The sequence below is a fragment of the Mchenga conophoros genome, linkage group LG19 (genome assembly GCF_057382185.1).
Source record: "Mchenga conophoros isolate Kocher_MC1m ecotype Shallow Benthic linkage group LG19, M_conophoros_male_GT1.1, whole genome shotgun sequence".
NCBI classification, from domain to species: domain Eukaryota; kingdom Metazoa; phylum Chordata; class Actinopteri; order Cichliformes; family Cichlidae; genus Mchenga; species Mchenga conophoros.
In genome coordinates, this window is record NC_140544.1 from 11,431,159 (window position 1) to 11,555,195 (window position 124,037).

At 44.5% G+C, this 124,037-nt stretch overlaps 3 protein-coding genes across 10 annotated transcripts; all 3 read right to left on the reverse strand.

The window, feature by feature from the left end:
* Positions 1 to 38,260: 38,260 nt before the first annotated feature.
* On the reverse strand, positions 38,261 to 91,610 carry col12a1a (collagen, type XII, alpha 1a). Of its 4 annotated transcripts, none has more exons than XM_085257821.1 (66): positions 89,861 to 91,610; positions 86,850 to 86,955; positions 83,343 to 83,462; positions 83,116 to 83,259; positions 82,600 to 82,653; positions 81,251 to 81,514; positions 80,997 to 81,161; positions 80,596 to 80,769; positions 80,202 to 80,492; positions 79,499 to 80,101; positions 78,759 to 79,037; positions 78,403 to 78,678; positions 78,040 to 78,312; positions 73,508 to 73,777; positions 68,396 to 68,662; positions 68,088 to 68,280; positions 67,855 to 67,979; positions 66,395 to 66,544; positions 66,177 to 66,296; positions 65,930 to 66,094; positions 65,694 to 65,840; positions 65,289 to 65,428; positions 64,632 to 64,761; positions 63,815 to 63,960; positions 63,188 to 63,317; positions 62,964 to 63,100; positions 62,145 to 62,274; positions 61,916 to 62,055; positions 61,577 to 61,709; positions 61,384 to 61,407; positions 60,544 to 60,683; positions 58,959 to 59,088; positions 58,674 to 58,813; positions 58,459 to 58,588; positions 56,669 to 56,811; positions 55,400 to 55,529; positions 55,156 to 55,298; positions 54,938 to 55,067; positions 54,265 to 54,384; positions 53,990 to 54,136; positions 53,798 to 53,914; positions 53,562 to 53,714; positions 53,381 to 53,455; positions 53,164 to 53,303; positions 52,930 to 53,053; positions 52,687 to 52,830; positions 52,300 to 52,464; positions 52,030 to 52,068; positions 51,770 to 51,908; positions 51,048 to 51,190; positions 50,581 to 50,690; positions 46,581 to 46,739; positions 46,291 to 46,368; positions 45,509 to 45,595; positions 45,004 to 45,057; positions 44,608 to 44,703; positions 44,204 to 44,257; positions 43,246 to 43,299; positions 42,933 to 42,986; positions 42,340 to 42,411; positions 42,223 to 42,258; positions 42,079 to 42,145; positions 41,807 to 41,989; positions 41,562 to 41,639; positions 40,318 to 40,488; positions 38,261 to 39,068 (listed from the first exon to the last, which is right to left on the reverse strand). In XM_085257821.1, the coding sequence occupies exons 2-66, from the start codon at positions 86,917 to 86,919 to the stop codon at positions 38,941 to 38,943; spliced, it is 9,333 nt and encodes a 3,110-aa protein (XP_085113947.1). In that variant the 5' UTR covers positions 86,920 to 86,955; positions 89,861 to 91,610; the 3' UTR covers positions 38,261 to 38,940. The 4 variants fall into 4 exon arrangements, with proteins under 4 accessions (XP_085113947.1, XP_085113949.1, XP_085113946.1 ...); XM_085257823.1 differs by lacking the exon at positions 89,861 to 91,610 and adding an exon at positions 88,301 to 88,872 and having other exon boundaries at positions 38,261 to 39,911; XM_085257820.1 differs by lacking the exon at positions 89,861 to 91,610 and adding an exon at positions 88,301 to 88,507.
* A 126-nt stretch (positions 91,611 to 91,736) lies between these two features.
* On the reverse strand, positions 91,737 to 97,308 carry LOC146551806 (cell cycle control protein 50A-like). The gene is made up of 7 exons (XM_085257824.1): positions 96,843 to 97,308; positions 96,041 to 96,160; positions 94,531 to 94,638; positions 94,353 to 94,440; positions 94,071 to 94,214; positions 93,393 to 93,602; positions 91,737 to 92,743 (listed from the first exon to the last, which is right to left on the reverse strand). Exons 1-7 carry the CDS (start codon positions 97,083 to 97,085, stop codon positions 92,550 to 92,552), a joined length of 1,107 nt encoding a protein of 368 aa, XP_085113950.1. The 5' UTR covers positions 97,086 to 97,308; the 3' UTR covers positions 91,737 to 92,549.
* Positions 97,309 to 98,168: 860 nt separating this feature from the next.
* On the reverse strand, positions 98,169 to 121,196 carry LOC146551807 (filamin-A-interacting protein 1-like). 5 transcript variants are annotated; one of them, XM_085257265.1, is made up of 6 exons: positions 121,016 to 121,196; positions 109,478 to 109,755; positions 108,991 to 109,164; positions 108,582 to 108,760; positions 99,484 to 102,289; positions 98,169 to 98,812 (listed from the first exon to the last, which is right to left on the reverse strand). In XM_085257265.1, the coding sequence occupies exons 2-6, from the start codon at positions 109,748 to 109,750 to the stop codon at positions 98,606 to 98,608; spliced, it is 3,639 nt and encodes a 1,212-aa protein (XP_085113391.1). In that variant the 5' UTR covers positions 109,751 to 109,755; positions 121,016 to 121,196; the 3' UTR covers positions 98,169 to 98,605. The 5 variants fall into 5 exon arrangements, with proteins under 5 accessions (XP_085113391.1, XP_085113395.1, XP_085113393.1 ...); XM_085257269.1 differs by lacking the exon at positions 121,016 to 121,196 and adding an exon at positions 119,999 to 120,059; XM_085257267.1 differs by lacking the exon at positions 121,016 to 121,196 and adding an exon at positions 116,520 to 116,725.
* Positions 121,197 to 124,037: the final 2,841 nt, after the last annotated feature.

Genomic DNA, 124,037 nt, shown 5'->3' on the forward strand with positions numbered 1-124,037 from the left:
AAAATGATGATCTTGCCAAAAATAAATTACTTATTTTTGATGATCCCTAACAAACCATCACAAGATTGGTTCAGATCTCTGGATTCATATATTTCCAAATTCCTTTGGAAAGATAAACCCCCGCATATCAGCTTAAAAACGCTACAAAGAACCAAGGATAGAGGAGGATTAGATCTGCCTAATTTTTACCAATACTTCTTAGCCAACAGGCTTCAGTTCATCTCAGAATGGTTAAAACATACCTTCTTAGTTGAGCCCTGGCTAGATGTTGAACAGGCACTATGCAAGGATCTAGAGATTTCAGACCTACCATTTATTAGCTCAAACATCAAAAGACATGAATGCTTTAAAAGTATCAACATCAGCTTTTCTCTGACAGCATGGTGGGAGTTTCTAAAAATAACGGAGTCTTCATTAATCCCATGCAAACGTACACCTATCTGGAATAACCCTGACATATTACAAAACAATAATATGATTAATTTCCCAGAATGGAGTTGTAAAGGAATTAAATACTTAGAACATATATTAGAGGGAACAGAATTTATTCCATTTGACAGACTAGTTGCACAATATGGGATCAACAAGACAAGATTTTTAGAATATCAACAAATTAAATCCATAGTAAAAAAGAAATTTAACCTCAGTCAAGTTGAATTACAAACACCACTAAGTGCGGCACATTTTCTTACTCTTAAATCCCCCAAATTATTATCTAAAATATACAGAACACTTTCTAAATTAGATGAATCAATATCCCTTCCTATTGCAAAGTGGGAAGCAGATTTATCAGTCAGCTTAGACCAAAACTTCTGGTCTCAGATTTGCTTAAAAACCTTTAAATTAATTAAAAATCCCAGTCTGCAATTAATACAATACAAAATACTACATAGAGTGCACTATACAGGTCATCGGATGTTCAAGATGGGCTTTACATCTTCCAACAACTGCTCACACTGTCAAGGCAATACACCAGACAATTACATTCACGCTCTTTGGTTCTGTCCACCAGTGCAAAAGTTTTGGCGCGAGATATGTGAAGACTTATCAAAGTGTCTGAAATGTAACATTCCAACTTCCCCCTTAGTGTGTTTGTTGGGCAGCTTAGATAATGTCACTACAGAAAAGAATATAGCCCATATGGTTTTCACTGCCCTATGCATAGCCAAGAAAACAGTCCTCATGAACTGGAAAAATAAAAATAATCTTAATTCTAACCAATATAGAAATTATCTATTAGATTACATTAGTCTTGATACAGCCTCTGCCACCACATCAGATCAATTGCTCTGGGCTCCTTTTATCAGCTCCATCACCTAGTGGGGGTGGGGGGTCATAGTTTGGTCCCGCCTTCACTGTTGTGATTGGTGTGGGGGTAGGGACAGGCTTAGGGCGTCGGGGGGTTCCCCGGAGGCATCTTCCTTGGGGGGCTCAACCCGGGGTAGCGGTCATGTCCGGTTGGGGGCTCTGTTGGCTCTCAGGTGACTGTTTCCTCGCGGCTGCGTGCAGCGGGGCTAGGGGAGGGTCTGTGCTGACGGACGTGGGTTACTGACCTGGTAGCCTGGCTGCCCCTGGGTGGGTCCGGGATGGGCGTGAGGTTGTGGGGGCGCTCCGTCTCCGGGCTGGGGCCCGGGCCGGGCCTCGGGGGCTTGGATCCTGGTTGGTGTGTTGCCGGGGTTGTGGGCGGGTGGGTGCATGGGGGCCCAGCCCTGGAGCAGGGTGCCGCCGGTGCGTCGAGCCGCCTGGGGGGCTCTTCAACTGGTGGGGGAGATGGTCACATCTGCAGGAGCTTTCCTCTCTTCAGGGACTCTCTCTGCAGGAGGGGGGAGACACAGGAGAGGTGGAGGAAGATCTCAGCCTGGGCGTTTACTGTCTTATGTAGTCTGGAAGATGAGTGGATGGTGGGGTGGGTGCAGTTTTCTCTGTGGTGGGGTTGGGTGAACTGTCCCGGGCTCTGTGGGGCCGGGAGGCGCTGCTGCACTGGGCCCCGGTCTGGATGGGCCTGGGCCCTCTTTCCCTGGCGGGTCGCGGAGTGTGGGAGTGCCTACTGGGGTCAGCGGGGGAGCTGGCCCCAGGGAGGGGTTACCTGCCCCTCCCTTCCTTCCCTCCCCATCTCCAGCTGCCTCCCTCTTCCCGCTCCACCACAACCACCCACACATGCAGGACCTTGGAGTAGGGGTATGTCACCAGGGTGCAGAGGAGGCTACCCCCCCCCCCCCCCTCTGTCCCCTTCCGGCTGCCTCTGCCTCAATTTTATCCCACAACTTAGACATTCACATTATTCACACTCTCATTACACATACATATAGGATCTTGGGGGTGGGCACAATCACGGAGTCCATATTACCATCAGGGTGTACACCTCACCCCTGGCGTCGTTGCCCACCTCTCAATTTTAAATAAACTTAGACATTGAGGGCTAGCAGGAGGGACTATGCGCTTACCTGCTGCTTCTTGGCAGGTAGCTCCATGCCCTCCTGGGTTTTAATTGCACCTTAGAACACACATGCATCAACACTACAATGAGCGGGTGGAGGGAGGTTTGGAGTCTTCTCTCACCCCCATTCCCTGCGGCCTGCTGGAGCGGGAGGGCTAGGAGGAGTTGGCCGTCCGACTGCGGTCTGGAGTGTGGGGCCTCCCTGCTGCTACGGAGTCGGGGCGGTCTGCCTCTCCCCACCGCAGGGAAAAGGGTAACACCACCTGGGTCTGGGTGCAGTTCCCCCCTCCAGGGGCAAGGGTACCTAGACCCGGTTTGTAGAGTACGCTTGGGGAGTGTGATCGTGTGTACAGCGTCTCTTTATGTCTGTCTCCACGTTGGTTGAGTGTGGAGTGAGTGCATATGAGAGCATGAGGGGGGGAATGGATGTTTGTGTCTGTGTGTGCCTGTATGTCTGTGTCTATATGTCAGGTTGGGTATCAGACACCACCTCTCTGGGGACACCTCAGGCCCTCCAAGGTTTGGAGGCCTATCTCCACCTACCACCACTTCCCCTGCCGGTGGCGGACTCCCTCAGGTGTTGGTGCGTTGGTGGTTCTTTGTGTCTGGGGGTGGGCGTCCAGGTACACACCGGCTCACTCCTTGGCGGCCGCTTATCGGGGCCTGGGACCTGGGGCTCGCTCGGGCCACTTCGGAGGTGGGGTGCCCCCGGCCTCTCGGCCTGGGGCTCGGTCACTCGGGCACAGCTGGCTGCCGGCGGAGCTCACGGGCGCGTCACTGCAACTCCCCCTGGCTTCTGCTCCACGGCAGCTGAGTGAGCCCTCATCTGGGACTCTCCTCAGCTCTTGCTGGGACAGTGGCGCGGCTGCCCCTCTGTTGGTCTTCTATGGTCTCTTGGGTTCTGGGGGCCTCTGGATGTCTGGAGTTTTGATCTCCTCCATACCTGCTTCATACCCTGGAGGACGGGGCTGTGGCCCCCCCCCCCCACACTCCCTAGCAGATCGTTACATGGAGAAACCTTTGGAATACAAGCACGCTGATCCACACAGGTATGCACACGGGTGTTCACTGCTCGTAGACCCAAATTATACCTTTCTTGGCTGCTACTTCGAAGCACATCTGTCCTGCGTACTGCACAACAACATTGAATATTTAGTATTTACTGCTGTTTACACTTAGCTAGATTAATGCGATGGTGTTGTGTTTAGTATGTTGCTTTGTTTTTTTTTTTTGTTTTTTTGCTTGTTTTCTATTCTTCTCTCAACAGGTGATCCAGGAGATTTTTATTTTTTTTTCTCCCCCCCTTTCTCACTGTCCCTCTCCCCTTCTGTTTTTCCTGTTTGTATTTATTTCAAAAGGTGTAAAGAACAGAAGTAAAGATGGAAAGAAAAAACATCCATTGTGAATAACTAAAATAAGAAGAGAAAGTCACGTTCCTGATCAACAAAAAGCCTAAAACTAAACTTTTCCAAACAAGAACCACAAAAAATCCAGTCTGGAAACTAAACTGAATTAAACACAAAACGTGTCACAGTGTCCGAAGCAGACTATACGTGTTGTGAATGAAGGACACAAAAGCAGATCAAAAACAGAACATGAAACATGACTTAGAATTAACAAAAGGCGAGCTGTTTAATAAGGCTGATAAAAAAAATTTTAAAAAAAGGTGCAAACAAAAAGCAAGACAACTGATGCAAAACTAAATATTGACCTAAACTAAAAAGCAACACTTGACATAAACCTGAACATGAAACTTGGAAAAATGGTGAGAAATAAAAGACAAGCTGACAACAAGTGAAAGAAAACATACAGATTAAATACACACAGGAGGCGATCAGGGGAAGTGGGAACACACGGGGAAACAGCCGAGGCAATCTGACAGAAGGAGACAAAGGAAGCAAAGCCAGCTACACTGACATAGGACACAGACTTTCAAAATAAAACAGGAACCAGCATGGAACAATGTAAACATGATAACACAAGCTTGACAACACAAGAAGACAAGAAACATGACTAACACAGAAGACCTGAGTGAAACATAACTAGACTGAACTCAAGACAACCAAATGACAATCCTGTTACTCAACATATTTAAGGGGATAATTTAAGAACTCAAAACGTAAACAGATCAGAGACCCAGGATCGTGACAGAGCATCAAAATGTAATCAAAATAATTCTAAAATACAAATCTATACTAACTCTGCTGTTTCGGGATTAATGGCTGTAACACAGATTATATTCATCCTGGTAATCGCTGGCAGGCATAATTTAATCTCCGAATCTTATGGTAAACCACAAAGAAGAAACTAGCTGCGCTTGTCTATATCTATAAGTTTCAACCTGTAGTGGCATTAAAGGTGGACTTTTTATCAGACATTCCTTTTCTGTGTCCTGATGTTTGGAGCTTGTACCTATTAAATCACCTCTGTGACAGGTTAATGTAAAGGAACTAATTTTACAGCATTTCAGCTTTACACCAATCATCCCAACAGCTGACGTTTTCAAAGCACGTAAGAAGTTCAGACTGTTTTAGATTCCACGGCTGCCCAGACTGTTTACACCGTGGAAAGTTTGGGTCCTTTTAAATTACAACAGTGCAAATATTGTTTGAGGGGAATGCTGTGAATCATCTCTTCCTGATCATTTATTGGAAGCCCTATTGCTGATGTACTACCATTCATGCATAAGCTTCACTACTGCAGCAAAGCATGTGTGCAATGATTTACTGCTCCTGCTATGAATGTGAGTGGAAGGCATCTCAGCTGTGGACACAGTGAGTCACGAAGCCCAGACCGCCCTCGGTTCCTTCTTCTGCAGGTAGCTGGGCCCAGCGCTGGTAGAACTGGCTGCCCGAGAGGTCGGCACCATGGAAAGTGTGGTTTTTGTGGTTCGTTTGAAAGGACAACAGTGCAAAGCCAGCAAAGGCACCTTTAGTTTTACTGCCGCTTTGGTTACAGAAGAGTCTGAGCATCTCTACCCTGGAAAGCCCTGAGACATACAGACGACGCCTTTGCCACATTGTGTTTTTGTCTGCAGACTTCAGAACCTGTCCCGATGCTCAACAACAAGCCTCGTATCATATCTGCTCTTCAGCAGGATATTTTTATATTTATACAAACGCTTTGGGATCATGACGTTAAGGCGGTTAAAGTTAACACCAGAAAACAAAGGAACGTGCAACACTCTCATTTCTTTGTCATGAAACAGTTTCCATCAATAAAATCAAGTTCCAGGAAGCAAAAGCCTTGTCTGGGCTCCGTGAACCAGTGGAACGTGACCTGACTGTTGTGCGTTGCAACACGTACATTAACATGTCATATTAATCACTTTTCAGAAGAAGCCGCTTTCATTGTCTTTCTGTGTATGAAACGTGATATTCCCACGAGTCCAGAAAGTGTCGTCTCCACTAAACAAAATCGACTTTAAACAGTAACACAAACTCTGGCAGCACTCATTAGTCATCTACTTCATTAAACTCCTGTGTTTATTTTGGTCTTTTCATTTTACAGATTTGCTTTAAGCGTCATGTCCTGTTCACTGTTTTTTTCTAAAACTCTGAGGACTGCCGGTCAGTTTCTGCACCTTCACACTGTTTGTGCTTCTACATTATTCCTATAAATTAAACTAATCGGTCGCATCTGCACTCTAACTGAAAGTAAAAATAAGTTAACACTGATTGGACTGATCAGGTGGCGTTCTAACTTTAGCGTTACATTTAACAATAAAGTTATAATCACCTCCCGCGTGTGGAGTGGATACGTATGAGGAGGAGCCCCGAGTGTTTGGGTGAAAGCCCAACTTCCTGTTGAAAACATAACCTGTAAATTACAGTAATACAAACTGTTACATTTTGTGTAGTTCTGGTTTAAGTTCTATTCTTTGATTTGTTTGGTTCTCTTTTTATTATATTTATAGTTTCTAGTTTTCTGTCACTGCGCCGTCTCCGTGTTCCACGTTTAGTTACTCTTGTCTCCGTGTTTTATGTTCCCTTCCATGTTCTGTGTTCAGTATGTTGAGTTTTGCTTCTTCTTTGTCTCGTTAGGTGTGATTATTCCCAGCTGTCTTCTCCCCGTGTGTCTCATTCCCTCGTTACTCCAGCGTGTATTTAAGCTCTGTGTTTTCCCTCTGCGCGTTGTTGTGCTGTATCCTCATATACTTTCTCAGTGCTGTGGTTCCTCTGTGCGCCTGACAAATTCCCAGTTCTAGTTTTGTTTTCTTGTATTCAGTGTTAGAGTTTTCCCAGCAAATAAAGCTGCTGCTTTGAGTTTCCCTGTCCGAGTCATGCAGTTGTGTCGTTCATGCTCCCTCCCACACAGAAACTTTAAAAACTTTAAAATGCTTGAATTTCCTTTACAGATAATCTGTCAGATTATTATTGCACAAGTGGAAGACAACCCATCTCAAAGCAATCAGTCTGACTTGTACTCACTCGAGTCACAGCCTTTACACACCACAAAATCTGAGTAAATATTTTGTGGATTAAAATATTTTCAGAATTTCTTCTTTTTTTTTTTTTCTTTTTTTTTTAACAGTCCCAATTTTGCAGAGCAACTCTCAGAGAATCTGAATATCAGTTGCTAATCTGAATTTCTGTTTATGAAAATGGGAACAGAGTTACAATTTTCACCAACTTATCAGAGTTTATTGCCATGTTATCAAATGGATTGCAACAGAAAACAGACCCACGCAGTCGGATGCACCAGAGTAACTGAGACCGTCTGCAGATCTGGTCCTCGTCTTCAAAGCACAGTTTCATCCTGCGGCCCTCCAACCAGTGCATGATTATAGACATACTGGTCCTGCGCTCTGTTACCAGATGAAAACATTTTTGGTATTAAGTGCAGAACACTTAACTGCATAACCATAGCAACAGATGCTAGGACACCCTTCGGAGACCAGGCAGCATATAACTCAATTAAGAAATCGAGACTAGTCATTCCTTTAACCACAGCTCAGGGCAAGAAAGCCGACTGTTTGTCCTTGATTTAAGCACAAATAGACCACTCTGCGCTATTTTCAGCATTACAAGCTCCGTCCTAATGTTAAATTAAAGACTGAGTCAGGATGTGCTATTTACACTGGCTAATGAGAAGCATTCCCTGACGCTGTAGCTGACCGAGAGCCAGCAGACTGTTAACTGCACTCACACAAGAAATCATGCGATGATTGTGATAATCAGCGCCCGATGCCTGAACACGGCTCCTGCAGCCTGTGAACAGATGAAAACATTTGGTCATTTAGGTCATCCAAACATGCAAACCGCAAGCACGATAAAAGCGATAACAGGGGGGCTTATTAGATTTTACTGCCTGTGATATTGAGGTAGTGTACTGCTCTGAGACTTCTCAGACGCCAGCGCTCACTGCTCAGAGCGCGAACTCTTTACCTTGTCACAGACGTTTTTGCTAATGCTGTGATTGTACGTTCGTCGTGTTGGATGCTTAAACCGGTCCAGCTTGTGTTTTTACATCAGAGTTTCCTGTTATGATAGTATTTTCTCCTTTGGATGAGATTTTTATAACAATGACCTCATGTTGATGATCTCAAACTATGTAACAAGGAGAAAAAGTCATAAGGTCAACCAAGAATTCAGACTCAGACCACCAACAGAGCCACCGTGCTTTGTTTCACTGAACAACCTCTTTGGCCACCGTAAGCATTAAACCCTGAGCATGAGTTACAACTGCCCTGAGGCTCGCTGGTTGCTGAGTGGCACTTTTGTGGTTGCGGTTAATGGGCAAGCGGCGCTCAGAGAGGGAAAATTGGTCATGCTTCTTATTCTCTGTGTTGGAGGCAAAATCACAGGGATTCCTTTCTCCTTATTGCAAATTCTCTCATTGTTAACTGGTCCTATAAGAGCATATTATTGTTCTTGTGGCAATTTTAATGCTCACTCTAACAGTATAATGACCCGGTACAAAATAAAGCATCTAACCTGTTGTGGGAACAAGTTTTTCACTTGTGCAGACATATTCTTTCAGGATAAAACGCGTAAAATAAGAAACATCAAGAAGTGAGGATGAACACCTGTATGTACAGTACGTGTGGCCACCCACAGTTTTTAATGCTTCCTTAAACGTTTGCTGCTCTTTTACACATGAGAAAACAAACTGAGGTCCTCTGCTCTGCTTTCTGACATGGAGGTGTCCACAGAAGCTGCAGCAGAGCTCCCGAGGTCATCGACAGAGTCCTCTCATCCTGTTTCACAACAGCGTATGACATCTAAAGACCTGCTGTAATAATCCTTCACATTATAAGATTAGATTTCACACAGGCATGTGAGTTGATTAAGATTAAAGCAAATATCAATCGCAAACCCTGCTTGTTCTAAAGTGTGATAACCTCAGGCTTCATGCTGAATGAATGTTGGTTTTAAGAGCCTCTAATTACACGTCAGGATCATTTATACAGGTGCTGTCAGCTCAGCTGACGGATGCGCAGCGTGCCAAAGCAACGAACTCTCACTAAAGAACATCCTTCCTCTCCTAAAAGTATCCTCTCACAGCACCCTCAGACCCCTCCCCGCGTCATCCCCCCAAACTGAGGTTTAAAGTAATTAGGAAAAAATGTTGGTTGTCTCGTTCTTCTATTTGCAGCTGCTGAATGGTCTTGGCTTGGAAGAATGTGATCTTCCACCCTCTGCTCAGTGTTGCCTCGGCTCATTTGGGAAAGAGAATAGCAAGAACCTTATGGTTTGAGACAAAAAGCATAATTCTGGCTCCTGGCAGCAGCTCCTGGAGTGGTGGTATTGTAGCCCCTCAGTTTACGAGCTAATGCTGGGGACAAAGAGAAAAAACGTCCGGAGCTGTTTGACGCAGCAGAAGTTGGTTTGCAAATAATTACACACAAAAAAGCTCACAATCGCTCTTATTTTGAATCATTGCCATGTTCCCACACAGTACAGTATTAATCATCTACTGTACATGCCAGACAACACATTATATTGAAGTTTTTTTAAACAGGAAACAAAACTGGTCAAACTCGCATAAATAACTCTGCTCCTGTGTTTGCTTTGCCTCCAAGTCCTGCATACCTTGTTATTGAGGAGCGCTGTCCTCAAAGTTTTAGTCCTACTTTGGACATTTTACAGGAAATCGTTAGAGATTAGAGATTTTGCCTCTGACAGAAAACAAAAATTCGTGCAACCAGATTTAAAATTCATCTAAAAAATAAAGAAGACAAAGTTTTCCACTCTGGGTGTGTTTTCCACATGAGAGTGACAGTTAAAGCCACCAAAGGGAGTAAAATCAATAAAGATCATCGGAGCCACACTTTGCTCAGACCAAACCCAGAAGGATCCAAGCATCCCCGTCCAGTTTGACTTCATGTGTCAGGTCGATGCCAAAGAAACATTCACTCTTTTGCTATTTCTAGTTTCGCCCCCCAAAAGAAGCTTTTACTGGAATGATTGTGGAAAATGACACAACAGAACCTCTTAACAGTTTCCAGTGATTCATAAAAAAAATTTCTGGTGCATAATGCGATGGAATGGTAATTGCAAAGCATCTGTAAATGGGCAGTTAGGAGAGGTTTTTAAGAGGGTGGAAAGAGAGGACAGATGCTATAAAAATATCAGACACACAGCTGTGCTTTATAGCTGTTCATGTAAGCACAACTCTGAAAACTCACATTCTGGGGTAACCGTGCCCAGCTCAGGTCAACTTTTTATTATTACCTTGCGAGTCCACCTCAGGCGGATATGGCAGATACTAATTAAAATATGGCACCTTTGTGTCAACTGGCAGACTGTTCTTTCTTTTTGAATAAAGGACAAAAAGAAAGAACTCCCTGCTCCCAAATACTGGAACTTAAGCTTTCCTAGCAGATGGAAAATGTGAGTGGAGGAAGAGCAAACAGTGGGGAAAGAAAGTTCCAGCAATGGTTTGAACAATTTCTAATTGAAGCAGACAGTTCCCGACTGCTCGGACAAGGATCTCATTTTCTGTACATACTTCACAGCAGGAGTGGCTTTCAGACGTTTAGCCCGTGGATAAATAAATCAATAACAGCCTAAAGGTGTAAATTGTCTGCCAGCGTAGACCTTGCAGGGCCACCTCATTTAACTGAAAGCATAGAGGATGTAGATATGTTTAAATGAAAGGAAAAGGTGTCAGTAAGTGGCTTAATGACAGACGGCTGTTTCTCTCTGTGTCTACTTCAAACCCCATCAGCAAGGCTTGTTATCCCTGGTTTAGCTTCCCTGTTTCATCCTCTTTCCATCATTCATACAACCTCCTGCAAAGTGTTCCCGGCTGGAATGTTTTCTAAGGATTGTGTTTACTGCCTTTTATTTTACTGTAAAATATAATCAGCATCAGCTGAATTAGCATTAAGAAACAAATACCAGCCTTCCTCAAACTGCCTCTTTATATGATTTGATTCGGTTGACTTAACAGCTCAGAACTCCTAATTTAATTACTGATGGGCTTAATGTGAAAACCTGCACTGCTGTTTGCACTGGGGAGACTTCAGCTTTTACTTTAAACTTTCCTAAAACACTGACTTTTCCAAGCAAAACTGCTGATCAACAAAGTAGCCCGACACTTGCACATGTCGCACACTTGTAAAGCGCTGATTTTTTGTGGTGATGAACGATAGCAGATGTAGCATGTTGGACCTGCACAGCCTCACAGAGAGGTGCTGGCTGAAGCTAAAGCTGCACTACGCACATTTTAAAGAAGGTTTTAACAAATGCACGCACAGCAGGAAAAAGCACAGATGTCACTGGTATCATTAAGAGCTGCTCTGCTATGCTCAGGTATCCCATTACGTCATTAAACCGCAGCAGCTAAGTGGAGTTCAGGCCTACACCTGTGCATTTTCAGCTGTCGGAGTGGGCTTGGTGTCAAAGCCCCGCCGGCGAGCCGCCGCTAAAGATACCCTGCAGAGTTCTCTTGTAAACTCGTTATCTTTACTCGGTGCCTCGCGGGTTTCCTGGAGCATTAGCAAATATGTCGAGTGGAAAATACTCTGTCAGTGGAGTGACGTCTTTTTCACGCTACTGTGACTGACTGTCGATCAGCCACCTGACAAATTGTAGTTGATCGATCTGTGGATGTACAAAAGACCTACGACACAATCTGGAGCCTCTTCTTCATCTAGTCACATGATTGCATCCTCATTCATGTTCTCCTACATATCCAAGTCAGGGTCACTGGGGGGCTCGATCCTGTCCCATGTGTGCTCCACCCTGGACAGGTCGCAGACTGACGCAGGGCCAACACAGAGGACCATTCATCCTCACATTCACACCTACAGCCGGTTGAGAACCACCAGTTAACCTAACCTCACTAACTGCATGTCTCTGGGTTGTATGAGAAAGCTAGATGACCTGTGAGACAAGTTCCGGGGTGCTACCCTCTGTGATCATGTTCATGGAAAGTCACCGTGGATCTTTTATGTGGTAGCACGAGTCACTTTTGTTTCACTCACTTACCAGACTCGTACACCAAACACACAGTGGGATGGTTCGAGGCTTGAGCTGTGTTTTGGTTTGCTGTTTGATTTCCTCTCATTTGTTCACTTGGCAAAGTTTAGGCACTAAAAATAGGCACGGTTTGAGTTCAACACTGTTATGGTCACTGTGGTTCTCTTAGTTCGGAGTCATTCTTTGCGTAATTTTCTTCCCCTGCCCGATGCGTTTCCCCGTCTGTCTCCATGTCTTGGTTTCTTCTGCTTCCCTCCTTTGTGATAGTTAGCCTCGCCACCATTTCCACCTGTTTGATTGGCTCCACCTGTGTCTTGCAATTAGATCTCAGATAAATTCATGGCGCTGGCAAGAATCAAACTTCCCACTGATATTGGCTTAAAAGGAAAAATATGCACTTGTAGATAATTCATAAGAAAACACAAGTAAAGCATTTTTCTTACTTTACAATGCTGAGTTTTCTTTTTGAGTTGCAGCTGCACAGATTTTTGAGGGCAGCAGGGTTTGTCTGAAAAGCCGAAGGTTTGGATGACAGATGAAATCTTGTGTGCAACTATGTTCTCTCTCTCTCACACCCACACACCCAGTGACTGACCGGACTTTCCCAGTCACTGGTCGCATGGAGGCAGCATCGATCCTCCAACAAGCAGCGTCTCAGCGGCCTCCATCACACACTCGGCCCGAGTCGCCTCCATAACGTGGCTCGCGGCCAGAGGACCTCGCACTCTTGTGGAAGCACACCTGAAAACTCGCTGGCCCAAGAACACTGCAGCTATGACGCGCATGCAATTACTTCGATGCACATAATTATCCAAAGTAAGCAGCTGCACAAATTAATAAAAATAATAAACATGTTCTGGAGTTGAGCATCTGAGGATTTGCAACCACCATCAATCTTGTACTACACTTGCAGTGTTAATGCTCAGACTTCTCAGAGATTTGTGTGACTCATATTGAGAAGATTTAAATTACTGCCATAAGTCTTGATATTGCAGTAAAAATTCTCCTGAAGATTCATGTTAGAATCCTTGATGTATTGGGGATATCTAGTGATATCTGAGCTCAATTATTTAGTATATTTTTAGGAGGTGTGATAGATCAGGGAGATTATCAGCTAAGGCCTCAGTTACAAAGGCCCACAGGAAAAATGTGTATTGGCAAGTGTTTCACCTCCACTTGGAGAGTAAATAACACGTTTTTCATGAAAACCGATGATCACAGCAATCTGCTTGGATTCAAAACAATCACAAGGTGACGGGTGTGTAACTAAGGCCTCAGACTTTAGGCTAAAACCTGGAAAAGTCGCTAGTACTCCTACTGGGACTGGAAGGCTTTAGTTTTAATTTGAGTAGACGTGCACTTCAGCAGATCGCCACTGCTGTGCGCACACAGTTATGAAATGCTTTTGACCTGTTTGTCACATCATTGTTTATGAGGAAAGATTCTGAGCAGATGCTGTGGATGATCTGTTAAGTCCGGAGTTATTTAAACGAGCAGCCGAAGGATTGTCTATGAAGCAGAAAAAAACACATACAATCACTCTTCAGTATTTGCGGCATGTTTCTACGGTGCTGTGGGAAAGTAAGAACGGTTTGTCATGATAACTTTTTAATTGGCAGGAAAATGAAATCACAAGCTTGGCGCTGTGAACAGAGTTTTTCTTGTAAAAGTATATGGGAGGCCCGTTACCTTAGAGGAATCCCCGCGATCAGCCTGGAACTACCTTCATGCAAGAGCCTATTGTTGAGTTCCCTCATCAGCTCAAGAGCGATTACTATCTAACTATGCAGGATCTGAGCGATGCCAGAAAGGGAAGCGAGACGCTGGACACTACCACTGCACTCTTTCCAGTCTAATCAAGACTGTAAGCTCACCAGAGCAGACGAAACCAAAGACATCTGCCGAGACCTGGCTGTGGACCCTCAGTCACATCACTGCTGAACTAGCCAATGCTAGAACTAGCGTTGGGTAACGGTGAACACATGCAGAGGGGTGTGTTTTCATACGTAGGTGAAGTAAACATGACAGTGGATCCAGACCATGAGTGATGAATGGAAGAGACTGCCATCTGCAGCTCCGTGCCGCCTGTTTATAATGCGACCAGAGCTCAAGGCTCAATCTGTAATGCTCTGGCTGTCACTGAAAGCACAAACGCCAAAATCTGAGTCATGTTTGCCAAAGCAGAAACACCCTTGTTCAATGCAGCTGCGTTTTGACATTAGCAACATCCTTAAATCCTAATCACTAGACCCGATCAGAAAAAACACCCAGTGCAATGAGCTCCTTTAGCACTACCACACGATAAGCAACAGGTTTCTCATGTTTTATTTATTATTGCAGTTTTCATCCAGCGAATAACCATAAAATGTCCAAAGGTGGGCAGACATTAATTTCAGGTTAATCTCAGCCTTCTTGGTTAACTGGTTAATATCAATAAAAGTCATTTAAGACGACATTAAAGCAAATAGTTCTTGATTTACTGCAAACTGTGACTGTGATGGCTGGTCTGATGCACAGCAGGAGGTCCTAAAGGTATCCTGCCATCAAAATGGTGAGAAAAGACGAGTAACAAAGACAGATTGTTTTTCCTGCGTTCATCTCCAACAAGTTCAACGACCTGAAAAACAATGACTAGAAAAAAACCGAGGCAGATCAGGATAGACCCATCAGGATAGCTGGAAAGTGAAACAGTGGAGATAAACTTTCCAAACAATGTTTCATTTGTATTGTAGAACCGCAAATGTGTTTGGCTCCTGAATGAGTCCGAATTAGATGAATACTCTCATGTCTGTACTCTAAACAGAGAGCTACCCCAGAAATAAATGAGCTTAGCTTGCCAAATATGCAGAAATCAGTGGGGAGCTACTTGTCTTACTCTGCGTAAATCCTTCAAACTCTTCTGAAAGCATTGATTGTTACATTTTAAAGACAAAATGATGATCAATGATGTTTGTGAGCTTTAGCATTGAGCTGTAGCTGTTTTCACCTTCCAGTCTTCATCATGAGCTTACGAACAATCTTATAAAGTAGCATTTACTAATCATATTAATTCAGTATTAACATAAATTTGAATAATTAAACTTGACACTAATGTAAGTCTTCAGCTTCAAGCTCCCTGATCACTTTTTTGTGCTCGGCTTGTTTGACTCAGGAGAACAATACAGCAGAAGGTGGTAGCTGCAGATGATATCATGCTGCTACAAGCAGCAGTTAAACAGAAACCGCAAAATAGACTCTGTGGCAGACATATGAATTTGCTGAGTCCAAGTTACCAGGGAGCACAACTTTTGCTGTTACATGAAGATGTCTGCACAAAATAAATGGTTACGTGTTCTTTTCTAGGTTTTCCCTCCAACAAACTCAAAACTACACTTTACATGGTGTCCACCTCACAGTAAAATCACCAGGAAATTTTAAATGAGCAGAGATAATTTTCACCTGGAAACTTGTCCAACAAGCCTTTGCAACTGAAACACGATCTTTGCAGCCCAGAATAAAAGCATTAAACCCACAAGCTTAGCAAGAAAGGTTTGCAGACAAGAAAATTGCCTCTGCTGTCAGGAGTCTCTGGTGCCTGCACCTAAAATCTGCCTGAGGAGAGAAAAGTTGGGACCAAATTGGAGTTACAGAAAGTAAAACAGCCTCGGTGAACTCCAGCGAACCTTCAGCCATGGAGTAGTTTGGCCCAGAGCTCTACAACAATCTATGAATTCTGACAGACAACAGGGGAGCCTGAAGGGCTTTGACATGCAGGCCATCAGGTTATCGTCTGTCAGGATAACCCTTCACACCACATCGTAGCCACCTACACACTGGGAGCAAATGCGAAAAGCAGACGATTCCCGACGGCAGTGCTGCCATGAGAAAACTTCGAGGGTGTTCACGAACTCGGGCTGAGACTCGTTTGTTCTTAACAAAGACACAAATCTCTAGAAAATGGATAAAAATTTAAGATTATAGGAGTAACAGCAGTGCGTTTATTCTGGGCTTTTTCACTCGCTGATTGTTATATTTTTTTTATTAGCTTTTACAACATGACTCAAGACAAACCGCGGTGTGTGTGTGTGTGTGTTCAGGCTAATGAAGGAATTTATCACCCAGTGGAACGATGTAATGATGTGGTTTAAACAGTTTTTGGACAACGAGGGAGCCGCGATATCAGGTTTTAGTTATACAGACAATACTCATTAGTAAGATAATGTCATTATTCCAGTGCTTTTCATTAGTTTTTGTTGCTTCTGGTGTTATTTTCTCCCCATGCTTGCTGTGTTCACCTCTCTCTCTAATCATGATTAATGTCAAGTCCTCATGTCTCCATGTTAGCTATTTTTCTTTTGGTTAATTTGGTAGACTTTTCCCATGTGCCTTACTTAGATTTTACTTCATGCTTTCGTTTCCCTTCATTTATGAATGTCTGGCTCATTCTCACCTGTGGTTTGTTCTTCTCACCTGTGCCCCCTGTCTCTGTGTGCTCGTCTGCAGAAGGTTTCTAGACCAGGCAACTCCAGGCCTCGAGGGCTGGTGTCCTGCAGGTTTTAGATGTGTCCTTGATCTAACACAGCTGAATCAAATGGCTAAATTCCTCATCAACATGTCCTGAAGTTCTCCAGAAGCCTGCGAATGAACTAATCATGTGATTCAGGTGTGTTGACCCAGGGTGAGATCTAAAACCTGCAGGACACCGGCCCTTGAGGCCTGGAGTTGCCCACCCCTGCCTTAGACCATCGTCTGAGTTTGACTCCCTTGTTTCCCCAACGCATGCCTTCTTAGAGAGTGCAGGCAGGGTAGAGTGGGTGGAGACGAGTGTCAGGGGTGATTTAATGTGATGAGTAGTTGATGGTGGCGATAACAAAGCCAGGATTGGAAATGAGTACATCAGAGGGACAGCTCAGGTTAGAAAGGTGAGGCTGGGATGGTTTGGACATGTGCAGAGGCAGGCAGTGTTGGGGAGTAACGGAATACATGTACCGCCGTTACGTATTTAAAATACAAAATATGAGTAACTGTATTCCGTTACAGTTACCGTTTAAAAAGGTGGTATTCAGAATACAGTTACTTTGTTGAAATAAATGGATTACACTGCGGTACTTTCCTGTTTCATTTTGTCGCGGGTCAGGACTGTTTGGGTTTTGTTTGACAGCTACGTTCTGTTGTTCCAGGCGGCAGCGTTACGGTTGCCATGGTTACAGGGCGACTCTCTCTCTCTCTCTGCGACTGTGTGTTTCCTGGGTGAGAGAGCGCCTTTTCGTTGTTGTTGTTGTGCTAAGCTAACAGGCAGAATGCTACAAGCATAGCTCTAAAGAATGTAGCATCATAGGCAATGTAGTCCGTGTTGCAGGGAGAATGGACTGCCATACACGTTATGGGTCTGTGAGCGCGAGGAGGGAGAGAAAGGGGAGTGGAAAGGTACGAGTTGTCATCGAGGAAAAACGGGAGCTGGAAGCATGTAAATATAATAATAACCACTGCAGCCAAGAAGAGAGCCTGACAAGCCCAGTTGTAAGTAAGCTATTAAGACTCGACTGTACACTGTGTTCGTGTTTTCCTCCGAAAACAATAAGTTCCGTTGGAGCAGTCTTTCAACGCCTCTCTCTGTCTCTGGCAAGCAGAGTTGACCCACACAACAAAGTAAAGCTATTTTTCGGCTACGAGCCGACAGGGACCCCGCCGTATTATGCTGGGCTTACACTGTGCGATTTTTTCAGTCGCGCGATTCAGCTCCTGCTCAAACTGTACGATTGACTCGCAGGGGTTAGAAGTTCATAGGTCACGATGCAGGGTCTCACACTATACGACCCGATGCTCTGATGCGACCTGAGTGCTCACACTGTGCGTCCATAAAATGAAGGTTATAACAGAAATTCTGTCGCTCGCTCTCCCTCTGTCTTTCACTCACACAGACACACACACCACCACCATCAACTTTGCTAAATTGCTAATGAAAAACATTGATCAGGCAGCTGTGATTGAGCAGCAGTGTAGATCCAACTATTTTCAAGGTTGTTGTGGTCGTGATAATTTTGTGAGGCCACATCGAAAAGGCTCGGATGAGCTTTCCATAGTTCTACAAGTTGTGCCTCCATCGCTTGTGTCCAGATCACACGCTGCACTGCCGTGCTGCGCCGTCTTTTTCGCTGACATTTGTGTTTGCGCGTGCGCAGTGTGACAAACTGCGGTGACACCCTCACGACCAAGCGATTGATGATCGGGAGCTCGTCGTGAGGTGTTAATCTCTTCTCGTTACCCCACGTATACTACACGATGCACGACGCACGATGAAGGCCAAAATCGGGCCGATCGCCTAAACGGTCGCACGACTCAAAAATCGGCTCAAAATGGGCCAAAAATCGCACAGTGTAAGCCCAGCATTAGTCAGAGGTCCCTTTACTACAGTTCGGAGTCGCGGACCTTCAGTAATAGTAATAAATCACACAGCAATAGTACATTCACATCTTAGTTTGTTTTAGACTTTGTAGTTTTGTTGTTCCTTTCTCAAACTTCTTTTTTAAATCACGTTTTAATAAAGCTGACCTTTTTGTTTTGGTTCTACCTTTGCAGGAATCTTAACAGGATCATTTGTAAGGATGGTTTCATTAAAATGGAATCTCCCCACCCACTACCGTCCTTGAACTAACTTGCTTTATATAAATTAAAGTGGATCAGTGTTGAGTGTAATGTGGCGCCGCGCTTTGTGGAGAGCTTCAAATCTGGCAGAAACACAAAGTCATGCGATAATATTTCATTAGTGGTGCCACTAGGATACATTTAAAGGCAAAACCAAAACCGCGCAGCCACTGACAGCCTCTCATTCAGCAGTCGGTTGGCGTACAGGCCCAAATTACAAACTCTGTAGGACGTGAAAAGCTTCCATACACGATTCATCCTGAAAGCGTCGTGAGGTACGAGTTGCGCTGACAATGGTTTGACTATTTTATTCAGTTGCGATGCAAAAACGTTGAACATAAAATCTAATTAGCTCTGGCAGTGAAAATGGCACGGGGCTCTCGGTCGTCATCTGTTCAAACCGGTGATTGAATTTCCATTAAATTATGCAGCTATGTTCCCAGAATCATGCAAAAGTGTTTGGATGTAAGTTGCTATGAAAAAATGTAAACGAGGCCATGTTGAAAGTGCCGCAGAAGTTTTCTTCTCATCAAATATAAAAAGACTAAATGTTTTGTCAGTTTTATGTTCAGCTGCAGCTGAACCTTAGTTATCAGACTGATTCTCATTTTGTTTGGCATTGTTGTAATTACAAATAACAATAACAGACTCAGAGTTGTGCATCTTCATCTGCGCTACCTAAGAAAGGGAGAAGGAAACGACTCTTTGAAGATGAAGATTTATTAGGCAATTAAAGATCAGTGAGTAATCTGGCTACAAAAAGAAAAAACTGGCTCTAATTGAGTAAATTACAAGGATATTGTTGCATGTTTGGGTATTCTGTTCACCTCATACAGAAACAAGACAAGCAGCGAGCGTCATGAATCAGATGTTTCGTCTGCAGCCAAACTAAACAGTTTACTGACCGTTTCCTAAACCTCTCCCCCCGAAACAGAAATGTCCTTTCAACCACAGATACTGTTTTCTTTTCCAAATCATCGTTCGCGATCGCAGTGTGAAAACAGAATTGACTGAATTCAACATATTTCAGCATAAAGAGGTACGTCTGACCGCTGGAGAGCATACTCAGCATGTCTGTTTTACATTAACCTAAACACTGTCAGTCTTTTAAATCCAACCCGGGGCGCGCTGCCATTTCACATTATTTGGCAAGGACATGCATTTCTTGAGGGGGAACAAACGGGAAGGGGGGGATGGAAAAAGGACGACTCCTCCAGTTGTCGTCCGGTTTCTCTGTAACAGCGCAGCAGTGGACCGCAGACAGTGATAGTCTGCGAAATCCATCACTGATAGGAACTGGATTATAAAACCTCTGCTTGGAATGTCCCTCCCACACAGACAAAGACCATCACGCTTCATAGCACCTCCAGCACGCTGCCCCCACCTCCCACCTCCTTTTCCTTTACCATCTGAGGAAAAAATTACTCATGTCATCAGCAGGGAGTTCAAAAGAGGGAGAAGGAGAAGGAGAAGAAACACAAGTTGATGTTTTCATTTGAATGCATAGATAAATTTTCACATACAAGCTGAGGCGGGATTTTATCATGGAAACAGCTCTGAACTCTCTAGACTTAAACTAATGTGTCCCATCAAGATGTTTGACGGTCATTTCAGTGTGAAGCTGTAAAGTGACTTCAAATGACCAGTGGGGGACACATGGAAGGGCCGCTGTGCCTGCAGTTTCATTCCTCTGGCTGAGCTGCAGCAGTATGGATGGAATTAGGGCTGTTTTCTCAGCCTTAACTCAAACGTGAGGATGGAAAGAGCTGCCTTCCTGCCTGAAATCAAAGTTTAAACTTGTTATGATTTCAAGATTGGCCTTCCCGAGTCAGTTGAAGTGAGAATAAATAAGTGACAATTCAATTTAGGCTCAGCTTGGTTATTAATTAAGACTTTTTGGACCTGCCAGTCAAATCAAGCTTGAATGTCTGTCTAACGGGGACATGTTTAGAGTATAGTGGAAACCAAAACTCTTCTTTTTCTTTTTTTTTTTCCATCGAGGGATTTGTCAGTAAGTAACTTGGATGATCCAAAATACAAATGGTCACCATAACTTAAATTCGTGTGACTTGAGAGGTTTCCCAGCGTTTGCTCCAGCATCACAGTCCTGAAAAAGCCAAATAGTTTTCTGTTTTGTGCGTTGCCCACAGGAGAAACTATTTGTGACCTCCTGATCTTTCAGACCAAACCTCTATCCATCTCTTTTATGACCCTTCTCTGAGACTTGGGTCACAATGACAGCAGGCTCCTCCAGCTCTTCCCAGGCCACCGCAGTGCTTTCCCAGGTTACACGGGCAACACATATGATTTCAAAGAGAGAAGGTCATTGTTCTATTCTGAGAACCTTCCAGATGTCTGCCCCGGGTAAGCCCTGCTACCTCGCTGTTTGTATTCAATATGTTGACTAAGCTCAAGAATCACTAATGTGCCCTCACATCCAAAGATAATGTGCTGCCATATTTGGCCTGCTACGAATATCAAATGATAACGAGCAGTTTGCAGTGGACTAAAGTGAGATGATTTACAGCCTCTGAGAAACGAACCCTTCTAGTCTGGACACTCCATGAATTCAAATTAACAGCTGGCTCTAGATATTTATGATCCTCTGACTTTACCACGAGACATCATCACAAGACTTCTCAGAATGTAATAGGCAGGGATGATATTTGATCACTATGTTATATTACAGCACTGAGAATAAAAACTGTAACCTGGACCAAAGACTGTGACATGTGTTTGAAAGGTCTGCAAGACCTACTGAGGGCAAACTGATTAAGCAAAGTTTACAACACAAACTACAAAATGCTCACAGACCCCAAACTTAAGATTAATAATAGGAAATTCCTAATTTTAAAATCCATAGTTCCAGTAAAAACACAGCAAAACTTCTTAGTAGATGAGTTCATGATGTTAACAGGTTTTGTGGTCATATTAAAACAAGACAAACCTTCATTTAATGTTTTTCATAATTACTCTATAACCCTGAAATACCAACAATTAAACAGCTCTCGTCATTTTCAAGCAGCTTTTCACAATTATCTCTAAATAAGTTTATTGTGTTTTTTTGCAGTGCGTTCATTTCCTTTCAGGAAAAAGAAGTAACGGGCAACATAAGCCATGCTTACAGATATTTTCTCCTTCTTTTTTTGGCCTTTCCCAGAAAAGCAGGCTGTATTCCTCCCATTACTCCCATTCAGAGACTCCTGTGAGAGCTGAGTCATGCAGACAACTCCTCCGCTGGGGTTTGCCTCTCTGACAGCTGCTCTGGCCTGAAGGGGAAACTGGAGATAATTTTCTCAAAGTTGCTCCACAAGGAGAGAGTGACACAGCATTTTGTTCACCCCAACATGTCTCTACCAGCACTTACCATCCAGGCCCATACATTCGGTAGCAATCAGTAAAGTGGGTGGCTGTAGTTCAGGAGGTGGAGCAGATCATCTACTCATCAGAAGGTTAGTGGTTCGATCCCTGGCTCCTCCAGTCTGCATGCCAAGTATCCTTGGGAAAGATTGATCTCTGATGTGTCCATCGGACTATGACTGGTAGTTAGGAAGCACTAAGAAACCTAGAGTGAATGTGGCGTGTTGTATAGAGCACTTGTAGGAAAGAGGAGCCCAGTAAGGTGGGCCTTACTCTGAGGTTTGACCTGATTTCTATCTATTATTAGACTCGATTGGTTTCTTTCAAAATGTAAAAGAACCCACCCAACACATTAATTGCAGTCTAGATCTCGTTTTAACATATGACATAGAAACTGAACATTTAACAGTGTTGCCTGAAAACCTTCTCCTGTCTGATCATTTCCTGATAACATTTAAATTTAGATTAAGGATGACACAGCAGTGGGGAGCAGTCAACACAAAGCAGAGCAGCTATCTGAATGCTGCTCCCACAGAAGTCGATCATCTTGTTAATAATTTTACTTCTTCAATATGTATGACTCTGGAAGCCGTACCTCCTCAAATCAGAAGTACTTCACTCTTTGCCATAACTCTCAAATATTTTATGACAGCGATTAGAACATGCTGTAGGTATTACAGGTACTGCACTGCAGTGGTTTGTATCATATCTATCTAATAGACTCCAATTTGTGCATGTAAATGGAGAGTCCTCTTCACACACTGAGGTTAATTATGGAGTTCCACAGGGTTCAGTGCTAGGACCAATTCTGTTTACATTATACATGCTTCCCTTAGGCAGTATCATTAGAAGACAGCATACATTTACACTGCTATGCAGATGACACTATCTGTCCATGAAGCCAGATAACACACACCAATGAGTTAAACTGCAGGAATGTCTTAAAGACATAAAGACCTGGATGGCCGCTAACTTTCTGCTTCTTAATTCCGATCAAACTGAGGTTATTGTACTCGGCCCTGAAAATCTTATTTAAAAGTAGAATGGGAGGCAGAGCCTTCAGCTTTCAGGCCCCTCTCTTGTGTTGAACCAGCTTCCAGTTTGGATTCGGGAGACCGATGTCCACTTTTAAGATTAGACTTAAAGCTTTCTTTTTAGTTAGGGCTGGATCAGGTGACCCTGCATCCTCAGCTGCACTGCGCTGGGTGTAGGCTGCTGGGGGATTCCCATGATGCACTGTTTCTTCTTCAGTCATCTTTTTTACTCACTATGTGTTCACACACATCTGCAGTTAATCATTAGTCATAATGTTTGTCTCTCTTCCACAGCATGTCTTTGTCCTGTCGTTTTCCCTTCCAGTCACCCCAAACGGTCGCAGCAGATGGCCCCGCCCCTCCCTGAGCCTGGTTCTGCCAGAGATTTCTTCCTGTTATAAGGGAGTTTTTCCTTCCCACTGTCACCAAGGCACTTACTTATAGCGGGTCATATGATTGTTGGGTTTTTCTCTGTTTTCTTTGTATTATTGTAAGATCTTTACCTTACAATATAAAGCGCCTTGAGGTGACTGTTATTGTGATTTGGTGCTGTATAAATAAAATTCAGTTGAACTGAATTGACTGTATTCATTTCCCACATTCTTCAGTAAGTAACATTTGTAACTTAATCAATACAGTCTGACACAGAAGAAATGTTCCCATAAAATCTTTCACACCTCATCTTTGACTTCATCTTGACATGCAGCTGTCTTTGGACATCTGATGTCTTTAGTGAAAAATGCTAACAATACTCACTGTGCGCAGCCACTGTGGGGTTACACATCGCTTCGCTTGCAGTGCTGTTAGATTTCACTGGACTGAATGTGCTGGGGGAGAAAAAAGGCTGAAATACATCAGCTCTGATTGAAGCAGATGAATCATGTCACAGGATGAGGTACTTATCCAAAGTCATTACTCATAGCTACCCAGGAGCATTTAAACCGCTCTTCGAGGACGGGAAGAAACATGTCAGGTATTGACGTCAGTTGAGTTAATTGGGTTATAAATGGTTTCGTGCACACCTATGCACTTGGATGATCCAAAGATATAGCAGGATTGGGATTTATGTCTTCAGCTGTATGCCCATAGCACTCAACAACTGTCTAACCCTTTGATGATCATTAAGGCCTCAGTCACAACCCCAAAGTGTCTGAGACCACCCTCAGGTCTTCATAAATATACCATCACGTCTCACTCTGCTTAAAGGTCAGACTTCTTGCACATCCTTTTCTGGGATCGGCAGAGGAATCAAAACACTTGTTGGCTCCCGACCCGTGATCTCCGCAGCTGTGCTCTACGTTGTGTTGCAGGAAGCAGCACATGCAGAGCAGTGACCTGGGTGGGGGACGTCTGCTGAATCGCCTTCCTTGCAAAACAGACAAGTTGCCCAGCATGGAAAAATTTGGACCTTTTCTATTGCATTGGAAGTGACATATATTTGACAGAAAAAGACATTCATGATCAGACTGGAGGTGAAACAAAAGTCGGGGGAATCACCTGATGGATACTCCAAGACTAATGACAGTAGCTTTACCTGAAATCCTTTCAGAAGGAGTACAGATGTTTTTGGCCGTGTGCATAGCAGTGAACTGACCCTCTGTTGGGACTAGCAGGGACTAAAACACTAAACACACTGAGCAGAAGAATCAGAGCTGAACAGTGACTGGGTGTCGATGCTGAGACAGGTTATATAACAAGTGTTAGAGAAAGCAGTGTTTGTCATTAGGATTTAAGTGATTAACTGGGACTATTTTCTCTTTAAGTTGTAGTTCTTTGGTTCTTGTCTGTGGGAAAGAATTCACAAACAAAGACCTTTTTTAAAAAAAAAACAAGGTCAGCGGGAGAACTGTTGGCGCTCCCTTTCCCTTCCCATATTCAAAGAGGAGCAGTGCTCAACTGTTGCTTTTGGCATCTCAGTCAGTCAAAACCTTCTGTCTGTATGTTCTCTGAATATTTGCTCTTTTAGGAGTCAACATCCCCCCCATCCCCTTCAAGTTCAAAAGGACTACTCCGTTCCTCCCTCAGGTTTTGGTTGGAAAACCGCGAATCAAGGGCCGTCCGTTATAATGGGTGGCTGCTCAAGGGTGAAGCAATTCCTATACATTTGTGTGATTGTATCTTTATTTATTTCAGACATAATAAAACAAACAAAAAAAACCCAATATATACTCGTCTACATGTATTTTCATTTACGAATATGAATATATGTGTAGATATATACACACACACACACACGTATTTGTACAGACAAACAAGAAAAATATAATAAAATAAAACACATTCGTCTAACATGAGATAACAGTTGTCTGGTCTGAAATGTGGTTCTCTTTGAAACCACATTAAAGCCAAGCTAACGTTCTGGGCTTAGAAAGTCTGTGATGAGATGATACAATTTACAGTAAGCCCATGAGTAAATAGCTTTGCTTGTATTCTAGAGAGCTTTGAAAGGATGTTTATAAATCCATATATATCCATAATAATAAATTATTCTGTTGCATTTTCTTGGAAAGTTGGACTGCCACACAGTCTGAATGCTGGTTCATGTTCACAAAGCTAATAATACCTTATAATTTAGTGGGAAGGTTAAAAAAAAAAAAAAACTAAAGAAAACCTTTTTAGTAATACAGCATTCAATGAAAAGCTTTATTATTGGTCTCTAAGCATCCATACTGGTCAGTCCCTCCCAGAAATGGTGAGCTTTGCAACCTCACTATTTCTGTAATACATAGATGCCACAGAGCAGCTTCTGTGTCCCGAGCATGGATCCTAAATGTCTGGAGTCCAAAAAAGGTTTCACAGCATTATTCATGAAACCAGTAACCCCCTCATGTCCCACTGATGGAAGGATTGGCATCCTAGCAAAGACAGCTCTCAAAAGGGTAGAAGTGTTTTCATTACAGGATAAACGAGACAATGTTACCACCCTGCTGAAGTGTCCAAGAGCAAGGCAGGGCTTTATATACACCTCACTGACATCTGACACATGAACGGCACCACAACTGATGATTATTGAGACTACAAAGGTTAGGAAACCTCCTTTTAATGTTTAGCAGTGTCTGTTTTAATACATAGTGGTACACAGTACGTATGCACAACTATTAGTTGTAGGCATGTTATGGAGCACGGAATGAAAAGCACTAGTGGACCAGAACAACGAAGCTCACTACAGTAGAAGAAAAATAGCTCTTAATGGCGCTCAGCATTTGCTCTCTGTGCACTGACTTGATTGTTGATTGAATACAAACGTAATAAAAAGGTGTTGATTGATAACAGTGTTCCGAATCACAGGTGGTGGTTGTCACCATTTCCCGGTTCAGTCAAAACGGCAGTAATTGAAATTTGGCAGAATATCTCAGTTCCGGGATTGGCCCATCCTTTCATGTGCATGCTTGGAGCATGCAGCAAAACTAGCCAGGTATCTGGGCTAGCATTGATCTCTCTTATCTGCCGATCACAATGATTAATATCATCACACGGCGTGCAGATCAATGCTTAAAGCCTGATTTTAATAAAAAATTTAAATGGCCCATATGTTTCCACCTTCCACTGCATGTGATTTCCATTATTTAGCTGTCAACCCAGAAATTCATCTCATGCTATCACAGCAACCCTAAAAGTCCTCATAAAATTCTACTTTTCAGTCACTGATGACGACTTTTCGATAAGAGATTCCTTTCTTATTGTGATGATGTTAAATGCTCATAAAATGCTGTGATTAACGCCATGAAATGAAGAAGTTGACACGTCTCTGCAGCGTTCTGTAACGTTTTACTCCCACAGCTCTGTTATAAATCAACAGGGTCGAGTGGCTTTGGTGGGTTTTTCTTTCTCTAAAGCCAGTCTGTATTTTTGTTGTATTTTAGTGTGCCAGTGCTGATGGAACACAGCTCACAGGAATTTGACGCTGCCATATTGGACCATTGTGAGAAGAACATCAAAGCATTTTTTTTTAAATAAGCAAAACATATCTTTATGTAACATCAATGTCTCCTCGTGACACCCAACATTTATTACATTTATGGAGCATATGGTGAGAGTTTGGCTTCTTCTCTTCTTGCTGAGAGTTAGATGAGAAAGTTGGTATCACTGTCATGTCGGAACAGACAGGAAATGAGAGAAAATGAGTGACTCACAGGTGCCGGCACCTTTTGATGTCATTTTCTAGCTTTTACATCTGATTGACACATTTGGATTGGATAGTCCTCTTTTGTGACTCTAATAATGGCCATACTTTACAAATTAACTTCCCATTTTATTCACATTGACTTGAAACTATCGGCTGAGGTCACAGAGCAGAGCGGGAGCCGAGGACTGTTTTCCCGTAGACTTCTGTACAAATGGAAGTTTTTTTACGACCAGATGAGTCGCCCTTGACTGTCCATTAAAAATGCAGGTTTGAGCACCAGTTCAGCTCGCTGGTCTGCCTTATGTCTAAAATGTAGCAGCCTCGCTTTGAGTCTGAGAATAAATCTTTTTAAAAATGCAGGTTTACGTCACTGACTGCAGACTGTTGGCCTTTTATGCAGTTTATAGTTTAAACTCTTGTTTTGATTGTCTGCACTTTAAGGCTAATTCTTTCTTTTATTGACTTAGCTTCACAGTGATGGGAACATGTTAAATGTGGAGGGAGGGGGGACTGTTACTGGGAATGGAACATTGTAACTTTGTATCTAAATTTTGGTTTTGTTTTAGCAAATCTAATCAGAAGCTGACCAATTAAGAATATTAATGAAGCCATAAAACGCAGCCATGAATGAAATTCTAAGCACCCACATTAGGCCCCACCTTCAGAGATTGACAGACCACGTGACTTTCGCGCATTGCATGCCGGGAACTCGTGGCAAAACAATCCAAGTACCGCATCAAATGCAAGCATTTGCAGCACCGCAAAACTTTCATTCTCCGGTTCCAATGAATTCTTGGTTTTTCTTTGTCCCCCCAAAAAGTTATGTACAAAACGAAGGAGAACAATGCCGGTCCGTACAAAGACAGACTCGACGAAAAGTCAAAGAAAAGATACGAGGAAAAAAAATCCTCGTATCTTTTGTGAAAGGGTTAGACCCTTACGAGCACACAGAGTGGACAAAATACTGTGGCGAGCTCAGACAAGGAGGAGACGGAGGTATCGTTTGGTCTTGCTTCCCGTGAGTTAGCCAGGGAGCACAGCCGTTTATTGACATCTGCAGAAGAACACTGCTGCTAGCTAACTGCTCAGCGCGGCAACAACACAGCAACAACAACACACAGGGCGCCCTCTGACCCCGGAAGGACACACCGCCGCAGCGAGAGGGCGTCACCCGTCACTATGGCAACATAAACAAAACATAACTGTACAAACAGAACCCTGAACAGCCCTGACCCACTACAATACGTTAGCGTGCTGCCCAACTTTCACCACGCTCATATTTATAATTATACGGTTCTTGGAGTGAGTGCATACACTCATGAAGTTTAGTAACTTCAGGTCACTGCAACAAGCCCAGGTACAGTTTACCGACGGATGGGTACAGGACCTTGAAATGCACCGTGTAGATCGAAAGACCATCGTATGAACAAAGGTAAGTTTACCAGTCTCACAAATCGTCTTCATAAATACACATTCGCTAACAGTTTATTAATAGGACCTTTGAGCTCAACGGTAATTAATTAGTAGTGGAAATAATTTCTGGTACGCGTTACAGAAATGTAGCAGTGACAATAATACTGCATGCTGTAATCGTACTGGGCAATTAGTGATACAAAAAAAACCTGTTTTATCCTGTGAATAAAAGTATATGTTTTTGTCAATGTACCATGGTAATAACAGAAGCGAAACACAATATTCTGTCAGGACAATTCACTATTTATGCACAATAAACAAAGGAGCGACAATTTCTGTTCAGTGCCAGACTTGCTTGTAACCTATTGTGGGACTCATGTAATGGGTGGGCACAGATGGAAGTATTGTAATAGATATCGCCCCCCCCCCCCCCATAATCTCATGCATTCTTATCATTGTTATGTTATGCGTTCAGTTCTGTATTACTATTTCTGACACATACTGTGATAACTGGCAATATAGCTAGGATACTCTGATCAATGATGATTCCCACGGGTGGTGCTCACGCAGGCACTGAAACGGGCAGCTTCGGGCTCACGCAGGCACTGAATCGGGCAGCCTTGGGGTCCTGTGTGTTCTACTGCACAGATAGCCTGCAGAGCGCAGCTACGCTGAACTGAAGTGCTTGTGTTTTGTATTTGCAGTTGCAAAAGAGCAAGTAAAGAGAACGATTCTGAACTCATGCACGCCTGGAAGTGTCATTTGTCCAAGTGTGCAACAAATATTGGAGGCACCGCTGGGATTATTAACGCCGTGTCCAGCGTGATGAAAATAAGGAAGGGGCGTGGCTACAGCAACCACGATGGACCTCGAGGAGCTGGCAGAGACTGTGTCCCAGACACTCTGGAACCTACAACTCGACCAACTCAAAGGGGTATGTGCTGAAGCTAAAATCCCTAGTGGAAATGTCACAACAAGACGAGCGTTAATAAGATTAATTACAGAATCGATGGACAAGGTTATTAATGATGAAGAGCAGGATGTTGCGCTCTGCTATCTAAAGAAAATGTTAGAAAGTGTCGACCCAGCGATAGGGAGCTCCAGAAGCACAGAAAGTGGATCAAATCCAACGAGCTCGCCACAGGGGGCTCAGGAAATAAGGGAAGAAGTTGATTTAGCAGAGAGATACGCACAGCTCCAGAGAAACAGCGAAGCACTGCAGGAAGAAATTAGGAGGCTGAGTGGAAGGGTGGAGAGGACACCACCAAATCAACCAACCACCCCACAAAATGTGTTTCCTGTCGCAGCCAACCGCCTTTCGGAAGTGACGATAAGGAGGGAATTCAAAATCTGTGGTCAAATTGGGGAGAAGGGCCAAAAGGACAGACTCTCATACACCAACCTGATGCATCAGATTGACAGAGGTCTGAACAAAGGACACAGTGAAGCGGAGGTTATAGAGGCTGTGGTGAAGTCTGTCAGCCCAGGTTTGAGTCTTAGAGACATGCTTGAGATAAAACGTGACCTCACCCTCCCCCAATTGAAGGCCATATTAAAGGGGCATTTTAAAGAAGATAGCACCACAGATTTGTATCACAGACTAGTGAACGTCACACAAGACAGCCGTGAGTCTCCCCAAAACTTCCTCTTCAGAGCAATTGAGTTAAAAGAGAGGCTGCTGCTTGCATCGGAAGACACGGGGTCCGATGAACAATACAGCCCTGAGCTCATCCAGAAGAAATTCTTGAGGTCGGTCAGTACTGGGCTACTGAGTGACCCTATCAAGTTTCAGCTCAAGCCCTATCTGGATGACCCTCGGGTGACAGATGAAATCCTCATTGATAAGATGAATGAAGCAGCTAGTGTTGAATCAGAAAGACAATTGAAGCAAAAGAAAACTACAGGCAGCAAATCTGTGAAAGTAAATGAACTCCAGACGGAAAGGCCAGCCAGTCAATTGGGTCTGGGTGTAGCCGAAACTAGGTTGGGGACTCAAGAGCAATCAGCTGAAGTGGTGAAACCCAAGAACCGCAGAACACCTGTTGTAGCTGCTTCCCGAGAGTCGGAGCTGCATGAAGCGGTCAGGCTGCTGAGAGAGGAGATGGCTGAATTAAGGAGGAGCATCACCACCCCTCAAGGCCCCACTCGCCCACTAAGAACCAGTGGGAGGAGGGGATGTAAGGCATGCCAGGAGCAGGGAACCAATGAAGGGTGTGAACACTGCTTCAAGTGTGGCCAGCCAGGACACCTCTCCAGAGGCTGTAGAGGGCGAAGGGGGGCAGCAGAAAGATCGGAGAGCACTCAAGTGGGAATCCAGACCATCGCCCCTCCCAAATCATTAATTCCCATCCATGCTGAAGCAGATGACAAGTTGCATGAACTGCTTTGGAATCGGATAAGACAGCTGGAGGCAGAATTAGAGCAGAGTGGCAAGGCTAAAGAGACTGTGGGTGCCACGTATGCCAGTCATCTCTCACTACGCTGTCAGGCTAAGCTGAGAGCCCTGATCGGGAAGAAGTGTATGGTGGATTGTTTCTTTGAAGGTGTAGAAACACAAGCATTGTGGGATACAGGCTCACAGGTGACTATCATTAATGAGAACTGGAGGAAGTCCTGCTTTCCACATATCCAACTGAGAAGCACAAGTGAACTCCTAGGTGAGGATGAGGCTCTGGTGGGCAAAGCAGCGAACCAAACACCCATACCCTTCGCAGGTTGGGTTGAGCTAAAATTTAGACTGGGGTCAACTAGAGATCCACAGCCAGAGCTAGTTGTCCCCGTGCTTGTCTCAAAAGAACCAGGAGTAGCAGAGCCACCCATCATTGGCTATAATGTGATTGAGCATTTTGTGAAGGATGGAATGGAGCAGCATCCAGACGTTACACCTGCGGTGGTAAGGGAAGCCTTCTCGATTGATTGTAAGAAAGCGGAAGTGCTAATTAACATCGTGCAGCGCTGCCACAAAAGCGACGAGGAGGGTGTGGTGAAAGTTGGGAGGCAAAAGATAGTGATTCCAGCGGGACAAAGCAGGGAGGTTAAGTGCAGTGTGAGGACAGGTCCCCTTCGCCTGAAACAGGAGGTTCTTTTTGAACCAGAGGACATTTCAAAACTACCAGAGGGGGTTAACCTGAATGAAACTGTCATTGGACTGCAGAGGGGAACCCGGTCCAGGGTGGTTATTCCAGTCACGAATGGCAGCAGCCATGACATCACCCTCCTCCCTCATGCAGTGTTGGGACGGCTACAGCAAGTGAAGGCTATTTACCCAGTAGACGTAAGACCAGTAAGTGCTGAAAACATGGGCAAGTTGACGTGTGCTAGTGAAAACACAGGGAGCACCATCAGCGCCCCAGAACAGCACAAAGGGGAGTATGAAGAGGTGGGCAGATGCAGCCAAGATTTATGGGACCCACCGGTGTCAGTTGATCACCTGACCCCAGACCAGCAGGAGCAGGTGAGAAAAGTCCTGCGTGATGAGTGTGCTGCATTTTCAAAAGATGAGAGCGATGTGGGATGCATCCCCTCCCTGCAGTTAAAGATCAGATTGAATGACACAACCCCAGTAAGACGCACATACATCTCAGTCCCCAAGCCACTCCACAAGGAGGTGAAGGAGTATTTGGGGGACCTGTTGAATAGAGGATGGATTCAGAAATCCCGTTCCCCCTACTCATCGCCCATCGTCTGTGTGCGCAAGAAGGATGGAAGTCTGCGTCTCTGCGTGGATTACCGTGAGTTAAACCGGAAATCCATTCCTGACCGTCACCCCATCCCTCGTGTTCAAGACATGCTAAACAGCCTGACTGGGAGTGCATGGTTCTCAGTGTTGGACCAGGGCAAGGCGTACCACCAGGGTTTCCTGGAGGAGAGTAGCAGACCCCTCACAGCCTTCATCACACCTTGGGGCTTATATGAGTGGGTAAGGATTCCCTTTGGTTTGTCCTCGGCTCCAGCAGAGTTCCAGCGCAGTATGGAAGAGTGCCTGGCAGGCTTGAGGGATGAAATATCTCAGCCATATCTGGATGACAATTTGGTCCACAGCAGATCATTTGAGGACCACCTGCGTGATCTGAGGGAGGTCCTGCGCCGCTACCAAGAGCACGGGGTGAAGCTAACCCCCAAAAAGTGTGAAGTGTTCAAGGACAAGGTGAAATTCTTGGGAAAAATTGTATCCAAAGATGGCTACTGCATGGACCCTGCTGAATTGGCACCAGTGCAAGCACTAAAAAACCGCAAACCTGAGACTGTGGGAGACCTAAGGAAAATGCTAGGTTTCCTGTCATACTACCGCCCCTACATTCCAAACTTCTCACGCACTGCCAAGCCACTATACCAGCTGCTATCGATCGGAAAGAGTCAAGTGATTACTGACAGAAGATCAACGGTAACAAAGCACAAAGGACAGCGGAAAAAAGCAGACCAACGCCACTCAAGCCAGCCAATCACATGGACAGAACAACACCAGGCAGTGCTATGCCAACTGATAGAACACCTGCTGAGTCCACCACTCCTGGCATACCCTGACTTCGAAAGGCCATTTGTGCTGCACTGTGATGCCTCTCAAGAAGGGCTTGGTGCAGTCCTGTACCAGAGACAGCAGGGCCAACTGGTTGTCATTGGGTATGGGTCGAGAACTCTAACAGCTCCAGAAACCAACTACCACCTCCACTCTGGAAAGCTAGAGTTTCTAGCAATGAAGTGGGCAATCTGTGAGAGGTTTCGGGAGTATCTGTACTACGCACCTTCGTTCACAGTGTATACAGATAACAATCCGTTGACCTATGTCCTGACTACAGCGAAGCTAAATGCTACAACACACCGGTGGGTTGCTGAGCTAGCCGATTTTAACTTCTCAATCAAGTATCGGCCGGGAAGGGCTAATGGCGATGCTGATGGTTTATCACGAATGCCGCTAGACATGGAGGAGTACATGCGCACATGCTCGCAGGAAATGAAACCAGAGGTAATCACCCCTGCGACAGAGGTGCTTCAGTTGAAAGCCCATGAAGATGAGCCATGGATGTGTCCAGCTACCATAACCACAGCATGTGCTGATGTAGAGCTTGAACGAGTAATGGCCCCAGTGACACAGATCTCCAAAGAGACACTAAAGAAAGCACAGGAGGATGATCCAGTCATTGGCAGGGTGCGAGAATGTGTTATGACAGGAAAATGGCCCCCTTGGAGAGGAAGAGACAGGGGGGAAGACACTTCCGTTCTAAGCCGGGAAAAGAGTAAGCTGTACCTCGACAAAGATGACATCCTGTACAGGAAATCAGCTGCTCGAGCTCAGCTAGTGTTACCCAAAAAATTCCATCAGCTGGTGTACAAGGAGCTCCATGAGGAAATGGGACATCTCGGAGTGGAGCGGACACTCGCCTTGGTCCGTGATCGATTCTATTGGCCACATATGCAAAGACATGTGGAACATTATGTGACTAAGGTGTGCAGTTGCTTGAAACGGAAACGTCCCGGCAAACCAGACAGAGCACCGCTGGTCAACATTGTCACCACATACCCTTTTGAGATGGTCTCAATAGACTTCCTGCATCTGGAGAGTTGTAAAGGAGGATATGAGTACATCCTAGTCGTGATGGATCATTTCACCCGGTTTGCACAGGCATATGCATGCACCAACAAGTCAGCAAGAACAGCGGCAGAAAAGATCTTTGGAGATTTTGTGCTCAAATTTGGATTCCCTGCCCAGTTACACCATGATCAGGGAAGGGAGTTTGAGAACCAGCTGTTTGCCACCCTGGAAAAGTACTGTGGAATCCAGGGGTCACGCACAACACCTTACCATGCAGCGGGGAACGGCCAGGTGGAGAGATTTAATCGGACACTCCTTTCCATGTTGAGGAGCCTGACAGAGGAAGCCAAGGCGGACTGGAAAAACTCCTTGAGCAAAGTGGTGCATGCGTATAACTGCACATGCAGTGAAGCAACAGGATATGCCCCATATTATCTTCTCTATGGCAGAAACCCCCGCCTACCAGTGGACATCATGTTTGGCCTGGTTCCAGGTGACCAGAGTACTTCTCACAGTGATTACGTCCGTAAGTGGAGAAGTAGGATGCAAGAGGCATACAGACTGGCATCAGAAACAGCCCAGAAAGAGAGGAACAGAGCGAAAAAGCAGTATGATCGGAAGGCTCATGGAGTGGAACTGCAACCGGGATGTCGGGTGCTAGTACGGAACTTCAGAGATCGGGGTGGGCCCGGAAAGCTAAGGTCTTACTGGGAGGAGCGAGTACATGTCGTGTTAGAAAGAAAGCACAAAGATAGCCCTGTCTATGCCGTACAGCCAGAGAGAGGACCAGGGAAAGTGAGAGTTCTGCACAGGAACCTCCTACTGCCCTGTGACTTTCTCCCCATCCAGGAGGAGAAGCTGGAGAAAAACAAGAATGGGAAGGAGGATGCCAAACAACAAAGAAAAGGAAAGACCCAAGAAAAGCAGCAGGAGAGTGACCACGACAGCGGTTCAGAGGATGAGGGTGACTGGGGAATTATCACCACACAAGCTGCGGAATCACCCACCCAGATCAGGAGTCAGCTGAGGGCAGAGGCAGAGGAGTTCCAGCCAGAAGAAGCTAACGGAGAACTGTCAAGTGGTGGTGTCAGCAGCGAGTGCCTAGACGAGGGTGGAAAAGGTGGACTGGAGTCAAGTGCAGAGGAGGAAGAGGCAGGGCGAAGTGAGCTGTCTGGGGAGGAGAACAGAAGAAGTCAAGGACAGGTGTCGTCATCTGATGAAGAAGACGAGGGAGAGCCCAACTCACAGCCAGTTCCCACAAGAAAGTATCCTTTCCGATGCAGAAATCCACCCAAGACATTCACGTATGACACCTTAGGTCAGCCATCAGTCATAAACAGACACAAGTGATGTCCACAGCTAAGAGGAAAAAACTAAGTTCATTGTCACATGTTGAGTTTACTGTGGTGACAGTTTAAACAGAAAGGGAAGTGTTCACAGTAGCAAATGTTAAAAAGAGCTAATTTGACAGAGCAACAACTGCATGTATTTGTTTAATAGTTCACATGAGTTAAACAGGGAATACCAGAACCAGACTAGCTACACATAGAGAGATACTGGCTTGTATGTGAGATATACAGCAGTAAATGTGTGTCTGTGTAAAAGGTTACATGGTAGAGTGATAGGTCTACACCTTCAGCCGGATACAGAGCACGCCTGAGTGGCGGAGAGACTTTACAGACATTGCCTGGCCAGTAGTGTCTGTTGCTGGTACATGACATGAAGGGGGAGATGTATGTCATGCCAAAGACTGTTACCGGACAGAACGTATCTTGAGAGGCTGACTCCCAGTGAAGCTACTGCTGTAACCTTCTGTTGAAGACATGCATTCTGGAAAAAATCTCTAATGTCAGGATGACATTCATTTTTGGAGGGGAGAGAGTGTGGGACTCATGTAATGGGTGGGCACAGATGGAAGTATTGTAATAGATATCGCCCCCCCCATAATCTCATGCATTCTTATCATTGTTATGTTATGCGTTCAGTTCTGTATTACTATTTCTGACACATACTGTGATAACTGGCAATATAGCTAGGATACTCTGATCAATGATGATTCCCACGGGTGGTGCTCACGCAGGCACTGAAACGGGCAGCTTCGGGCTCACGCAGGCACTGAATTGGGCAGCCTTGGGGTCCTGTGTGTTCTACTGCACAGATAGCCTGCAGAGCGCAGCTACGCTGAACTGAAGTGCTTGTGTTTTGTATTTGCAGTTGCAAAAGAGCAAGTAAAGAGAACGATTCTGAACTCATGCACGCCTGGAAGTGTCATTTGTCCAAGTGTGCAACACTATATCACCAATTATGTTAAGAAAAATGACGTATTAACTACAACAAAACACTGACCTTTGTGGGAATGCTTGGAGCAGACTAACATGTGAGCTGGAGTGTTCTGGGACGTTATATTTTGTCTTTGAATGGCTGCAATCCAGGCCATCCGTCGCCTCTTTGTTACTTCGGAAACATGGCTCGAACAATATCTCTTCCACGACGTAATCCGATAACAACCGATCTCTTTACCCGTCGGCTTCCCGTGGCTGTCATGCGACCGGCTATTGCAGTCAAGAATACAACAGCTTCTTGCCATTTTTTGTGTTTCTTTTTATCGCTGTGTAACTGATTTCAATTGAAAGCCTGCGTGCGCTAGTACCTCTTGCCACGAGTTCCCAGAATTCTTTGCGGTTTTACCCCTGAATGACGTCACATTTTCAATCTCTATGGTAAAACTTGTTTTGGAGATGAAGTATCAGAATTTCAGGAGCAGGACCTCCAAACATGCTCCTTCCAGTTCTCATCTTTTTTGTTCCCCAGTTCTACAAGCTGTTTGTTCTCATTCACGTGCCCCACCCTCCCTCCACTTATCAATTGTTTAACTTCTTCACTTGTATTTATAACACGGGGATCTGCCAGGCCCGGGAGCCCCTTCGAGGCCTTCCCCAAACCGCAGCTCAATTCACATCCAAGCCTTTCAGCTTACCTACTAAAACGCTGTCAAACCTAAAGTGAGGACGTGAAGTGTTCAGATGAACAGATATGTTTTAAAGAGCTTGGAGAGCGTATGAGAAGTCTCAGCTTTGCTGTTCATCCTTTCAGCAAATATGTACATTTTCCAAAACCTTTTCCCTGAAGTCATAAAATGCTACATAAGATTACAAATATTTCTTCCCACTGTAGCCGAAAAAGTGCTTTGTTTGCTGTTTTTCAAGAGGACATCCAGAGATAAAACAGAAGTGCGTAACAACCGCTAGAACAGCCCACTTGAAACTCTGGCCACAAAGTGAACACAGATGGACGCTGGATTGCCATCAAACTCAACCAGACCAGGTGGATTACAGTGAGGCATCAGTAAGTTTTGGGGGAAAAGCGGTATCGTTTGGATGTGGTGGAAAAATGGGGGCAAATGTAGCCTCAGAGTTTGCTTGGACGGCGTCGTCGAATGATGTTGAGATGATAATGTGTTTGCTGTATGTTGAAACGCAGTGTGAACTCTGTATGGCGTAAAAACAGGTGTGGATACATTTCCATATGTCGCAGTAAACATGTCTGTAAGTACTATAAAATAAAAAGGGGAGGGGCTTAATAGAGAAATCATGTGATAACTAAAGCAGTGAGAACCATCAGCTGTGGGTCCTTTCACTTAAGCCTTTGTGTAACATGTAGCAGCTGTTTTACACCTTCATGCACTTATCATCAGGAAATAAAGGTAAGACACATCCAGAGTGGAATGTTTCCACGTTTGTGTTGCCGAGCTTGACCTCGGGACATTACTCGCAGCTCTTATCTGTGGCATTTGTGCAGAACCCCTCCTCAGACATGCTTTCCCTTTATCACAACAAACAGAAACTTGTCAGTTGTTGCTTACCTCATACGTCTCTTATTTCACCATTAGACATGCTTGAAGGGCATAAATCTTTGGGTTTTTCCAGTGCTGGTATTGGCCCAGTTACCACTACATTGTTTCCTTATGGATCTCTAAGCTTAATTGTTGCAGTCTGATAGGATAAAAGCCAAGCGGTTTCATGTCAAAGACTGTGAAGTAGCTCAGAAGTTGAGAAAGCTCTTTCTTTCTTTCTTTCTTTCTCTTCTCGTTGTCTTGACAGGCTCAAAATATCTTTAGCTGTCAAAATAAATAAAGTTTTCCACTTCAAAGTCTTTTCCTGAAAGTCTCATGTTGAGGAAAAACAGGTTCTGTCGCTCAAATAAACATCTAGAGGAATTTCGAACAGACAGCAGCTGCGGCTCAGACCTTTGACGTTTCTGACTCAAAGTTCAGTTTATAGAAAAACGATAAGAAAGCTCAAACAACTGTTACATTTTCAGTAGTTTTATTGAAAAATGCCTCTTTCGTTTCAGAAATAAATAAGAAAATAAGGCTGTGTGGAATTCACAAAATGTGCAGTTAAAACATGAAAATAGCAATCCTATGTCCATAGTCTTGCAACCAAATTGAAACTGCATCGATAGGAAATGACAACTATATTCTGCCTTAGAAATCCTCAGTAAATATACAGCACAATTATGCAATTCCACCTTTGGTAAGAAAACAAAATATTTAAAAAGAAATGCTGCTTGTTACAAAGAGTCAGAATATCAGCGGGTTTACAAATTGGTCACAATGTCACAGGGGCGATGTTTTTTAACTGAAACGGCAGTACTTACTGAAAACGACATGGGTAGATGGAAAGTGTTCAAAAACATACACGATGTACATCTCTGGACGGGATTTTACACGATTAGTGCACTGAAGCCCGATTAACACTTGCGGTTATATTACAAGCAGACACTTGTCAAGCACACAGGTTTGTAACATGTACATTTGTATTCATCTTCCTAAAGTTTGTCACATCAAAAAAAATATATATGTTCATTATAGCCAGGGGTATCAAACCCATATAAGTACTAGTTTTGCTCTGGATATCGCTTCATCCTCACTTAAGTGTTCCTGTAAGTTATTCAATAGTAGACTTTCTGACCGCTCCTTAACGTAGCTATGATGCTAGTGTTTCTGTATTGTCCTGTGGTAGCGATCGCTTTCCTCTGGGGTTTCGTGTCTCAAACTCTCCAGCTGGCTCCACAGGTATATTCACTACTTCAGGTTCAGGTGGGTACTGGTTGGCTAGAAACATATTGAGGATGGCCAATCAAAAAACGGGCTGCTTCTGCAACTTTTCACATGCACAATTTTAAATTATATTGCACTGTGGACTTTAAAAAATGCCCTGTGTCAAACTGCTTCTCTCTAAAGTAACAAAAAGAAGTTTTAAAAGCTGTGATGACATTTACAATAAAACCCAACAAGATATTGAATAAAAAAGACATAGTAACATAACCAGCTGATACTATAAAAGACAAATGGAAATAGCAGGAAAGCAACATTTAGCACCATTTTCACCAATGTACACAAAGAGCACGATGATTAAAAAGTACAAATGAAACATGCTTCAGTCTGGACCAGAGCTGTTTAGGGCACTCAGGCGTCATAAACAGGGGTTATGCTGATGTAAGTAAGCAGAGGGTTACAAGGCACGAGCTCAATACAGATGTTAACTTGATTTTTAGTGAAATGTCTCGTTTCATACAATCATTTACAAGGCAAAACATTAGTTTTATTTACACGTGTCACCTCTACATTAACGCTCCTCTATGTTAGTACTTGTTTTGGGTGGTATTTGTACATGCTCCTTCCTCTGTAGAAGTGCTCAGTCTCTGCTTTCTATCTCCCAACGGTTTGTGGTTCAAGATGCAAACAGACCAGCAGGTTGCCATCACCGTAGCTTGTAGCTGTGAGATGATGTTAGTCCGCTCCATTCGTGTTTTTTTTTTTTCTTTTTAAATGTTCAATAATCATGTCCGTGGCGATTTATCCTTACATGCCCCATAGCAAACGGCCAAACATCTCAGAAACGGGACTTCAAAGTGTAAGCAGCACAGTTGACTTAGAACGTTTACTATGCAAAACCTGAAAATAGTTCAAACAAGGTGTGAGTTTTCTGTGGAACAAAGTAAAAAGCATCTCATTTGACCAATAGCTAGAATGCTTTACATGCCAGTTTCAAACCTGGACATTAAATGTATGGAGGTATTTAAATATACAAGTTACAAATTATTTGACCGCTTCTTCAAAAGTTGCTATTTTTGAAAATTTGTCACACGCAAACCAACAAAGCTCAACAGAGCAGCATGAGTAACTGAAAACGAATCCCAGGGAACAAAACTAATAGTTTTATTCCGATATCAACACTCTGCTGCATTCATACCTCCATCCATTGAATTTGTCCAATGAGCTGCCAGTCTAATAATCGTGCATACACTTGGAGTTTCCTCTGATGTAGCACCATGCAGGACCTACAGCGCATCAAGCGTACCTGTGTAACCTTGTCCGTTGTAAGGAATGCCAACACACTGAGAGGAGTCGCAGTACCCAGGTGGTCCCGGTGGTCCCCTCACGCCTGAAGTGCCCTGACGACCTGGAGGGCCACGAGGCCCAGCGGAGCCAGAAGGCCCCGGGGATCCGGTTCGTGACTCTCCGGGTGGCCCTGCAAATGGGAGCGAGAAGGCGAGTGAAGCCAACCTGAGCAGGGAGTCTCTACAGCTAAGCACAAAACCCCACTGACATCATCCGCAACCCGTCTGTGGAAACGGTGGGGGTTCACAGGGCAGCAGAACTGTAATTTCAACTTTTCAGTGGCTCAATTAAAGAGAGGGATGCAGTCTGGGCTGTTTGGAATCACCCCGGCCCCGTCTGTCTAGACAGCAAAACTCACGGTGGAATTTTCCCCCCTCTTTTTTCTCTCCTTTAAGTGAGCCCATGTGTTGTCAATGAAGCCACTAAAGAAAGCTCATTGTACAACAATCTGACCCCCCCACTCACACCCACACACATACACAGTGCGTGTGAGTCATCAGCGTGGACTTCCTAGTTGTTTCTCAATTCATTCACAGAAACAGAGATGTCAGTGTTCGGTGTGGGGTAGACATCAATAGGAGGTTCCTGTTGTTGAGGAATCACTTCCCAAGGGAACGGAAACTTTCTCGAGCACTTTTATAAGCCGCACACCAGATCTCATTTTCACCTAAAGAAAACTACAAGCTCATTCAAACTAATGACATTTTCTCTTTTTCTTGAACTGCAACACGGTCTAAAGACGTCCTGGGTGCTGTCTGAACATCACATGTGGAAATTCTTTTTCCATTTACCGTGGATGTCTTTGTAGATGTCTAATATGCACACATCACATAAATCTTTAAGAAAGGAAAGAATTGGGAAAATGTTTGGGGCCTCTCCAAAAAATTTATGTAGCGCAGCTGCCCAAACCAAAGATCCTGAGCCACAGTTACTGTAGGTAAATTTCAGCCTCTTGCTGAAATGTGTCGTTTTAATGGGGCCAGTGGGAGTACTCGGTCCTAGAAAGGTCCACCAAGAAGGTTGGAAAAGGCTGTCACGGCGAAACTGTGTTAGAGTCAGGATCGAGTTGTAAATTTGAACAGTGGGAGAGCAGCAGACTGTCTGCAGCTGCTGGAGAACAATGTTCAACAGAAAACAAGCTTAAAGCAGCTCGTTTTCTTCTCGCTATGGCCTACTTCACTTCAAAAAGATGAATTGTGTTACCTGGTGGTCCACTTGGACCTCTTTGTCCTCTGATACCGGTTCCTGGAGTCCCTCGCTCTCCTTTATCTCCTGGCAAACCTACAGAAACATTAAAGAGTAGAACTCACTTTCAAACAAATGAAAACAAGTTCTCATATCTGGCAAAAAGGAGAAATGTTCAGGGTGTCTATGAAACACAACTGAGGTGACTCTTGATTAAAGTGTTTGCTTGGAATTGTGGATAAACCACAGAGTTGGTATCGCACCTCTTTCTCCTTGATTTCCAGGTAAACCAGGGTTTCCAGTGAAACCAGTTCGGCCAGGCTGTCCGGGCTCTCCGCGGGATCCCGTGTTGCCAGGAGGGCCCGGAGGCCCAGGTGGTCCAGGAGTGTTGCTACGATATCCGGAAGGAATCTGGTTGAGCAGCATGTCGACTCTGCTCATCTGACCTTCAAACAAAGAGGACGCATCAAAGAGATTTAGGACAGAAATATCATTTAAGATAAATTCCCAGAGTTATATGAAACATTTGACTCACTGTTCACAAGCTGTTCACAAACTTGTCGGGCAATGGAGCGCATCATGTTCTGGGATGCAAAATCTCCCTGGAAAACAAAGATGTTGTCATGAAGCGATTGTTTCCTAAAGCGTTACAAAACAGCGATGAGAAGATGATACGCACCCTCTCTCCTTTCTCTCCTTTAAGGCCAACAGGTCCCTGTTAATGAGAGGAACAACATGAGAACAAGCGTACCACGTCCTGGACCCCTATATTTGTGCCACGTTATTCAGTACGTACTGGACTTCCTGGATCTCCTGGTTTTCCTGGTTTTCCTGTTATTCCTGGAACACCTGGATTTCCAGGATTTCCCTAAAAAAAAAAAAAAGGAGAATTTTCAGAGAAAAGCGGTTTGTATTTGAAATGACTGCACAGTAAATGTAATCGTAACATTTAACTTCTGCTCCCTGTTAATAGCTGCATAACAAGCTTTAGGTAGGGAGCTATACTTTAGCATCTGCAGCGGGTTGGGGGGGTGTAGGGGCACGTGGCACAAGCTGCCAAGAACAGATTGAAACACACACATGCACACAAACACACTCGCCAGCCGGTGCTAATGGCTCTTGGAGCACTCAGGATGGTATAGTACGTGTGCGTTCTATACTGGCTGGCATGGCGGCTGGATTAAGTGGATTCAGACCTCCTTAAACCACAGAAAAAGGAAATGAGATGCACGCACGAGCCTGGTAACAGTGGAGGAAGCTACAGACTACAGCCTGCTTTTCATGTGCCGTGGAGCCAGAGGAGTAATTGTTGCAGATATATCAGGAAATAAAGCACACTCCACTGAATATTTATTTGGCTCCTTTCAACACAAACAATTCCACACTCACCATGGGTCCTGGTGGGCCTCTGGGTCCAGATGGTCCCTCCTTTCCTGGTGGCCCCTAAGCAGAAACAACATACAATCACACATGGATAACAACACACTGGAGACCCCTGCAATACATCAGCCTGTGTGTGTGTTTTTACATTAGGCTTATAGGCAGTGGCTCAATGGTTCTGGCTGACGTAAGTGAGAACATGGAGGCAACATCAAACATGGGGCCGTGTATAAGTGGCTGATCGCATGTAAAACATGTGCTTGAGTATTTCTAGGCTTTGAACACAGTGTGAATACAACGCATGTCCAAAGATCGATCTTACCCGCGCTCCGCTCGGTCCAACGGGGCCCAGAGGACCGCGCTGTCCAGCAGGACCCTGGGAAAAAGGCAGACACACTTCATCAAATGTGAATGATCAAGAACAGGACGTTTATAGAGCTCCCCAGTGGCCCCGCTGACCTAGAATTAACAGAAAAATCCTGCATTTTCCTCAGTGTCGAGCCAAAAACAGTACATATTTTGGTAGGAAAACCTCTCTCTTGTCTCTTGACGTAGGACATCTTGTAGAAATGTACATAGGCTGTTATAATAAGCTGTATTACGTAAGCAACGATCACAATGCTGCCAACAAGCTCTGGGACTTTCTCTCATGTCTGAATTTGCTTATTCAAGGACCAGAATGGCCAATAGTGAGGTTCTCTCCAACTGAACGGTGGGAGTTGGCTGGATGAGTGAAGCGATGATGGCTACGCAATACCAAGCCTCTCAAATCCAGAAAATTCCTAACTATTATATAAAATGGATTTGGCCTAACTTCATATTTGCTTCTGACAGTCAAAAAAAATCCGTGCAACCTCAAAGAACTCCCAAGAGTCTGCTTTTATTTGACCTTCATTTTCATCCACAAGCTCAGCAGGATGTCTTCTGCCATAAGTCAAAGATGCTCAAACTTCAGACAGAGTGCAAGTCTTTACCACGTCCCAATCATCTTCAGTTACAAGGCTGGAGAAGAACATGTTCCATTCCCCATTTCCCCTTTGGTAACATGAGCCTGCACTTCATAATAATTTAACTGCATCAGCGGCCTTCTACCGTTTGTCAATCAGTGGGCTGATCTGAGAGTGTGGGACTCCCTGAGGATGGCATGGTAAACCTCCCACTCTGAGTGTGGTTTTCATCCAGCCATATGGACTAAATCCAGGCTCCAGTAGCAACACCGCTCTCTGTGGATAGTCTCCCGTTTCCTGCTCACAAACCACAAAATAAAGAGAAGTACGTACTTGCAGACCGGGCATGCCTGGGTCTCCGGGATCTCCCTTCGGTCCTGGGCGACCCTGAAGATGGAGGATGAGAAAAGACAAGCTTGCTTTAGTCTTTGGGGTTGTTTTCTTTCGGTGAACCTGTGATTGTGATTGATTTTGTGTTTTCACAAGAACATCTGCAGGTAAAAAAAAATCCTAAGCGAGCCCTCTGGTCTTTCTTCACGTCGAGGGGAGTGTGATGTGTTTTGACATTAGTTATAAATCCAACTCACTGGCAAAATGTAAACTACATCAGCTATTCATCAACTTTCACACAAACTTCACTTATCAGCACATGTGAACGGTAATTTAAAGAAAAAACAGTGATAGTGTGGAAACGTACATCTACTCAGAGGATTTCTTTGGAGTGTGGATGAACTTACTGGTTCTCCAGGCAGAGAGAGTCCGTTAGGGCCTTGTGGACCTGGTGGTCCCATCGAACCTGGAAGTCCTTGCTCACCACGTGGACCCATCGAACCCTAAAGCATTAACCGAAACATACAACGAAATGTTACACAGCCTCTGGCAACCTAAAGCAAACCTTTAACTGCACATATAGACAATGATTGCCTCGGGAAACGAGCCTTTAGGTTACCTAACATAGGCCCCTCTAACTGTAGCTGTGGAAAAACATACAGTCGATAACTGACTTCAGATGTGTGCAATTTGCAATAGCTTGCGAAATACCATGGCATCGCGAAGCATATTTATCACATATCTAACTTTACTTTAGGAGCCTCATAAAATCAAAGCCTACAGTGATGTCAAGTTTAACTTACAGGCTTGCCAGGATCTCCTCTGTCTCCTCGAGGTCCTTTGGTGCCCGGGCTTCCCTAGAAAAGTGAGGAGCCAGAAATCCGAGTGAGTGTAACAACAGGAGCAAGTTCCAAAACCCCTAAAGCCCCAAAGCCAGCGAAATCCTTGCATTGGCTTAGTGAGGTTACCAAGCCCACATATTCCAGACCTCTCCTCAAGACGTCTGTACTGCCGTTTTTCCGACAGGCATTTATCTTTTGACACTTTTCCCCAAGCCCACTTTTTTTTTTCACATGTGCCACTTGTCTCATCCTCAAATGCTCTTTCCAGAGATTAAAAAAAACATCCTCAGTGTGTTTGAGTACAAATGTGAAGCTGTATGGTCACTGTAACAGAGAACGGTCTGGCTTTATCATCATCATCTCTGAAATATTTCTGTCTTCTGAGAAAACTGCTTTATCAGGTGAAGACACGCAGAGGAAGAGGAAGTGAAGGCAGATTAAGGGATGATGGAGGGAGTTTCTGTACCAAAGGTCCAGGAGGTCCCTGGGGGCCGATGCTGTCCTGCGTGCACGTGCAAGAGTGAGGAAGGGATGGACACTTGGCCTCATCTCTCTGAAAAGGACCAAAGTTGAGCAGAAACACACATTATTATTGCATATTTAACACCAACTGACAATCGAAGGCTTGTCTTTGAAATCTGTAGCATACAATTACACAATTAGGCAACAGTATCCCAACAAACTCTGGTCATCGTGAAGCTTCAGGACCAAACGCTGTCCACGTATGGAAATGATTGGTTGATGTGATGTGTTATATAAGACTGGAATCATTGACATGATGGATTAATATGTGATGCAAATTATACAAGAATTACTTGTAATTGCCTAAATGTGCATGCATCCGGTTTTTACCATAATGCATCAAAGTAAATGTGATTTAGTGAGTGCTTGGTGATCTAAAGGAGCGTTTGTTTTCATGTAATCGAGAGGTCATGATGGCAATAGTGCGATTAGCACAATTACACAGGATTCAAGGTTCCATTGAGGCCAGCTGAGGCGCTTTCTTTTCAAACAGCACTATAGCGTTTTGCTTAATGACCACATACCAGCAAACGTAGACTTTGGGCTGTAAACCCAGGATAGTGTATACAGTCACAGTGGACCTCTGGAGATGTGTTACAGCTAACAGCAAAGATTAAAGGCTTCAGAGAGAACATGGGAAGCAAATGTGGCAGAATAGCCGAACAGTGCGCATGTATGTCAGCGGCCTTCTGGCTTGTTTACGACACGATTCTAAATTGTTCTTACTGTTGCAGGCAGGTCGCAGCATCTGTCTCGGCTGATCCAGCTCAAACTGCAGACGATATCGAACATCTGGAGCTGGAACTACACAACAGAAGAAGCGAGGCTGTTAACAAATGGCTCCTACGCTGTTAAAAGACAGACGCATTCGGTGGGAGCAGTTAAAAGTGAATTGTGCATCTATGGACAAGAAGTTTTGGATGTTCTTTCTTTGGAAATTTAAGAGATGATCTTCCAAAAGCGTTTTTCCAAACTTTTGCAGTTTTAATGAGTCCCAGCTCGTTTTTTTGACTTACTGTAGCAGACTGCCTCCTTCCACCTCCAGACTTGACCATCTTGCCAAGCACTTCATAGCCATCCAGTGTGATGTTGTTGGCCTCTTTGATGGGCTTCTCTGCCACCTCTTGGCAGTCAATGTTGAGCTTGACTTTCTCTGGAGAGACGGTGATGTGGAGCTGCAGGATGGACGGATGAAGAGAGGGCACCATTAACATCTTTGTCTCCTCAGCTGCCAAGTTGGTTGCAACGATTATTTGGCAAATATTTCTAAGAACATTGGCGCTTCTGAAAAGCTGGTTTGGCATTTAAATCTCTTTGGCTGCCGTTTAAATATTAATCTTTTCTTTATAAGAAAGTGAAACCATGAGACTAGAAATGTTTAGTCTTTGAGCTGCTGTTTGATGCCTCCACAGATAAATGGACCGTAAAGTGGGAATATACAACACTGGCATTTCCATGTGGTATTAAAGTGCTAGTCAGTGATTGTATAACAGCACAGAGTGACAAAGTGCCAGTTTCTGAAGTTTCCTTTTCAGAGGACCCGGCTCCACATCTTGAAATAATATCTTTTGCGGTGTGCCATCAAAAGTCCTACACTTTCCATAGTTTCCCTTCAGAGTTGCACATTTTCCTCTGCCTATCAGTCAGACAAGCTTTCTTTATGTCAGGAAAAGCAAGCTACCAATTCTTTCTACAAAGCTATACCAACCACAGACTAGGCCATAGTTCTTGGCAATCAATCTTAAAATTATAGTTTACTTCCTTGGAAACAGAACAAACTATCTGGTGAGACCACATAGAGAGAGGGCTGCCGTTTATCTCCAGGTCCTGGCGTGGATATAATTCGCCACGATGCTCCTGAGGGCTTACCAAAACATGGTTGGATGGTATACTGTACACATTACCTCACTGACCAGCAAGTAAACACAGTAAAAAAAACAAAACAAAACACAGTGTCACTGGAAATTGAGGCTTCAGGAAAAATAATGACCAGCGCTCCCTCAGCTGATGGTTGCTGTTAAATGATTTTGTCCAAATGCAGCAAAGCGTTGACAGACGAACAACTTTCATTCATCAATTGTTAACACAGAGGGTTTCACTGTGCTCTGCTGTGTCAACACTCCACAGTCACAGCACATATGGTGAGATTTCAAGCTGACACCGTCGCCGCTCCAATGCACATGACATCCGAGATTGATATAATATCACATTTTGTTGCTCTAGGCTCCGTCCTCCGTCTTCCTCCATTTTTTTTCCAATCCTGAACCTCAAAAGACTCAAAGCCCTGTTAATAAGCAGGTGTAAGTCTTCTCTATGAAAAAAAAAACTGAATTATCTTTAACTTTGTCGACTTTTTTGTCAGAAATGAAGATTATAAACAATTTGGCATTGGGCTCACAAAGAGCGGTACACTGGCACCGCCTTCATGAACAAAGACAACGCAAACTAAAATGTACTTTTCACTATTACAACAACTTACATGATCAAACTTTAAGCAGTGAACACGCGATTGGTCATCATGACATATGGAAAAAATCTTTGGTTACCAGCAAGGTTCCCATCAGTCAAATGTGGTGGGGGGCGGGAATTCCCCAGTGGGGCTAGTGAGTGGTTAGCATCTGCTATAGCCATCTCAGAGAGTGATCCCACATGTTTAAGTAGCAGTTGACCACGACCTCCCCAGCTTGGGTTACTCTTTATTAACTAGCCTGAAGGACACAGAAAATACTCTAGAAGCGAGTCAAAAACCTGATTACAAGACACAAAGTGCTTTCTGTCTAACATTCATGCACATCCAGACTCCACTGAAAGCATCGGGACTGGCTTGCAGACAGAGATTGATTCAGTTCCAGTTAGCAGATGATATCCTCTACCAGCTGATCCAATGAAAGCTGAGGTGTAAGGTTAGAAAGTAAGTCTTCACTAAATCTGTATTCACTCCGTATTTCAGATCTCACTGCGTTTCGCTTTTCTCCACACCCACAAAAAAACCCAACTATCATTTGTGACAGTCTCATCAGTGGTCACTCTGGCTGAGCCTGCGCACACTCATGCTGAGGTCAGTCTGTAATAGCCACAAAGTGTTGGAAAACCACTGACAACATGTAAACACACTCCACCGCAGCAGTCAGCAGCGGCATTTACTCAGCAGACCAGCAAATAAGCAGCTAGGTAGACCGCTGCAGACTCGCCAGCTCATGCAACGCACATGCACGCGCAATCGCACGCACCGAAGACTCGACCGACTGTGATGCAATTAAAATCCAATCCTGACCCAACATTTTCCAGGGTCGCATTCATTCATAAAGTCACCCTGCAATTAGCTGTGTAGACGCTAAACGGTCAAACTAAAAAGTAATTTGCTGCAGGCTCTGATCTCTGGGCCAGTACATCACGCTGAGCTCTTTCATGTCAGGAAGTGGGGTGGCAATCTTTGATGTCAGATAAGATGTCTGTATGTCGAAAAGGGTCGTTTACTTCGATGACCTTAGAATAAATGTACAGTGTACTAAATAGAAATAGCAAATGCAATTGGTTGTGACTTGGAGTACACCGAAACCAGCTGCTTTCCCCCCGGTGATCAATTTAGCATCATAAATCTTTCCAGGTTTGTAAAATATACCGTCTTACTGTGCTGAAACAGAACAGGGGATGTTTTGAAGTCACTGATGCTTTGCACTGGCCACAAAGACAGTCCATGTCTCTATTTACCGCTTTCTGTAGCCCAGAGAAAAAGCATACGATACAAATGGTGTTTATCACAGTAGTAAGCCCGGCATGTGTTCCTAATATAGCGGCTAAACCGACGAAGGGAAAGAAACAGTCTGAAACACAATATCGCCGCTGTTGTTGATATTCTGTGTAAGATGAGAGGTTTTGGCCGATTGTTTGAAGAGTTGATGTTCACGAATCTTTAAATACATGCCACTTTAGGAGTTCTGGCTTAATTTCTCACAGGAAATCTGGAGCAGATGATGGTTTCAAAATAAAGAAAATGTTTCATCAAGACAGTTGCAAACATCTGGATCCTGGAGCCTTAAATCCACCGCTCACTGTCCTTGCAGCATTCCGCCAATAATGTGTTTCCTTGCTTTCACAATGAGAAAAGTACACATTCCAGCCCAAATCTCCACCGATCGCACAAGCAAATTTCAGCCGATTCATCACGGGGGCTACTGATTTTTATATCTTCAGCGTTAACTTAAACTCGTCCTGAAATTTCAGCTTTTAGTTTGAAAACGGAGAACATTTAGCAGACGGGGAGGTCAGGTGAAAGACGCTTTTTCATGCACCTGCAGGAATGTCTTTTGGGGAATTAAATGAAGATGTTTCGTGTTGTTTGTGGAAAAAATGCAAGCAAGTCAACTGAACCCACATAAAAATTGATACAGCGAGGAGCAGATTGGTTTGGAATTCATCTAACAACTACCAGGAAAGCTTAGAGTATTGATGTGGTCAGACCGCCATGATTCACTCTAACAGTCTGCAGCAGAATTTCCCTCCAGCCAAAGTTTTTAAAACTTATTTATAGCCTCCACAGCCCATTTGTCATATTCACTGGCCGTGGCTTAAATTAAAGAAATATATGTATGTATGTATGTATGTATGTATGTATGTATGTATGTATGTGTGTGTGTGTGTGTGTGTGTGTGTGTGTGTGTGTGTGTGTGTGTGTGTGTGTGTGTGTGTGTGTGTGTGTGTGTGTGTGTAAAAAGGGGCCACTTTGACAGCAGGTTGCCACTTTGAGATTGATAGCAGGAACCTTTTGATACGGCTACATGACCCTGAATGTTTTGTCACATCTTCGCATTAAAAGGTAATTCAGCCAGAATAAAGGAGGCATAGAAGCCACAGAGTGTGAAAGGATGTAAAAACAGACGTGAAAAGACTGAAAACACAAAAGCCTTCAGAAAGGAGAAGCAGCGCTCAACTCACAAACAAAAGACTCCCAGTCTTTCGCATTAAAGCCAAAATGTCACTTTGCTCCTCTCTTTAAGAATCACGCCCGATGTTTACCTTGTGGAAGCTGCCATGGAAAACCCGCCTCACTTGCTGCTCGTTAAATGTGGCTCTCTGGATCTCTCCTCGGGTGTCCTTGTTGTAGAACGTGACTGTTTTGCTGGAAGCTGAAAAGAGAAGAGCCTTTGATGAATCCCTGACAGTGTGTTACAGCGCAGTGGCACGCAAAGCACAGACTATAGAGAACACATGCTCGCAGAGAGAGCAGGATAAAGGGAAGGATAAAGGGAAGGCTCGGAGGGATTAGGACAATTCCTGTGGTTATGTGCATGCACATGGTTTGAACAAGGTGCTGTTTTAAGAGTTAAAGCTCCCAGCGAAACAACAAAAAAGTCCAATTGTATTTCAAGCAGTATGTCCTGAAGCTTTGCAACTAGCACCTTTAGTGATTTATACAAAAAAACAAAGTATGATTTTAAAGAGTGTACAGCTCAGGGTAAGAATATTCAGCAGGGGAGACTTACGGTTGACCGTGACCCCGACTTCAGGGTTGTTGTTTTTGTCGGCAATCTGCCAGATATCAAAAGCTTCAGAGGGCGTGTCGGGCAAGAGGCGGAAGAGCAGGATGATGGTGTAAGAAGGGGGAAGACCATCCGGATGGATCTCCCTGTAATTGTGAAAAATCACACCCTGTGATCAGACGCTGTGCGCTCGTTACTGTAGCAGATTAATAATGATATGCATAACAAATGGTCTACTGTGTGACACAGCCGGCACATGTTTTTCCCATGGCCTTGATTAAATTGTGCACATGTTGAAAGGATTTTCTGTCTTCTTTCAGGTTGAAAGTGTTTCCACTTGTGTGCATAAGACAAATGCTGCACTCACGCACACTAAAGTCGCATCATTATAAACATATTAAGAAGACTTTTGGACACTACAGCTGTTGTGCAAGTGTTTAACAACGCCGAAATGGTGCCCAATAAAGAGACAAAGCACTTGACTCAGCGGTGATTTGTTTTCTCCTTGTAAGAAAAAGGTGGGAGGGTGGGGGTCCTGGGCATTAAAACGCTACACCCAAAATGTTCCTGCTAACACCTCATATTCTATGAGCTGCAGCAATAAACAGGCCTGAGCATCGGGGAGACCTCTGTGACTGCAGAGGCTGTTGAACTTTATTACGAATAATGAAGTGTGCAGGCGATAAGGCCAGTAACCTGCGATTATGCACACCCTCAGCTCTTACTTGGTGGGCTGGTTCAGGAAGGAATCTTTGTGCAGCCTGTAGGCGATGTAGCTGTTAAAGGAGCCCGGCTCCATGGACACACCGTTCATGGCAGCGAATGTCTTGTCTGTGATATTGAACGCCTCGAGCATCCTGAAGCCTGGAGGGGAAGAACAACGAGAGAAACCTCCTAGTGTACCACATAACAGCATTTAGCAATGTCAACAAACTCTGCAGGGATTATCTGCTGTGTACACTGCATGGTGATGTTGTGTGCTTACCAGGCGTGGTGAATCCATTGATGTAGATCAGAGGGCAAGCTGAGACACAACGAAAAGATACAATGAGTTGGAAAAACAGATTACGGCAGAAAGAATGTGATTTATATGCCTTTATATATTTCCCCAGGCAATGGATCGGTAGGAGCGCGCGACAAAGGGAGAGCTTCCCCTTAACTCCGCCGTTCACTAATCAACCTGTCTAATAAAGTTTGTCTGCGCCTGCGAGTGAAACTAAACTTTAGTTGTTGTTTTCTGATACATGAAACTTACTGGAAGTGGCTGTTTCACAAATGAAGGTGATCAGGTTGTCCTGGATTTTGGCAAAAGCGTCGTAGTCGTCTACCACAAACACGTGTCTCTCGCTGGGCTTGCTGCCGATGCTTCTCAGCTCGGTCATATCCACGTCGGCCACTCCGACCACAAACACGCTGTAGCCTGTCGGCGCAAAACACAAACACACAAAAACAAACAAAGACCATTGTTAAGTCTGCAACAAAAACCCGCTGCGGGGATTAATACAAGAGTTTATTAAACAGGCCAGAAAGTCTGGTTCAGATGAACTAAATCGACGTTCAGGAGCAAATGCTTCCCCTGTTTTACTTCTTCTATAGCACAAATGCAAACACACGAGCCAGCGATTCATATTTCCACACATACCAGAATGCTGCAGCTTCTCTGCACTCTTCTTGACCTCATCCTGGGAGCGTCCGTCCGTGACGACCACCAGCACCTTCGGGACGTTCCTCCTCATGCCGTTGTCTGAGGTGAACACCTTCTCATAGACGTGCTTCAAAGCAATGCCTGGACGAAGAAGAAAACGGGAGAAGAAGACCATCGAACCTCAAACGTTCACTACAGTCAGAACTTTAAGTTTGCAGCTTTTTTTCCCCAGAGCTTCACCTGTCTTGGTGTTGCCTCCTCTGTAGCGGACGCCCTGCAGAGCTGAGATCACGATGCCTTTGTCGTGGTAGGTGTTCAGTTTGAACTCGGTCCTGGCGTCATCGCTGTACTGCACAAATGAAACCTGTTCACCGAGAACAAAAATAAGAGGATGGTGACGACGGTGAACACAGATATTAGGAAATATGTGCATGATTTTTTTTTTTTTAAGAAGCCACCGAAACATCAGCTGACCTGCATGCCTTTAGGGCTGATGACATCGAAGGCTGCAGTCATGCTTGTAACAAACTGGAGGACTTTATTGAAGCTGTCGTCTCCAATACTCCAGGAACCATCGATCAGGAAAACCAGGTCGGCCTTGGCACCTTTGCACACTGCGATGCAGGTAAAGCAACGTTAGAGGCTGATCGCGCCTGGACAAAGTAAATACATTGATTAAAGCTATCCTTACCATCTAACGCAGGTGGGACTGTTGCTGGAGGAGGAGGAGTGGGAGCCTTTGTTGGCACTGGGGTGGGTTTAACCACTGCAACGCAAGAAAGAATCGCATGTATGAATTCATCATAGCTGGTAAAATGACATCTTTGTAACATCAAAGAAACAGGAAGTTCCAGCAGCAGCAGTTTCCTTACACGTCCTCTCTTTGATACTGACTCCAGGTCCCTCGAGATTGGGCGTTTGCGTGTACACGGTGGCATTGTAAAGAGTGTCGGGGGTTAAGCCGTCAAAGCAGTAACTGTTCTCTGAGCCTCTGACGGTGATCTCCTGAGCCCCGCTCCTGGAGGCTAAAGGAGAGGAAAGAGGAGAGCGACTTAGCAACTGATTCTAAAACGTTACTGTGACGTGTAACCGGGTGAACTGAACTTACTATCAAAAGGATTGACTTTGAGTCTGTAAGAGGTGGCCGCTCTGTGAGGGGCCCATCGGAGGCAGAAGGAGTCGTAGCCAACGTTGTAGGTGTTCAAGTCCGTCACATTCAGATACACTAAAGACAAGCAAACGCAGCTCATTACAAATCCATCCGATCCAGACATCAACCATCAGGTAGCAGCGTACTTACAGGTGGTGCCTTGACCGACCAAAGGTGCACTGTCACCCGTGTTGTACTGTGCCAACACCTTCAGGTCATAGGTGGTTCCAGGTTTCAGGTTATGGAGCTGGTGGGAGGTTACGTCTCCAACAGACACCTCCATGGACTCATCCGAGCCTGAAAAGCAACATTAATATGACTTGCATGTAAGCAATGAGGCTTTTTGTCTAGTAACAACTCATACAACTAGAAAAACAACAACAACGATATATAGTTTTTGATCCAATGCTAAAGCATGTCCGTACCCTCAGGTTGGTAGATAATCTTGTATCCGTTAACCCTGGAGGGGGCGGGGTCCCAGGACACCCTGAAGCGGGTGTACCACTCATCAGAAACACGCAGATTCCTGGGGCCGAGCATTCCCACTGCAGGAAGCAAAGACAGAGCGGCGCAGTCAACACAGGATAAGGTTCACTGTAATGGGATGCACAGGATCTGAGTTTTGGTGATCCATCAGCAGCTGGGTAATTTCTGCATCTGACTTCACTGCTCATAATAACATTGAGTGAAATATTCTAATGTGCGATTAGCGGGATGATAAATTCCAGCACATGAAAGAAAGTAAAAAAAAATCATAATAAGAATAATAATCTGCCTGAAGGAGCGGAGCGGCATTACGATACGCAATAGTGTTTCTTTTGTTTGAGAAGCAAAGTTAGGCAAGACTCTGGCCAGCACTACGAGGATACGATCTCCTTCACTGGAGTGCAGGCAGCTTTTCTGCCAAAGGCATTTTGTGCTTTTGGCATTCTTTAAAAGTCAACAATATCACTTATTCCACGTTTGGTATAATGTTCAGTTCCTCAGGAACCTCATTAGTGAATCAATCCGTTCGGATTTTCTGCTCGCCGCTGATCAATAACACTCGCTTATTGAATAAAAACTCTCACAGGGTCGCACAGATGGAACAGCTTGTACCTGTGCGTCCGTCACCATCCACCTCTCCTCCTGCTCCATCAGCATAGATGGCGGTCACTTTGATGTTATACGGCGTGTCCGGGTCCAGGTTCTGCAGGATCACGTTGTTTCGGTTTCCTGGCACTGTAGTCTACAAGCAGAAGAATTGGATGCATAAACAAGTGCCTTTGTTATTTATGGCCACAAAAACATCGCTGTCGAATTATAAATATGCTCACATATCCCTCAATCGGGTCTCCTGTGATCTGGGCGTAGGTGATGCGGTACTCCATGACAGGACCATCTGCATGGTCCCAGCTGACAGACAGGGTAGTGGTGGTGGGGTCGTATACGCGCAGGTTCCTCGGGGCACTTCGAGGCACTGAGCACAGAAACGGGAAGAAGAATATGGTTTTGCATTTTTGTTGAAAACACCTGCGCGTCTCAGAGCTGCTAACAAAACACACTGGCCCGGGTTCTTACATGTCTTTCCTTCATCCATGATAGCAGGTCCTTCGCCATCGCTGTACAGAGCAACAACTCCCACATTGTAATCAGTGTTTGGAAGCAGCTGCTGCAACAAGGCTGTGGTGGTTGACCCTGGTACCAGAATCTGTGCAGAGACACAAAATAAGTGAGCTTTTATGCACACATGCACCAAAGGGCCAAATCCAACATTCACGCAGCCACAGACTCTGCCCCTCTCGTCTGGCAGCTGCTTGTTTTCTACACCTGCCTTTTACTGAATGGCTCCTTGTTGTCAGCAGCAGTGAAAGGAAGAGCCAAACAGTCCTTTGATGTTCAGAGGTGTGATAGTGGTTTAAAAAAGGACAGAAAAGGGGGCTAGGTGGGTGACAGCCAGCACTGATGGAGGTGACAGCTGATCGTGTGTCCTTAGCCTCAGAGCGGTTATCTGGACAGGCTAAGGTCAGCGCTCTGGCCTGGTGGAGGTTCAAACATGTTTGTGGGTGTCTGAATCATGCCACAGTGTCTCCTGGTCAAACTTAGGCTTAGGACTCAGCAGCCAATGATGATGAAGCTAAAAAGCTACGCTGCAAATTTCCAGCTGGCGTTGGATTTGGTGGTGCTGGCTGAAACAGGCTACATTACCACTGACCCGCATAATTAGCTCTGGCCATGCAAAGGGCACGATCCTGTCCTAAACGTGCTGACCAAAGGGGGGGAAAAGAAAGCTGAGTGCATGTCTTTATCAATACGCTGGAATTTCTATCACCTTCTTAAAGACACTGTCGTTAGCGACCCAGTGAAGAAACTAGTGGTGCAGTCCATCTGGCATGGATGTTGAAGAAAGCTGATGCAAAGAGACGCTTTAAAAGTTTTATGGATTCTTTGAGCTGCCCAGAAATCTTTAACATATGAAGATGTGGGCCCTCAGATGGCACGCAGCACGGAGAGAGCGGGAGCTGCAGCTAAAGAATTTCTGCTTTAATGAACGTGTTTGAAACTCAAGCACTTATTTACACAAAACAATCCAAATGGCAGAAAGTGCACACATGCAAACACGCTCGCACCAATGCGTTTGGTGAGCAGGCCGAGTGCTTTTAAAAGTAATTGCACGGTAAACTGCAAATGCTCCCACTTCCAGCTCCATGTGGTGATCCTCAATATTTGTGCGCATTCTGTATGATTGAAGGCATTAGAAATAAACCTGCTCTCAGTTAGTTTTCTCAAGTATAATCTAATAATATAATTTACGTATCAGCCATTCCCACACAGCAGTTGGAAACTCACTGATTCTGAAGGCTTGGCACCGTTCAGAGGAGAGTAGACCACCCGGTACTGCTGGACTGGACCTGTGGCAGCTTCCCAGCGAACGTTCAAAGTGTTGGTGGTGGGGTTGTAAACCTGGATGTTTCTGACGGGGCTGCGCTCCACTGCAGGGACAGGAATATTGTTTGGTAAGAAGGAATTAAAGAGGGGCAAGAGAACGAGGACGAACGGAAAGGAAAGGCTGACAACTGCAAAAATGGCAATAAATTAAGGCTAAAAAACCAACAATTAAACAAAACCCATAAGAATGAAGCACAAATGCATAACTGGGGTTCCAGTACTGGTAAATACTCCAGATGAAAAGGTTTACGAGTATCTAAATAACACCTCTGTGAATCTCCTGTAGTCCTGTCATCCTCCCTTTGTCAAGGTTTATAAATCATGGTCTGGACTCATTTTATGGCCAGAACAGGACAACATGAGAACTCTCCAGTAAAACTCCCCCAGCAGCCAACAGAGACGAGTTTAGGATGCTATTTAACAATACAGCTATCAACAGGGCACTTCCTGTCAGTGCCCTGAAGGTTAATGAAAAGGATACAGAAAGGCCTATGTGCAGCTCTGTGTGAAGCTAGACTTCTAAAAAACCAAAGCAGATGTTTGGAGGTTTTGTGCTGCTCTCAATTATAACCCCATAAACGCAGGAGAAAAAAAAGTAAGCAAGCTTCCGTACTTTAAATGTTTTACAGACCAACGCTTGTTACTTTTAAGATGCTGTGAATGCTCGCCGAGCAGCTTGTTAGCTCAAACGGTTGAATCAGACGAGAGCCGATTCAAGGCCTGACGTTAATGAACATAAATATATGTACACAGGCAGCGTGAGCTTTGACTTGTCCACTGAAAAGCCACTGAACATGATGAACTATTGCTACAGAAGGGAAAATGGGGGTAACAGTAGCTGGCACGGCGCATGACCCCAGCAAAGCAGGCTGAGAGCAATTATACATATAATGCTCTCTATTCATTTCAAAGCCCCTGTTTCTTTTTCCCAGAGAGGAGCCAAATACCCCAGCCCCGCCATTACCCTGACCGCTAGCCTTCACTCAACCTATAAATGGACAATGTTACAGTAAAGAGAGAGGAGACACCATTATAGTGCTGCCAGGCCAGAGGAATTCCTTCCTGCGCAATCACCCCACAAAATGCTGACTAATTCCCAGCAGAGTTCGGTGGTTCAGCTGTGGGAGAAACTGGAAAACCGATGTTCACTCAAACTAAGCTGACTGAGCTCAATGCTGTCATTTATTTTAAGCTTTAAGTTCCAGTTTGCAGGTAAGGTTTAAAGCTCTGTCCCAGCGAGTCAGCTGAATGCTCTCTCTGATGGACGTTTTTCGTACCCGGGACGTCGGGTAATTGCGGGTACCCCGGTTCAGACTTATTCAGGTATTTTTTCACTTCTGGAGAAGGAGATGGGATTTGAGCTGGCTGGATTGCAGATTTTCAGAGGATTTGGATGATATTTTTGAAACAAATCAGTTACAACTGGCTGCCTTATTGAAGGTTTCTGACCCAGCAGGCCAGCAGCCGAGGCCACTCGGTTCATTCCGGATAGACGGGAATTGATTCCTGACACTGGAAAATAAATCCCACTGCCACGTCACGGCATCTCATTCACAGGTCTTCTTCTTGGTCTGCGTGGGCTTTTCTATACCCTGATGACACAGAGGTGGCTGTCGCTGCCTAACGACCTCGCGTGGATCTGCAGTGGATCTCGTTACCTACAGCAGCAGTTGCATGCGTGCAGTGCTTACATGTTTTGCCGTTCTCAGACATGCGCAGTCCTTCTCCAGCAGCATATACGGGAACCACAGACACAGTGTACACAGTATCAGAATCCAGGTTCCTCAGGACGGTACTGTAGGTACTGCCTGATACCTGCACCTGTGCAGAAATACAACACAGCATACATCATGTCGGGGTTGTTCCACTGGAGATGGCTGAATGTCGTTGTTAATGTCTTGCTTACCATGTCTTCCACTCCTCCAGCTGCAGGCACATAGAAGATCCTGTACTGACGGACGCTACCCTCAGCAGGCTCCCACTGGACGGTCAGGGTGCTGGTGGTGGGGTCAGTTACCCGCAGGTTCCTAACACCACCCAGAGGCTCTGGAATAACATAAAGATATGATAACGTTGCATCCATCAACAAGGCTGAACACCATGTGTGAGCTTTTTTAAACTGAGAGACTTTCCATGAGTGTGATGTATTCATATATCCAAGACTTGGCTGTCATATTTGTTCACAACTCACTGGTCTTTCCGATGCCCTCCAGCGGCCCGCTAGCTCCTTTGGCATAGACTGCCACCACGCTGATGGCGTACTCGGTGTCAGGCGTCAGCTTAGGAAGCAGGACTGTAGTCTTCTTTCCTCCAACCTGGGTCTAGTTAGGGAACAACAAATGAAACATAGTTACCTAGTTTAGTAAATTTCACTTGGCTTTTCAGTCCTTAAAATATTTCTGCATTTCCTGTCTCTTTTGCTGTAGCTTTAAAAACAACTCTGCAGCTCTTTTATGTGCTGAGGAGGAGGTATTTCCTCTGTTTTAGATGGAATAAAGTATCCTCTGCGGGGTTTCTCAGATTGATAACCTGATGGAAAGAATTCTACCTGAAAGCTTCCAGGTGGAATGCTCTGAGTGTTTTTGGACAAGGTTAGCATACAGTACAGTGGCCAAGGTAAATATGTCTGCTAATGGTGGAAACAGTCAGATGTCTTGTTGTGACTAATGATGGATTTACTGCAACGCTGTTGGCTTTTGCTATAAGGAGTAAATATTCTTAGAGAGTGTGTGTCTGTTTGCATTTGCTGGATTTGTTTTATCACTGCGTTTCGGGTCAAGACGGCACTCATTATTTTTATTATTTGGCACTGTGGCAGTTTTTTCTTCTTTAAGTACAAAATGTGTGCAGCCCATTTCCAAAAAACACACTTATTTAACTCAGGGTTACTCATACACGTTGAAATCCGGACACTGAACCAACACGTAAGTAAGCGTCCGCTTTTCCATTAGCACAATTACATTTCATCAAGAACCAAAAGAAGAAACCTCACCGAGCCGTATTTTAAACATACAAACAGTTTGATGAACTTCCAGTCTTAGTCACCTAAAATGACAAATTCTGGATTGCACCTGTTAAAAGGTGGCTATAAAAGTGTGAAGGACCAGTGCACGGCAGCACTTTAAACTTGATCTGCAGGATAATATCTGACACCAGTGACCGGACTCTGCCTCTTCAAACATCTCAACTTTTTATGACGTTCAAGTTTGATCTCTTTTAATCTCATAAATAAACGATCAGACGCTTCGCATCAGCGTGAAATCTCGTGTGTAGATATTTGCTCGTCCTCAGGCTTCTGGTTCTCGTTTTAATTCTTGCTCGTGGAAGCTCTGAGAAACGTCTGACAGAAAATTGAAACCAAAAATTCAGCTGTCATCCAGAAAGACTTTTGAAAATTCAGCGAGACGGCCAAAAATGCACGACCAGTGGGAGACAGTCTGCAGCGTCAGGAAATACTGAGGAAAGAGTAGGAAAGGTTTTGTCCACACTAATGCCGCTGTATCCAAACAACAGATTATGAGATTTGACTCGGAATAAACTCAAATAATTGAACACCGATGCCACAGCTGTATAGATTTCTTGGAAGCAAAGTCGCTGTGGAGGAAGAAACAAATCCACCGACTGAGTTAAAGCCATAAACTATAAACCGCAGTTGTCTGGATTATTAAAGCGAGACTGAGAAGGAGATGAAAAGAAAGGAGACACTAGCTAAAATATTAAAGCCTGTCACTGCTGCTAAACACTGACAAACACGAGCTAACTGTTGTGTGACTTACAGTCTGAATCCTGCCTCCAGATGTGGGGACGTAAGAGATCTTGTAGTTCTGGACACGGCCCGTCGGTGGAGTCCACATGGCGTTCAGAGTGGTGGTGGTTTCATTGTACACAACCAGGTTGGTGGGCGCTGGAAGAGGCACTGCACAGTGCAACAGGCAAGCACATATATGACAGTTAAAGCTACGCCAACAGCAGTTATACGGTTTCCTTTGAAAGCGTTTCTGATATCACTGAAATATCTTTTAAAGACACAGTCCTTGAGATTATTGGCTGATTTGAGTTCAGATGCCAGTTAATTTTCTGCCTTTTGTTTATGGTTGAAAGAAAATAGAGCAATGAGCGTTAAACAGGACTGCAGCTTTAAAAAAGAAAAGACAGTCGCTCTTCGTCTTTTCTCAAGCAGGTGTCTCTTGACGGACAATAGATGGAGGAGGATGATAATGATATGATGATGATGATGAATGACAAATGCATGGATGAATGAATGAACATGGATGGATGAATGAACTGATGGTGGCTGATGGAACGGGCTTTGAAAACAGGGATTGAAATCCTTGTTTTGCCAGGCATGCATGGTGGAACTCCATCCAGCCATTTCATGTAACCGAGTAAGGACATGAAGAAGCCGTGGGATGATGGCGTGGACAAACGCAGACAAGCAAACACGTAAGAATAAAACCGGGCTGTGACAGCATCAGCACCACTGGAGCGATGGATGGGTTAAGGGTCTTGCTTGATGATGAAATAACAACGGTTCTGATGACTGGTTGCAACAATAAAACATGCTTTTGTCACTTGAAAGAAAAAGCATCCCTTTGGTTTGCTATGAACACACTTACGTGGGGAACCATTTTGACGGCGCACTATAGAGGCAGAAATAGAAAGGCATAATGGGCAAACCCTTGATCGAACACTTCACACAGCATCAAAATGCAAAATTAACACCAAAAGAAGAGAAACTGTGACAAATACTTTAAGCATACAGTGTTAGCTAGAGTTATTACTGAGTCGTCATCACTGTGTGCGTCTTACATGTCCTCTCGGTGCCTAGCAGGTCCTCGCTCTCCGACTCATCCGGGTAGATCGCAGTGACGGACACGTCGTAGGGCGTGTCTGACTCCAAGTTCTCCAGCAGGTGGGTCGTCTCATCATTGTTCAGAATGGCCTGATGAGGAAAACACAAAGACAGCTTAGCCAATAAAAACCAAATGTAAGCCATGTAAAATTCATTGTCTGTTTTTTAGATGTTCTCCCTGCCTCCACCGGAGGTCTTTCCTAAGCAACGCCAAACGCCTACTGTGGGACTCATCGTGAAATACCTGCATGATTTATTCCTAATATAAACATCCCGGACATCTGGTTTTCTCTTACGTATTGGGTGTTGGCATCTCCCTTCTTAACCCAGCCAATGCGGTACAGAGCCACGTCAGGCGCTCCATGCTCCCAGTGAGCTACAAAGCTGGTATGCGTGACTTCTGTGAATCGCAGGTTCTTTGGTGCTGGAACCACATCTTTAGAGCGGAGGAAAGAAAATGCAATTATGATCTCCATCTCGGTCAGAAGCAGCAAACGGGGCCGGCGCCATGGTAACGATTCTGACCTGTGATGGCCTCTCCCAGCATCGGCTGTCCGGGACCTTCGTCGTAGACTGGAGTAACAGCTAAAGCGTACTCGGTCTGAGAGATCAGGTTATCCAACTCTCTGCTGGTCACGCGTCCTCCCACTTCCAGCTGTAGAACAATAAAACACAGTTGTTAAATGTTATTATACAGTATCAATAAAGAATATATAGCGCTTAAGAATCACTTTGCGCGTTTGGAAAAGTGTAAGGCTTCGTTCTCAGGGAAGGTTTCCTGGAATTCTGGTGACCTCACTAATCTGCACCTCATAAAACCGGTAGCAGTGTGACCAGCAGGTATAACACTAAAGCAAACAGGAAGAAACTAAACACACGAAATACTTTGTGCTCTTGGTTTCACTCGTTAGCTGAAAGTTAAGATGTTGTTAGTGGCGCCATGTCTCTGTGTTGCATCACATATCTTCAGCTCAGTGTGTTTCCACCTTTAGAGCACCTTAATCTTCACTTCCTGCAGAATGTGCTGCTGTAGCCCAACAACTCCCACATGGGGACATGCAACCATAAAGTATTCCTCCAGTCCCCAGTACCAGAACCAGCCTGTAAGCCTTGCAAAATCACATTCAGAGAGTTTCATAATATTTCTTTAGACTCCAGAAAATCCCCTCATGTCCACTCAAACAGCTGCAATCTCCACAATGTGATAACGGATCAGTTGAGAAATATCCAACAACTTAATCATCATAAATCCTAATGACTATAACAGACAGGAGGTTCTGCAATAGCAGGAAGGGACTGGTCATAACAGCGGTTGTAATACCATGAAAGGAAAGACGAACTCACTTCTTTTGCATCTCCACTCTCAGGCTTATAGGTGATGAGGTACTTGCGAACGGGACCAGGAGCAGCATCCCAGTCAAGCGTCATGGTGCTGTGGGTAATATCCCGAACCCTCAGTTCTCCCGCAGGTGGCATGGGCACTGCACATGAGTTAAAAGCTCTGTTAGTTTATCAAAAATGACTCTGAATTTGTGCTGAAACATTGAAATGATAGGCTGGTTACGAACATGTGACTCCCTGTTTGGTCAGTGGTTCGCTGGCTGATTCTCCATGGAGGGCAAATAGGGAAAGCGTGTAGGCCGTGTTGGGGAGCAACTTCACCAGCTGGACGTCGGTTGTGTCGCCGCCCACTCTGATCTGGAAGCGGACCAAACCAAACAAACAACACAGGTTGAGAGGGGAAGCAGATGAGGGGGACTCCTCGCTGGCTGGGAAATATGGTGAGGAGAAATACTGGAGCACATCTGCTGCATCTGGGTTTGCCCCACTGGGGTTGACACCTCATGAAGAAATGATGATGATGTTCCCTTGGCAGAGTGAGCTCATGGTTCAGCCACCCCTCTGTGGCTGACAATGTTTCTTTGTATTTTTTCCTGTTGCCTTGCTGCTGAGTGACGAGGCAAACACTGGTGTCTTTGTAAAAAGTTATTTCAATGTGTGACATCTGCACTCAGTCAGAAATGCTGACAGCAGGTCACTTTGTGCTTTTAGCGAGGCGCTGCGTGTGTTTGGTGCTCGTGTATGCGAGCAGGCATTCGTGTTATGAACCTACAAACACATGTGAATGTGTCCATTTCAGTTCTATCCACAGCTGATTGGCTGGATGCCTTCTGGTTTCCCAGAATGGATCTTACCTCCTGCTCTGTAGTGGGCTGCGTAGCATTGATGGCGCTGTAGAGCAGCATGTAGCCTGTGGCTCCCGGTGCCCTTTCCCATCTCACTCTCATGGTGGTGACCTGCTGATCGTAAATCTCCATCCTCCTCACGGCACTCAGAGGAACTGGAAAACCAGGAAACAGCAAATACTTGTTAACCACTGCATTTGTATAGCCACAATTATAATTAATTCTTTGATTGCATAAAGTTTGCATTTACACTATATAATCTTTCTTTCAAATTTGGACCTAAAACCAAATTTAATCTCTTAATTTGCATCTAATCAAGATTTGGTACTTTCATCTTTTTGCAGCCACATATGGTTTCACAAACAAGGTGCGTATATATATATATATATATATCCTTTGAACCTTTTATTAATGGAGACCACACACGAATTACAGTCTCTGAGTTGCATTACGTTTGTGTTACGCAACCGTGCCGGAGAGATTGCATGATGGCGGCTGACTCAAAGGGCAACTGCTCGTAAAGCAAAGACTCAGGGTTCGTGAGAGCACCAGAGTCTGCTCGAATTGAAACCGTAGCTCTCTCAGAGCCCCATTTATCTGGCTTTCCTAATAGCGCGAAAGGTCTGTTTGAGTTAGACTCTAAATGATAACCACTTAAGAGCGTGCAATAAAATACGGTCACATCTGCAGTTCATCATCACGTACCGATTTAGCTCATTTTTACTAGTGTCATATGCAGCGCTGTTTACAAAGTTAGGTTTGCATTAACGTTGTGTGTGGAGTTTTAGTCACTCAGTCTCTTTCAGTGAGCTGAGGTGGGACATACGTGTGGTCTCTTTTCCATCCAAAGCATCACTGCTCTCCTCTCCCACCACGGAGTAGACGCTGACCAGGTACTGTGTGAGAGGGTTCAGCCTCTGGAGAACCACAGTGGTCTGACTGCCGTCCACGATCACCTAATAACAGACAGGAGGATCAGAGGATTGATGAAGTTTTACTAATGTGCACCAGAACTGTGAATATCTTCACAGACATTTCCAATCAATCCCAGAAAACAATCTGTAAATTTTTACCAGGCTAAAGGTCAGCCTCACCATCTATAAACAAATCCACAATGTTCACTATTCAAGCAAACCCTGGGAGCTGCAGAAAAACAAACTTCTGCATATTTGTTTCAGACTCCAAAAACACATCCACGCCGTGGAGCCGAGACGCTGCCGGCCAGCGGGGCCATCTCTCATTCAAAGTCATGAGATTTTCTTACTAATCTCTGAAACTGAGACGGCTGTTTTTGTTTCCTTGGCCTGTGTCGAGCTGCAGTGTAATCAGACACCCAAACAGCAAGAAGCCAACACAAACAGGTGGCTGGAAATAGAAGTTGTTTCCCAGTAGCATCAGGGCAGCATTAACACTCACATACTGCACTAGAATTACTTGCGTGTGATTGAAGCAGAGCAAGTTTTTTGGTGTTTTTGGCAAATACCTGTTGTGGGGCTCCCGATAAAGTCCTGTACTCCACACGGTACTTTTCTGGTTGGTCGTCGGGGCCGTCCCAGGTGACTCTGAAGGACCGGTGAGTCACCTCTGATGTCACCAGATTAGTGGGTGCATCTGGAGCGCCTCCTGTTAAGATGCAAGCATAGAATGCTTGAAACCGCTGCGTATAATTAACTCTAAATCACTGATTTAGGGTGAATTATATGTAGTGAAAAGCTCTGAAACTGGCCAACTTTCTCATTTCATAGCTTCATAGCTTTTCCACGTATGAGGGAGTAAATGATGCTCATGCAGGGGTCGTTCTTTGCATCTAATGTGGCTTTTTCACGAGGATCCTTGATGCTGTCCACTATAATTATACTGCTTATCAAACACCTTGGACTTCACACACCTGGCCCTTTGACACTGTTACACAGGTTGTCAGAAACCCGGTCCACAATGTCCAGCAGGAAGGAGAAATCGGCCACGTTGTACATGTGAATGTCATTCGGCTCAGAGGCGATGGACCTCAGCTCGTTCTCGTCTGCATTCTTAATACCTAAATAACAATGATATAAAGGTCAAGGGTCAGCAGCAGCTTTTTAGATGCAGGAAAAGCACAAGTTAACTGCACCACTCTTTGCTTACCGATGGCATAGAGCTCAATGCCCTGATTGCGCAAGTTTTGAGAGTTGGCAATGACATCATCCTGCGATTTTCCATCAGTGATCAAGACGCCAATCTTTCGAGCGCTGGGACGCATCCCGACGTCCTCTTTGAAATTGTTCTGGAGGATGTAGTTCAAAGCCAGACCTGCCACGAAGAAGGCACAGAGTAATGCGAAATGCTCGTTTGCGTCTACAAAAGCAAAAAGATCAGAAACGAAGCGAATCACCTGTCATGGTGTTTCCTCCCTTGTAGGGCAGGTTGGACACAGCATCCAGGAGAGACTCTCGGGTTCGGTGAGCATTCAAGTGCCATTCGGTCTTTGGGTCTCCGCTGTACTGAGCAAGCCCTAAAGAAGCCGCCAAATCTTAGTTAGAGCACCTCAAAGAAAACCTTTGCTGTATTAACAAATACATACTTTATCATTCTTATTTTGATTCAACGCACCGATTTGGACCCGATCAGGGCCGATGTCAAAGACGCCCACCATACGTGCAATGAAGGCACGAATAGTCTTGAAGTTCAGACGTCCGATACTCCAGGAGCCGTCCACCAGAAGCACAATGTCAGCCTGAGCATTGGTCCTACACATCGTATCTGACAGGGCAGAGGTTCACGTGTCACGAAGGATCCCAGGTGAACGTTACAAATGAGTTTCAAATATAATCAAAAATGCTCTAGTGTAATGGTGGAAGAGCTTTCAAGGACGTGTGAGAAGAAAAGAAGGGAGGAAAGAAGAGCTGACGGCAATAAATTTCCACAAAAATCCAAACAATTTCCTGAATGCTTAACAAACAATCTCTACATGCACGCAACAAATAATTCTGCTCTTTCTTCCATCCCTCTGTGGATAACAATTATTTTCCAGGTGGTATAATTATGATCTTCTTCACTCGGCAGCATGTGGAGGCAGTAATTCTTTCAGTGGTTTTCCCATCCACGGGGTACTCCCAGGAGAATGTGCCCTTTATATTAAAGGCCTCCGCTGAGGAGATTATTGTGCCCTGCAGAGCAGCGAGGAAACATTCACATCCTGTTTTCCAAACATCTGTGTGATGAAAAGGAAGTCATCCGATCCTTTGTACCTAAAAGAGAACTGCAGATGTCGCACTAACTGCTGCTGTCTGCAACTGAAAACAGGTTACATGATTTTACACATTAGAAGTACACACAACATCTCCAATCTGTGGGCAAAAAGCCCAAGAAGTGGTATGTGGAGGTAAAATATGATTTTCTAAAGTCATTTGAAATAGTTTGTAACAATAAAGATCCAGGAATAAGTGCCTTTAATGTGCAGACACTTACTCGGTAGATGTACAAGGAAACGCTGATTATGTCACCTCACCGAGTCTACATCTGCCTCCTTTTTAGGAGAGGGCTTGCAGCTAACTGGTCACGCTGACCTTTCCTCGCAGCAAACACAACTTCTTTCCTCGTCTCACACTTGCTGCCTGCCACGCTCTGACTCACTGGATAGTAAAACGTTTTATAAGTGCAAACAGATTATACACGCACGGCTCGTATCTCCGCTGGCTGGACTGGAAATAAAGAGCGGAAGCCCAAAGTGACACGGCGAAGAAAGCAGGGAAAGGGCAGGCAGATGGAGTTGCCATTACATCTGTTATTTCGTGAGACAATTCGCTTTAAAGAAAGGTATTCAGCTTTTATGTGGCTTGGATTTACAGAGGGGTTTTTCCCCAAACAAAAATGTAATATGTGACACACTCTCCGATGTTTGACAGAGAAACAAAACATACTGGAGACACTGACTTAAACAGGACGACAGATACAGTAACAGAATGACTAAGACTTTTTCATTTGTTTTTGCATAGAACGTGCTCTGCGCCTTCTCTTATTCTTACAATGACCGTGTGCAATGTACATCACATATATGTGGGTAATATTACTTGGCTTGTCAAAATTTGGAGGATCAGGTGCGTCAGAGTAGGTGGTGTACTCCTCTCCAGCCAACGGCATGCTCTCCCCTCCTTCAAACATACCGAACACACTCACTGTGTATTTGGTACCAGCTCTGTCAACCCAAAAAACAACTTTCATTACAAAATATGCAGGAGAACATAGTCCAAAGTCCAAACGAGTCTGATAATAAACCGTAAAAACACGAAAAAGTGGGACAAACCTGAGTTCTTCCAGCACCACAGTGTTATCATAGGGACCAACCAGAAGTTGCCCCAGGTCGATGTCATCCTCCACTGGGTGGTAAGTGACTTTGTAGCCCCTAACGTCACCGGGAGCGTGGTCCCAGGTTACACGGAAACTGGTCTTGGTGGGCTCTGAAGTCTGGAGGTTCCTCGGGCCTTTGTAAGGTGTTACTGGAGGGGAAGGAATACACAGACTGATCGGGGCAGATGTGGAGGGTCTTTAACGACTTTATAATAGCCTGGATTTACAGTGTCATGATGTGTAGTGAACAGCGGGCCAACCTACATGTAGTTCCTTCCCCTTGCCTTGCTTTGCCTTCTCCGGAGCGATAAACGGGCACCACAGTGATGTCATAAGTGGTGAGAGGGGTAAGGCGTCTCAGCACAGTGGTGGTAGTGCCACCGGGCACTTTGGCCGCCAGCTGGCGCCCTCCTGCCTGTGGTTTGTAAGTGACGCGGTAGTTGACGACGTTTCCAGGTGCCGGCTGCCATGTCACCTTCATGGACTTCTCCGTCTCCTCTGAGACGACGATCGATCTGCCAGCAGCTGAAACTGCAACGAAGGAACAAATATCAGAGAGAAACGATGGATAGATGGCCCCGGGGGAATAAAATCACCAAGGCTTTCCTGCTGCTAAGGAAACGGCGCAGTCAGCTACCTCGCAGTAGCTTTCATCGGCTCATTTTCCACGCGTCTGAATACAAACCTACTCACTTTAAACAGATGCAAAGTTACATGATTGATTGTGTTTAATAGGTGGTTTTGGGCGCCAAACTTTGATGTCTTGCCGTGACATCTTGAGGAAATTCTTTGTGTGTCTGTTGAGTGCTTCTTACTTTCCCTGCAGGAAGGGCAAGTGTGGGCAAGTGTGAATTCTGACCACGCTCATTCGCGTGGTCACGTGGAAGCAAGATGGCGCCGGTGTGCATGGCTGACCGTCTCCGACCACGTCTTCGCCTTGGCGTTGTACTTCTCGTTGTTTTATCTTTGGTTTTATGTTCTCTAGGTGATTGTACACTAATAACTTATGACAGAGACACGCTCCTGAATCTTCGGTTTTCCTGTTCTCAACGACCTGACTGCCTTGGGACCGCCGGTGCCGCTATCCCCCTGATGCCTGTCTCCCCTACCTATGTGACCTATCCTCCTCTTCCCATGCTCTGTAGGAAACGCCTCAGGAAACGGGGTAGGAGGAGCGGCGTCCGTGTCCGCGTTAAGGCTTATATCAGAGCCATGGCTATGGACTTCCCTTCTACAAGCCGTGAGCTATCCTGTTTCTTCCACTATCTCAGCAGCCACTCTGCGGCTAGATTGCTAACCCACCGTTGGATTTGCTCCGTCGGCCTTCAAACCTACCCTGCTCGCCCAGTGGCTTACCACTCTGCCCGATTTTGGATAACACCGCCTGGCCGCGGTGTTCAACATAACAACCTTTGCTCCTTGCGACGGGCTACTACAAAGGTCCTGGCCCCCCGGATTCAGTTGGCCTTATTTAATGTCAGGTCTCTTTCAAATAAGGCCTTCCTCCTAAATGACTTTTTTCTCACCTCGGGACTGGATGTCCTATTTCTAACGGAGACCTGGACTTCTCCGGGTGAGTTCATCCCCTTCTCTGAGCTTCTACCTCCTGACTCTGCCTTCTTTAGCTCACCTAGGCTAACTGGTAGAGGTGGTGGCTTAGCCTCGGTTTTCAATAATAAACATGATGCACGGCTGCTATCCTCTCCAACCTATTCCAGTTTTGAAGTTCAGCTATTGGAACTGACGGGCTCTCGGACCACTTTGTGTGTCGTGGTCTATCGTCCGCCTAAATATCATAAGATGTTTATCTCTGAATTTGCTGATTTTTTGGGATCCGTTCTTTTTAAATATGATTCTGTTATTGTTTCTGGAGATTTTAACATTCATGTCTGCTGTATGAATGACCAATTGGCTAAAGACTTTCTTGTGCTGACTGATTCTTTTAATCTTATTCAGTGGGTGAATGAGCCTACCCATGTTCAAGGCCACACCCTTGATTTGGTTTTTTCATTCAATGTGGACATTTGCATTAAGGAAATCAGGAATACTGGTCTCTCTGATCATTCCCCGGTCATCTTCGATGTAGACCTGGGTGATACTGGACAATACCTAAACTCTCCTCTTTATCCTACGCGCACTATTAATGCCAATACTGTGGTCAACTTTATTACGTCTTTTGTTAACTCCCCATTTAGTATGCTGGATTGTTCTTCCCCACACACACTTGAGAACTCTACTAATACTCTTTTTACCACCTGTTCCTCGATTCTTAACATTGTTGCACCCATCAAAATGAAACGCCCTAGAACTTTCTCACAATGCTGGTTAAATGATTCTGTTCGTGCCCTACGACGTATATGTCGGCGTGATGAGAGGAAGTGGAGGAGTGATAGACTTCAGTCTTCTTATGATATTTTACGTATTAGCCGCTCGAAGTTCCAAACTGCTGCCAGAACGGCTAAAGCGGCTTTTCTCTCTAAAATTATTACCACTAATGGTGATAATCCACGAATTCTATTTAAAATTTTTAACTCTGTGGTGAACCCCCGTCCCTCTATGCCACTGCTGTCTTCCCCGGGTCTTTGTGGAAAATTCTCAAACTATTTTTTAGATAAAGTTTTATCCCTTAGATCTACTCTTCCTCTGGTGACTGATTGTATGTCTACTCCTGATTGTTCGGCCACTTTTTATCAATTTGAACCCGTTTCTCTCTCCACTCTGAAGCGTCTAATTGATAAATTGAACAATACTAACTGTGTACATGATGCTCTCCCATCCCGTATTGTTAAGGATTGTTTCAGTGTAATTGGACCTTGTTTATTGTCCATATTGAACTTCTCCTTGCTTTCTGGCTATGTACCTTCAGCTCTCAAGCATGCCATAATCCAACCTGTTCTAAAAAAAAGGAACCTTGAGCTTAGTGATTTTGCCAATTTTAGGCCAATTTCTAAGCTTCCCTTTCTGGCTAAAATACTTGAGAAGGTGGTTCTGCTCCAACTGCAGACCTACCTTGATGAGAATAATATAAATGATAAATTTCAATCGGCCTTCAAACAACATCACAGCACAGAATCAGCATTGCTTCGTGTTTTCAATGATCTCCTACTAATGGCTGACAACGGACGCCCCTCAGTCTTAGTGCTTTTGGATCTATCATCGGCATTTGACATGGTTGACCATAATATCTTATTAGCGAGACTTGAGCACACTGTAGGCATCAAGGGCGCTGCCCTGGATTGGTTTAAATCCTATCTCTCCAATCGGCTCTCTACGGTACATCTGGCTACATCCTCTTCCTCGGCTGTGGTGTCCCCCAGGGATCTGTGCTGGGCCCTACCCTTTTCTCATTATACTTGCTTCCTTTAAGTGCCATCTTTGAGAAATACCATATTGCTTATCACTATTATGCAGATGATATCCAGCTCTATTTTGAGCTAAACGACGATCTTGCTCTGTCTCTGAATAGCCTCCGAGAATGCATGTCTGAGGCCAATAAGTGGTTGTTGTCGAATTCTCTTATCCTTAATGAGAAGAAAACCGAGATTATGATTTTTGGTAGTAATGCCCTTCGTGCCAAACTCCGGGATGCCTTTGGTTTTCTTAGTTGTTCTCTCTCTGATACTGTCAGGAATCTGGGTGTCTTATTTGACAGCTCCTTTTCACTTGACAAACAAGTGTCTGCTGTTGTCAGATCTAGTTTTTACCAGCTTCGTCTTATCTCTAAGGCTAGGCGCTATATCCCGCATAAAGATCTCGAAAAGCTCATCCACGCCTTTGTAACGTCGAGGCTAGACTATTGTAATTCACTTTATTGTGGTCTCCACTCTTCCCTTTTACAGAGATTACAGACAGTTCAGAATGCTGCAGCTCGCATTCTAACTAAAACCAGCAAGTTTGCCCACATTACTCCTGTCCTTGCCGATCTGCACTGGTTGCCTGTCAAATATCGTATTCAATTTAAAATTTTGTTGTTTACTTTTAAAATTACTAACAACACTGCACCCAGCTACCTTAAGGACCTTTTAAACCCTTATGCTCCTGCTAGGGCTTTAAGGTCATCGTCACAGTTACTGCTGGCTCAGCCCAGATCTCGACTTAAGACTAGAGGTGATCGATCGTTTGCTCTTGTTGCACCTGTGCTGTGGAACAATCTCCCAATTGGCATCCGGGCATCTGATTCTATTCATTCTTTTAAATCACAGCTTAAAACATATCTTTTTAAACTTGCCTTCTCCACCTTTTAATTGCTGGTTTGTTTGTTTGTTTGTTTGGTTGCTGTGACCTATTGACCTCTTGTATTAATTCCCTCCTATCTTTCTATTGGTGTCTTTTATTATGGTGGTACAGCTTTTATCTTGCTATTACCCATGTGCTGTAGTCATTCTTATTGGTAGCTTTTATCTATGAACATAACTCGTTATTTTTATTTATCCGTTATCAATGTTTGAACCTTTTGTTGTTTTATGTAAAGCACTTTGGTATGCCCAAGGCTTTTAAATGTGCTCTATAAATAAAGATTGTTGTTGTTGTTGTTGAATTGTCAGAGGATTTGAAATGGGCTGAGGAAAATATTCAGAGCCCTCTGCATCGGTGGGAGCACGTTTATTAATGGAAAAGGGAAGCACATCCAAGTTAGCTGCGTGTCGCTTCGGCCCAGGGAGGTTCTAGATAGGATGGTTGTATTTGGTGGGTATGCCCCCTCTCCTGCTTGCCAGAATCAATAAACAATAATAGTGTTTGGAAATCTTTTTCCTTGAAATCTTTTTTACTAACTCTTGAACTAAAATCCTCCCAACTGGTGCAAGTTTCTGCACAATATGCATGAGTGAGGCCTATCTGCTCTGGATCGCCCATGAAAATTCGTGCAGGTGTCCTGGACATGACATCACCTCTGCACACATATATAACATACATGCACAGCCTCGAAGACGTGCGTGTGAAGTCTCCAGATTCGTTACTGCTCAGGCGAATGGCATCAGCTATGACGTTATCTCTGAGCTCAACAGAATGAACTGAGCAGTAAGCGCTGATGACAGCTCCCTTTTTCTACAGCTTACAAAATACCACTTTCAACACTATTTTTTCCTGGACCACTTTTAAGCCTGCGTCACTGACCCAGAAAGCTCAGTGATGATGCTCCTGGACCGTATTTGGAGTTTAACAGATGCAAGAAGCCCTAAGGCTTTGTTTGTGTTTTAGGTGGGGGGAAATATCTGAAGGTCCCTTTGTGTCTTCTGTGGTTTTATGGCTGTACGGTGACATCACACATACTTAGCTTCACACTTTCTAGGCATGACCGAGATGAAGTCTTCAGACTTCACACAGAAAGCCTATGAAGAAAGCGAAACAGACCAAGAAAAAAGAAGAGTAACTTACCATCTGTGGTTTCTTCTCCAACCAATGCCTGGCCCGTTCCATGGCCGTAGACGGCAAACACAGACACCTCGTAGCGTGTCTCTGGGGTGAGACCCTGCAAAACTGTGGTGGTGCTGCTTCCTGGTATTACTGCTTCCCCAGACTCCGTAGTGAACAGAGACTTGTACGTGACCCTGTACTGACGAACGTTACCCGGGGCCGCGGTCCAAGACACGGCAAAACTGGTGTCTGTGACGTCACTGGTCACCAAGTCTCTGGGTGAGCCGAGCTCTGGGGGATGGATTCAAAGGCAGAAGTAGATCAGACATAGAAGTTTGTTTTGAGTTGGTTCAGTACTTTATATTTGGGCTGAGATGCTGTTAGTACTGCTAATGCAGACATATAAAGATCTGACGAAAGGGACGGAATGAACAATGGCGGTGATAAACCACCAGACATCACTCATCTGTCTCCACCTTAACCCCTGAGGATGTGTTTGAGCACCCACAGTTTTCTCCCTTCATAATAAGAGACGGTTGGAAAAACTTCTGCAGAACTAATCACATATCCTCAGCACCTCTCCTGACAGCTCTTTAATTTTCCATTGAAGCAGAGGAAACCCGATCCAGAAATGTGCGCTCGCTACAATTGCAGATGCTGTGCTCGCCGTTTTTCTCCTTCACTCTCTTTTCCTAGGAGACTGTCATGAGAGGAGAAAGCTGCAGAAAAGGCAGGGAAGGGAACTTTGCGGTGGCGTCTCGCAACGCACGGCCAGCGCACGCCTGGCTGAGAGGGACGCTCGTGTTGAGACGGCTCTTCAATCTGGCCGCCATATAGAGGAGCTGGATATCTCACAGGAGGATGAGGATGAGCTGCCACGCACAGCCTCCCACACAACCTCCGGGATCCTGATCCTCATTCAAACACCTAACCCACTGCGGGCGAGCAGAGCAGAGCTGACCAGCTGGGTGGTCCCACTCAAACCTCATCTATCAAACCTCACCAAATGAGATTTAATAAAAGCAAAAATGCAGTTGAAAAGAATGTAATGGAACAGAAAAGTCCTATAAATGAAATGCATGATGATTTCAGGCCCTGCGACTTATCCAGTCTGGCTGAATTGGAAAGCGAACGGAAGTAACGGCACCGGGCGTGCCTGCCAAGCAGAAATCTGCACCTTGAGAGCAAAGAGAGGAGGCACTTGTCAAGCGCAACGGCCACGGCCACAAATTAATGAAGAGTTCCAGATTTATGGATACCATGAAAACAGCGTGGACCGCTCATAAATACCCAGATTGTTCCATCAAAAGAATTATCTTTGCCAAGCAGATGAACTTGACTGACTTTACCGGCTGTGCGTGAACCAACGGTGGAAAAAAAAAAAAAAAAAAAAAAATCACAACATAATGGTTTCTGCAGACAGCGGCTCACTTTTCATCAGCACTTGCAGACAAGCTATAGAGAAGGGGAAACACATGCTCCAGTCCAAGCAAAACCTCTACAGCAATGCAAAAAAGCAAGTTTCACTTCTTTTCTGCACAGTTTGTAGTTCAGTGCTTGGTTACAAAACACATGTTTAGATCTTGTTGCATTGTTTACAGTGCCACCTATCAAAATAGAACAATTATAGCCGCCTCTATATAACACCCCACCCGCCTCCTGAGCATCCTACCCATCAAGGCGAGGAACTCTCAAATTAAGATCTGGAACGAGGGTGGCTCACAAAATAACAGTAAGGCCTCACCCATGTCTAGAAAACCGCATATGACACAACCGAAGCTCATCTGAGAGATTTCCTGCAGGGCATGTGCCGACATAACCTTCACATCTGCAGCCAACGACGTCTAAAGCTCGAAAATATAAATGACTGCAGACGGCACTTGAAAGAAATCAGTCGTGCCAGCAGGCAAGAGAAATTCAGAGGAAACTCGACTAACCTGCCAGCACTGTCCTAATCGTTTTACGCAGCTACATAGACTCAGGTGGGTCACTGTATATATTACCTGACTAGACTGAGCACGCTTGCTTTCTCTGCAAACTCCTTCAAAATCACATCGGGAAATACATTGTGCCATCTCAGCACTGGCAGCCAGGTTCAAGCTTCCTTCGCTTTATTGCTCTTGGTCAGCTAAGACGTACACGTGGGCCACGAAGATCAAGCCTTCAGTGTCTGTCAGCCAGGGTTGCCTGTCCCTAGTCTTTTTACCTCAAAGGACCTTTTACAGTGGTGGAAAAAAATATGTGGCATGCCAAAGAGTCTGGCACTGCACAAAATTCATTAAAGGGATAGGTTAGAGGAAACCGAGCCAAAGTGCTACAACCTCACCTGGTGCCGAGCTTTTGTGCAAGTCAAAGCTCGAAAGTCCTTCATGGCATAAACACATCAGAGGTGTCATGCAGGTAGTTAAGCATTTGATAAATGAGGGGTTGAACGTTTGACCTCTTAGGGAAGAAACAGCCCTTTATCCCACCAGGTCACCCTGAGGCATTGTGGTTCACATTTTCAAGTACCCTGTTTTCCCTCTGCCTTTCTCTCTGCCCCTGCCTGTCCTTTGCCCCACCCTGGAGGAAGATGAACAGACGGCTCTCCCTGAGACGAGACAGACAGCTCACCCAGCTTTCAGGGTCCTCTTAGGTAACATCTTCCACATGCCGACTAACACTCCCACTCCTTAAGTAAATAGTTAGTGTATAATATCCACATTTAACACATTGATGTAAGCATTCTGTGTCACACCTTCTCTCTGCTCCCACTCGTTTCAGGATGATTTAATTCTGCTCTGCTCAAGGCTTCTGTATTGTCTACCATCCTCTGTTGGCCGTGAGAGAGGCCTTTGTGCGAGCCACTTTCTTCCAGTTCTTGCCTACATGGACTTCACAGAGTGGGTCACTCAAAAAGAGTGGCACACAATGAGATCAGTGTTTAGGCATGCTGATATCATGACAGCTTAATAAAAAATGCCTAAACAGAGTGCTTTGTCATGGAGCTTTTTCCTGTGGGGGTGTGGGGCTGACTGCACAGATTTGACCTGTGGAGACGGCTTTAATCCAGACTGGGCTCTCCGGTCAGTGTGGGAACAGCAAGAAATAAAGACGAGACCACTTTTCATCCACATTTTTATGGTCACCGAAATTTACACAAAAATGCTTTGTTGAAGTTGTAAATTCAAGACGGAAATTTAGTTAATTTTTTGCACTCGAGTCTTCTTATTCAACCTGCACTGGGAAGCCTATTAAAAGCAGATATATCCAGCACGCAGGACCTCGCCAGTGGTTTCAATGTAACAACATAATTGTAAAGACCAAGAAATGTACTCTTTAATATGTCCAAGGGCTTAAATTGCTTTCAGAGAAGACTCTGATTCAAATGAGGCACAACTTAGATGTGATGAAAAACAGCCACCGTGCCATTTTCGTCTTGGCACTCGACAAGATGAAGAAAACACAGTCCCACTTTTTCTATTACTGCAAAATTCATTCTCTGATCTTTAACTACCCAAAAAGGACTCATAAGTGAAATCGGCCAAGTCTACTTTCTTTTTTGCCCTTTTATTAACAGTTTGGCCAAAACAACAGCAGACTTTATCTCTTCACACATTATTGAGATTCAAATTATTGTCCGTTTAAACCACAATTTGGGCCAGAACAGCTAGCTCCCCAATAAAACTGAATGCACAACTAATAAAATTCCTGATTTTATAAACAGAATTTGCAATCAGTAGCAATTACTGACAGAGAGACAGCCCTGCTGAGCGACTCTAACACAATCATTCGCGTGTCATAGAGATGCAAAGGTCTCAGCAGGCGAGCATATGCCTCTCAAAGTCAGTTCCAAGTCATTCCATAGGTTTACAAGCATTCCACACCCACTCATTTCCATCTTACTGCCTTCATGGGTGGCAAAGTCACCCCGAGCTAGGAGTCCAGCCCGTTCTCACTCCTGAGACGTAATATGCTGATGATTTGTCAAGTCCTGAGGCGTTCCTGAGGAACACGAAAGGTGACCACCCGCGTTCTTATGCTACGCGCCGGGTTACGGATGAAATCCAGTAGAATGACACTCCCGCGGTATTCCAGCCCTAACCTTAACCCTAACCAGCACTTTAATGACGTTTTAAACAGATTTAAGTAAAACGAACATACATGTGTAGATTGATTCCAAACGGTTCTCATGTTTCCTCATTTTTCAGATCTCGTAACATAGAGACGTGTTGGGTGCTCGGAAGCGTAATATATCGATGATTTGTCACGTAGCGTGAAATATTACGCTTTAGGAGTGAGGACGTGTCGGGGAGTCTGTGGTATAAGAACGCTTACACATTCCATATTTTTCACACCAACCTTCCAAACTACTACACAACTTTCACTTTATTGGTGCAGGGACCTTTAGAGGACAGGAAACAAGTTCCCAAATGCGTGTAGTTTCACAATAGGGGGCCTGTTAAGCTGGAAATACTAAGCACATCTACAAAGCATGCTGCAAACACTGGAAATAAACATGATCCGACTGTGCTTCAAAGGCTTTAAAGTACCAATATGGCAGCGTCTCTTACCTTCTAAGGTGGTTCCGGTGCCCAGGAGAGGATCGCCCAAACCAGAAGAATAGCGAGCGCTGACAAACAGCTCATACTCAGTGGCTGGCTGGAGGTTCTTCAGTACAGCCTGGGTGGTGTCTCCTTTGACAGAGATCTCCTTCCTCTCACCTCCCTCAGCAGGTTTGAAGGCAATGCGGTATTGAAGAACATTGCCAGGAGCAGACCTCCACGCCAGTTTCATCGTAGATATTGTTTCATCGAAGACACGCAGGTCACGGGGAGAGCCGCGGACTGAAAACAGATCAAAATGCATCATTTCTCAAAATTCACATTTCTCAAAACTTCAGTTTGACAATAGTGTCAGCAGTTGTCCTCGCTCACCCTCCTTGGTGGTTCCATCCACCTGCATCTCGCTTCCAAGGCCGGATGCGTACTCAGCAGACACAGACACACGGTAGGTAGTGATGGGGAAGAGCTCCTGGAGGACTATGGTGGTCTCTGGGCCAAGGGTCTGAGCCTCCAGTATCTCTCCTGTGCCGCTCAGCGGGACGTAGGACAGGCGGTATCTGATCACTGAACCTGGCGCGGCTTGCCACGACACCTTGAAACTGTTGGTTGTTTCTTCTGTCACTCGTAGATTTCTTACAGCTCCTTGTTCTGAGAAGAAAAACGCAACTCTTAGATGCTCAGTGTTTTTATTTTGATTACATTCTGTTAAATTCAGGTAAATCTCTTACCTTCGAGAGTTGTCTCTTCACCCGTCAAAGGGAAACTGTCTCCTTTATCATACTGAGCAAAGACATTGACTTCATAGGTGGTGAGGGGATAAAGATGGGGAAGGACAGCTGTGTTGGTATCGCCGGGCAAAGCCAGGGAAATGTAGTCTCCGGTGACATCTTCCGCCTTGCGGAAACGTAGCAGGTAAGACAAGACATTGGCAAGAGGAGGTACCCAGGTGGCACGGAAGCTTCGGGAGGTAATTTCAGAAAAGCGCAAATCGCTCGGTGGAAGCAAACCTGAAAATCAAAGAGGTAGTCAGGTAGTTAGAGCCTCACCTGCACGTGACTTTTATAAAGCTACTGTAGTTTAACAAATATGGATTTCAAAAGTTGAGATCTTGAAGCACTGGACGGCACACTGGCTGATTGTCGAGTGTTTTGGGCTGCAGCTCTCGGTATCACTCGAGCTCATTCAAGAGGCACGTCCGTGGTTTTTGTGGTATGTTTATTGGCAACTCTGATGAAATGATTCAATTTTGCCATGTCTGACAGCAATTTACAAAATATGTTTCTCTGTTTAGCTTTTCCATGACTGCTCTGGCTATTTGCCACTACGTCAGCGGCTAAAAATGCAGTCACATTTCAGGGTCTAATATCCTGTGGACCAGTGTGAAGGTGCTAACACATGGAAACCATCAGAAAGAGAAGTAAATCTGAGCTCCAGATCATAGTAAAGGAGTTGATCTTCTTCTACTTACTTCTCTTTTTGATGTTGAGCAGCTCCTGTTCAATCCTCAGACAGATGGACTGAGTCAGCTCCTTAGAGATCCTCTGAAAAGCGTCAAAGTCCTCCACCTCATACACATGGGTGTCAGTCGGTGGATTAGCGATGGCCTCCAGCTCTGATCTCACCGCATCCTTCACGCCAACAGCAAATATTTCCACATCAATATTCCTCAGTTTGGTGGCCGCATCCCTAAAAGAGTCTGACGACTTTCCGTCTGTGATCAGGACCATGACGCGGGGGACGTTCTGTCTCGCTCCACGAGCTGGGACGAAGATCTTCTCCCTGACGTAAGTCATGGCCCTGCCGGTGTTAGTGGAACCGCCGCGGTAGGGGAAGGTGCGCACAGCTCTGACGACAGCGTTAATGTCATGGTGAGTGTTGAGGGCAAACTCGGTGTATGTGTCGCGACTGTACTGGACCAAGCTAATCTGGATTTTGTTTGGTCCGATGTCAAAGGAGTTGACCAGAACCTCCAGGAAGGCACGGACTTTTGCAAAGTTTTGTAATCCGATACTGTACGAGCCATCGACCAGCAGGACTACATCGGCCTGCACATCCACTCCCAGTGAGCACTCTTGAAAAAGACAGGAAACCAAGTCACATGACTGCCTGTGATTCATTCACGAGTACATCAAACTTAAAAGCTGACCACACATGACAGCAAACCACCTCACCTGTTGACACCTTGACAGGCTGCGTCTTCTCCAGTTCAACGATGGGTTCACTGGGAGTCAGACCTTTGAGTGCGTACAGGCTGATTTCATACTCGGTCTCGGGGGAAAGGTCACGGACGTTGACGGATGTCTGTCCAGCCCCAATGTACAGCTCTTGGCGTTTCATGCCGGGCAGCATGGGATTGAGGGTTAGCTTGTAGCCCGTGATATCACCCAGAGACGGGGCCCACGTCACCCTCATTGACTTGGATGAAACTTCTGTGACCTCCAAGTTGGAGGCTGGCTCCACCACTGTGGGAGGCATCAAAGTAAACAAGATGCTGCACATCAGTATACTGTAACAGCATTTTAGATGAATCCTGCATGGGCATGTATTAAATATCACTTGACTCACTCTCCTCTCCGCTGACCAGAATGTTCAGCTGCTCGTCAACACCGGAGCACACTTGTGTTATGATCTCTTTCTGGACCTCCTGGATCATGTCAAAGTTGGGCACATTGTACACGTGTTTGCTGTGAGGCGTGGAGGCTATTTCCCTGAGCTCATCCTCATCTGCTCCTTTGATACCTGCGAAGGAAAAACAGTAACTCATGTGTTAGGACTGTCTGCTTTACAGATGTGATTTAGGGCATTGCTTATGTTAGGCAATACAACAGTTTGACTTTTACTGGGGCAAAACTGCATCTTAAAACGAGCCATCGATGGAAAATCAAATGGTTTCTGAGAACAGGCAGACTTTCACATGGGAAAGCACAAATCAGAAAGGAAAAAAAACACTGAATAATAAACCATACCTAGGACAAATATTTCCACTCCAATGTTCCTAAGTCTTCTAGCATGCGCCTCCACTGGGTCTTGGGATTTTCCATCAGTGATGATCATGGCTACCTTTGGAAAAGCTTTCCTGGATCCAGCTGCCTCAGTGAAAATGTTTCTCACCAGGTACTCTATGGCATCGCCTTTAAAAAGAAGTTCATGTGTATTTTTAAGTCCTCGCTCGCAATCAGGTTAAAAAACGCGATTCAAAGCCTCCTGATAAACATCGTACCTGTCATGGTATTTCCTCCTTTATACGGAAGTGAGTTGATAGCTTGGAGCAGGTCTCCTCTCCTGGTGTAACGAGTGAGGGGGAACTCTGTACGAGTGTCTGAGCTGTACTGAACCACCGCCACACGGGTTTTGTCCTCGCCAATGTCAAAGGCCCCTGCCAGCGAGCCGATAAAGCTCCGGATGTGTTTGAAGTTTTCTCTTCCTACACTCCAAGAGCCGTCCACCAGGAAAACCAAGTCGGCTATCGCACTGACCGAACACTCTGAGGACAGACGGCGGACAGGAAAGACCGTCAATCAGGAGAACAGTCGATGAGAGAATGAATAAACACACTTTAACTGATTCGTATTAGGAATGGATTGGCTTTCAACCTTTGGTGAACGATGGGGTTAAAATCTCAGAAAGCAGAAAACTACATTCTTTACATCTCACGGTGATATTTTAAATCATGGCATTTCTTCTGTCCGTCTGAATAAAATAAAATCTTTGACAGGTAGTTGGACGACTGAGAGATGTGCATTCTTGCATCAAAGGAACTCTGAGCCATTGCCAAAAGTGGGCTGGTGGAGTTATTCCAGCAGACTGAGGCAAAAATGTGCCTTTGTAGACTAAATATTCAGCAGAAGTTCCACTGGTAATATCTACTTTTAAACACTGAGATCCTCAAGCTTTTAAATCACAGATGCAACAGAACATTTAAGTTGAAATGCTAATTGGCAGGGCTTATGTGGATGGACTTTAATCCTCGCTCCCTGCACTCTCATTGACTCTAAATGCGATTCCTCCTGTCTCACATGAAACATTCAGAAAAAGGCATCTTCAGTCAAAATGCTCTGACTTAATGTTTCAGAGGATCTGCACTCATGGTTGCAGTTTCCAATCATCATATGAGGGAAAAGTGAGCACGTCTGCCCATCAGTCACCACGGACAGTTTGAATAAGCTGAGGAAAGTTTGCAATGGCGACGCTTGATCAAAGCTGAACTCGTACCTCAGACCTGCCTCCTGCTCCTTTCCCCTCCAAAATTGTTCTCCTTAAGGGTTGAAGCTGAGAGCTCAAGGGAGCTTTTCTCTTGCAGCTTCAAGCCTTCCTTTACTTTTTTTTTCTTCCTAATTCTAACCAGGCTGCTGGTTAGAATTAAAGGAACCAATGTGCCTTTCCACTCGCTGCCAAAACCCTGTCTGTCTACCCAGTTAGAACCCAGTAAGATGCCTGACCAAATTATTCCATGGGAAAAATATTATGATGACAGTCAAAAAGGAAAAAATACATTTTAAAAGTTCGGAAAGCCCTGCGAAGGGTCGGGTGTGTTTGGATTTTGGCCGACACTGCAGTAAGCATACTCACTGATTGCATCTGCCTGTGGCCTCCTGACTCGTCCGCTGCTGTTACTGGACTGGACTGAAACACAGGAAACACTCGGTGAGTTAGCGCCGCACATTGAAGCCTCACTGTGTACTTTTTCACAGCGGAAAAAGGCAAGAAAATCAACACATCATAAAAGCAGCTCCGTACGCACACAAACGCTGCATTAACTACAAACAGCGAGCAATTCAAGAGTCGGTAAACAGATGTGATTTTTCCCTTTCCTAGATTTTTTATGGCTGGATGGAAATGCTATTACTTGACTTTTACTAGCATATTATATGATTAAATTCTCTCCGTGTTGCCGAGGGAGTAAATGCTTTGTATCAGTGAACATAATTCAGAGGTTTCAATAGCCAGCAAGGAAAAGTGATTTCCTGATGTCCTGAATTCACATCAGGACACAATAAGAACATTATAGAGCGTAAAAACATACACTTACTTTTTAAAAACCTGTTTTCCACTGAAAAATATGTTTATAAAGCATAATCAACTCACTGGTCAGTTGTCCAAAGATGGGGATGCTCTCCTCTGAGCCATAATAGGAGCTTATTGACACAGAGTAGTCCAAGTCAGGGGTCAGGTCAGTGAGCAATGTCATAGTGGCAGATGCATCTAGGGTAAAGTCTCTGGTCGGTTCATCTATGAGGAGCAAAGCAGGAAGTTAGAAAGCTGCTAGGGTTTCAAAGCGTTTGTAGTGTCAGCACACCAACACACGCACTGACCTCCATCCGGCACTTGCACTTGTATTTTGAAGCCCTCTATCGTTGCCGAGGGTCTCATCCACGACATTTCCACTGTATTCTCATTTAGAATGTGAAATTTCAAGTTTGAGGGCGGCTCCACTGCAAATAAGAGACGAAACGCTGTTAAAACACAAGACGCGTGTGACCGTGGGCGTATTTCTGATCAAATGAAATAAAAGGGCATCTTTGATTAAACATTCACATTAATCCCAACGACAAACACTTCGTGGCTGAAGCGGACTTGTTCGTTGTTGGGGCCAAACACACAACACGTCCCTCTGTGAGGGTGACAGGTGAGCAACACGTGACAATGGAAAAGTGTGAGAAGCCATTTTGGAGCAAAATGGCGCTTGTTTGAGTTGCCCAGCCGAGACGGCCCGGCAACTCAAGCACTGGCATACACGTCAGTCTGTGCACGAATCCACGCAAACGCCACTAAAGTGCAGACACTGAGTGAACCATCCAACACATGCTAAGTGCAGTTACAACGCATGCCCCACATATTAAACTGCCTTTATGATGGAGCCGAGCTCAGAGTAACAAACACAACAGTGACTTCATTCTTAAGTTACCGATTATACAATGGAATCAACGATGCCATGTAGCTGTTGGAGTGACAAAATGAACACCATATGTTATATACACAACGTATATAAACATATCTGAGGGACAAAAAAAAATACTTTGTTGTTTATTTGCTTACGACTCTTTACAAAAGCGTGTGGCACACATCCATTGCAAACCTTTCAAAAAGAATACACAATTCGTCACCGGCGACTCTTGTGTACTTTTTCCAGCAGCAGCATAAATGCACAAGAAGGTGTGAGAGAACAAGACTTCCTCAGACAACCAAATGTGCTTTTACAGAGAAAGGTGTACATGTAAAATAAATATGAGAAGACATATACAGTGTGAGAAGACCGCAGGCCTTTACATGGAGCTGACTTGATGACAACATCATGCAGTGTGTACATGAGAAAGTTGTTTGACTCAACAACTTTGACCGGCTGGACATTAGTTTCCATGTACAGAGACAGAGATGACAAACATATTTTAGAATGATATTCTTTCTTACGTCTTTAGGCTGCAGGCAGGCAGAGTGTTAACGTTTGAGTACGTGAGTACCACACATGCATTAAAGTCACATCAGAGTATTTCAGGAACTAGCAGCAAACTTCTGACTGCGCTTCTGTCAACCAGGTTAACCACTGTTAGAGTCGGGTCACGGTATGGGTGTTAGTTCATATTTTGTGAACTCATCTTTCAGTTACTTCTCATGTAATCATGCAGCTCTGAAAGTCTTTTCACTCAGTAAATTAGTGTCAACAACACAATCAAATTAATTGCCGTGAGGTTAATGAGGTTAGCGCAACCAATCTTACGTGGTCCTCTGGTGCGGGTCCTCGTTTGTCCGTGTAGTGGCGGGGACGCGAACATGCATAAGATGCCACGGCATGCGGTACTGGGTGCATGCTTCATAAGAATATCATTGTAAAATATACTATGAGGAGGAAGCCATAGCTTGGGACACACTGAGTGCACAGGCAGATGACAAAGAGGAGCCCACCAAATGTTTAAAAACTGGCATTGGAGGATCACCAACCTGGCATCTCAACTCAAGGAGCCCCGGTGGACCATGTTGCCCCTGATTTCTCCACGAGTACTCATCTCCAACACCAAAACGGTACGGGTGTATAGTGTGTGTTGGTACTTGGGTGTGGATGAGTTGGGGAGGGGTAGTGAGTAGCACAGCGTGGACGATGAGTGGAAAATTCAGCTGCAGGATGCGCCTGCCGCTCCCACGTTTGTTCATGGCGAGCTTGTCTGAGCATCTTGTTTTGATTTGCTACAATTCCTTTCACCGCATGTCTGTCTGCTCTAAAAAAATGTAGCTGAGGAACAAATGTGGTTTTGTCAAAATAATCGCGGGTAGGTTATTTGGACTTTGCGGTTGTGTTTGTTATATGGACGTCTGTCCCATCAGCTCATAATAAAGGACACTTCTGTCTTCCAGGGGCCAGAATCTGGCTCCCGTTGTGTTACCTCAGTCTCCAGCAGTCAGCCAGCCAACCAGCTATCCTGACCTGAGCTGCTGCCAATAGGAGAGACCAAGAAGAGGAGGAAAGAACACTGACTCTCCCAAAGAGGCAGGACAGATGCCAAAGTAATTCCACAGCCTGTGCTGACATTAAACATTACTGCATATTAACTTTCCATATGTCCTGCAACTCAGCATTTTCACAAATGCCCGCAAAGAAGCTCGAGAAAGGCTCTTTGTCTTTGAGCTGTCTGAGGATTAATTGGCTATTCTCCTATTTCATCTTTCCACTCGGTTAGCGGAGATACCCGAGCGCAGACTCCTCTGCCGTGCGAGAGCAGGATTTCATACCCCCTCTCTATGTGTCATTATTTTGGACTGAGATGTTTGAATATTTAATTACATTAAGTCATTTTCTGTCAGAACTACTCCTGCTACAACCGATTCCTAACCGTTGATGATGTTTTACATCATGTCGCATGTGGAGCGAAATCATTTAGTTTCTACTGAAACTGTAACGTAGAAGCGTGAAATCAGTGTTGGGAAGGAAAAAGCCAGACACTCGAGTTTTAATCACTTGCATTTTTCTTGCACAGATCCACTTCTGTCCACTAAATGACTCTACTCCAGTACTGATGCACTTTTCACATTTCTATTTATTATTAAAACTGAAATGACTGTATTCTACTTTATCTTTTGTGCTTTTGCTGTCATGCACAATAATCTAATGTTTTAACAGCTGTTAGAACCACTGCAAAAGAAATTTGCATATGTTTTAGGATCTTTCTGCACCTTTAGTGTAATGATGATAACATTTATGTAAGCCAGATTAATCGGTGCGTAACTACCTGGTTTGGGCCATCTTCCCATTTTTGCTTTGGAAAAAGTGTAAAACGGAAATAGCAAAAACTGTGCTAAAACATTTATAGGGAAACATTAACCACAAAATGCCTTTTGTTACACTTGTAGTCTGTGCCTCGCTGTTTAATACATTCAGTTAGAAACTGGAAATTAAATAAACTTTCGTGTGCACGGTTTCTCACATGTGCCAAATGTGGATGAGAAACTTGCTCGTGCATTATTGGTTTAAAACTCCTAAATTACAGTTTAATTCCAAGTGAGTGGGATCTGGATTTGGAGTTCACATCAAAGCAAACAATGAGTCCTGATAGATACATTGGGAAAATATGCCACTACTGAGGAATAAAAGCATGACAGACATCAAGGAATCAGTCACATAGTCAACATATCATACATATGAAATAAGATTAACTTTATTCAGTCAGTACAAACAGTTCATGTTTGGTTGTGATGAATCGCTCACATTAATTCCAGTAGCTTCAATAAGGAGTGGAGATAAGAGGTAAAAATAGAAAAGGAGGAGATAAAGACTGGACAGAGTTGAATAGTGTGTGTGGGGAGAGTGAGGCCAGATGCTTTGTATTTACCTTGAGCATCTATGGAGGACAACAGGGCCGCCAGGAAGGCAGCCGTGGCCAGAGACAGCCCTATCTTCATGTTTGGCTCTAAAGGGTCAGCAGCGCATCAAAAAGTCTGCAGACAACAACAAAAAAGGACATTTGCACATCTCAGCTCACTTTTACACTGTGGTGTAAAGGCATCAGCTTTACACCTAACGTAGAGCTGCGTCTAAAGCGTGACCTGAGAGCCTTTACAATTAGACAGCGTGCACGCAGTTCTCCCTGGATCGTGTTTCTTTGAATATAAATCTAGATAAATAACTTTAATTAGTCAGTCATCGCTTTCAGTCCCGACACAAAAAAAACTGCTGGATCCACCTAGACTCCTTTACACAACCAACCACACCTTGCTGCCTTCAGTTGACTCCCATGGCCTGAGGGAGCACTTTTCTTACCACTGAATGAAGCTCTGCAGTTATTCAGTAATAAGAGAATGAAAGAAATATCCAACACATGCAATTCAGTTTTGATTTTCCAGTGCATAAACTGGAAAATGGATGTGTTTCTGGTTGTTTGCTGACTTTGGCAGCTTGCTGTGCGGATCATTACATCCAGCATAGACTCGCTGGTTCTCGTTCACATAACACCTACGGGGATGAAGACTGGATGATTAATTTTAAATCATGCTTTTTATTTGTTTTTGTTTCTAATGTCTCTGTAAAGCACTTTGAATCACCTTGTTGTTGAATTGTGCTATACAAATAAACTTGCCTTGCCTTGGAGGACCTCATAGTATCACTAAGTCTGTGATATCACGGGCTACTCTGTGATGATTCATTTTCATGTATATGAAAATATATTACTCCTCTATCCTTCCCTAAATCTTCACTATGATCCTAAGGGTTCCCTTGGGAAAAGAGAAAAAAAAAATCACAGAAGCAAAAATTTGTTTTTAATACATTCATTTCCTGTTGCAGATTTACTTGGATGTGATTAATTTGCATTTTTGACATTATTTTATTATTATAAACTCATGAGTCGCCCTCACACGGGACACTTCAGGCTGAACTCGAGTTCTTTAAACTTAACCGCAGGCTGTGCGCTCCGCCTGGTGCACATGTGAGGACACTGCAGCCCTGGATCCAATCGGATATCTTGGATCATATAAAACACAAATATTAGGCTAAATCTAAGTTACTACAGGCTTACCTGCCTCTCGCGGTGGCTGCATTTAAATCTGTTCAGCTCAACAACAAAAAAATCGAGCTCTTATCTTAAATCTTCTAATCTCAGATCAACAACTCATTTCAAACTTCTATAATTTGCTTTAAGAGCATTCAGCTTGGTTTGGTGATCAAAGCGCATTCAATTGAAAAAGTGTGAATAAAAAATTTAAATATCGTATCGAAATTTTGTGAGGAAAAATAAAAGTTGATCTTTATAACGTAATTGTTAGAAATAAAAGTTTGTCTACTCACCTACTGAAGTTCCCCCAAAATTCTGAACGGACCAAACGTGAGCGCAGCCCGCTTGAAGCCTCCCCCCTCAGGAAAGTAAGAAATTTCAGGAGCTGCTCCTGGACCCCCTTTCCTCTCTCTCTAGCTACTGGAAGCTCCACCAGCAGATGTCCAAGAAAGGAAAGCCTCTTTCCAAGTGGGAAGAATCTTTCCACCATCGGCTACTTAATAAGGGGGGAGTTCCCAGCTCTCAATTTACCATCATATGGGCTTCTTACGAAAGCTCCGTCCTTCACTTGATGTATGTCCCCCGCTAAGACCGACCGGGTGTTCGGAAATTACATTTTTCCCAGCATTCGTTCGGTCTGGCGACGAGTTTCCAGCGCCAATTGTGACTTCACAGCAGGGGCACCTTTGGCCAGAGCGCACCGAGGGGAACTTTCTTATTTGCGCAATGAGCAACTTTATCCAGCTTATTTACACAGATGTCAGCTGAAATTAAAACTTCACCTTTTCATTTATAAACAATAATTTTTTTGTTGTCATTCTCCCCAAAATGCGCTCAAGATGCTTAAAGAAACAAAAGCGAAATCACATCAGTCCGTTTGTCTTTCAAGTTTATTTAAACTATAAAGGACTGAGTTTAGTTGGCTTTTATTGGGGAAGCCCTGGATTTTGAGCAGCAGCTGCTCCTGAAACTGAGAGTCGAAGGTTTATGGCGCCCTCTAGTGGTCATACTAGAGATAGACAGCAGATACAGGCTTGGGAAAGAAGTCTAAAACAAGGGTGTCAAACTCCAGGCCTCGAAGGCCGGTTTTAGATCTCACCCTGGGTCAACACACCTGAATCTAATGATTAGGTCATCAGCAGCCCTCTGGAGAACTTCAAGACATGCCGAGGAGGTCATTTAGCCATTTAAATCAGCTGTGTTGGATCAAGGACACATCTAAAACCTGCAGGACACCGGGAAATTCTTGGGATATTTTCCCATAGAATAAATGATTTTGTAGGTTTTAATTAAAAATACCAACATTCCTTTAAAAAGAGAGCTGTGATTTATCTGCACAATAAATAAGCAGTGATCTCAAGCATCTGATACTGAACTTTTACAGAGTTACACCATGAGACAAACACCCAGGAGGGTGCTATAACAGTGATCAGACAAGAGGATGCAAAGGGGTCTGCATGGGATCCTACAGCCATGTTGGTGTAATTAACTGGGAATGCTTTTTAATGATCTTGTTTCACTGTGGCTTCCTGGGCATCACAGCACTAACAGCTCAACATATCCACTCCTTGTGAGGAGATCAAACAAGAATTACAGATGTAACCGAGATACAACACAAGTTAATAATCTAGACTTTAAACAGCCTCGATGATGCATCGTCAAATTACAGGCATTTATCTTTAGAAGACAGTTTGGGTTAAAACGCTGGGGTCGGGACGCGGGCGTGTTTTATCCAAAACACAGAGTGAGACATCTGAAATTAGCCTGACTCATCAAATCTCAGACGAGAGCTGACATACCAAACACACTGAGACTTATTGCGGCTCTGTGGAGCGGAGCGTCCTTTGACCCACCCTTCAGATGATGATGGGCATGCTGTTGTCCTCCTGATCAAAGAGGGGGAGGAATGAAAGCACATTATTGCTTCAAAGGCTTCAGTTTCTGTGTTCATGCATCTAAAAAAAAAACAAAGAAATAATATAAAAATGATTTGAGCAAATTTCTCCCAACAAGAATGTCTAAAGTTTGCTTGCAAAGAGCTCGACTCTGGTTAACCACAGCAATCAAATGATGTGCTGGAACAGTGTTTGTTTTGGGCTCCAGATTTCTAGTATTATGGAAGATCAGCAAAGCCTGGCACACTCTGAATGTTGACTTTGCAAGATTTTTTACTTGCAGCACACAATAACTACTAAAGCCCAGCTCCCCTACAGGCGGAGATCTTTCAATAATGCAGCAGGTATCTCACATATTTATCCTCCAGGCTACAAAAACGTCAAGGTTCTGTCTCCAGAACCTGCAAATCCAAAGAGACCCTTTCATTTTACTGTAACTCACTGAGAAATACAGCCTGTTATCCTGTACCTCCATCTAAAGATTCACATAAAGTAAAAACAATATTTCAAGCAAACATTTGCTTGTAATTTACTTATAATAAGCTTTAAGACGCCACACTGCTGGAGGAGTCTTGTGATCACAATGATGCACAAAACAGCAGCGTTGGTCAAAAGTGAACCGACAAGAAACAACTTCACTTCAAATCATCCCAAAACCACACAATAATACTGAAAGATCTTCACCTTTTCTGCTTCTGTGCTCTGTCTGTCTGTGGGAACCACCGGACCTACAATTAGGCCCTTAAAGGCTGATAAAGCCAAATGGCGACACCTGCTGGTCAGCCCTGTCCGTTGCAGTGAGTTCAGTTAAAAGATGAATTCAATGGTATATACCAGGTTTAGGCAATGCCAGGCCCCGAAGGCCGGTGTCCTGCAGGTTTTAGATCTCACCCTGGGTCAACACACCTGAATCAAATGATTAGTTCATTACCAGGCCTCTGGAGAACTGCAAGACATGTTGAGGAGGTCATATAGCCATTTGAATCAGCTGTGTTTGATCAAGGACACATCTAAAACCTGCAGGACACCGGCACTCGAGGCCTGGAGTTGCCTACCCCTGGTATATACAGTCCATAATTCATATAACGTTAATTAGGCATGATCTAATTACTGATAAAAGTCTTCTTAACAAAAGTTAGCTCCCCATTTTCCCCAGTTCCCAGAGATTATCAGCATGGTGTGTTATTGATGATCGTCTTTGTTGTGTATTTCAGTGTCTGAGACAGTCAGATTTCATTTAACGTTCTGATGATGATGATGTAGAGCAGTGAGAGGAGCACAGAAGCATTAAGAGTAGGAGAGTGTATAAGAGACACATTAAACACAACCTCCTCCTTACCTGGATAAGTGGTGCAGTCCACACAGGTGAGGCTTTAAGTACAAGGACTGTTTTTTACATTACATTTTACAACATCACACCATTAAGCATTAGTAAGGTATGAGATAATGTTTCATTCATATATCATTACTCCTCCTTAGTATGCCATTTATCAATACAGATGTGTTACTGTTGCACCACACAGAGCTATCGCTGCTGGTAATGATCATTAAAATATATCTGGATTTATAAATAACATACTAAGGAGAAGTATATAATGATGTATATAGTGATATATAATTGACAAATTAAGCACTTACTAATACTTTACCAATAGTGTGACATCATTATAAAGTGCTACTTTTTATGTGTTTAAATTCTTGAGGGGATTGTTTCCCCTTATTTCATTAAGTTAATAAAGGCCAATAAAACACATCAACATCCCTACAAATAACAGTAGCATGGATAATGGAAGCAGTGGGAGTTCTACCATTATAATCACAAATGACAGCGATACATTGACCAAGTTCTTTAATTGGACCCTACAAACCTTATAAAAAGCCAAGGAGCTCAAATTGAAAGTTTTAACAGCATAAAAAACCAAGAACAGTCCAGAAGGGCGAAACAAGGGGGAACCGAACAAACGGGACACTTTTAAAGTGCATATCGTTTGGTCAACATTAACCAATCAGACGATTTCACACTCTGGCCGAACCACTAACAAACAATAAATTAAGAATTCCTGTGCTCCACCCACCCGGAGACACCACCTTTGAATTAGGAATACTGTATAAAGTAAGTTTTATGAGTGATAAATAAAAGACTGGCTCCTCGGTCACAGTGGAGGGCAGAAAAGCATATTTCTGTTATTACTTCTTATTAATGCTTTATGACTCTTGAATATCAGTATTTATCCAAGCAATCATAATCACCTTCAGTATTCAAGGTAATCCCAGAACCCACAGAGGTATGTCAACGAAGTGTTACGGTACATTCATCAGCAGGACATATAACTTTACATAATATGGACAAAAACTTGCATTAAAATTACATACATCCTTCAATAATTAAGCCATTCGCAAAGCACTGCTAAAATGAAACAGGTACTTTGATAATGTTCAGATAAATAAAAGACTGCAAACCTGAAGACAAAAAAAAAAAAAAGACATTCTCAGCAAATCGGCCTGAAGCTATATACACAGAGACACACGGAGACGCCTCGCTACGCTTAAACACAGCTTTGATGAGAAACTGGAGACGCTACCGTACGACAGCCTGGTACGGCGTACGCACTCGTGCATGCAGAGGCCCGAGCGTGGAACGCGCCGTTTAGCTTGGGATATCCGCACTGGTGTTGCGGTTGTCGTATTTGTGGTGGATGATGAGCAGAACCACACCCAGGAAGAAGCAGATGGAGCCCACGGTGATGTAGGCGATGCCCAGGAAGGGGTTCTTTCCTCCCATCCAGGAGATGGTGCTCAGGATCATCCGCTTGCGACCATCAAAACTGAGTACGGGGTAATCTGATTACATGCGGTTAAAGAGAAATGACAGAGTGCGCGCACACACACACGAACAACGATACACCCTTAATCTACTGAGATTCGAGAAACCAGAAAAATGATCTTTTTAAATATCTTTACACTCAATGGACACTTTATTAGGTACGCCTTGCTGTTGTCTTCACAACAGACTTAATGGCACAGTTTCAACAAGGTGCTGGGAACATTTTGATTTTGGAGATAAGGACAAACTCCTGTTTCACCACATCCCAAAAGTGTCTCTATTGCTTTAAATCCATTGACTTTGCAGGGCATTTGAGTGCACTGAACTCTTTATCACATTCAAGGAACCAACTTTGTGACATGGCGCGTTATCCTGCTGTAAGGGCCAACAGAAGATGGATACACTGTGGCCATAAAGGAATATAAAATAATAATCTATTTGTGGCCCAGAGTGGATACTTGAGTATATGTAGATGTGTTTAAAATATTTATATCTGCACACCTCTTGAATCAAAAGCTTCTCCGTGTGCTAATCAAAGAAGCAGAGATACTGCAAGTAAAGACCGTCTGATCTGTTAAGCTTTATAAGACACAAAAAACTCACGCTAGCCTGTTCAAAGCAGCATGTCTAACTCTAGTAATGAGATTACTGGAATGTAAAGGATACTGTAGGTGATGTTCAACATATAATTCCCGTTGGGGAGAGTTGGGGTGGTGCCAGACTTCTTCTGGATGATGCGATAGAGCTTCCGAAAGGTGGGCAATGCAGCCGTGCGCATCCACACGATGAAGTCCTCATTGATAAAGCCGTTGTTATCAGGATCCGACGGGTCCAGCTCGTACACCGGCTTTGCCCAGTTCACCGGCTTCGCTGTGTCTGAGAGAGATGAAGACAAAACCCAGCTGGTCATTGCAACTCGAACCTGCGAGCCTACAGGGTAGGGATGCACCGATACCACTTTTTTGGAAACGAGTACGAGTACTTGCATTTCAGTACTCGCCGATACCGAGTACTGAATAAAAACATGATTTAAATTTACAGGTAACAGCTTTAGTCCTATAATTTAACAAAAAATAAAACAAGGGACTGGCTTGGAATTAAGAATTATTATTTAAAATGAAAAGCATGTTGTATGCAACATATTACAGAATAAATAATTATGAAAAAAATATTTAAACAGTGACAGTGCAACTCACTCACTCGGCCCTCAGACCGTGGTATCGGTCCCCGGTATCGGGGGACTTTTAACGAGTACTTTAGAAAATGTGGTATCGAGGCCAATACCAGATACCGGTATCGGTGCATCCCTACTACAGGGGCCTGTGAACTGTGTGCAGATGTCACCTCGGAAAGCTAAAGTCAGGTTGCTGTTTCCAGCAGGATTCCTGAATTTCACATGCTTGTCCGTCCACCACGCAATGCCTTTTTTTACCAGAGGAACTTCAATTTTGCTGTTGTTGGAATCGACGTAGTACAGCACCAGAGTGTCTGAAACACATAATCAGTATATTCAGTACAGATATCAGGCTCTACAAAGCTTTAACACAGCAGTTTTAAACTGTAGATAAGACTCCAGTTAAGCTAAACAGCTGAGAGAGGGAAAGTGAAGTTTTTCAACACACTCACCGTTGAAAAGGCTGTTAGCTATGGCCCCACACGGAGCAATGGACACATCTCCGCTCTTACGGTACGGCTCACACTCCTTGCTGGGATCCTGGAAAAAGGACATAATGTTCACCTGATGGAAGAAACATTCACTGGATTCTCTGAATTATCTATAGGCACAAAAAGTACAGCAGCATACCGTCAGAGCAGACAGGTCACCGTTCAGCTGTCTGTCATCTCTGGACTTCACATAGCGTCTGTGGTTCTGGTAGAAGTTGGACAAGCCGTAGTACATGAAGACGTTGCTCTGTACGAGAGAAAAGACAGCATCGCTGACAGAATTAGGAATCAGTAACGACCAGGATGAATGAGCAGCTTTTCCGTGACAGGGTCTTACACACAATCTCTATGATCAACATAAATCATCAAGAAAATCATCAAGATTAAAAGATTCCCCTTCGGAAAACAGTGATGGAAATTCATTTGAACTCACTGGTTACTGGGACTGGGAGATAAAACCAAATCCAATGATATCCATGCATATTTAAAAATAAATAATACATTTGTAAAAAGGTTAACAACATAGAGGGGCTTTGTTTAATGTGGGACATGCGTCTTCTTGCCAGTCTGTGCCTTCATAAAAGGCTGTGGTGCTTGATCAGGTAGTGATGTTTCTCCCACAGCCTTACGGCACCGGTGTCATCTTTGTTTCGAGCAATCAGGCCAGTTTTACAAACTGCTTTTTGTGCGCACCATCACAGCTCACCTGGTTGAGTTAGCAACCCATATACCACAGGCTGGAGTCCTTACTGCAGGGGCCTGGGTTTGAGTCCGCGCAGGTTTATTTGAACCATTTCATTCCTGCTCGCTCTCCCTATTTTCTCTGCTGTCTGTTAAATGAGGACTAAAAAGCCCTAAAGTAAATTTTAAATAACCTCATTTTATACCTGTATAAAATGTTTTATACAGGTATAAAATACCTGTATACCTACTCCAACCAGAGACAATAACAGGTGCTGGAAATCTACAAGGAATATAAAAATAACATGGTGCAACGCAATAGTGCTGCTGCAAAACGACAAGAGAGCAGCACTCCAGAAAATCATTAATCTTGCACATTCATAAGCGTTTGATTTCAGTATGAAGAGAACGCTGAAATAAACATTTAAAGCCCAGCTCATTTATTTTGTTGATCAGTGCTGCTGTTCGTTTCTACACAACTCACTTCATCAGGTTTGTTAAACTGAAAGAGCACATGATTCCATTTTCTGTTGAACGTGAATAACTTTGTTGACAAAAATACTTCACCTTCAGGTGATTCACTGTTCAGGATGCAGTGTACTTAATACAAATACTTCTTCTGCTTCTCAGAAAAGAAGCACGCAAACATTTTAATTAAAAAAAAAATGCTATTTTACAAGCTAAATGCAAGCTGTTAAATGAGACGAGTGCAGACGAGCAACTGAGAGCTTTTTATAAATAATCAATGAAGCCTTCTGAAAGCTGCAGAGCATATTTTAAACCTACAACAATCAATAGTAAAGCAGCCTCTAAACAAACCTTGAGTGTTTTTTGTTTGTACTCAAAATAGATCTTAATGGACAATTATTGTTAGGATTGCACAAGCAGCACTCTCCGTCCTGCAGGTAAATGCATGCATTATTCATTAACTTCCAATGCCTGGAAGCTGGTGGGGGATCTGAGCTCACCTCAAACGGCTGGAGCAAAGTGAAGTTGACGGTGCAGACACAGGGCTCTGTGGTGTTCCAGGTGAAGTTCTTTGCACAGTTGTAGCACGGGCTGTCACTGCTCACACCAGTGTAGTCGATCTGAAGCAAAGAGGAAATAAACTGATGTTGAAATACACTCAGTGCTCCGTCTATTCAGTGCAGCAACATGACTAGAAGAAGGTACAGACTTGAATCAAATACAGGAACACTTTGTTTAATGCACAGGCAGCAATCACTTATGATCACAGCAGCCCTCAAAGGCCCACTGCGAGGCAGGAACCCCGGACACATCCTGTGTTTCTTACCTTCTAGTCCAGCTTTGTTTAGACTGTTTTGAAGCCATGTGAAAGCCACTTTAGAGGCTGTGGTTTGTGGTGCTGTTAAACCACACTCCCCAAACTATGATCAGCCACACTGATATAAGCCGTGATTCTGATCACTTTCTAGCCTCATTAATATTAAATATGTGGTGCCGACTCCCCATGTCTCTGATGTTTTTAACCATCTAATATCGACCTTTGATACAAGTGTGTAGCAACCACATTTAAAAGTAACGTCGAATGAATGCGCTTCAAACTGAACTTCAACACTATGTTGTTCATCTTTACAATTAACATTGTTAACATTGGCGTGACGTAAAGAAGCTACGTCACTTATCGAAGAACCACTTATTCCTGTTTAGTGAGCCTCCTTCAGCAGGTTTACTGTGTGTATAAACGGTGTGTAGGAGAACCGAGAAGAAGCCAGAGTCGGTTAAAGGCGGACAGGAGCGCGACTGTACCTCAAACTCTTTGATGTTGTTCGATGTGACGTACAGGCCGATGCCGATGGGGATAAAGATGAGCCCAATGACGAAAAAAGCCGGCAGCACACTGCCTGCAGTGAGGATGGGCTGCCAGGCTGGAAGTCTCTGCTGTTTGAACGCCGTGTTGTCCGGTTTCTTATTTTTCGAAAGGCCAGTGCCGCTCGAAGCGCCGGAGTGGTGTCCGTCCTCTTCCTTAGCGTTGTAGCTCGACGCCATCATGGCTGCGGTCAGCTTCGAGTTAAATAATCCTCTCTGACAGACAGCCGAGCTGCTCCGTTAATCCCACACGTCAAGTAAGACACAGAGCGGTTAGGCAAAGGGTAAAACTGTGAGCGAAGTGAACTTTACCCCCAGTCTAATGAAAATATCTGCTCATTGTAGCGCTGACTTCTTGCTTGCCTTCAACTGCGGTTCTCTCTCCAGAAGAAGAAGCCGGAAGCTTTCGAACCAATAGCAAGAAGTAGCGTAGTAGTGACATCATCGCAAACATTAGGGTAACGCCCCTTTGTCACTGACAGCTGATAGTACCTGTAGGCGTCTGTGCTCGGGTTTTAACGTGAAGGCTCTACATGTTTGACTGTTTTTAACCTTTTTTCTCTGTCCTCTGTCCCTAGAATCCTCCTCAGTTACACCAAACCTCTGCACGTCCTCCTTCACTACATCCTTGAAGCTTCTTTGTTGTCTTCTTCCTTTCTTCATACCTGATAGCTCCATATTTACCATCCTTTGTCCAGTGTCTCCTCTGTCCAAGCTATCTCAACCTCACCTCTCTAACCTCACTTCCTGGTCACTCCCAATGAAAACCTTCAAAATCTTCAGTGTCACCATCTCCAAACCATGCATCACAGCAGGTCTCACTGCCATCTTGTAAACTTTCCCTTTCCCTCTTGCTGCTATCCTTTTGTCACAAATCACCCCTGGCAGTGCTTTCCGGATGATCTGATATCATCGTGTTGGTGTTGTTCCCACATCATCATAATAAATGTTGTTCCGGGTTTCTCCTTCACCTCTCTTTGGATGCTTGACCCCAGGTGTTTAAGCACATCTACCTTCACGACCTCTGCTTCTTGCACCGTCACTGTCTCATTGTTTTCTTTGTCTGGCCTCGTGCACATTGCTTTTTAAAGATTTCTGTTTATATTACAGGAATCAACCAGAATATTTGTTATTCCAAAAATATTTACGTAAAGCACAGGATATGAATTTTTTCATTTCCCTCAATCCTTGGATGCAGGCCCGGGCAAGAAGCACTGGTTGTCACAACTGCAGGTACACAGATGAGTTAACATAAGTGTCTGCATAAATGATCACACCACACTTTGCTCTAATATCACTTTTATTTACAATATTTTCAATACAAATCCTTTAGAAATGCACCAAATTTTCACATAATTGTGTACTTTTTGTGTCTAATATAAAACAAATAAACTCATTATAGATTAAATATCCACCCCAAGAAAGAAGCCATTGATAGCAGCAGAGTCTTACCCAAATGCCCATCACAACACACTGTAAAAAACAACAAAACAAATCATGGATGTTTCAGTCTAAATGGCAGAAATGCAAATAAGAAGTAAAGAAGTAGAAAATACCTTATAAAAAGTATAAAATCAGTCTCCTGCTTAATAATAATAATAAAGAAATGCCTTGTAAACTATAGTTGAGTTGTACTCAAACACCACAGCTTTTACTATGAATCTCTCTGAAGCACCATGTAGATACGTTTGGTACTGTGTCTCTCAGGCTTTTCCTCCATTCTGTAAAGTACTGCTATTCACGCTGGATTTCTTAACTTCTATCCTCATAGACTGACTCTCAGCCCGCGACTCCAGTTTCACTCCACCGGAGACCCCCAGGGATCCCAGCGCAGCCTTTCCCGTCTTCAGGCTCTTGGACATTGGGATGCGGGTCAGCCCTGAGCGCGGTGGCTGGGCATCGTGCCCGGTCTGTTTGACAATAGAGAGAGAGTACAGTTTCTCAGGCAGGAGAATGAAAACAGTTGAGCCACACCGACACTAAGTTATGGATTCATGGTAAAAATCATGCAGGAAACAGGAATTGTAAATTAGTGCAATGTAACTGATCTTATGTGCTAAAAGAGCAGCACAAATGAGAAATGTAAACATTTATTTTTCACTGAGCGAGCGAGTGCTTGTCCAGGCCAGGTTTCAGTACGCTGCTGACGGTGCCAAGCTGTTTTGTGTCAGCCAGAGCGCGGAGGGCCCCGAGCCACGGCTGTTTGTGAATGTAAACAGTAAACACAGTGTAACAACTATAAATTACAGCCTGATTAAAGCAGGGTGGCAAAATTCCACCTCATTATCTCTGCTGCTCTCAGACCTGCACATGGCCCCGTTTCTGTCACACTACCCATCGGATCCACAAAGAGCAGAGTAAAAGGGGTCCCGGGAAACACCACACACAGTGCTGCATTATCTCTCATCTCCAGAGATGTGAAAAGAAGCTCATGGTGAACTTAGGAAACCGCTATCAGCTTGAGTGTTCCTATCAACTCTTTGATCCAAAAATGTAAAAGAAAATGAAGAAGGTAAGGAAAAGAGATGATCCAACTTAAAGAAAACAGGAATTATCCAAAGCTGGATGAAGGAAAACTTACCATGCCTTGTGTCGTTCTGGAAGAGGAGGACGTAACAGGAGAAATTGTAATGCTGCTCATCACTTTGCTCTGCGTGCTCCTGGTAGTAGTGGTGGTGATTTGACGAGGCGAGCGCAAAACTGTCCCAGTCGATAAGGTCATTTCCTTGCTCTCTGTGACAGCAGCCACCGGCCTGACGACCATCTTTGGGGCGATGTTGTTGCCTAGATGAATGTGGATCTTGCTATCGTCAGTCGTGGTGATGATACTCGTGTTGCCGTGACCCTTTCGTACAGGCGATGGGACTATCTGCTTCTCGGGGGTAACCTTGAACACGGCTCGGCCCATGGTCATCTCCTGAGGTTCTGGGGAGGCAGATGCTTCGCACGCTACAGCTGTGCTCACTGTCATGATGGAGACAGGGGACAAGGGTCTTCCTGAGTTAGTGGAGGAGGTTCGGCTGGTTTCTGGAGACTTGGCTCTAGATATAGCTGTGATAGTGACTGGAGACTTGGCCCTTTCGGGGCCCTGAGACACAGCAGGGGACTTTCTCCGCTGGGTCGGAGCAGTGCCGGTGGGAATGATGGTGATTCTGGATTTGGGTTGAGATGGATTGGGGCTGAGGGGAGCGGAACTAGAGAAAATGTCCCCAGCAGTCGGGCTTCTGATTTCAAGAGTTGCCATGTTGTTTTGGTGATCTGGTGTCACTCGGATGTGGAAAGGCTGACCTGGCTTCTGGGGCATGGTCAGCTCAGAGGAGAAGCTCTCTCCATTGTGCAGTGGCTTCTCCAGGTGGGTCTCTTGAGGGCTGTTGTCCTTTCTTCTCATCCAGGGAATCCAAGATCTCTTGATACCTAAATCACTGCCAGATGAAGGTGAACGCTCAACAGCACTGCCTTTCTCTGCTGGCTTCTTCAGGCACTTCTGTCTTAAGTTGTTCATAATGTGGTTCTCTTCTTGAACAGACTTTCTTATAAAGCCAGCCGGGGTATCCTCCTCTGCTGGCTCGGAGGACGACGCTTCTGTCTGCACGCCAGTGGAGGTCACCGCCACGTCCACTATTCTTCTCCCATTCAAGCTGGGTCGCAGCGCTCGACTTTGACGCTTAGCCATCTCCAGTTCTTTGGTGAGATGGAAAACTTCAGTGCTCATGTTCTTGGCTTTCTCTTCTTCTTCCAAGAACCTCTGCTGCAGGACGGAGAAGTCCACTTGGAGCTGAGAAAGCTGGTCTTCTTTGTGCATGAGTTCGTGGATCTTCTCCTTGAGCGCTACCACGTCACCTTGCAGTTCCCTGGTTCTGGCCTCCTCTCTCTTGCAACGTTGACGCAGATCTTCCTCCTGGCTTTCCTCCTCTCCTTTCTCGATTGCTTTATTCCGTGCTATCTGAGTCCGCATTTCCTCCACCTGCTGGGACAGAATGTTGGCTTTGTCCTGTTCACTCATGAACTTTTTCTCCAACATGTCGTACTGATCCTCTGTCTTGAGAAGATCTCCCTCTACCACTTCGAGCTGTTTGAGACGGTTTTTCAGGCGCTCAATTTCAAACGTCAGCTCCTTAACTTTGTTGTCATCTCTGATGATGGGCTCAGATGTTCTCTGCATGTCACATTTCACTGAATTCTTTCCAGAAAGTTTTTCTGCTTGCTCAAATCCATCTAACTTCTTTTTCATTTGGTTGACTTTAGAGCTAAGGTCCTTAGTTTTATCAATTTCATAAGCTAGCTTAGTGCTAAGCTCGCCCTTTTCATTCGTTAAAGTCTCTATTTTGGTTTCCATCTCTGATTTCAATTTTAGGAGCTTTTTGCTTTCTTCTATCAGCTTCTCTGTCACTTCCATAACTTTATTCTGCTCAGCTTTGACCAGGTTGCTTAAATCGTCCTTTTTCTCCTCACATGACTTCACTGTTTCCATCAGGGTCTTTCGTTCTTCCATCAATGCGACGGTCAGTGATTTAAGCTTACTGAGGTCATCCTTAAGGCTCAGCTCAGACTTTTCCAGCTTTATCTCAGATGACTCGAGCTCTTTCATACGAATCTTGAGAGCTACAACTTCGTCTGAAAGCTCTTTGGTCAGGCCCTTCTCTTTTTCTAGAGCACCGTGTAACTGTGCACACTCGGCTTTGCTAACGCTAAATGCTCCCTCGAGTTTTTCCAATGCCATGATTCTTTTTTGGAGCTTCTCCACTTCCAGTCTGAGGTCTTTACTCTTATTGTCCTCCTCTTGTAGCCTCTTCCGTAGCTCCTTACACTGATTTTCTGTTTTAGTAATCTCCTCATCCTTTCCTTCCATCTCCAGCACTCGTTTTCTCAAGTTCTCTAATTCAGCAATCAGGTTTGAGTTGTCACACTCCCCCCTGCTGATCTTCTCCCTTAGCTCATGCAGTTCCTCCTCAGATCTCCTCAGTGCTCTGTTGCTTTCCTGTAGCTCCGCAACCTCATTCGTGAGGCCTGAAAATTTTGTATTTAGTTGACGATTGAGAAGCTCCTGACCGGCTAGCTTGGCACTCATCTCTTCGTGTTGTTGCTTGAGCTTGTCGGCTTTCTCTTTAAGCTCGGCCTCGAGGCTCAGCACCCTGTGTCCATCTTCCTGAGCACGCTGCCTGGCTTCACTTAGAGCCTGCTCACGCTGCTGCAGCTGCTGGCTGAGCTCCTGGACCCGCTGGCTCTGCTGGTCTATTTGTTCCAGGTGCTGCTGCCGCTCATTGACCAACATCAGGGTGAAAGACTTCAGCTTGACCAGCTCCTCTCGCACCTTGGTCAGACGTTTGGCGTGTTCGTTCTCCTTTCTGAGCTGGTAGGCTTTCTCGTTCTCAAGCAACTTCTTCAGTCTGAAAGGAACAAAAAAAGAAAGGGCATTATTCTGGAAGGTCACTGACTTTAAACTTGAAATTTGCATGTACGGGAGGAAACTAGAGTCACAACTCCAACAGAGTGAATCTAGGAGCCTGTGGCAGGGATTAAGGACAATAACGGATTATGAAGCATCAACAACCGGTATGACGAACGCAGACTGGCAGACAAGCTGAACACTTTCTATGCTCGCTTCAAGGCTGCATCATCAACAAGTGCCCAGTGGAGAGAGTGGACAACTTCAAATACCTCGGAGTTCACATCACGCAGGACCTGTCATGGTCCTGCCACATCAGCACCGTGGTGAAAAAGGCCCGACAGCATCTCTACCAGCTCAAACGCTTGAGAGACTTCCGACTGCCCTCCAAGGTGCTCAGGAACTTTTACTCGCGCACCATAGAGAGCATCCTGACGGGAAACATCTCCACCTGGTTCGGGAACAGCACCATGCAGGACAGACGAGCTCTACAGAGGGTTGTGCGATCAGCTCCGCTCCGAGCTCCCTGACCTGCACTCAATCTACAGCAGGCGGTGCTGGACCAAGGCCAGGAAGATCGTGAAGGACCTCAGCCATCCCAACAATGGACTGTTCTCTCTGTTGAGGTCAGGAAAGCGATTCTGCTCCCTGAAGACCAACACAGAGAGATTGAGGAGGAGCTTCTTCCCGCAGGCGATACGGTCTCTCAATCACACCACCACACAGTACTGACCCACACATATAGTTCTTACACACACACTGGACATTCTGGACATTTGTTTACACCAGTGGCCACTGCACAACTACACTGCGTGGTCATCTAATCTAATCACTCTATCACAAGTCACTTAAATAAATCACTTTAAGCATATTTGCACTGCACAAGACACTTACATGTGGATTGCACAGCCCTGGACATTATATTTCTTGATACCATTTAGTACTTTTACAGCTGCTGGTATTGTTCTATATTTCTTCATATATTCTTATATATTTCTATATTGTGTAATTTGTTGTACAATTATTTTATTTTTAACTTTAATATCAATATTTTATTTTATTCCTTCCAAGCTAAATTTACCCTTCATTTTAATTTTCAGATTTATTTCCTATCCTATTCATAGTCTTTTTTTCTTTAGGTCACGAGCAGTTGTCTAAGCATTTCACTGCATATCCTACTGTGTATGACTGTGTATGTGACAAATAAAATTTGAATTTGAATTTGAAAACTTTATGCACTGACTCCACACTCTAAATCAAACAGTGGTATAAACAAGCCCAGCACTTGAAGCTATCTAGAAAGAACACGGATAAAACAATTATCAGTCACAGTCCTGGTAGAACACATAATTCATGCTACAGTGTCCCAAACAAGCATCCAGAGGAAAACCTGTCAGAATGAAACACTCCAACATTCCTACTATTTTCAATCCTGCCAAAGCAATAGTACAAGAGAACAAACTGCTACTGAGTTTCACCAACACCCCCTCACCAAGCAGTCATCTTTTCTCTTAGCTCCTTTCTATGCTGCTCATGTCCATTCTCATTTCCAGCTCGAAGAAAATCCATACAAAGCAGAATGCATGCAGATGCAGTTCCTGCCTGTACACTCCCGGGGATATTGTAATACAATATTCAACCTGAACCTTTTTGCATTGCAAATTAAACCAAATTACAAGAAGCATCAGCACAACAAGGATGACTGTGCATTTTAAACAACTCGTAAAGAGACTAAATGAGCTCCATTCAAAATGTATGTGGTCACAAGACCTCAGAAACTTGCTAGATTTAAAACTTACCCACTATTGATGCTCTACAAGTAGCACATGAACCCTGTTCTTCCCGTGCAAAAATCCACAGTAGCAGCAATAGGAGTAGCAGAGACCTCCTGTCACTTAAATCTTCCACCGGCACACTCCAGGCGTGGCATGAGGGCAATGAAAGGTGAATAACTACTGCGAGGAAACAGCAGACTTCTAGTGAGTGATGCCACCTCATCCATGTAAAGCAGTGTGAGAGTGTGTGAGAGAGAGAGCTCTGCTTCAGACACTGTGAAGGGGGTGGGACCCTTCCACAGAACCAGTGTTTTGCAAAGCTCCCCTCAGTTTTAATGCTTTTTATAAAAATAGAGATTAGCCCAATATAACTTTGTTTCCAAGTTTACTCCAAAAAAAATGAATTAGTGTTAATGCTTTCTGAGGCTCACATTCAAAGTTATATCATTGTTGCTCCATTTTCCATTCTGTGTGCAGGATAATGTCTCTGCTGTGAGCTCACTGGTACAAGAGAGAATGTCTGCTGCAGTTGCACTTTAGGGGAACCTGGACATGAATGAGGCTCCCTGCAAAGTCTACATATGATGAGGAAACCAGATATGGAAGAGTTGGATGCCTCCCTTGAGGTGATAGAGACATGGCAATAAGAGTACGAAGCGCTACATCCAGACTGCAGCGCGGGGCCGTGTAGCTACAGTTAATCATTTAAACAAAACCACAGTTTAAAAAAAACCACGTCTGCCAGTGAACTTGTAGATAAACATCGACATTGATTCATAATGCCAGCAGCTTCCATTGCCAAGTGTGTTTAGCATACCTGGCTACTGTACAAAGAGGCCGTCCACATGTGAAAGTGTAGCTCATAACATTTCATACTTACACAGTCAGAAGTCACTGACACCCTAGAAACTGGAACTCTAAAATTACTTTCATGCAAAGGTCAGAGTCATGATGTCAGAGGGGTTTGGCACTTGTGGCCAAGTCATGTAGATTTCTAGTTTACTGTTACTAAGGAAGAAATAATTGTGGTGTACAATGTCCAAAATGGGAAAATACAAGTGTTTGTGTTACCGTTTCTATGAAGCACAGCTTAGCTTGTGTTTCAACTTTGCAAGAAATTGCTTTGCGTCCATGTAAAAGTGTGTGTGATCTAAAAGCCTGTGTCAGTAGGATGAAGATGGATGTAGAAAACAAGTGGCAAAAGGTGCAGAGCCTGAGCTCTGTGCACTCTGACTTGGTGTTAAAGGAGAGCAGACAGCATGCTCGATAACGGCAAACAGTTTAAGTTTGGAGGCCACGTCTTCATTTTGTGTGCGTGACTTTGCGCTCTTTGAAACTCCCGTCAGGAGTGGGAGCTGCTTCCTCCGTCAGTCTGAACACATTCCACTGTGCCACTTGAAATATTTAACATCTTGACACATAAATTACTTGTTGTCTGAGAGGGTGTTAATCGCTGATGGCTGCCGGTCTGAAGGAGCTTCTTCTCTGCCCATTTTCTGCATTCCTCAAGGTGTTTGGCACAAGAGCGTTTGACTTCTCTCTCTTCACTCTCATCTAGATGGCTGGAGGAGATCACATCCATAAGGATGAGAGCATGACACGCTTCCATCTCACCTGAGAGAGTGAATGACTGTCTGTTTGCATGTTTTTGTGTAGCTGTTAGCACTTGTGTCATGTTCTCTTTTAAATCTGTTTTTCCTGTTTATGTTAACCCCTCCAGCCCCTGGCTACTTTTTTTCACTTTCTAGGTAAAGTTTTAGTGAGTAAAAACTCCATAAATCTAAGGCCTAAGGGAAAAACCTGCTACAGTGTGGACAGCAAACGTCTGTCCCATCTCTCAGTGCAAGTGAGATTTGAAAAACAAAATTGGAAGTTTTACTTCCGGCTAAACAAAATTGATGTAAATTAGACAAGAATAACACTGCGTGAGCTTTACTGCGAGCTCCGTCAGGCTTTCTCTTTAATGAATATACCATGGACATGTTAGATTTCCTCCTGGAGTTGAGCTGTTTTCGCATCCCTGTGTATGGTGCAAATAGAGGAATCTGAAACGTGCAGGTGTTGACAGAGTAAAGACCTGGCAGAGTTCATCCTCTCTGCTCTCTCTTTGGGGTGACAGAGGCCGCCATGTGTGCGAGCCAAGGAACCTGCTGGAAACCACCTGGCATGAGATGGGGATCAACAAATGATCGAGTAGAAGTAAATTAACCCGTTTAGTTATGATTTGGTCGCTATTACCAACCGCAGCACTTACAGCTAAACTTCACTTATCCTTATCTCTCTCAATAAAGGTTATCTTATCTTATTAATTATAAAGTTTCAGATCAGATTCTTTTGGAGTAAAGTTGTGGAATGTCACTCAAACAACTTCACAAATATCAATTAGTTGTTTTCCTTCAGAAATGTTACAATAACCTCATTTGAATATTTGCAGACTCCTTTTGGTTCATGTCGGTGGTAAAGACGGACAATTTTATAGGTGTGGTCAGGGTGAGACCACTACCTATGTACCTCACTGCTTATGCCAGGGGTCTCGAACTCCAGTCCTCGAGGGCCGGTGTCCTGAAACTTTTCCATGTGTCCCTGTTGCAACAAGCCTGAATACAGTTAGTAGGTCATTAGCAAGACCCTGTAGAACGTGACTGCATGCTGAGGTGACAATTCAGCCATTTGATTCATGTTACAGCAGCTCATGAGTGAATGAACATGGTGCAATAAAAGTACTGTTAGAAGTAATTTTTCCACTTCAGCACGCAGTCAAGTTCTATACTCTTACTAATGACCTACTAATTGTATTCAGGCGTGTTGCAACAGGGACACATGGAAAAGTTTCAGGACACCAGCCCTCGAGGACTGGAGTTCGAGACCCCTGCTTATGCAACACAGAAGAGCTCGACCAGTCCAGCTAACACAGCAGGATACACCACAGACAGGTCAGCAGTCCCTCTTTCCTGTTGCTAAAACTCATGAAATACATGCAGTTTAAGCTGGTTGTGTGCACTCTTTCACTAGGGCTCTGTTTAAAACAGGGGTGGGGAACTCCAGGCCCCGAAGGCCGGTGTCCTGCAGGTTTTAGATCTCACCCTGGGTCAACACACCTGAATCACATGATTAGTTCATTCGCAGGCCTCTGGAGAACTACAAGACATGTTGATGAGGAATTTAGCCGTTTGAATCAGCTGTGTCAGATCAAGGACTAAAACCTGCAGGACTCCGGCCCTCGAGGCCTGGAGTTGGACAGTGCTAGATTAAAGTATCAAATTTCACATAAATTTACTTTAGATTAGTCTTTCTCAAACTGTGGGGCGGGCCACAGTGGTTGGTTACTGCAGGTGGTCGTTTCTGTGGGTAAATTCAGCTGCTTATTTCCCAGCTGTGTCTTTTGTGTGTGTGTGTGTGTGTGTGTGCGCAAAGAGGTAATGTCACAGTTTTAAAGCAACTTTTTCACAGTCATTATAAATTGCCACATAAGTGCTCCAGTCTGTCTTACAGATGATTATGTCGTCCACATATTTTGCTGTTATTTTTATTTTGCAAACTATGAGTGCAAATAGCTTTAAATTATGCATCGCCGTCCGTTTGTGGAAGCTGCAACAAAACAATAACAAAAGAATAATCTCCAACAACCAACAGTCAATTAAACCCTTTTATATGGGAGTGTTTGCAGTTAGCAGGGCCTTCTCTCTCATACACTCCCATGGCACAAATACGCTCTCACATACAGGCTTGCTTTATCTCTATGAGCCTTCTAAACACAGAATTTCACCATCTCCCCTCCTGTGTTGTGTGTCCATGCAGCCGCTCTGAGGTTGCGAGCCCATGTCACAACCTCAGCAATGAAGCTCTGACATGTCCTTTAGCCCTGCGCTTGTCTTTCCTGCTGTTCTTCCACCCCATGGCTCTGTGTCCTCTTCTCTCAATATCTGACCTGTGTCTTTCCCACAGCAGTCCAAGTCCACCCTGCCTCTGGCCTCTCTTTCCTTGAGCTGCGTGACTCTCCCCTGCATACAAAGCTATGCGAGGTTATCATTCAGTAAGCGGCACCTCCCTGTCTTCTCCCGTCTCGCTTGCGTCACAGGTTCGATGAAGCCATCTTTCATGCAGTCTGAGATGTTTTTCAAGCATTCCTTCCCTCGACTCTCTCCCTTGAGCCACCTGATGCACTGGCTTCATAGACTACACTGGAACTGCACTTTATGCTTTCTTCTTCTTCCCCTGCTGCTTTTACCAGGTTCTCCTTCACAGTTCCTCCTTTTACTTCTCATACCTGTAAAATTCTGTATGAACATCACATGATGTTTGCAGTGCTACAGCAATAAATTTACTTTCTGTACACCATTTTTTCACTTTATGTGCATATTGCTTTCTGTTAAATGAACATATTTGTAGGTGCTTCTCTCAAAGCTTATTTACCAAATGATTTAAAATAGCGGGGCAGCTAAACAGTGTCCAGGTTCAGATAATGGTGTTGCAATTTTACAGCCGCTGGCTCTTGCATTCCTTTCCTGATCTCCTCACCTTTCTCTCTCCTGCTCCAGGAGGTTGGTGAAGTCGTCGCTCTTGTTCATGTAGTCGGCGTGCTTCCTCTTCTCTGTGTCCAGCTCGTGGATCGTTCGCCGGTGGCACTTTTCTGCGAATAGCAGCTGACCCAGCATCCGCCGGTACGCCTCCTTGTGCTTCTCCTGCAGACGCTCGAGCTGAGACGGCAAAGACGAACACGCACACACAGAAACAAATAATTCCAGTTGCTGTGGTGCAACATGCCGAGTGTTTTGTAGCAACAACCTCCTGCCAGGTGGTGACAAAAACATTACTTTTATTAGTTTCTGTCTTGTGATTTCTTGGATTTCGAGGGTCTTGAGGCCTGTTAATAAAAAAGTAATTTTGATCATCCCTCAGGGTTTGTGACTGACACTCGCCTACTAACCTCAGTCATCGGTTTCTGGTAGACACTGTGGTTGTGTGGTTTGGTGCCTGTGATGACGCCGTCTCTCTGAAGGGCCTGGAGGGCCGAGCCAGGGACCGCAGAGCCATACTGTGACTCAAGGGCTTCTGGGGAACTCTGTTTGGACTTCAGCATGCAGATAACATCCTCTCTGGCCTGAAGTTACATGGAAATGATACAGAGGGTGTTAAAAACTTGCTAGTCTTTGCTTTGTGGATCACCAGTTTACCTTTCAGAGTTCTCTAAAGTACCAACTCGATAAAGTCTAGGTGTGGTTGTCAGTTTTCTCTGGTATGTTACATTTTAAACCACAAGAGAGAGCTGTTGTGCAAAACTTGCAGTTACTCAAGCCAATAATGTTCAGGTACTGCGCTCATCCACCTTTTCTCTTATCATTGCACTTGTCCTGCTTATAGCTGCAGATCACATACAGAAAGCTAAACACAAAGGGAAACAATGCCTCGCCCACCTGAATCTCTCCTTCCATGATTCCCAACAGTGTCAGCAAATCCTCTTTAGACAGATCCAGGATGTTCTGTCTTTTATCTCCAGCCTTGGAGGAATCCAACGGTTTGTCTTTGTCAGAGATCACCTCGACCTCCACTGTTTCCTCACCATCTTTCTGCTGGACTTTGGCCTTCAGGGTCTTCACAGGCAGGCTCACTTCCTGTTCTTGGTCACCCTGTGGAACTCCAAGTACCCCATTGGCTGGGGTGTCCACCCCACTGCTTTTGGATCTCATCCTACCTGAACCAGAGAGAGAAGGAACAGGTTTCTCTGTTTTTAATTCAGCCTTTTATTCGGTTGCATCCCACTACCATTCATCTTTTTCCTTTCATAGGTATTTTTGGTTCAGGAGTGTGTTGTTTGAGTTTGGCTTCCATTCCTGTTCACATTAACAGACCTTCTGACCTGCACTGATCCGATGACAAACACAAGCACAATCATTGTGTTTGTATTAAAACTGGATAAACATGTCTTCTTCTGTTAACATCCCTAATCTGGAGTGAATATCAATAATTACCCACCTGTGTGTGTGTGTGTGTGTGTGTGTGTGTAGTCCCAAAATCACAAAGGCATATAAGGGTGAGTGTTGGTAGAAGTGCATGTACTTATCACTGGTTCACAACTTCTGCTGTCATTTCTGAATGTTTTAAATAATTTAAAAGTAGTTTGCAACTGAGCCTGTGCACAGCATGAGTTCATTTGTATTTATGAGTCAAGTTTACAGTTGTCAAAGGTTGGAGACACAGCTACAGTCAATTTAGAATAACCAATGAACCAAACCGCCGGTGTGGCTTCTCAGTCACAGTAATCCACACAAACTCCACAGAGAAAGATTCAAACCCACGACCTTGGTGCTGTGAGGTGACCATGCTAACCACTGAACCACTCTGCCACCCTCTTCAGTTAATATCATTTTTTTTAAGTTATGAAAGCAGTGGGTACAACTTTTGGAGGACATGGATACACAAACTAATTTATATTTATCCTCCTACGACCTGGTGTCCACACATGTGGACGTCACATTTTGGGTTATTTAGGCCAAAATCCTCAATTTTGCTCTTCAAGGGCCTGATATCCACTTACGAGGACATTATGCTGCCACTGTTCTATTGAAATTTTAAACAAATATCCTCATATGTGGCTCTCATTTTTCTCAGAAACAAAAAAAAAAGGTCAAAAAAAAATCTGGTAATTCTTTGTTTTTACATTCATCAGGTGCCAATCAGCCCAAATATCAAAGAGAAACTTAAAATGCATGTTGTGGAAGAGTTCAGGTCTTAGGAGGTTAAATTAGTTACAAAAAATGGCAAAAATGTGACATTAAAATTTCCACATTTCTGTGATGCTAAAACAAAAGCTAGGGGCAAAGACCTCTACCCAGTTCTCAAGCTGGGAGCTGACTCCACACACGAGAACAACAACCAACAATGTTAAGAGACTGAAGAGAAGTTTGTTTCTCTGTCTCTGTGAATGTGAAAACGTGCGTGTTCTTGTGTGTGTGTTCACATTCTGTACGAACAGAGTGCTCTTTGTGATCGGTTTCAGATATGACATCAGCAGCTCTTTATAATTACAAACAGAAAAGCACCCTGAGCACCTAGAGTCCCCCTGTAAGCCCACAGTGATGTCATAGCGCCCTGACCTCTGAATCATCCCAAATAAGCCGTCCAAACTGTCAGGACTTCTCTCTGGTGCACGTTCATGGAAGTGTGCGATAGAATTCACACATATGCTCTACTGGAACATCAGTAACTATGCGTATCAGTCCAACCTGATAAAAAAGTAAAGCTCAGTTAGATTTTCTATACAATTTCGAGAAGTTTGAAAGAGAGTCTATCAAACTGCTGCTTCACATCAAGAGAAATGCTTATCTTCTTCAGTAATAAAGGTCACCAAAGTCAAGACTGCAGTGAATTCCAATGACGCTTGAAACCGATCTCTTTGAATCCCACTTGTTTCGGGGAAAAACACCTATGTACGAAAATTGGGGTGCAAGATAACAGTGGCAGCATCTCTCAGTTCAAATAAAGAGGAAAGAAAATCAAACAAACGGACCCATTAAGTGCATCCTTTATCTCGGAGTTCAGAGAGTGCACTTTGGCTCCGAGGAGATCTGGTTCTTAACTGGAGATTAATGGCGGTGCCTTCTTTCCTGCTCATACCTATTAGTTTCAGCTGTAGGCTCGCTAACGTTCATTCCAGTGTTGTGGTGCAGCAGTGTGCGCGAGTGCTGATAGTGTTGGGTCCACCATTCAAACTGTGCCAGTGTTTCTGAATGATGCCCAGAGGTCGAGGGCATTAAAATGACCACCTCTGGGACACGAGCGTGACGAAACACAGAAACATGTGTAGTGCTGCAAATGACTCTGGCAGACTTCCTAAGGACAAGATGGTTGACACCGAGTGAGGACCGTGATGGTTTATTTTTAATTTCTGGGCCGACGCCATGAAAATCCAGCTACTGTAACAGCTCGGCTCACTTTGCAGTGTTACTATCGTTCAGCAGAGAAGGCGGGCGAGTGCAGTTAGAGCTGACAGATGTAAGAATAAAAATAGCTTCAGGTCAAATTCAGTCTTGTACAATAAAAATTCATATGAGGAAAATGTAAGAATGCATTAAAAGTAAAGCAAACAATCAAAACAAGGTTTCAGACAAACTGCCCCAGAACACAAACATTAATTCTGATCTTATTGTTGAAATGCAGCTCACTTGACTTCACGGCAACTATATATGTTTTTATCATGTTTAGCTCTGAATAAAGGCTTTTGTCCTTTTTCCTAATAGGGGGCGGGACCCTATCTCGCTACTACAGGCTCAGAGGCAGGTCACACCCCGGGCAGGTGACCAATCTGAAGCAGGGCTTTGAGTAAAACATACAAAACTTTATTTAAACCTACCAGCTAATGCAGGGGTGGGCAATCTCAGTCCACGAGGGCCGGTGTCCCTGCAGGTTTTAGGTCTCACCTTGGGTCAACACACCTGAATCACATGATTAGTTCATTACCAGGCCTCTGGAGAACTTCAGGACATGTTGAGGAGCTAATTAGGCCATTTAAATCAGCTGTGTTGGTTCGAGGACACATCTAAAACCTGCAGGGACACCGGCCCTCATGGACTGAGATTGCCCACCCCTGAGCTAATGCCTTTCATTTAGGTTTTTGGAAATAGCACATCATTTTCTACTTAGTTTAGCACTGATTTACAGTACTAATTATCCTCCTCATGAAAGGCAGTATTCACTCTTCTTTTATCTCTTGTTTGGCCTCCACCAGCTGAATATACAACTGTGTCCTCACAGGAACGGTTCTTGCAAAACTAAAACACGGATCGTAAAGAAAGCTCAGATGAGTCCATCCAGCACTCCGTGGCTCCCGCGCCGCCACCCGCCTCGTCCGCTGGGGGTTCTGGCGAGCCCGTCCAGCCTCCCGTCTCCGCTGGGGGGCCCGAGGGGCCCGTCCAGCCACCAGCTGCTCCACCGGCAGCCTCATACACGTCTGCAGTAGCAGTGTCATCCACGCCGCCGCCAGCTGCAGCGCCTCCGTCTCCGGCTTCATCCTCGCCAGCTGCAGCCTCCGCGTCTCCTTCCTCGTCAGCTGCAGCCTCCGCGTCTCCTTCCTCGCCAGGTGCAGCCTCCGCGTCTCCACCCACGCCGTCGCCTGGTCCAGCTCCAGCATCATCAGCATCATCAGCTTCATCCCCGTCTGTAGCATCAGCATCATCAGCTTCTGCTTCCGCCTCGTGTGGTCCATCCTCGTCTGCAGCGTCAGCTGCTGAGCTGCCGTCTGGTCCTGTGCCCACCGAGCCTCGGCCAGTACGCCTGACACTTAAGAGCCGCCGCCGCTTTCCGCGGCCGGCCCCCTGAACAGCTCCGTCGTCTCCTTCGCCGCCGCCGTTGCCTTCCGCGCGGCCAGCCCCCTGAACTGCTCCGTCGTCGCCGCCGCCATTGCCGTCCGCATGGTCGGCCCCCTGAACTGCCCCTGTGTTTGGGCTGTTTTCTTGGGCTCCGGTGTTTGCTGTGCTCTGCTTTTGTTTTCTGTTCCGAGCCCTCCGTCCTGGGCCCCCGCCGCCCGCCCTGGGTTGTTTTCTGTTTGGTTTTGTTTTTCTGAGTTTCGGTTGTCTGGAGCCAGCCCTTAAGGGGGGGTGGTACTGTCACGGTCCTGGGTCTCCTGACCCAGCGTTTTTAGTTCTTTGTGATGTTTGTATTATTGTACTTGTGTGAGTTATTCTATGGTTTCTAGTTTCGATCCCTTGCCCTTCATGTTTCTCTGTGTCCCCTCTGTTCTGTGTAGTCTGTGTCTGCATGTTTGAGTTCCCCTCTGTGTCTCTCGGTTCTTAGAGTCCTCTGCCTTATGGTTTATGTCTCTGTGTTTCTTGGTTGATCTGATATCCTCGTGTTGGTGTTGTTCCCAGATCATCATACTAAATGTTGTTCCAGGATCAACATTGCAAGTGACCAATCAGAATGTTGTGACGTCATACTTTTGCGACTTCGGGAAAAACCGGCGTAAAACAAAAAACTGTACTAAAGCTGCGTGAAACTGCCTCTGTCCGCCGATCAACGGACCCTGACCCTAACCCTAACCGTAACCCTTTAATAAACAGTAAGCAGAATTGATATTGTCCTTGCAACATTGGAATTTCATAAATGCACGAATGGCTTGGCGCTCAAAAGAATAACGTCACAACAATGTGATTGGTCACTTCCAATGTTGAACCTGGAACAACATTTTCATGATGGTCTGGGAACAACACCAACACGAGGATATCAGATCATCCGTGTTTCTTAGTTGCTGTCTCCACTGTGTCAAGTTCGCGTCTCTGTTTTACTTTGATGGTCCGTGTCCTATGTGAATGTGTCCTGCTTTGCTTGTCTCGTCAGTCCTGATTTCTCCCAGCTGTGCCCTCCTTCTGTGTCTCATTCCCCTCGTTACTTCCCAGTGTATTTAAACCCTGTGTTTCTCTGAGTCAGTGTCGCGTCGTCCCTCATGCTGTGTGTGACTCTCCCCGTGCCTTCTGGTATGCATTTTAATTAGCTTTTCCCAGTTTAGTTTTGTATTGCTTGTGTTCTATTTTCCAGCAATAAAGCTGTGCTTTTGAGTTCAAGTTCTGTCCCCGTGAGTTTGCGTTTGTGTCCAATCCCTGCCTGCCACACAGCCGAAACATGACAAACACTGCACAGAGTGTTAGAAAACTAAATATATCTCAACGAGAAATGCATTTGTCTTTAGAAATCAACTTTTAATTTATTATTATAACAAGTCCAACATTCCTCAGCTGCACAACCTGATGACATTTAATATCCAACACTTCCTGGTAGCAGAAAATAATAAAATCATTACAGTTTCACGGCCTTTGCTGATTACAGTTTAACAACTTTTGCAGAGTCCATAAGTATTTGGACTATTTGACCAGGTTTTTCTCCATGTGCAACCACAGCTGATCTGAAATCTTGCTGTTGAAACTGCTACATATTTATCATCCTCATGGCCAATTACAGGCAACTCATGAACACAACTGTCATGTGTCAAAGCCCACTGTCTTCACAGTTTTGAGTCACCTTGACTGGTCGCTGCAGTCTTTATCAATTTAATTCCGCAGAGAGACAAGCTGGGATTCCTGAGTCACGTGACCTGAATTCCTCCCTGCCGTGAAGCATTCCCATTTGTCTTTATGGAAAAGAAAGGAGAGCATGCAGACAGTAAATCTGTACTCTAACATCAATGACCACCTGTCACAATGTCCACACACACTCACAGCATCTAAGCCATCACCACTGATGGTGCGGCATCCAGTACTTCAATCTAATAAGAAATATCCTAAAACCCAAGTCCAAGGCCTGAGTCTAAATTTAAAGTGGGACCCATATCTGCCCCAAGGCTTGGGCAGGTCCAGCTGTCACACACGTGTATTTATAGGCCCCAACAAAGCACGTGCCTCCATTCCAAAGTGATAAAAAGAAACTGTAAAAGCTAATCAGTGGTCCGCACCGATGTTCACTTTATGGCTTACATATACCTTTAGTCCGAATTATGTTTGCTCCCAGCACGCTCTAATAAAATTTAATAGGCATAATGTTGTAGCCTGTGCCAGATACACTAATTATGTTATGGTTACACACAGAGTTAGAGTTGGAGAAAATGACTGAAAACTTATTAAATAAATGAGTCATTTATTTGCCAGTGGTTGGTCTGCTTGGGCAGATACGAGCCCTCAATCGCACAGAAGGTGGTGGAAAGTCAACTACCTGCATCCTGTGTGTGTTCATTTGCAGATATTCCCTTTAAAGACACCATTAGCTGAAATAAAATTATAGCATGATAAGGTCACGAGGCTACTGAAAACTGAGCTTGTATGTGATGCTCGTATCAAGAGGTTGGGCCTGGTGGCAAAAAACTGGCATATAACCAAATTGATCTGCCGGATGAGGACGGAGGTGATGAATAAGGAAAAATGACTTTTTTGATTCGGTGTGATTTGATGTATTCACAGCACAAACCCAGCGTGACCAAAAAAGGAGAGAGAACTGCACGAGAGCATTAGGGTACCAGTTCTGCCAGAGAACACAGATAAAATGCAGCGTGCTCGAGCAGCAAGAAAAACACACCAGCCCTGCCAAGACATGAAAGCTCCAATCAAAACCGTCTCTGCGGATGGGTTTCGAAGCTACCAGTCAATCCATTTATTATTGAAACTTTTGTGAGGATGCAAGGGTACAAAGCCGCAGTCTGCTCCAGGAATCCATTTTGGGAGACGGAGCCTTCGAGCCGAGACGGCCGGTGGCCTTCACGGGTCAAATTTTACATAACAGTCTTTTCCTGGGAAAACTAAAGACTCTGTTGGCAGAAAAAGTTTGGAGTGATACTTGTTCACATTCCTTAAAGATTCTGCTTTCATAAACGTTCTTCTTGTAATGTTAAACTGAACCATCAAAAAGATTTTGTGCACATAACGCGAGCATTTACAGCTTGTCTTACCGTAATCATGGCTTCTATTAATACTTAACTAATGCTGGCATAGCACACTGGAGCAAAATGTCAGCATAGGTGGTGGGTTTCATCTTGTAGTATTCTCCTGATGTCACATTAACCTGATCCCCTCATGGGAACCAGCCGAAGCTTGAACAGTGAGCAAACCGAGAAGAATGCAGGTGGCTCTCTAAGTAAGTCTTTGCTATTAGAGCAAACACGCTCTTTGCTTGATAAACACTCAGCGCAGGTAGGCCGTTAATCAGTCACTTATAAAACAGGACGCATTCGTGAGAGTTGTTGTGAGGGCACTTTGTTAAATATTCACTCAAGCTGTTTATTCACTCTTACTGTGTAAATCCACCGGCGAACCTAGCGAGATGAAACATGCTCAGATTTGGGTCATGCATTATAAACACTGCTGCACATGAAGCACACTTAGATTAGACATAGTCTATTAGAAACATAGTTTCAAACACGACGATAAACGTTCACATTTTAACGATTCCCATAGCAACGGCATTTAGTAAGAGTCACTTGACTCTCGTTGCTAAAGTCTAGCGGCAGCATCGGTAAACCAACACCAACTAATGAAGCACTAGATCTTTCTAGATCTGGTTATCATCTTTACCCTCTCTTAAGGAAGATATTAAGTTCTGAGTGTGCTATGAATAGAAACAGCAACATATGGATGAAGCACATTCAAACGTGGGAAAGAGACATAGGCTCGGCCATTTGTCTAAAATCCTCTGAATGCCAGCTGAAGTCAGCGCGGAGCAAAAAATGGGCGACTGAGAGAGAACTTAGAAAGTCATCTTAAAGCACACATCAAACGTCTGTTTGGTTTCCATAACATGTTTTCATAGCTGTTCAGAGAACAGTGTTTTTGTGCTAACTTGCAGCTCTTCTCCAACCATTAGAGTTCTGGAATTTATTGGGAATTGGACTGGTACTGATATGGTGCACTGGAGCACTCCAAGTCCTTTTCTACTGCAAACCTCATTCACCCAGTTTCATACATATTCATGCAAACACTGTTTTCTATACCTAAGAGCTTTGTCTGACAATTGTGCACACACACACTGGACTGGAGTAGCTGTAAAATAAACATCGACCTTCCGACGGGTAAGTGACCAACTCTACTTCTTGAGCCCCTGTTGATCCCAGCTGTATGCCAGGGTGGCGACTTGCAGAACAATCACAAAAACCTGGCAGGCACAAAGGCTCCTCCCTCCATTCTGTCCTGCGTCTACTATCCTCTTCAGTCACACCAACAGCACCCAGAAGCTTTTTTAATCGTTCAAATTAATAAAAGAAAATGTTGATAAAAATGTGTCACCGCTACCAAAGGTGTAAAAGTAACTGTTGCTGGAGATGAAAATTGAGCTTAGCAACTCAGCGACCCAGATATTTTATCTGAGGAGGGTGTGGAGACCAAAACAGAGGTAAAAAGGCTCCAAAGGTCAGAGAGATTAAATATGTGTGGACGGGAAAACAGTGGGCAGAAATTTCAGCTTTAAAGTTTAAAGTTTGCAGCTGGCCTTCCAGTAAACCTAAGCTATCGCACGTCGCAGCGCTCGGAATGATAATGTAACACATGGCTAACCACAAATCTCCAAACTGCTACCCATTTAAGTTTGTAAGTGAGCATTTGCATTGTCTTGTGCTGGTGCCATTGTCAGTTGTTTACCTTTTTTACAGATGGGAAAAAATGAAAAGCATTGTTGCAGGTGAGACAAAAATAAACTAAAGCATAACACGTCTGTCAGAGAAGAGCTCTGACTCGCTGAGAGACGTGTGGAGTCACAGAGTGATTGGTTCAGGGACAAAGACGGCCTGTCTTAGTCACAGAGGCCAGTCATCTTCATTCTAAAGGTGCCTTCAGATGTTTTACTGTATATGCTGGTTTGTTCTCTCCTGACCAGTAATATCACTGGAATGATGAAGGCTGGTGTAACTTATCACACAGGAAATCACCAGGAAAGTCATGATTATGTCACTACTGGCAAACAGGGGAAAAGTTTACAGAATGGGTCGTGAGGTTTGTTCCCAGCTGTGAAATTTGAAATGTCTCCTGATGCAATCCATATTTAATGCCAGAGCGGTCCAGGCACATCATGGTCCAAAGATCCGAACCTAATGAATGACATCACTCGTCTTATTATCGTTAAACATCAACAGCCAGTTAACCAGTCCCCTGTTTTTAGCACGTATGCGTCGCCATTCTGACCACAACATATCAAGTGCTCTTTAGAATATCTTGGGTTGCCATGGAGTTCTGGGCTTATTTTTAAATGAAGGGCACATGAGTTATAAGTACCGCTGTTCTGCGAAACATCCCGAAGTATCTAAACTGCATTTTTGGAATTCAAGACCAGGGGCATTTATACGACTGTAGCTGTGCATGTGTCGGTGACAGCTGTTGTCGAGGCCCCCCAGACACGCAGGAAAGACACCGGCTACTGGCGGAACAAGCTCCGCCTCCTGTTTCTGTTAGTGCACGTGTCATAAAATGAATTAGCCCACATGAACACGAACACACAAGATAGAGGTACAGGTGCATATCGATGCAAGTATAAAGAACGGTATCATGATAAGCAGCATTTACAGGGTGCTGAGGTGTCGGTGTCAACGTTTAATCCTGGAACAATGCTGTTCTGTCATGTGTACCACTGTGTACTCACTGCTAAACTATGTCACCTTGTGCATGAGAAACACCTTAAGTGACATAGAGCTCAAGTGATGTCGTGAGGTGACACACGAATCAATGCTGCTCTGGCGGAGACCCAGCCTCAGCTTAGTTTCAGTTAATCAGAGACTGCATTATTGATTTACACAAAGACTGATCCATTAACAAGCTGGGACTGATTACAGTCACAGATCTGTCTCTTCTGATTGCTCATTCAGCTGACTGAATTTCTACAGTGGCCAAATGTAACTGAGTACATTTACTCAAGTACTGCATTAAAATACATGTTCAGGGTTCTTGTTCTACTTTAGAAACCTTTATGCTTCTGTTATATCTATTTATATATTAGGCCAAGTCTGTGTATGTTTTACATATAAAAAAATAAAAAGTAAGAAAAAAGAGTTAAAAACAATCCCGAATTGAATCAGCTTTATTTCTATGGCGTAAAATCACAACAACAATGTTATATTGTAAGGTAATACACTGCATGATAATACAGAGAGAACCCCAACAATCAGATGGCCTCCTATGAGCAAGCACTTGGCAACAGTGGGAAGGAAAAACGTCTTTTTAACAGGAAGAATCAAACTCCAGCCCCAACCTGCCACGGTCACGTGCGAGAGGAGGAGCTTAGCCACTCCATCAGCAGCATGCAACATACATAGTAACACTGCAGGAATAACAATAACGCACTGCAGTGACTGTGTGACCACAGAGTAGCTTTAAGTATGCTTTACTATCAATAACCCACGAAATATCATTAGAACTCCTTCCATCGGTGAATTTCACAGACTATCCTGAGAGTGTGCAGGAGTAAAGAGGACTTACAAGCACAGAAATGTTAATGAGCAATCTCTCTGCACCGGGTCTCTCTGTCCTGAGGCAGGGCTGGTACCACTGGAAGGCAGGAAGGGAGAGGCTGCGCTGCGGTCTCGAACACTCAAGGAGGAAAGAAAACCCTCGACTCATCAGCGGGAGCTGGCCTTGAAGAGACCGAGGCGCATTTCACATTTTTCTTTTCAGTTTACTGAGACAGGGTGACGTATGGCCTGACAAACAGCGACTGGCAGGAGCCATGTGTCTCCTCCTAAACACTGGTGACTTCATGTGAATGAAATGGAATTCATTTCGGTGTCATTACATCCCATAAATATTCCAGATGAAAGATGTCATCGTGCTGCAGCTCGTCGGGCCTAAGCTTCTTAATGCTGAGCAGCGCAGCAGTGAGAGCTGCATGAGGAGGCGAAGGCGGCGCGTGTGGGAGACGTCGGGGGCAAAGGTCGACTGTGTGAATGTGTACGATATCATTCTCATTTCTTTGCAATATCTCAATAAACCACCATGCCCTGCTGTGTTGTGGGTGTTTCCTCCCACATGCCCACATTCTTTACAGTAAATGGTCTCATTCACACAGTAACAACGTGTAATTCATTGAGAAATGTTTGATTCATGACTTTCTTTTATCCGAACGTGCTTCATTTCCATTATCAGCACAGAGACTAGTCGTGTGTCTGCTCGCACACTAATTAATTCAAAATGTTTAAACGCTCATTATTTGGAATTAATCACACAGGAATGTGGGGAATAGTGTTTTCATTCACATACTGCAGAACAAATGAAGCCAGGAGACTCTTTTGACCAGTGCTCTTTACTGGCTCAATAAAACTGATGACAGCCGAGCAGCAGCAGCACCTGCACTCAGCCGTTTCATTCACTACAGCCTGAAAGCAGAACAGCTGATAAGCTCCACTCTGCTAGAACCGCATGTTTGTCATTGGCTCTTTCCCTCTAAATAGCAGAGATTTTTTTTCTCCAGCATGAGAGATGCAAGAGATGATCACTCACCTGCCGCTCTGATGTTTCCAGAATGTTTAACCAGTTAGTAAACACAGCAAGTAATCCTAGAATCAAAAATAATAAAAGGCAAGAAGGAAATACAGAGTCCACTCGTATCCTCTGGCTTGTGTGGTCCACTGGTGGTGTCTGCTTCCCTGCTCTCTCACTCTCTCCCTGCCTCTCTTCTTTTAGGTCGTCGGGTCAAGAAGGGAATGGTAGAGAGCAATAACAGAGGACTGTAACTTCCCTCTCTCTCACACACACACAGATACACACAGATACACACACACACACGCCCTCTCTCGCTCCCACAGCCTATCCAGTTCTGTTTCACATAGCAGACTAGCACACACCTCTCATTTTCTTTCCCTCCTATCCCTTCAAGAAGCCAGTTGATGAGCGGTGTGTGTGTGTGTGTGTGTGTGTGTGTGTGCGTGCGTGTGTGTGGAGGGGGGCATGCGCTATTCTCTTCCCGCTCTGTCTGAAAGAGGCCGTTGCCTGGTGAGGTGGACTGTGATGTCCTTTGTCACAGGGCCAGATCTTTTCTCCAAGCCACATCCACCATCATCCCTCTCTGTGCTTTTTGACCAGAGTCACATAAGCCAGAAGTATACTTCTATATTTAACTCATCCACTGCTGCCAGCACGGGTGCCACTAGCAGCTGAGGCTAGCTGAATGCTAGATGTTTTGGCCGGCCATTCAGAGAGCCAACTCTCCCCGCTGACCCTCGGTGACAGCTGAACAGTGCTGTGCCATTCTCACAGGCTGGGAAAGTCCAGTGACAGCAGCCACCCAAGCCCTAACAGTGGCCGAGTAACCGCCAATTGCCGTCTTGGGATGGTTGAGCGTGGCCAAACTCTCCAGGACTTTGGCAGCCAGGCTGTCTTTTTGGCCCTGCTTGCAGAAAACAATCTAATTTAGGGAGGCGAGCAGAATCTGAGGTGCGGTAATTGTGCTCTGCATCAATGGGAAGAGCTGCTGCCAGGGTGCTGCTGAGTCAGAGTGAGTAAATGAACCTAACCTTGGTTCACCTACCTGTTTTATATGTGGGGTAGTTCGCTCTCAAGTCCAGCATAAATAAATATATACTGAAAAGCAAAGACAACATCTAGTCCATGTAGTTTAGATCATAACTGAAGAGCTCATTACTGCTGGGAACTGTGCATCTTTACTGGTTATAAAAGCCCGGCACCAGTGGCACATTTTCTTGACACGCTGATTTGCGATGATGAAAAAGAATAAGTAAAACATGGCGTAGGATGGAAGGCTTAGAGACAACGAAATAGGTGAGTCTGAGCTGGTTTGGATCTGGGCAGAGGACATCTAAGGACAGGGATGCCGGAGATGGGGCCAGGCAAGAGGAGAGGAGCAGTACGGATGGAGGAAGATGAAGAGGATGGGAAGAGGAATGCATGATTCCCAACAGGAAGTGAAAATGAAAAGGGCACCTCACTCTAGAATCAAGCACGAAGACAGATGTGACCTATTGAATGAAAAGGAAATGCCAAAATGAAAGGTGTCTAGCAGCTCTTCTAACTCTGCACTGAACTTTAAAACTTTGTCTTAACTGTAAAATATCTAAGCAGTAAAACTATATTTAAATATTTGCAAAATCTCATCGTCTCTCCTTTCAAAACAGTACATCACATTAAGGACATAATGGTTCCTTTTCAATGCTACAGTTCATCACGGCTCATACAGATGGTTTTGTAATATCTTGCCAGCAGTAGTCCAGTATATGCTCTCAGATTTGATATCATATACGCTAATGTAAGGAGCATAAACTGTCCTTTATTCTGCATGCGTGTAAATTATGATAATGTAAACAGTGAAGTGAAAGCACTTTGCATGTGGCCCATGGCAGAGATCAGCAGTGAGTGATGGTAATGCTCCGAAACATAAACCCAGAGCTCCTCTGCTTTCTTGTCTGACCAGGACAGAAAGTTTAAAGATTTCAAATCACAGTTACGGGTGATGCACAAGGAGTCATGGCGGTCTGCGTCTTTCTGTTACTAAAGTGAAAGTCCTGTCTGGTCACCAAGGAGCAGGGCTCGGTGCACATAATGACGCTCTTATCTCTATGTGGAAACCAAAGCAAACAAAAGAGGCAGCGGCGAACAGACTCACGTACTCCCTGAGGAGTTATGTCAGATGGACACTGATGCATTCACTCCCTGTTTGTCAGAGCAGTTGCGTTCAGGAGTAGCAGTTGCTGGATTATCTGGGCGTGGTGCTGATGTCATGTTTTGTTCCATAAAGTGAAACCTTGCTGCAGCGGACATAAACCCATGCATACACTTCTCTGCTTCTTCAGATTCCTTTACTTCTGTTGTCATGAATCATTTCTCCAGGCGGCCTATCTGAAGATGCAAAATCACCTTAACGTGCACGCGCTCTGCAGCTAACCCAAAGCTTTGAACTTTTTCTCATCCTTATTTGTGACAATCAGCATGAATGAGCGCAAAGAAAAACAAAGCCCATTTGTTTGACAGGCCTCTTCCTCCTCACATATGAAGTCATTCCTCTCCGTTTGGTATCGGAGAAGAAGCTCTAGCCAAACTGAGGTCATGAGAAGGTTATTTTGATTGGATGCCATAATTCCCACACCCAGAATGAAGTCATGTGGTGGGATTCTGTGAGGAAGAGGTTTGTTATGATTTCAATCTGTACACAGAATGCCCGGAGGACGGTGGGCCCGTCAGGGCGCTTTGGGCTGTGGTTGTTATGAAACATGTGGGCTGGTGGAAGGAGCTGCCATTCCTGTACGATGTGATCAGAGCGAATCGCACTCACGTCTGATAAATACAAGATGGGTGATAAAATTTTGCTATAAGATGTCAGCTTCATGACCCAGGTGGAAGCAAAAGTCTTGGTTTGAGGTTTAATCGAGGGAAACGTAGGCAGAGAAGATAACATGACATCTGCACTGTATGATGTTACATACCAGACTCTATTATGTAAGTCTTTCATATCTCCATTTTTCACACCGGTCTTTCCCATCCAACGGTCACGGCTGTCTTCACATCACTC

What these genes read in the sequence shown, in the direction of transcription:
- col12a1a (XM_085257821.1), bottom strand. Translation starts at nt 86,919, where the DNA reads ATGAAGATAGGGCTGTCTCTGGCCACGGCTGCCTTCCTGGCGGCCCTG. An exon ending in GTCCTCCATAGATGCTCAAG is followed by an intron (nt 83,463 to 86,849) that starts GTAAATACAAAG and finishes TCTTATTTGCAG; the next exon opens with TGGAGCCGCCCTCAAACTTG. An exon ending in TAACAGTGTCAAAGGGCCAG is followed by an intron (nt 65,429 to 65,693) that starts GTGTGTGAAGTC and finishes GCATCTTAACAG; the next exon opens with GAGGCGCTCCAGATGCACCC.
- LOC146551806 (XM_085257824.1), bottom strand. Translation starts at nt 97,085, where the DNA reads ATGATGGCGTCGAGCTACAACGCTAAGGAAGAGGACGGACACCACTCC. An exon ending in ACAACATCAAAGAGTTTGAG is followed by an intron (nt 96,161 to 96,842) that starts GTACAGTCGCGC and finishes TCTTTGCTTCAG; the next exon opens with ATCGACTACACTGGTGTGAG. An exon ending in TATGTTGAACATCACCTACA is followed by an intron (nt 92,744 to 93,392) that starts GTATCCTTTACA and finishes GCATGTAATCAG; the next exon opens with ATTACCCCGTACTCAGTTTT.
- LOC146551807 (XM_085257265.1), bottom strand. Translation starts at nt 109,750, where the DNA reads ATGAGATCCAAAAGCAGTGGGGTGGACACCCCAGCCAATGGGGTACTT. An exon ending in TCATGGAAGGAGAGATTCAG is followed by an intron (nt 109,165 to 109,477) that starts GTGGGCGAGGCA and finishes ATGTAACTTCAG; the next exon opens with GCCAGAGAGGATGTTATCTG. An exon ending in CCAGAACGACACAAGGCATG is followed by an intron (nt 98,813 to 99,483) that starts GTAAGTTTTCCT and finishes ATTGTCAAACAG; the next exon opens with ACCGGGCACGATGCCCAGCC.